The sequence below is a fragment of the Rattus norvegicus genome, chromosome 10 (assembly GCF_036323735.1).
Source record: "Rattus norvegicus strain BN/NHsdMcwi chromosome 10, GRCr8, whole genome shotgun sequence".
NCBI lineage: Eukaryota > Metazoa > Chordata > Mammalia > Rodentia > Muridae > Rattus > Rattus norvegicus.
In genome coordinates this window covers 38,283,250-38,417,356 of record NC_086028.1, presented here as the reverse complement: position 1 = coordinate 38,417,356, position 134,107 = coordinate 38,283,250, and the positions used below count along the sequence as shown (strand labels likewise).

The following is a 134,107-nucleotide window of genomic DNA, read 5'->3' as shown; positions in this document are numbered from 1 at the left end:
ACTCCCAGCCTGGACTCTGCAGGCACAGCTGTTGAAGGACGCAGGGACTCTTAATTTCCTTAACCTCAAAATGGCAATAGCCCACTCACTAGTCTGCAGCGATGGGAGTTTCAGGGAGACACACCGCGTCCTGATGGGGAGAGATGGTGTGTGTGCTTTCCTGTGCCTCACGAGGTTCTAGCAGTGAACAAGGTGACCCTTCTCCCTTGTATCTCTGGGACTACCTGAAAGTGGAGAAAATTCAGAAGTGACTGTGGTTCCTTCTAGGACTCCTGCTTCAGCTCTACATCCTCTCTGTAGCCTTTGGGAGAAAGTTCCTCTCTGATAGTCTTGAAGGCATTTCTGAGTCCCCAAAGCCTGGCTCTGGAGAAGTTCCGGGCAGCATAGGGAAACTGTGGCCAGAATCGGGGACCCAGGTCCCAGAGGGTTGGCAAGGGCAGCGGGTTAACTAGTGCGCAAGAGTAAACCTTGCCAGTTTGTTTTCTCCTAGCGGCTGGGCTAGTGTGTACATGTTCCATGCCGAACTCTGGCTCCTCGGGCTTCTTCCTTCACTTCCCCACAGCATTTACATCAACCCTCTATGGTGTCATTCTCCTGTGTCACCTTCCTCGCCCTAGCTGTCCGTCTAGGACAGCACCCAGTTTAATGTTGCAAGCTCTAATACACACATCAGTGAATGATCTCAATGTCACTGCCTCGAAGAGGAGATTCGGGAGCTAAGAGATTCAAGATGGCAGGAGGATCTTGGAAGAAGGTATCGAGACTCTAGAATAAATAGGGAGGTGGCATTTGGAGTATTTTGAAGTGGCAAACGAGAATCGCTAGAGACCGGGTTGGGGGAGGGGACTTCTGAACGCATGACTCAGAATCATGACACCTGCTCTCCTTAGAGCAGATGGATACTTGCTCTGTTGAGATACTCTGACACAGCCAAGGAAAATTCAAAATGAGATTAGGGAGAGGAACTTTGTAACTAACTCTTGCAGCCCTCAGAGACCCTATTGAAAGCACCAGGAGACTGCAAATTGCATTAAAATACCTGTGTGGGTATACATAGTGAAAGTCAGCCTGTGTCCTGGAATGTCCGTCTGCAGCATTGGTGAGTGATGGGTACCTGTTTTCTGTCATAAGGATAAATAAAAATTTACCCACTAAATACCCTCTTGTAGGACATTTAGGTTATTTCCACTTTTTCCTCTATAGAGACAACACTGTGAGCAAAGTCTCTACACACACACACACACACACACACACACACACACACACACACACAAACACTCAATCTTCCCCTTAGCAGACACCTCGGTCCCACCCTCACTGCTAGGACTTACCAGTGAAACTGGCATTTCCATCGTTTAAATGTTCTGTGAGAGGTTTCTTTTCCCCCCACTTTGACTTTTTTTTAATTTATTTTGATTTTTTTGGAAAAGGATCTCTTGTAGCCTGGGTTAGCCTTGAACAACTCATCTTTCTGCTTCCTTTTCCCAGGTGCTGGGATTACAAGTCAATACTGACATGCTTGCCTGGTACTTGATTTTAAACGATAAAGAGTCTGCCTATGATTGGGTGCAGGGCTGTGTTTTTTGGGGGGGGGGGGTGTGTTTTGTTGTTGTTTTAGTCTTTATTGAGTTTTCAATTTTTGGGGGGTGGGGGTGGGGAGGGTCAAGGCAGGGTTTCTCTATGTAGCCTTGACTGCCATACAGAGTTTCCTCTGTAGACCAGGCTACTCTCAGACTCATAGAGAGCTATCTGTATCTACCACCCAAGTGCTGGGATTCTAGGCATGCACCACCACAAGTCAGTTTCTAAATTTTTTTTTTTTGAAACAGCTCACCATATCCCAGGCTGACCTTAAATTCTGCACTTGCTTTTAGCCTATCCAACGCTGAGCACGCTGGTCCACACCACTTCATTGAGACTATCTGGCACTGGGAGTGGGACCTAGGCTTTGTACACGCCAGGCAAGCTCTATGCTAACTGAGCTACATCCTCAGCTCAAACTCTGTCTTCCCACTCCACTTCCTGCTCCTTCGGTTGTTCTTAGAAAAGTGTGGAAAACAGAATATAGAGAGAGCTGAGTCTGAAATCTTGTGCTTTTGGTGATCCCCTGGGGCTGGAGGAAAGCTGGTGAGAAGAGATCTTGCTGCTCTTGCAGATGACCTGAGTTTGGACTCTAGCACCCACATTGGGCTTCTCGAAACCATCTGTGATTTCAGCTCCTGGGAATCTGATGCCCTTTTCTGGCCTCCATGGGCACCTACACTCACTCGTGCACACACACTTAAAAATAAATCTTTTTTTTTAAAGGAAAGAAATTATTCTCCCCAGTCCTCAATTTGCTATAAACCAGACATAATCTCTACTTGTATCCTCCTAATTGTAAACAAAAAATATCAGAGGCCACTATTTTGGACTGAGCTCCCGTACTAGGCTCCAACAGACCGAACCAAAATGGAGTCACTCACGCCAAGTGCTACATTATTAATTGAAATTTTAAGGGAGCACACAGATCTTAAACCAAACCAAGGTTTCCTAAACACAGGAGTTTAAGTCCCCATGAGTTAACGTGAGGAAGTCCCCTCTGCACCTGAACCACCCTAGCGTTAACCAATCAGCTATTTTCCTGATGTTTGGCTTCCTTCTTTCTGTCCTCACAGAACCTATCTAGCTGTTGCCCAGCAAGAGCGCTTACTTTAATCCATGAATCATACCTAACTCATGAACCATAGCCCGTAAGACTCATAATCAAATTTCTTGCAGTTTTTTCCTGTGAAATCAGGTAGACTATCAAAGTCCTTCCCAAACCATTAAACACTCCTCAACTGAAAGGTAAGGACAGTCCTTCCCTGTGCTTCTGTGTTCTGAACCTCTCCTCACCTCTCTCTTTCTGTTGCCCCCCCCCTTTCCTCCATTTCCCCAACACTCAGGAATACTTCTTCCTCTCCCCTAACTTCCATTTCTACCTGCCCCTTCTTTTTGTTTAAAAACAAGGTCTCATGTAACCCAGGTTGTCCTTTTAAAAATATATATTAACTTACTACGTATGGGTGTGTAGTATGTGTTCAAATATGATGGTGTACATGCCACAGGGAATTGGTCTTCCACTTACATCTGTGGCTTTTACATGGGCTCCAGAGAACAAGGATCAGATTTGTCGGGAGCAAGAGCTTTTACCTGCTGAGGCATTTTCCAGCCCCTTTAGGCTGGTGTTAAATTCCTGATCTTCCAGCCTCCGCCTCCCAAGTGCTGGAGTTGCAGAAGTGCTCCACCACACTTGGCTTCCTTCTCTACCCCTTAAAAACTCAGAACAAATGCCCAGTTTCAAAGCAACCAATCAGAATGCCTCCCCCTTCACCTTTGCCCTTGGGCCTCAGCTCTGTGTCTTATCTCTCCTATTCCTATTGCCTCCTGAGTCGGTGAACAGGGGCTGCATTTTTCTGTAGGAGTCTAGCAGGTGCCTCACACCCCATGGAGTTGGACAGCTAAAGAGAATAGCTGCCCGTCCTGCTCAGGAGCACATAGGGTGCCTCCCCAAAGTGCCCTGGCTCAGTTAGGGTAAGATGCTGTGCTGTGTCTCAGTGCTGGACCCCGAGGTTCTTCGGACTGGCAGAGGCACTAGCAGGCTCTCCCTGAATGTGACCTTTGTGATCATAATGTGCGCGCGCGGGGAGGGGGGGGTGACCTGGGGATGCAGCTCAGTTGACAGAGTGCCTGGGTAGCTTGCACAAAGCTCTAGTTCCATCCCAGCACTATGAACCCCACCCAGGCATGGTGGGTTTATCCCTCTAATCCCAGCCCCCAGTGGTGGAAGCAAGGACGGAAGAATCAGAAGTTAACAGTCATCCTTGGCTACATAGTAAGATCCAGGCCAGCCTGGAGTGCAGGAGGTGGGGCTGGTGACAATTATCCACAAATACTCTGTAGGACCGTCTTTCCTTTCTTCTGGTGCACCACAATCTTTTCCCCTGCCACTTCCCTCCTGTTCTCTGCCTCCTTGGTTATGATTTCAGAACCATTTTCTAGGTGGGAGCCCTGCCAATCTTGAACCCCAACCCATTTATAGAGATTGGAGACAAACAACTGCACTAAGGCCACACTGTGGCCCTCATGTTCTCCAGCAGATGCCTGGTCCCTGGAAGGCACTACAAATCCTTGCTAGATGGCTGTGTCCTCCTGCTTCTTCATCTGATGACCATTCTCTATATTCAGACATTGCTTGGCAGCCTGTGTTTGTGCTGATAGACAGGTGTAGGACCGGAAATGCTCTCAGAAATCCGAGGTATTAACGGGGCCCAGTGAGACTTGGATTAGGTTTTTGACTGCTCCCCAAAGCAGACAAGCTCTCAGCAGGGCTTCCAGACAGATCCAGAGGCAGGTCTCCTTGAAATGCTCAAAGGCTCTCCTGGCAGCCAGCCAAACTCTATTTTCACTGCAAGGACGACCTATCACAATTAGTAGAGCGCTTGCCTAGCGTGCATGATCCTAGGTTAGATCCCCAGTATAGCATAAACCTGAGGAGACGCCGTGCCCACTTGTAATTCCACCACTGGAAATGTAGAGGCTCAAGGATTGGCACTCAGAGTCACCCTGGGCTACCTAGACCCTGTCTCAAAATAAAGACATCAAAGCATTCAAAACCATCCTAAAGCTTGGCCAGGTCCCACCACCGTGACTGCGGAGCCTGGGCAGAAAGGAAATCCTAACTTATTCAATAAATGGGAATTAAGCTTCTGCTCAGAGTTAGTCCGAAGTTTGATTCTGGGGAATTGCCCGGGCACGAGATCAACCCCTCCCTGCTCACAGCTTTGGCACTCGCACTGTATGACACAGCAGAATAAACTTTGGACCGTTATTTTTATTTATGTATTTGTTTTACATCCAAAACGGGGAGAGTGGGACGCAGCAGCTGACTGGGAAAGCACAGGGTCCTGCCCTGGGACCCAACAGCTCGCTTAAGTCACAGCTCGCTGCTGGTGGTGTCAGTGCCGCTCCGGAACTCAGCGCCCCTCCCCCGCCCGCGGGAGAGTCCGTGTGACCGTGTGGGCTGCCACTGGGGCCCGCTGCGGAGTTTCATTTCTTATAAACACAGCGTTGGAAGGAAAGAGGCCTCAGTTCCCATCCGCCCTGTGGGGCCTGGAGAGCCGAGCGGAGGAGACTGTGAGGCTAGGCCCAGAGGCCGTGACCCAGGGCAGGGCTAGATGGGAGCAGCTCCCCTCCCCTGAGGATGAGTCCTGCGAGTAGTGGAGGCACTACCCCCACTCTACACCAGGCTTCCTCGCCTAGCTTGGCCTTGAGGTGGAACCCCCTCTTCTCCACGTGATGCACTCCGGTGCCGGGTGTGCGTGATTGGAGGAGAGTGGGCAACCGGGCCCTTTGGGCTAACTTCCACATTCCTGATCCGCCCCGACTTGGGGGTGAGTTGCAGGCTCCGCTCTGGCTAGCTTCCTGGAAAGGGAGGGAAGCAGGCGAGCGGAGAACCGCAGGGCCTCCCAGCTGGGCCGCCCAGGTGGCTGCCTACAGTCTAACCCTACGCCTATATTCTCCCACGCCTGCACGCTAGGCCTACCCCACCCGTGCCAGGCAGTCAGCTGCCAACAGGCAGAGCAGTTTTTCTCCCCACCACCCAGCCTTCCCGTCCGCCAGGAGTTTGCACCTAGCTCAGCATCTATAAGCTGTGTGGCCTGGGGCTACGTGCTAAACTTCTCTGTGCAGACCGTCAATCACCTGGGATGGCTGAAGCTGGCAAGCCTCTTGCCGAGCTCCTGCTCTTAATCCCCTCCGCCTGTCTCTCTTCTCCGTTCCCTTTCCCCAGACCCCAGGGTTGACAGACGCACAGAAGTGCGGGGGGGGGGGGGGAGTTTGGGGGAAGGATGTCTCACAAGAACATTCCAGCTATTGCAGCCTGAGAACCTGGCCGAGATAACAACTCGCAGTACCCTAGCGGTAGGCTGTGTGTAAACTAGCCGGGGTTCGGAACCCTAGTTCCCAACACCCACTCTCAGGGTTCCGTGGCCCGGCAGGAGGGGCGGGGCTTCGGTTTCGTTTTCTTGCCAACGTGGAGGCAACGAGGAAATCGAGGAGTTTCCCGGAACCGTTCAGGGAGAGCAAGCTGAGCTCTGCTCCAAGGCAGGCAGTGGGGACGGGCACATGTCCAGAGTCCCTGGCCAGCAGCTCGCTGGAACTTCCAGTGGGAACCGGGGAAAACCAACCCCGGAAAAGCCCCACCTCAGTACACCTGCCCAGTTCTCTTCTGGATATTGTTCCCAGAGAAGGTGGGGACCACAGGGAAGAACAGCAGACCGGTCACCGAACAGGGTGTAATGGTGTTGGTTCACCAGCTGAGGATGGACCATAAAGTCAAGTGATACCTGAGGAATGACTGTCCCCATCTGAGTCTTAGAGTTTTATTGTTTGTCTTTACATGGAGACAAGATCTCATATACGGGATGCTTGTTGCACTCACTATGTAGCTGAGGATGAGCTTGAACTTTTTTTTTTTTTTTTTTTGGTTCTTTTTTTTCCGGAGCTGGGGACCGAACCCAGGGCCTTGCGCTTCCTAGGCAAGCGCAATACCACTGAGCTAAATCCCCAACCCCGAGCTTGAACTTCTGATCCTCCTGCCTCCACCTCTGAAATGTGGGTGGCTTTGCCTGGTCTTTGCAGTGTCGGGGATCTAACCCAGGGTTTGATGCAGGCTAGGCAGACTCTAGTAACTTAGCGCCATCATCTGTCTCCTGCACGTGTGTGCTCATGCATGCTAGGGCTTCCAGTAGCCCAGGCTGGCCTCAGGTTCCTGTGTAGCTGAGGCTGGCCTGGAACTCAGGATCTTCTCATCTTCCAACCTTCTAAAAGCTGGGTTACCGGCACCAGCAACTGTGTTGGTTCATATCCACTCTCTGGCCACTCTTCTTTATCATTGGGAAGAATTCTCTGTACATGCTCAAGAAGAACACAGCTCTTCGTCCTGTCCAGCCAAGTTCAAGGCTAGGAACAGCCAGACTTAGAGGTGGGCACAGTGACAGCATGAGGCTGACTGGGTTGGAGGCATAGAGTGGAGCGGGACTTCTGGATTCAGTCCCCTGGCCCGGAGCCCAGTCAGGTCCTGCAGATGAAAGAAGAGTCCCTCTCCAGGAGTGGCCTCAGCCCCTTCATGAGTGATTAGCCCTGCCCTCCCATGGGTCCTTGGGCAGCTAGCAGACTGTTCTCATCCCGGAGGAATGTGAGGTCGGCCACTTCCTTCTGTCCTTAGAGGCTGGAGCTCCCGGCAGTCAAGGATGACTGTAGGCTGGGCTTGAATCTGAACCAGGAAACTTGGCAGGGAGAGGGCAGGATGGTGTTTTGGGGGAGTCAGAGGAGAGTTCCCTCCCTTGCGTCTTCGGTCCAAAGAAGAATCTGGGGTCAAGGTTGACAGGGTCACCCCAGAGCTTATGCTTCCTTAAATTCTTGGATCTCCCTCTTTGTGGCCATGGCTTTTGGAAAGACAGGAATCAAACTCAGTCGATCCTGATGCAGAAGAGCTGGGGCCGAGGCAGGCAGTAATGGTGGTCACCTGAAGACAACCAGATTGCCAAGAGGGAGGCAGGCAGATAGGCCAAGTCGTGGCCCTTGCTTTTTCCAGCCAGGCTCAGGATTGCCATGGCCTGGAAGAGGGCTAGGGAAACTCTAAATTCTGCAAGAGTAGAGCTCGTGCTAGGTTCACAGTCCTTGGTGACTCAGCCTGGGAATCCCAATGCCAGGGCCTGCCCCGGAGATGAGCCATGGACAGCCATGGCCGCAGTTGAGAGAGGCCCCAGAGAGAATATGTTATTGCACCTCCTTTTGTGGCATGCTTTTGGCAGTTTTGGTTTTCTCAGATTTAATTTTTAAGACCATTTTTATATGAGTATATATTTTCTTGCTTCTCTCCCCTCTTGGGGGGTGTGTGTGTGTGTGTGTGAGATGCACATGCACATGTGTGTACAATGCACAAGGAGATCAGAAGAGAGTGCCAGATTCTCTGGAGGTGGAGTTTCAGGCTGTGTGCAGGGATTCTAACCTGGATTCTCTACAGGGGCAAGTGTTCTTACCACTGAGCCATCTCTTCAGTCCCAGTATTTCTGAGTTAAAGAACCCACTGATCCTAGCTCATAAAGCAGACCCGGGAGCGAGCCTAAAAGTGTCTGTGCTGGGTTTCACCAGAGGTCACATTTGTGGAAGAAAAACAGGACAAGAGGAAGGTGCGTCCTGCTTGCTACTGTAACCTCAAGGGCCAGCATAAAGCAGGGAAGTAGTGAAGGATGGCTTGAGGGGGAGGGTATTTAGAAGGATAGGGTAGACGATGTGTAAATGGGTGGGTGAGTAGGACGGAGGGTGGGTGAGAGGACGGATGAATGAACAGAAAGATGGATGGAGGGTAGACGATAGGCAGGTGGATGAGTAGGAGAAAAGACAGGTAGATGGATGGATGGTGGGTGGGTGATGGATGGATAGTGGGTGGGTGGATGGATGGATGGTGGGTGGATAAACGGATCAGTGCAAGCGCAAGTAGATGATGAACTCAGCTGGTCTTAGTAGTATGTACATTTTCCGAGATAATCTTAACAATAAAATAATCTCTATAAAAACTTGCACTGCCCCAGTAGTAAGGAATGAAGAGTGAGGCTTCCCTGAGTCAGCTGTCACTCCAGCGAGACCTCTGCTCGCTTTCCCATCACCGCCACCCAACCCGCCCCGCCCCGCCCCACCCCACTCCCGTCAAGGTGAAAGAACAGAAGGCAAGGGCTTTTAGGTTCATGCTAAGTGACTCTCTTCCTTCCCTGGAAGGACTGTCTTGAGGAAAGACTAATTAAGACCGAGGCGAGAGATTCCAGTCTTTCCCCACCCTAGTGTTAAGATGCAGACCAGACTGCTGCTCAGGCCACGCCCACCTGCCTCAGCCCGTTTACTGTGAAGAAAATAACAAAGCCCCCTACTGCGAACAGACCGGTGTTAAAGAATCCCTCACCCTCAGGCTGGGGCTCCAGGCGCCATTCTCACTTCCCCTCGGAAGCTTTCCACCTTTCAGGTTGCCCGACTCCTAGGGTCTTCCGATAGCTACTGGTGGAGATGCTTCCTCCCCAGAAATCCACCCCCGCCTCCTGCTACCCAGGACACTTCGACAGCCTTGCTCCAGGCTCCCGCTCTAAAACCTCCTACCCATTTTCTCTAAGACCCACACGAAGGAACTCCCACTCTACCTTCCGAGCCTGAACTCTCCTCACCGTCCCTTAAGCTGCTTGTTTCTGTTTGTGTGCGCATGTTTACAAATCTTCTAATACACTTCTTATAAAAAAGAACACCTGTCCGGCAGCAGGCGAGAGGCTGTCAGAGGACCCCGCCCGCCACCCTGCCTTGAGAGTCGGGAAGACCGCTGACCTCCAGCTGGATGAGTGACAGATCACAGTGAAGTGAGTGTCATTTTGTCAGCCAGCCAGCAGGCAGTGCTGCACAGGGAGTGTCCTGGAGAACTGGGCTCTATCAGTGAAGCCAGAATGAACTATGGCATGCTGGGAGAAGCAGCTCCGAGCCAGGGGGCCTGTAGTGACTTGTCTATCATTCTCAGGAAACAAAACCCATGTCTTAAGATTCCTCAGAAATACAACAGGACGCCTCCCACAGCCGTGTGGGCTGCGGTGCCAGTCAATGACTTATGCAGCTTCTCGGAGAGCAGAGACTCCAGGATGCTGGAGACTTAATGTGGCTGATGTCCGTGGGGTGTGTTGTTCAGGAAGCCATCACTAGCCTTGTCTGTTAGGCAGAGGGAGTTTGGCTACCTCCCACAGAAGGCACACGCGTATATGTGCTGTCCCTACCTGGAGTATGAAGCATAGAGAGAGAGATGCAGAAGGGGTGGGGACAGGGTCAAGGTGTCTCAGCCAGTATTCACAGATGGCTTCTCTAAGGCGGTATCAGTCAAACCAGGCCTGAAGCAAGAGGCAAAGTCCACAGACGAAGGGATAAAAGAGGCCTTCCTGGGGAGGACAGCATAGAAAGGCCTGGAATGCAGGCCTTTTCCTGCATGGCTCGTCATGCTTACCAGTGGGTCCCTGACCAGAGCCTCAGGAAATGCTCCAAGGGTGCTGAAGAGCACAGCTCAACAGACCTCCATGGAGAGGCAGTCCGGGAATCAGCATTTTTAAGGAAGCACCGATTCTCAGGGACCAACTCCGCATCTGGGTGTGCCTGAAAATTAGTGCCTCCTTAAAAGTTTGTTCTAGGGGCTGGGGATTTAGCTCAGTGGTAGAGCGCTTGCCTAGCAAGCGCAAGGCCCTGGGTTCGGTCCCCAGCTCCGAAAAAAAGAATAAAAAAAAAAAAAAAAGTTTGTTCTAGATGCCTCACTCTAGTTCAGGACCTTACTGCACCCTAGAGGTGGGATGGGTAGCAGCAGACAGTTCAAGTGACCCTCCCTGGAGAGTTAAGGATGTGGCTTGGTTTGTTGGTTTGTTTTATCTTTTTTATTAAAACAAACAAAAAACCCCAAAACCAATCACATCCACATGTTTATTTGAGGGTGAGCGGAGGGCACCTGCATGCATGTGTGCCAGTTAAGAGGACAACTTAGCAGAGTAGGCGCTCTCCTACCACTCGGGGCTAGAGTTCAAACTCAGGCAGGCAGGCTGGCAAAGACAATTTAATCTTCTGACCATCTCATCTGCTGCCCCTGCAAGTCTTGGGTTTGCAAATGCTTGAGGTACCTCGATCGGATTCAGAAGACAGGGATTTGAGTGTGGTCGGGATGTAGGAAAGGCAGGAGCACTGCCTCCCCATTCTGGGAGAAGTTCCATGAGAGAGCCCATGAACCTTGCCCTGGGTGCAGGCAGACATAGCTTGGCCAAGGCCTAAGACTGGGGATCCAGGGACATGACTTAGAGAGTAGAGCAAGAGGTCAAAAGGTCTCAGTTTGTCCCAGGAATGCCCTAGTAATTGGGGATCACAGCTAGAGGCTAATGTGATGCCTGAAGATTGCTCAGTCTTGCCCTTTGCACCCTGGCTCTGTGGGTATGGCAGAGGGTAGGGAGAAGAAGGTGGCCTCCGCTGCTGGGTGGGGCTTGCTTATGGGTCCACAGTCTCTCTGTTGTCCAGCAAAACTACAGTGCCCTCAGGTCTACCTGAGCTCTCCCGCCTTAGACCCCTGAACTTCATCCCCTGTTGCAACAGCACCCCCTATTGGCAACTTTAGAGAACTATGCTTCCCCTTTTTGGGAGGCAGGTCTAGGGGGTGAGAGAAGAGAAAAAGGCATGGGGCTAATGCTGCCAAGCTGGCGTGAAGGGCAGGCATGGAAGGCGGACTTTGGCTAAAGCAGATAGGCAGGTGCAGCCTGGTAAACAGCATCTACTTCCTGCTAAATGGCCTTTGAACAGATGCCAGAAAGGCCAGGACCCAGGCAAAGGTGGAGATGGGTTTTTTTTTTTTTAAGGTAACTGCTAAGGAACAACAGTTCTCATGAAGGTTCCCACCCTTTTATTGTCCACATGACCCCAAGAAGATATGCATGACAGGGTGAGCCCTTGTCCATGTCAGTGGATGCAAGCACATCCGTGGTTCCCCTGAGCTAGCCCCCTGGACTTAGAGGCTTCAGATCGAGTTGAGGGGCTAGGCCTATGGAGGACCGTTCCCTCCAGCACCATAAAGAGAAGAATACCAGGTAGTGGAGGTGCACACCTTTAATCCTAGCAGGCAGAGGCAGAGGCAGAGGCAGAGGCAGACAGATCTCTGTGAGTTTGAGACCAGCCTGATCTACAGAACGAGTCCCAGGACAGCCAGAGCTACAAAGAGAAATACTGCCCTGAAAAACCAAGAAGAGGAGAAGGAAGAGGAGGTAGAGGCGGAGGAAGAATAGGAGGAAGAAGTGGAGGAGGAAGAAGAGGAGGAGGAAGAAAAAGAAGAGGAGAAAGAGGAGGAATGTGGTGAACACCTGTAACCCCAGCACTTGGAAGGTGACAAGAGTCATCCTATCTTGGGACGTAGAGGCTGAAGGATTAAGAGTTCTGGGCCAGCCTGAGTGTCCTGAGAAGACAGAGTCGGGAAGACAGCTCATTGAGCAACGTGCCTATTGTACAAGTAGAAGGACTGGATTCAGGTTCCCAGCACCCATTAGAAAACCTGGACACACCTGTGCCCTGGTGCTGGGAAACTGGGATGGGTAGAACCTGGGACTCACTGGCCAGCCAGTCTAGCCAGTCTGTGAGCTCTAGGTTCAGTGAGATACACTGTCTCTAAAACAAATAAATAAGATGGGAGGAGATAGAAGGTGGTACTGGAAATCACAAGCACAAACAGGTTTAGACACACTCATAAGAGCACATATCCACTTACATACATATATACATACATGCATGCATGCATACATACATACATACATATGCACGATGCACACATGCACTCATATAAACCACAATATTAAAAACAGGGCTAGGAAACCTGTGGGCTGTGTTGTTAACTTCACCATCAGATTTCATGCATTCTACATGGGCCTGACAGCCCCAGCAGTCAACATATGTTCGACTACCCCTGGGGTAGCAGACTTGCACCAAGACAGGGTTATTGTCATTGGGTCACAAAGCCTCCAGGATGCGCTGGATCAACTGATCTCTTCTAGCTCTTTTTTAAAAATGGTATTTGTTATTTGGTGTGTGTGTGTGTGTGTGTGTGTGTGTGTACAAGAGCGCAATGTACACATGTGGAGGCCCAAGGAGGTCATTGGTGTTTTCCCCTATCGCTCTCTCCAATAAGAACCAAAAGCAGGGTTGGGGATTTAGCTCAGTGGTAGAGTGCTTGCCTAGGAAGTGCAAGGCCCTGGGTTCGGTCCCCAGCTCCGAAGGAAAAAAAAAAAAAAAAAAGAACCAAAAGCAGCCGGTTCAGCTAGGCTACCTGACCAGGGAGCTCTTGGGCTATTACTGTTTCTGCCCCTCTCTGCTGGGGTGACAGACAGTTGTAGCTACGTCTGACTCTTTATGTCTAGTGCTGGGGACTTGAGCCCACTGAGCCGTGCCCTCGGCCCCTCCCCTCTCATTCTTTCCTGCAGGTTTTTTCCTCTTGTTAGTTTCCTGCACGTTCATCTTTTCTTTTTTTTTTTTTTAAGATTTATTCATTTATTATATATAAGTACACTGTAGCTGTCATCAGACACACCAGAATAGGGCATCAGATCCCATTACAGATGGTTGTGAGCCACCATGTGGTTGCTGGGAATTGAACTCAGGACCTCTGGAAGAGTAGTCGGGTGCTCTTAACCGCTGAGCCATCTCTCCAGCCCACGTTCATCTTTTCTAGCCCAGGGAAGGCTACTGATCATGCATGGGGACTGATGGATACTGTGATTAACGCAGAGAACAAACATTTACCCCGCCAGGTGCCAGGTGCAGAAGTGTGTGACGGGCCCAGCCGCTCAGCAAGAGTTTATGAAGTGGGCATGGTGTCAATGAGCTATGATCTCAGTGTGCCTGTGTTTTAAAAAATTGATTTAACCTGGGCAGTGGTGGTACAGTTAAATGCTGGAGGCAGAGGCAGAGACAGGCTGATCTCTGACTTCAAGGCCGGTCTGATCTACAGAACAAGTTCCAGAACAGTCAGAGGAACCCTGCCTCCAAAAACAAAACAATGAAAACTTTAATTTATGTGTATATGTGTTTTGTCTGCATGTATGTCTGTGTACCATGTGTGTACCTGGTATCTGTGGAGATCAGAGAGGGTATTGGATCTCCTAGAAATGGGAGTTATAGATCAGTGGTTCTGAATCTGTGGGTAGAGACTGCTGTGGGAGTCAAACTACCCTTTCACAGAAGTCACATATCAAATATTCTGCATATCCGATGTTGACATTTTAATTCATAACAGTAACAAAGTTACAGTTGTGAAGTAGCAACAAAAATAACTTTATGGTTAAGAGTCAACATGAGGAACTGCATTGAGGGGTCACAGCATTCAGGAGGTTGAGAACCACTGGTGTAGACTGTTGTGAGCCACTGTGTGGGTGCTGGGAATTGAACCCAGGTCCTCTGGAAGAGCAGTCAGTCCTCTTTACCACTGGGCCATCTATTTAACCCTGTTCTTGAAACTAATTTTCCAGCACAGGTAGGTTTAGTCATTTATCAGACAAGAAAACTGTCACACATTTATAACAATAAGATAATATGATAGTATAAAGAAGGCCACCTTAAATTTGGGGTCTAAGGAATGTCTCTCTGAGGAGGGTGACCTTTTAGCTCCCTGACAGAAGGATCATCAGAAGAACATTCCAAACTGAAGGGATGGGCAGTACAAAGCCCTGGGGTGACAGCCAGACCACCGTTGCTACATGGAGGGCATGGGGACATGGGTAAAACGAGCCAGCGAGGTAAGCAGGCCCAGACCAGGTGGGGCCTTGGGACCTATTCCTGAGCACTAGGCTTTATGGCAAGGGAATGGAAGGCTTACTTGTATGTGATGGCACCACCTATAGTCAGTCACAGCACTCAGGGAGCAGAGGCAGGAGGCATTTCTGATAGAAATGTAAGATCATCCTTGGCTACCTGTAGGCATAAATTCTTTGCAACTTACTTTTAATAAGGGTTCAAGCTCTCCTCTAGTCCACCACCCAGGAGAGGCAGTGGAAGAGAAAGTTATTAGGATAGGGGGAAAGTGGGCCTGTTCAACAATAGTTCTTTGGGGGTGAGCTCGATATTCTTGGGCAGCAAGCAGTTCAATCCCATAGCAAACACCAACATGATTCAGCAGCTTCAGACCAGTCCTCTAGGCAAGCAGACCCAGGCACGAACCAGCAGCTACAGTCCAGTCCTTTCAGCAAGCAGACACCAGGCAGCTGTAGTTCAATCTTGAAGAAACTTCCAGGCTCATCAATTGGCCTGAGGCATGGCTGTGGAAGCAGCAAGCTGCTGCAAGAACCTCAGGAAACTCAGGAACCCCAGGAGCAGTTCTTGGGCGAGTTTCTCTCAGTGGTAGCATGACCACAAGGTGAGCTCAACAATGCTATGTAAGGTGAAACGATAGATGTGTGTCTTTAGCAAAGAATAGTCAGACAGAGAAAAACCAAACCAATGCCCAGTCTCCCACTGTGGGGTCGTATTTATACTCCTTTATCAAGGGTCCTTTCACGTGTCTGCTGTATCCAAACATCCTTTCACCTGTGTCTGCTTCAGGAAAACAGTCTTTCATGTGGTTGCTTTAGCAAGACGTCCTTTCACCTGGGTGTCCTAACAAAGCATCATCTGTCATAACTAATTTTCCAAAGAACTAGAAGTTTCCACTTCAGCTACCCAGCAAGTTTAAGGCTAGCCTGGGCTATGCAAGACCCTGTTTCAGAAAACAAAGAGTGCTGGGGACTGTGTATGGCTTGTCAGATTGTTAGTCAGTACTGTATACATTTACTATGCTGGTGGCTGTTTGTAATCCCAGTACTTGGGAGGTAGAGGCCCAGAAATTCAAGTCTATCTTTGGCTACATAATGAGTCTCAGGCCAGCCTAGAGACTCATTTAACTAGCCTCGTTAAATTCCTGTCTCAAAGTGAGCAGTAGAATCAGATGGATGGATCAGTAGGTAAAGGCATTTCCCACACAAGCTTGGCAACTTGTGTTTGATCCCAGGAACCCATGCAAAGGTGGGAGGAGAGGTCTGACTGCACAAAATTGTCCTCCAACCTCCATATGGAGGAATTGCATGTACACACACTAATTGATGATGGTGATGGTGTGTGGTGATGGTGACGACGATGACAATGATGATGAATGATAATTTACTGAAAGAACAACATGGAGAGATGTTCAATAGGTAAGAATTCTGGCTGCTCTTGCAAAGGCCTGAAGTTCAAGTCACAGCACCTGTAACTCCACCCCCAGGGGATGGATCTGAAGTCCTTTTCTGGCCTCCTCTGGAACCAGCACTCATATGCACAGACACAGACACACACACACACAAATAAAAATAAAATCTAAAAACACAATTTAATTAAAAATAATAACAAAACCATAAAAGAATGCAAAGACTTTGAAAGGATACCGTGTGCAGGAGAGAATCGCTGCAATGTGCTTTCCCTTTATCTTTTAATATTTTATTTTAATATTTTATTATTTAAAATTATGTGCATATACACGGTTTTGTATATAAATATGTACACATGAGCACAAATGCCCGTGGAGGCCGAAGACACTGGATCCTCCTGGAGCTGGAGTTACAAGTGGTTGTGGCTGCGTTTCATGGGTCCTGGGATCCCAGCTCAGGTCTCCTACAAGAGTCGTGTTCTCTTAACTGCTGAGTCATCTCTCCAGCCTGAGGTGTGCTCTTTAAGAAGCTCACTGACTGCTTCGTGCAGAGTGGGCTGCAATGAGACCAGAGAGAAGGAGAGGACTGTTCCATAATCAGAGTAGGGTGCGGATGTAGGAGGGGTGAACCAGGGTGGAGGGACAACAGCTCACACAGTAGGATGTAATCCGGGCAGAGTGTGGCAGGGAAGCCAAACAGCTGACTCAATTGTGGAGGCGGCTACAGAATGGGAGGAGATATTTATAAATGCATACCTGCCAAAGTATTTGTGTCTAGAATGCACAAAGAATGTTTGCAAAACTAGTCAGGCACAGCGATTCCACTGGCAATCCCAGAGCTTGGGAGGTAAAGGCAGGAGGATCAGGGCTTTAAAGTCATTTCCGTTACAAGGTTAAGTCGGAGGTTAGTCTGGGCTACATGATATCTTGTTTCAAAAAAAAAATGATATTAGTCAATTTGATGAGTCACACACCTTTAATTCTAGCACCTGGGAAGCAAAGGTAGACTGATCTTTATGGGTTTGAGGCTGGTCTGGTCTGCATAGTAGACTCTGTCTCAAGATAAAAATTTAATTAATTAATTAAAATACAATAAAATATTCTTATAGCACAATAGTCAATTTATTAAATGAGTACATGTAATATATATGTTACATATGTCTATATGTGTATATATGCCAATAGGTACATACGTGTGTGGGGGGTGGTGTATGTGTATGTAGGGGTAGAAGAGGATCAAATGAAACATATGTGAAAATCCCATATGGAAGCCTATTACTTTGCTGTAAGGTAATTTATTATCATTAGTGTGTGTGTATGTGCACACTGTCAAGCTGACAATCACTACCCACCAAAGTGGTACACCTGTAATCCTGGCAGTTGGGAGGTGATCACAGGAAGATCAGAAACTTAAGGGCTATCCTTTGCTACAACACCAAGCAAGTTTGTAGGCCAGATTGGGCTACATGAGACTTTGTTGCAAACACACAAACACTTCTGGAAAAAAATGACCCTTTGTGACTAAAGGGTCAAATCTGGAAAGTGAGTCTCACTCTTAGAAGCAAAGAGAGTCACATCTTTATATTTTGTGTGTGTGTGTGGGCGCGCGCGCGCGCGCGCGTGCGTACATTTGTGTCCATGTGTCCATGTTAGTGTGTGTGAGCACATTTGTGTTTGGGTACACAGATAGGCAATGTGAGTGGAGGTCATGGGTTGGCAGAGTATCTTACTGTATCAGTTTCCACAATTTTATTTTGGTTTGGTGGTGGTGGTTTGAGACAGAACCTCTCCTAGAAGCCAGGGCTAGAGGAGAGAGCTTTAGCTAGAGAGAGCTGGCTGGCAAGCCCCGGAAACCCTGTTATTCCTGCCTCACTAGCTCTGGGTTTACAGGTATCGGCCATTTTGTTTGGCCTTTTTGGGCACTGAGAGGATCCACACTCAGGTCCTTGCGCTTACAGAGCAAGCACTTTACTGATGGAACCATCTCCCCAGTCTCCGAGTTACATTATTTTGAAAGCACTTGTTTGTTTGTGTGGACACACATGCCACAGCAGTCATGTGTGTGTGTAAGAGCACAACGTTCTCTCTTCCCATCGTGTGCATCCTGAGGTTTGAACTCAGGCTTGTCAGCAAGTGCTCTCCGATTCATGTCTTTAAACTGCTGACATAGAGCCTTTGTGACTAACCGGTGGCGGTGGCGGTGAATGCCTTCAATCCTAGCACTCTCGAGGCTGAGGCAGGTGGATCTCTGAGTGTGTGGCTAGAAAGTTCTTCACAGAAGGCAGATGTTAGACCTTGTTTTAAAATAAATAGATGTTAAAAATGAAATAAGGAATGTTTCGTGATGAAAAACAAAACTAACATTTTGGGGGCCAGCAACGCAGCCTGATGGTGGAGTGTTGCCCACTGGCCGCATGGTCCTGGATCCGGTCCTTAGCATTGCAAATAAACAACAGCAGGTATTTGATGCTGTTCTCAGTGTATGCGATGACAAGACGGGACAATGTCATCAAAGTACATCGTAGACATGTTTGAAAGTGCCCTATCAAAACCCATTATGTCATACATTTAATGTTGGTTTTTAGAGCAAGGCATCACGCGCCTCTGATCCCAGCTGCCCCCTCCTCCGCCCCACTCCCACAGGCAAATATCCAACCCAATCCAACAAAATGCTACTGTAGAAAGAGCGGGAGATGAGGAAACCTAGCTGAGGAAAAGGGAACCCTCATCACTATGGGTGAGAATGTGAACGGGGGCAGCCAGCTGTGGAAATAACAGAGGTTCCTCATTACTAAAAGTAGACTACCATGTGATTCGTGGGACCAGCCCTGTACACACGGAAGGAACCTGAGTCAGCACTCGGCAGGCCCCGATGCATGGCTCACGACGGCCAAGATATGGGACCAGGCAAGATGTCCATCAACAGACAAACCAGGAAAAAGAGAAAAAAAACAAAACTGTGTATACACACAAAACATGCCGCTGCCTCTTTCTCACTGTAGTCTAGTTGATCTGGAATTTCCTGTGTACTCCAAGCTAGCCCAACCTCGGCCTCCTAAATGCTGAGAATGCAGGCCCAACACAACAGTTTTGCTTCCCCATAAAGAATTAAATTTTCCAGCAGTCGGGAGGCAGACGAATCTCTGAGTTCAAGGCCAGCCTGGTCTACAGAGCAAGTTCCAGGACAGCCAGAGCTACATAGAGAAACCCTGTCCCTAAAAACCAAACCAAACAAACAAATAAAATTACATTATTTCCAGGAAAATAGATTTAACTGAAGATCATCTTGTTGAGCAAAATAAGCCAGACCCAGACTAATATTGCATGCTTTCTCTCATTTGAGGAACCCAGGTTCAAACGTGCACAGGCACGGGCACGGAACAGGAACGTGAAGGAGGAAAACACAGATGGTGACGGAAGGGAAAGGAGAGATAAAACGCTGTACTTTCTCTCAGCGGTAGATCTAACTTTACAGTTATCCAAGGCTACTTATAAATAACATACGATAAGACATGAGAGAGAAGGGAGGCTTGTGGTGAGAGAGGGAAGGACCAGCCGGGAAATGGGGATTTGCAGTAAAGACTAGAGAGTGTGTGGGTAAACAGGAAGAAATCACAACGGTCAGTATGTCTCGGCTGGGAAGACATCTTGACGAAAACCCACTTGTTTATTTTTATTGTCTTTTTTTTTTTTTTTCGGAGCTGGGGACCAAACCCAGGGCCTTGCACTTGCTAGGCAAGCGCTCTACCACTGAGCTAAATCCCCAGCCCCTTTTTTGTCTTTTTGAGACAGGACCTCACTATGTCGTTCTGATTGGTCTGGAACTTGCTATAGTTATAGACCAGGCCAACCAGGACCTCACAGAGATCCACTTGCATCCCAGTCCCTGCCTCTACATATGCTGCCGTTAAAGGTGTGTGTCGCCACCCTACAAAACTCAATTATGGGGCTGGAGAGACGGCTGTGTCTGAAGACAGCTACAGTGTACCCATATACAAAATAAATAAATAAATCTTTAAAAAATAAAACTCAATTATGCTCGTGCTTTCTCTCTTATTGTATATATTTTTGAGATTATAATTACATCATTCTTCCTATTCCCTTCCCCCAACCCCTTCCAGGCAACAGCCCCACTCTCTTGTAAAATTCATAGCCTCTTTTTCTTTAATTGTTGCTACATTTGTGCGTGCATGTGTGTGTGTGTGTGTGTGTGCATTCCCAATATATAAATCTAGCCTGTTTAGTTTATATAATGCCCTTTGTTTTGTTTTATTTTTAAAATTTATTCATTTATTTCATGTGAGTGCACTGTCACTGTCTTCACACACACCAGAAGAGGGCATCCGATCCCATCACAGATGGTTGTGAAGCCACCATGTGGCTGCTGGGAATTGAACTAGGACCTCTGGAAGAGCAGTCAGTACTCTTAACCTCTGAGCCATCTCTCTACCCACCCACCCCCAACCCTCATAATGTTATTTCTATGTAGGTGTTTTCAGGGCTGACCTTGCACTCCTAAGTCCCCTGTAGCTCTTTGTCTAGGATTGAGGCCTCATACGTCTCTGTTCCACATTGGCATGTCTATTTGGTATCTTCCTATTCCGGTCTTGTTTAGGTAACGATTGATAAGGCTTCATGTGTGCAGAATCTCTGGCATTTCTAGGACACAATCTACCAGCAAACTCCCTGTTCTCTGGCTCTTACAGACCCCCCGCCCCACCCCCCACTTCCACAATGATCCGGAGCCTTGGGTGAGGAGTTGTGCTACAGGGGTGGCAGTTGGGACTTTCATTCTTCAACTCCGAAATTTGATCTGTAGTGGTCTCCATCTACTGCAAAGACAGTTTCCTTGGCGAGGGATGAGGATTACACTTATCTGTGGGTGTAAGGATAAATATTTAGGATGTAGTTAGGAGTCATGTTGGTATAGTAAAGTGGTGGTTGTGGCTTCCTTTCCAAGATCCACGACCACACTAGCCCAGGGTAGTTGCTAGGTTACCAGTACTGGGAATGATTTTCCTCTTGCTTAGTTAGCATCAAGCCTTAAGTCTGACGGGAGAGCCGCTGGTTACAGACAGGTGTGTGTGCTACTACTGCACACTGAGGGTCCCATGCTGTGCTGGCTGTTATTGGGGTCAATAGGCATCATAGCTGGGTAGGAATGTTGCAAGTTTGCATGGTGCCTTCTGGTACTATGAAGGCTAGACCTCAGGGAAGAGGCTTTTAGATAATATCTACCGCCAAGACTTGGAGCCTGGTGTTCAAAGTGTAGGATGTCTTCAGTAGAGGGCCTTACCTTCTAGAGCCAAGGACACCGGTAGTCACCTATACTGGAAGTATATGTTGTCCGAGAGCAATATTGATATTTATATAGGACACCAAGAGTTCTCAAATAATGCCAATATAGGCAGGGTGAAGAAAATAGAGAGGGAACAACAGCTAGCAGCGAATAAACAACCTCCAAGGAAACAAACAAAACAGTAGGCACTCAGCACTCAGGAGGAATAGAGCACACAGAACCCCAGCTAATGGATACTTCTGGAAGGACTGAGGTATACCTCTATGAGTGGTATACACAAGCTCTTTATTTTAAAAAGTGCTTTTGACACAGTATGTCTGGGTAGCACTGGCTGGCCTTAATGTCAGTCTGTAGACCAGGCTGGCACACAGGTCCAACTGCCTCTGTTTCCCAGTGATGGTATTACAGGTGTGTATAACATCATGCCTGGTGTGTGTGTGTGTGTGTGTGTGTGTGTGTTCAAATACATATACACACAGGTGCAGATACCAGATGTTAAAACATCTTCCTTAATCTCTACCTTATTTTTTTTTAATTTTAAAAATTGCATTTATTTCCAGGGGTTGGAGAGATGGTTCATCAGTTAAAAGGTCCTGCTCTTTCAGAGGTCCTGAGTTCAATTCCCAGTAACTACGTGGTGGGTCACAATCATCTGTAATGTGATCTGATGCCCTCTTCTGGCCTGCAAGTGTAAAGGCAGATAGAGCATAAATAAATCTTTTGAAAAAAATTATTTTCTTTAAAAAAAAAAAAAAGCCAGGTGATGGTGATATATGCCTTTAATCTCAGCACTTGGGGGGCTGAAGCAGGAGGATCTCTGAGCTTGAGACCATCCTGGTCTACAGAGTGAGTTCCAAGACAGTCAGGGCTACACAAAGAAACCTGGTCTTGAAGAACAAAATAACAATTCATTTACTTATGTGCGTGTTTGCCCGTGTGTGTGTGTGTGTGTGTGTGTGTGTGTGTGTGTGTGTGTGTGAGAGAGAGAGAGAGAGAAAGAGAGAGAGAGAGAGAGAGTGTCAGAGAACAGCTTGCTGGAATTGGTTCTCCTCTTCCACATAAGGAAACAGGGAATTGAACTCAGGTTGTCAAACTTGGCAGCACCTTTATCAACTGAGCCATTCCTCTGGTCTGACACCGTATATCTATATTTTTAATACACTTTTTTCTTTTAGATTTACTTATTTTTATTTTATGTGTTTGAGTACACTGTCTCTATCTTCAGACACACCAGAAGAGGGCATCAGATCTCATTACAGATGGTTGTGAGCCACCATGTGGTTTCTGGGAATTGAACTCAGGACCTCTGGAAGAGCAGCCAGTGCTCTTAACAGCTGAACCGTTTCTCCAGCCTCCTGGACACCGTATATTTTGAGACAAGGTTCTTCACTGTATTTAGAGCTCACAGATGGGCTAGAGGCCAGCTAACTCACTCCAGGAACCCACCTGTCTTTGTCAATCCAACACTGGGATTACAGGTACGTACCGGCTTTACAAATAGGTTTTGTGTTCTATTCAGGTCCCATGATTGTGATGTATGCACTTGATAGACTGAACCATCTTCCCGGCTCATAAATACATATTTTATATGGTCACGTGATACTAATATTGTAAAAGTATTGCCTCCATTAGGACACCGCCACCATTTATTTATTTATTTATTTATTTATTTATTTATTTATTTATTTATTTTTAGAGACAGGGTGTCTCCGTGTAGCCCTGGCCCTCCCGGAACTTACTCTGTTACCAGACTGGCCTCAAAGTTAGACATCCACCTGCCTCCACCTCCTGAATGCTGGGACTAAAGGCATGTGCCACCAAGCCCAGCCAGGATATTGACACCCGTTTTATTAAGTAGGTTTAGCACGTGCCTACCTTATGTGTGTCCAAGAGCCAAGAGAACCCCCTTTTTTAAACCGAGGCACCATGAACAACTCCTTGTCTACAAATCTGGTATTTGGAACTCTGAGTTCAGTGTCCTCACAAGTTTGGGAGGTGAAAGGCACGGGAGATTCGAACAAAGGGGGGCTGGGAGTAGGGAGAGTAGCCTGGTGCTGTGTTGTTACTGTTGTTCTTAAAGTCCCGACATGCTGCCCTCTAGTGGCAGGTTGGAAAGAGCCACCCGGTCTCCGCCGTCCCCCCTCTAGTGGTGGAGAATGCCTTTGACTGTCTTCAGTGTAAGATGATAGACGGCCGAAGAGGACGACCTCTTCTCCACAGAACTCCCACTGCTTCCTGCTGGAGGATTAGGACGATGGCAAGTGATTTACTTGTGTTTGTTTATCGAGACAGGCTCTCATTGTGTAACCCTGGCTGACTTGCAACTCACTGTATAGACCATGCTGCCCTCAAACTCGCAGAGATCTACCCTTCTCTGTCTCTTTGAATGCTGAGATTAAAGATGTGTGCTACCACGCCTGCCCCACTCTCTGCCCACTTTAAAATATTATTTCTTTGATGGATAGGAGTGTGTGCCTGCCTTCTTTCTGCATCTGGATCACGCTGATGCTAGGCATGGGCTGATGTAAACTGGCAGAAGGTCTCTTCTGTAGAAGGCAGATGTAGATCCCAGAACTCTGGGGAGGTGATAAGGAAGGCTGGAGTCCAGCTATTTGAAGGTATTTAAAGTGGGAACGACGGGGGTGGGGGTGGGGTGAAAATTAACATAGCAGCCTCTAGGGGGCGGTGTTGGATCTCACCAACGACTCCGATAAGTTGGCCTGCGCTGCAGGAAAGAGCACAGAACTTGGCTTCCCTCAGCCCAGGCTTCTTTTCTAAGATAGCAGAAGCACCTCAGCGTCTTGAGCCACAGTGCGAAGGAACAGCATTGAGCAGCCTTGCAGCCAGTTTCTGCTCCCCGACTGGTGGGAATTTGGGAAGAAATACCCAGATCGGCCACAAGAGGGAGATAGTGAGCTGAGCTCTTAGTTCTAAGGATGAAAAATTTTCTAAGACTTCAAAAGGTGACCTTGGGGATACATGCCTGGAAACCCCGGTGCTCGAGAGACAAAGGCAGGAAGATCACTCAGTCTAGGGGCCAATGGCACCTTGACTCAAAATAGAACAGGTTACATAGTGAGAATCTGACTGTAAAATAAAATAAAGTGCAGGAGCTTTATTTTATATAAAGAGAGATAACTCACTATACTGCAGAGGACCTGAGATCTGTTCCCAACACTCTGCTCACAACCACCTGAAACTCCAGTTCCAGGGGATTCCATGCCCTCTTCTGACCACCATGGGCACATACACTCACATGGCACATAGCCACATGAACATACACGCACACGCACACACGCACATGCACATGCACGCACATATGCGCACACACTCACACATGCATGCACACACATATACACATATAATTTTTTGTTTTGTTTTCAATACAAGGATTCTCATTGTAAGTCTGACTGTCTTGAACTCACTCTGTAAACCAGGCTGACCTCAAACTCAGATTTGACTGCCTCTGCCTCTCTAGTACTGGGATTAAAAATGTGCCACCATTGACCAGCAATAAAATATTTTTTAAATAAGCTGGGCACAGTGGCGCACGCCTTTAATTCTACCACTCAGGAGGCAGAGGCAGGCAGATCTTTGAGTTTGAGGCCAGTCTGATATACATCGTGAGTTCCAGGACAGCTGGGACTATACAGGGAAATCCTGCCTCAAAAAAAATGTAAAAACTTAAAAAAAAAAAAAAAAAAAAAAAAAAAAGAACAGGGGGCTGGAGAGATGCCTTAGCAGTTAAGAGGTCTTGTTGCGGGGCTGGGGATTTAGCTCAGTGGTAGAGCGCTTACCTAGGAAGCGCAAGGCCCTGGGTTCGGTCCCCAGCTCCGAAAAAAAAAAAAAAAAAAAAGAGGTCTTGTTGCTCTTGTAGAGTACCTGGGTTCGATTCCCAGCACCCATATGTTGGCTCACAGCTACCTCTAACTCTGGTTCCAGGGCATCCTTTCTGACCTTCATGGGCGCCGGGCACTTATACACGTAAAAGAAAAATAATGAATCTCAAACAAAGTAAAATAAAAAGAACAGGCGTATTTGTGCTCAGGTTGAATTCAAAGACGACCAAGAGACGGCTGATGAGCGTGGTACACAGGTCTGCGTTTTGTTAGGTCGCAGAACACAGCCAGAGCTCCTGAACAGCTAACGAGGTCCACAAAGCAAGGCACGCAGCAGCATCGAGAGAGACCTAGTGATCAGCTTGGCAGCATAGGACCCGGGAAATTATCGGCGTCTTGGCAAAGGCTTTGGACTTGGACCTCAGCAAGAGAGAATATGATCCTGTTTGTCCAGCCTTGGGAAACACCCGCTGAACTCGCTGTTTTACATCCACCGGCCTCTCCTTCACAGCACTCACTCTACCAAGCTGTAGAGCCGCTCCGTATGTGTGTTCACTGTCTCCCTCTACTGGAGACAATGAGCTATCGCAGAGCTGTGTTTCTCCCTGGGGCATGGCTAACGCTCAGGACAGGTGCACCGCTAGTACCGCAATAGCTGCTCTTCAGTGACAAGTGGATGCAGAACATCAGTGCCCAGAGCCCAGTAGCCTGGGTCTGCTTCTAGCTGGGACACTTCTTGCAGGGAGAGTCGCCCTGCTCACGGGTCTTCACATTTGGGATCATTCCTCACCTAGAAGCATAGATTTGGCCTTCATTCCAGACCACCGCTAAGAGTCCAGCCTACCATTCAAAAGATGCTGAGGGCTCTAGGGGACCCTGTAAGCTGCCCTGATTCCACTCTTTACGGTGTGCGAGCATCTTTCTAGACATCTGAGAAACGGGAAGCATCGTGATGTATGGTGGGTTTTTGAATAGGATGGTAAGAGACAAAACCCAATTTCTTCCAAGACAAAAGTTCCTGTTTGCTTCAGCTCCGGGTTTCTCCCACCTCAATCCAGCAGCGTGGGGGTGAGGACTAGGTGGAAAGTACCCTTCCAGGGATAGAAAAGAGCAGGCGTGGGCATTTTCAACCTGATCATTATGAAACCAGTCACATGTACAAGGGAAAACGGCGCTCACGGCAATGACCTAAAACAGCAAAACCCTGTGTCCATCCCTCAACTCAGAGGGCACTCCCTGCCTCACCGCAGTGACCATATTCCCTCCTACCAGAGGAGACATGATACTGGTGTTTTCCCTTCCATCCCTTTCTTCTCCCCTGGCCCCTGAACCTCTCTGTCTTGACACTGTCTTGAGGCTGGATTCAATTTCAAAATGTGGTTGAGGAGTACTTTGTGCTTCTGGTCCTCTGCGCCTACTTCTGATGTGCCAGGACTGCAGTGGTTTTATGCAGTTCTGGGGATCCAGCCTAGAGCTTTGTACACCCCAGACAAGCATTCTACCAAGGGAGCCACATCCCAGTCCCTCCTTCTAGTAAATGGTTTCTTTGTTATTCTTTAAAGTTTTGTCACAGATGTAAATGTTCTGATATTACATATTATTTTATTTTGCCTATTTTTTTTTCTTTTATCTGTATGTGTTGTCCGCCTGTATGTCTGGGCGCGACATGCATGCCAGGTGTCTACAGAGTCCAGAAGGGGGCACCAGATCCCCTGGACTACGGACTGCTGTGAAATGCCATGTGGATGCCGGAAGTGGGACCGGAGTCTTCTGGATGAGCATCCGGTGCTCTCACCTGCTGAGCCATCTCTTCAGCTCCTGGCGGTGAACATGACTGATGGCATTGGAGACAAGGGGACTTCCTAACTTGTCTGCGGATCTGGAATGGAACTGTGAGGGGATGCTCAGTGTGATGGAGGCTGAATCCAGGCAAGGACTCCTCGGCAGCCGAGGGCCCCTCTCTTCCTGGTGTGGGTGGTCCATGGCTCCTTATTTCTTGAAGGAGGCATGAGGTCCATAACCCTGGATTCCCTATCAGGAAATGGGCTTGATAATGTTCCATCACGAAAGGACGAAGAGAAGAGTGCCTCTGTTAAAGTTACGGGAGACAGCCTGGTCCTCAGTATAGTTCAGGATCCCCTTCCGGGCCCACCACACGCCTGCTTCACCGCCTCCTTGATGTCATCACACTTGGCAGCTCTCTCCGGGCAGCAGGTCAGATCCACAATGGACACATTGGGATGAGGAAGGACACATATCACCTCATTTGGTGTCGACAGGCTTCGTGGTCTGTCAGTTGACAGGCCAAAGTGACTCCATTTGTGTCCTAGCTTCACCAAACTGCTCCTTAGCCCCTACTAAGTATATCCAGATGAGTAGAACATTCTCATGCAATAAACCAGCGATTCCGAGAGGCCCAGCTGTTTAACAACATAAATTGTTTTAATCAACTGAACTGACACCTTCGAAAGCTCAACCTCCCCTGCAGCCCCGCCCCCAACGTACCTTCTCCGATGCACTGTAATTAGGTGTAATGTTGCAGGTTTGTGAGTGTGTGGCCCATGATATACGTGCAAGAAGCACGTAATCCCCAGCATCCAAAAAGATTGGTACAAATAGAATATTAGATAGATTTAGGAAATCTGGTTAAGGTGTGGCTTTTAGTTAAGTATAAAAAAAAAATCAGTATCTACAAACCACACAGGGAGGGAAGGTCACAAAGGCGGGGATCCTACTCTATTTGAATAATTCTGTTTAAATCTAAAATCATCCATAAAATTAAAAAAAAAAACTTTATTTGTGGCCGGAGAGATGGTTGAGAAGAGAAGCACTGGCTGCTCTTCTACAGGACCCTGGTTCAATTCCCAGCACCCACATGTTGGCTCATGGCTGTCTGGGACTCCAATGTTCTCTTCTGGTCTTCTTAGTTACCAGACACACATGTGGTGCATGGACATACATGCAGGCAAAAAAAATATTCATATACATAAAATAACAAATTTAATTTTTAAGTGGGATATAATGGTGTATACCTGTAATCCCAACATTTAGGAGATGGACGGAGGAGGTGTCAAGTATTTAACATAACGCAGTAAGTTCAAAGCCAGCATGAGTTACGTGACAGATACGTGACTGTCTCATGGAGGAGGATGGAGGGGAGAGATGGTTAGAAAAAAGAAGTTGTTTAAGGCAAGGACATAACTGGTCAGTGGGCCTTCAAAGCGTATACTGGGTTGAACCTCTGGGTGTGTGTACCCGAAACGCGTGTTACCAGGACCTGCATTTCAAAACTACCAGTTTATTCCCTCGGGTGATGCATCAGAATTCCTTTTACTTCACATCCTGGACTGAGATGTAATATCTGACTTTTGATTTCTGCCAGTGGGGTAGGTGGGAAGTGTTATCTCCCTGTGGTTTACGTTTTTCATTTCCCTGGTAACTAACTGGGTGCGCATCTCTTCCTGTGTTTATTGGCCATTTGCATTTCCTGTTCTGGGTAACGCTGATTCATGTCTTTCACCTTCTTTTTCTCTTTTCTTCTTGAGTGGGTTATTTATCTTTTTCTGATTAATTAAGAGAACTTTGTGATGCTTTCTGGAAATGTGTCCATGGTCTCTAAAATTTTCCCTAGCTTTGCAGTAGCTCTTTGCAAATGCCAAAGTCAGGTGGTGTTGAGTGAGGCCATCTTCTCCTTTATGGTCTGCGCTGGGAGGGTTCTCACCTATTACTTCCCGTATTTGGGACAGGAGACCCTGCTTCTTCCGTACCCTCAGCTCTCTCTCAGGCTCCCCTGGGTACTTCGAGGTGGACCGCAGTGGATGATACTAAGGAATTCTTTTTATTTTTAGGTTCTTTTACAAATTACATTTATTTGTTAAGCCTGGGAGGTAGGGCATGCATGCCCCAGCAGACACGTGGAGGTCAGAGGTCCAGAGTTGGTTCTGGGGATCAAACCCAGGCCATCAGGTTCAATAGCAAACATCTTTGCTCACTGAACCATGTCACTGGCCCATTACTGAGTTCTTCGTCCATAGGTTTGGTAGTGGCAAGCACTGGCCGGTGACCAAAGGGTGGGAAGAGCATGGAGTTAGGATGTTTGTCTTTCCAGCTCCTTCCTCATAAAGTCCCGGTGTCCATAAAGTGTCCCTCTGTACATAGCTGTCTGTACCCCTGCCAATCACTGCCAATACAAATGCCTCTGATGACAGCTGAGAGACGCATTAATCTATGGGAATAAGGACAAGTCACTGGGAGTCAGGTTGATGCTGTGTCTAGCGGGTAGATGGGCCACAGGCCCTGCTATTATTCAGCTGAATGGACTCCGTATTGCATTCACTGTCTCTGCTCTTGACTGTGGTGTGATGTGATAAGACTTTCCCGCCGCCCCACTCCTCTGCAGTGATGGACTGTAACCCTGAATTGTGAACTAAAACAAACCTTTCTCCTCAAGTTCTTATTCGACAGAGCACTCTGTAGCAGCAACAGAAATGAAACCAGAATGTCCAGTGTCAAAGGAAATCATTTCTTTCGAGGAATGCTCACCCAAAGGGCAGCTTGTGGAAATTGTCTTTCCACCATGTGGGTTGTGGGGTGGCGGGCAGTGAAAGGCTTCGATTCCTGGTCGAGACAGGTCGAATCCTCGGGAGACCCTTAAAGGGATGGCAGGAGCATTCCCAGCTTCCCAGATCAGGGCCTCACTAGCTGCGGCCCCCCACAAACCCCTGTAGAGAGGTTTGAGACAGACCAGCCACGTAGAGCAGTGCCCCAAGCCCCTTCTCCACAGGTGAGGACATGACCACAGGTTACATAGGCTCAGGACAGATCAGTCACAGAGGACAATGCCCCAAACTCCTCCTCCACAGGTGAAGACGGGACCACAGGTCATGTAGACTCAAGACAGATCAGTCACAGAAACAGGTGTATAGGAAGTAGCTGCTGTCAGACACTGGCCATCCAAAAAACTGTATTTATGTGCGGTGTTCAGAATTAAAGGTTGTGCAGGAATTAGTCCATCATCTGAGAGCCTCTGTCATAAGAGCTGTAACACTGCTGCTTGGGAAAGAGATCTGCTCTCCCGAATCACCAAATCACCGAAATGACTTGACTGCCCGAAGCTCCCCTGCACCCCTGCTGGTCAGTCAGTCTCCTGCTGGCTCAGCAACCCAAGGGTTAGCAGCAGAAGGGAGGAGGACTGGCAGCTGAGGGTGTGGAAAGCTGTTCCCCCTCCCTGCCCCAGTTCTTTCCCCCTCTCCTGAACCTGAGCACCTAGCCCTGCCCAGGTGTGAAAAGCCCCACTCCCTGCATCCCTCCTCCCCAGCACCAGAGTCCTACATGTGGTATCTAAGGACTGAGCTTCAGACATCAATGTGATGGCCAGCATCTGAACTTTCATGTCATGAGCCGGAATCACTCCACCCCCCCCCCTTTTTTTTTTTTTTGACACAGGGTTTCTCAGTGTTGCCCTGGCTGTCCTGGAGCTCACTCTGTAGACCAGGCTGGCCTCAACTCAGATCTGCCTGCCTCTGCCTCCGTGAGTACTAGGATCAAAGGCACCACCGCCTGGCTCCAAATCTCTGTTTTAATACAAATTCATTATGCTGGTTCTATTTCTCCAGAAAACCCTGACACAGGAAGTAAAGACTATAAAAGGGCATGATATGTCATTGGGGAATTTCAAGTTAAAGCCAGATGCCACTGTACACTCATTAGAATGATTCAGATCCACAGTCCCACCAGCAGCAGATACTGGTGACAAGGCACAGCAGCGGAATCTCTAGTTCTCTGTGGTGGAGATGCAGCAGCTTACAACGAGACATGCGGTCGGCAGTTCCCTACAGAGCTCAGCGTGCTCTCACCAGATTCCATAGACGCTGTTCATAGACGCTCTATCCAAATGAGGGGAAGTGTACATCAATTGGAGAATCTCCCCCGGAATGTTCATAGAGGCCTTCTTATAATTTCCAGACCTGGAAGCAATCACAATGTCCATTTAATGGCTGGATGCTCACTGTGGGGCATCCAGACAGGGAAGATTAAGTTCTATGTTAAAAAGAATCAAGTGGGGGGCTGGGGATTTAGCTCAGTGGTAGAGCGCTTGCCTAGGAAGCGCAAGGCCCTGGGTTCGGTCCCCAGCTCCGAAAAAAAGAACCAAAAAAAAAAAAAAAAAAAAAAAAGAATCAAGTGGGGCTGGAGAGATGGCTCAGCGGTTAAGCGCACTGACTACTCTTCCAAAGGTCCTGAGTTCAAATCCCAGCAACCACATGGTGGCTCACAACCATCTGTAGTGGGATCTGATGCCCTCTTCTGGTGTGTCTGTATATAAAATAAATAAATCTTAAAAAAAAAAAAAGAATCAAGAGTTGGCTCGGCATGTAAAGTGCCCATCACGCAAGCACCCACATGCAAAAGCCAGGCATACATTTGTAACGTCAGGGGCAGGGGTTCGGGGTGTATTGGGGGTGGGGGGTGGGGGGTGGGGGGTGGGGAACAGGAAGTCATCAGGGCTTGCTGGGCAGGGAACCTTAGCTCAACTGTTGAGCTTCAACAAACCAGCTCAGTGAGTGACCTTGACTCAAAAAATAAATTGCAAAGTAGTAGAGGAACACACTCAATGTTGACCTCTGGCCTCTGCACATACTCACACACATGTGCATTAACATATGCACACATTACAGGGAATGGAAAGAAGGAGGAGGAGGAGAAGAAAGAGAAGAGGAAGAGGAAGAGGAAGAGGAAGAGGAAGAGGAAGAAGAAGAAGAAGAAGAAGAAGAAGAAGAAGAAGAAGAAGAAGAAGAAGAAGAAGAAGAAGAAGAAGAAGAAGAAGAACTAAGAGACACTTGGAGATGTAGCTCTGTGGTAGAGTGCTAACCTAGCAAGTTCAAAGCCTTAAATTCGTATCCTGAGAAGACAGGGAGAGGAGAAAGGAAAACAGGTTCAACATGAAAGGCATGACAGCCAAGCATGGTGGCTAAGGCAGGAAGATTGTGAGTTCAAGGCCACTCTAGGCTATTTAGAAAAACCCTGTCTAACACTCAGCCACATAGGAAGCAGAACTATGAATTGCTAAGTGAAAGGAGCCAACCTGAAAAGTCTGTATATGTGTCATTCTGAAAACATTAAAACTATTGACACAGTACAATAGCAGTTGCTGTCAGCCCTTGGGGACAGGCAAGAATGAGTAGGCAGACCACTGGAGTTTCTAGGCCAGTGAAATGACCTGGTGTGACTACAGCTGTGGTATCATGACACTACACATTGTGGGTCACTGTGCTCTGTGACCCACCCCCAAGAGTGAATGTAGTAAACTATGAACTCGGAGGAATGATGAGTCAATGTTGGGTCAACAGTGAGACAAAGAGCAGGAAAAGACAACTACCAGGTCTGGGGAGATGGCTCAGCAGTTAAGAGTGCTCCCTGCTGGGGTTGGGGATTTAGCTCAGTGGTAGAGCACTTGCCTAGGAAGCGCAAGGCCCTGGGTTCGGTCCCCAGCTCCGAAAAAAAGAACTAAGAAAAAAAAAAAAAAGAAAAGAGTGCTCCCTGATGCTTTTACAGGGGACGGGAATCTGGTACCCAGCACCCACAACCACCTATAACTCCAGCTCTCAGGGATCTGATACCTCTTCTAGCCTCTCTATAGACACTTGACTTGTAGTACACACACACACACACACACACACACACAGAGAGAGAGAGAGAGAGAGAGAGAGAGAGAGAGAGAGAGAGAGAGAGAGAGAGATGCATAACATATGCATAAATTAAGAAAAACAAATCTTGTGGCTGGAGGGATGGCTCCTTGGTTAGGAACACTGGCTACTCTTACAGAGGACGGGAGTTTGATTCACAGCATTCACATGGCAACCCTCCACTCCAGTTCCAGAAATCGAACACCCCTACTGGCCCCTGTGGACATCAGGCTTGAATGTGGTAGACATACATGCAAGCAAAGCATCTCTACAAATAAAAATTAAAATACAATCCACATTTTAAAAAGACAGCTGGGGCTGGAGAGATGGCTCAGCGGTTAAGATCACTGACTGCTCTTCCAGAGGTCCTGAGTTCAATTCCCAGCAACCACATGGTGGCTCACAACCATCTGTAATGGGATCTGATGCCCTCTTCTGGTTTGCCTGAAGACAGTACTTAAATAAATAAATCTAAAAAAAAAAAAAAAAAGAAAGAAAGAAAGAAAGAAAGAAAGAAAAAAAGAAAAAAAGAAAGGAAGGAAGAAAGAAAAAAAGACTGGTGTACCAAAATGGGTAGAACAGTGTACAAAAGGGCACAGGGGGATCTGGGATGGAGCAGAGTTGGTAGAGTGTTTGCCTAGCATAACCAAAGCTCGGGGTTCAATTCCCAGCATGGAATGAGCCAGGTAGGGTTGCACTGCCTGCAATCTCAGCACTCAGATGGTGGATCAGTAATTCAAGGTTATCTTTAGCTATATTAAGAATTTAAGGCTAGCCTGGGCTACATGGAAACATGTCAAAAAAAAAAAAACAAGGCAAAGCAGGCTGGAGAGGTGGCTCAGTGGTTAAGAGCACCAACTGCTCTTTCCTAGATCCTGAGTTCAATTCCCAGCAACCACAGGTGGCTCACAACCATCTGTAATGGGATCTGATGCCCTCTTCTGGTGTCTGAAGACAGCTACAGTGTCTAGACAGCTACATGCATTAAATATTTTTAAAAAGGCAAAGCTATACAAATTCATAGGGTATTGGAATAAGAGTCATTATTCCTACTGAATAATAACTCTTCAATAACTTTCTGTTGTTGAGACAGAGTTTCTCTATGCCCTGACTGTCCTGGAACTCTCCTTGTAGACCAAGCTGGCCTTGAACTCAGAGATCCACCTGCCTCTGCCTCTGGAATTAAAGCTGTGCACCACCATGCCCCACTAGCAGTCTTATAAGTGACTTCAGGGTGAACTATTAACTCAACTGAGAGGGCCAGCAAAAGTTCCAGTCTCTTAGAATGTAACAGATACTTTTGCAATATTGCATCACCACATTTTCTGTCCTTGGCAGGTGCCAGGAATACATGTAGTACACACACACACACACACACACACACACACACACACACACACACACACACACACACACACACACACGGGAGGGGGGAGAGAGAGAGAGAGAGAGAGAGAGAGAGAGAGAGAGAGAGAGAGAGAGAAATTTCACACATAAAAAATAAATAAATAAATCAGGCTGGAGAGATGGCTCAGTGGTTAAGAGCACTGACTGCGCTTCCGGAGGTTCTGAGTTCAAATCCCAGCAACCACATGGCGGCTCACATCCATCTGTAATGAGATCCGATGCCCTCTCCTGGTGTGTCTGAAGACAGCTACAGTGTACTTACATATAATAAATAAATAAACTTTTAAAATAAATAAATAAATCTAAAAAATATTTCAAAGAAACAAGAGACATGGCCCATGTCTGTAATCCCAGCACTCAGGAGATTGCGGAGGGAAGAGTAGGAAATTTAGATCAGTCTGAGCGACACAGCGAGTTTGAGGCCAGGATAAGTTACATAATAGAGCTTTGTCTCAAAAGTTTTTAATAATTTGGGGGAGACAAAATATATTTTTCAATGTAAACACTGATGGAAAATCACCTATGGGTAAATATTCAAGTTAAAAAATAATTATTGAGCTTGGCAGTGATGGTGCTCACCTTTAATCCCAGCATCTGGGAGTCAGAGATGGCGGATCTCTGAGTTCAAGGCCAGTCTAATCTACAGAGGGAGTTCCAGGACAGCCAGGGCTACACAGAGAAGCCCTGCTTGGGGGAGATTTGAATTTGGATTCATTCTTGGTTCTGTGACTCTTTTATTTCTTTCGTTAAAGCAACATTGATACATTATTGGTGACTTAGAGTTCATCAGCAATGCATTTAATTCTTGTAAGAGAAGGGTGTCAGATCCTCCAGACCTGGAATTAGAGATGGTTGTGAGCCACCGTGTGGGTGCTAGGACCTGAACCCAGGTCCTCTGCTAGCACAAGTGCTCTTAACCACCAATCCATCACTTCAGACCCTGGCTTTGTGTCTTTGAGATGTCTCTTTATATCTATATCTATATCTATATCTATATCTAGATAGATAGATACATGGTTATATAGATAGATATATATGGAGCCTAGGAGGAGGAGGTTGGATCACTGGAGGCTTGCCTTTGCTGGGGATCCCATTCCTCTTTCTCTCTGTTTCCCTGCCTCGGGAGATGAACAGTTTCCTCTACCCTGCACTGCCACCATGGTGTGCTTCACCACAGACCTAAACACAGGACCAATCATCCAAGGACTGACACCTACAAGACTGTCACCCAAATAAACCCTTCCTTTGTAAAGTTAGTTTTAGTTACCTCTGGTATTTTGTTACAGTAACACCAGAAAACCAGCCTAAAGTCTTTAGGTTCATTCTCAATACCTTTCTTGATAAAAATAGGTCTGTAACCTACCTACCAGAAGCCTGAGGCAGAAGGATGGCAATTTCAAGACCTGTCTGAACTGCAGAGTGAGTTCAAGGATAGCCTGGGCAATTTAGTGTGATGCTGTCTTAAAATAAGAAATTAAAAGGAGGGGATTTAACTCGATGGAGGCTCAATTTCCAGTATTTAAAAAAAAACAAGCAAACAAATAGAATTAATAGCACATCATAAGTCACACACACACATACAGAGACAGACAGACAGACAGACAGACAGACAGACAGACAGACAGACACACACACACACACACACACACACACACACGACTGGAGAGGTTCTAAATGTCAACTAGGGGACATGTAGCATATTATATAAACAAAGTACCAACCATATCAGCTATTCATGATCAGAAAGTATTGCTAAGTATTACATCCTTAACGGATCATGGTGGTACATATCTATAATCCCAATACTTGGGAGGCCAAGGCAAGAGAATCACGAGCTTGAGGCCAGACTCTCATAGTCATAAAAAAAATACATTGGACCTTGCATGCTGTAATACTGACCATCTGGGCATGATGGTCTCTTTGATGTGACAGTGGCACGACTTTCCGTGTGGTGGTGGCAACCAATCGTGGTTTCGGGTTATATCTAAGGCATGCCCCCTAGGAAGGGATGCATGTTTGGGAATGTAAATCTAGTCAGACACCCACAGACCCTGGAGAGAACTTTCTATTGTTTTACTAAACAGTGGCGTCATCAAACTGCCTTCTATGTTCATATGTACGTTTTACGTACAGGTCAGTACTGGTTTCAACTGTCATCAGAGAAGCTCTTTATTTTGTAGTGGGCAGTGATTAACGCAGCGCGTCATAACACATGAGACATCACACACACACACACACACACACACAGACACACACACACACACACACACACACACACACACACACCCTTAAGGAACACGATGAAAGAGAGAGTGGAAAGAATATTAGAGCCAGAGACAGGGGATGAGTACTGTGAGATGCTGTCTCCCGGACGTGCCTTGGCCATTGGACACCTGCAGTCACAGCAGCTGTGGTCACCTGCACACTATCAGGCCAATCAAAGACCCAGTGTGAACGAGGAGGGAAACTCCTGCCCTACACGGGGCCCTGTTGGGGTTTGGTGGCTGCCAGGAGAAGGAGAGTATATTTTTTTTGGGAACATGGCCACTGGTAGGTCGCCTATGCTTGAGTAGATGGTCCCACACCAGTGCTCACAGGAGCAACACTGATTGGACTCAATGGGCTAAAAGATAAGAGAGAGAAGATTTGAAATCTGGAGGGGTCATACTGGGGGTCCAGGAGGAGTGGGAGTGGTATAATCAAAATAGATTACACAGAGGTATAAAATTTTCAAGGAAAGATATATTGAAGAATAAATCTGTAAGTAAGCATATCAATCAATAAATATTGTCTACCTTTAGTTTATCACAATGTTAAAAGGCCAAGAACATGTTTTAAAAAATATTCTAAGGAGCTGGGAGATGCTTCAGTGCTTGTTGTGTAAGCATGGGGTGCTGTCTGAATCTCTAGAACCATGTAAAAAGCCTGGACTCCACCCCCAGAACTGAGCAGGAGGAAGAGACAGGATGACCCCTGGGACTTGGTGGCTGGCAACCTAGACAAAAAATGGGAAACTCCATGTTCAGCAAGAGACCCTGTCAGGGAATGAGGTAGAGAGTGTTTGGGGAAGATTCCCAGTGTGTTCATCTGACCTGCACAAGTACATGCACATACAACATGTATACAAAGATACTTCAAGGGTCTTTGGTGGAAGAAATTGGATGAAGAGTGGGAGCTGAGACATAAAACACTAAAATGTTCCCATGAAAGGAATGAGGCTCCTGGGTGATACTTTTTGTAGACAGTATTGAGTAGGGGGAAGGCAGAGATGACCCTTACATGACCTGGAATAGAGTCCGAATGGTATTGAGCCACAGAGGATTTTCACAAGGCCAACAGTGACATATGAACTTAGTGACTCTTGTTGCTGAGGTAGAGTGGGGACATGACACCCAGCTTGGGGAGAGAGAACTCCCCCAGGCCACAAGGCCATCAACAAGAACCTTCTTCCTAGCTTCCTTCATGAGCTGGCCTTGAAGCCAAATTCTCATGTGTTGGGAGAAATTAACTTACAGGTTCCCACTCTGGTCACCCCCCAGACACTTCAATTCTAGATCTCCAGTCTTGGCAGAAGGCCCTGTATTCATGCTGCCTCACATCTCTGCATGAGAGTGGAGGTCAGAGGTCAACATCAGGTGCCCTTACTCAGGATACCATCCATCTTGCTTTTTTTTTTTCCTTTTTTTTTTTTTCCGGAGCTGGGGACCGAACCCAGGGCCTTGCGCTTGCTAGGCAAGCGCTCTACCACTGAGCTAAATCCCCAACCCCCCATCTTGCTTTTTGAGATGGGATCTCCCACTGGTCCACAACTCACCAATTTATCTAGGTTGGCTGACTAGAGAGCCCCAGGGATCTGGCTATTTCTGGCTCCAGTGTCGAGATTACAAGTGTGCCCCCACCATGCCCAGCTTTCTCAATGGGTTGGACCTTGAAATCAGCTCTTCATACTTGGACACCAAGCTCTTTATCAATGGAGTCATCTCCCATCCATCCATCCATCCATCCATCCATCCATCCATCCATCCTCTCATTCATTCCTCTGCTGTTCACCCTGAGCCATCGGCATACGGCTGCATAGGGAGACCCAGGCTCAGTTTCAGCCTTGTCCCTGCTCCCAGTATCACTACCAGGCCCACCCTTGATGCTCCCTGAAACTCTAAGGAACTGGAGGTGCTCGGCCAGCACATACTCAGTCCCTCCTCTGGGTCCCTGCACTCACCCAGCATTAGAAGAGACCAACAGCAAACTGAATGAGAGTTGTCCTTTTTTGCTTTATTAGAATAATACATACATTGCAATAAATATTAACTTACTGAATTCTTAAACATGTCATAAATAATATGAACATCTTACAGAATTAAATAAAAGCATACATCCGTTTTCCTGGAGTAAACTGCAGAAGGCTTCTCCAGCGACCCCGATACCTGAATAACCTCCCATTTGATGCTTTCTGTCTATGTGGGGTAGAAAGGTTGCAGTATTTACTTTGCTTCTTAAGTTTAGTTACACTGAAAAGTAAGGCTCAGCCTGTGGCTGGCTCTCACTCTCACTGCAAGGAGATGTCCCCCCCCCCTTTTTTTCTCCAAAATTGGGCTGCTCCAGGCACAGAGAGACAATCATGGCATAATCTGATTCATACATAGAACATAAGAAAAGTCAACCCTGTAGAAATAGAAGTGGGATTACTGGAGGCTGGAGAGAGTAGCAGAGAGTTGAGGAAAGATTGATTAGTGGGTATTACATTGAAGTTAGATAGGAGCAGGAAGCCTGGTGTGGCATCCCCCAGCAAGAGAGCCATTGAGTACCGTCTATCTAAAAGGGCTAGGAGAAAGGATGCTCAAGTTGGGTATGTGATCCTTCTGCATCCACCTGGACCAAGAGTTCAAAGTCATCCTTGGATACACACTGAGTTCAAAGTCAGCCTGGAATACTTGAGACCCTGATGCAAAGAAGGGGACGAGGTCTAGGGAGTACAGCTCAGTCGGTAGCGTGCACAAAGCCCTGGGTTCCATGCCCAGCACCATATGAACTAGTCACAATGGTGCATGTCTGTAATCTCAGCCCTCAGGAGGATCGGGAGTTCAAGGTCACCCTCTGCTACATTATAAGTTTGAGGCCAGCCTGGGCTAAATTTCTGTTATACAGACACAAAAAGAATGTTAAACACTTTGGCATATCTGGACATAGATAGGTTTAACTTGACTACAGGGCATAAATATGAATGGAAACAGCATACGATAACCCTTGCATTTGTACAGTTTGGGGTTTTGTTTTTTTTTGTTTTTGGGTTTTTTTTTTTTTGCATCTGTTGAAAATTTAACTTAAAAGGTGAAATCCTGTCCAGCTCAGTCTCAGACTTCCATTGCCCACTCTGTACTCATCACGCCAAGGAACTCTTGCAGGTAATCCAGGAAATGCCTGGTCTTCCGCCTCTCTTCGCCACACTTCTCCTGTAAGAAGAACAGACTGTTAGGTCGGCTTCTGGAGAAACAGCTGCAGCCAGGCTCACAGGGTTCCCGGGGAACTTACTTTTTGTCCGTCAATGTATTTCTTTATTAATGACAAGTTTTGGAATAGTATTTCCACAGTGCCCCCTCGGACAGTTTGATTCTTCAGTATGTCTAGCCCCTGAAAGATTTCTCCAATGCATAGCTGGTGCTGAAAGAAGATTAGCAAGGAACAAATAGATCAGACTGCCCACAACGTACCCATATTTCTAAATATCATGCTGTATGCAATTTAAATGCATCAATGGGAAAAAAACAGACAATCCAAGAAGTGGTGGCGTTATCTGTAATCCCAGCAGTCAGGAAGTAGAGGTAAGAATAGCAGAAGTTCAAGGCCAGCCTCTGATACATAGAATTTGAGGCCAGCCAGTACTACATGAGATCATTTCAAAAAAAGCAAAACCAAAGTTAGGATTGGGCTCGGGGAGATGGCTCAATGGTTAAGATTACTGGGTGCTCTTCCAAAGGACCTGGGCTCAGTTCTCAGCACCCTCGTGGTGGCTCACAACCATCTGAGTCCTGGGATTAAAGATGAGTGGTACCACACCCATATTAAATTTTTCTTTTGAAGTTTAGGCTGATGATTTTCTGCTAGTAAAAAAATTAAATAATGTATTTTGCACTAGAATAAGATATTTTGAAATGTATACAATATTATTACATAATCATATTCATTGAACTGTATAGAAATTATTAATAGAGGGCATTTATGATTTTCTTATGTCTTCCTATCATTACCTGAGAATATAACCCCTGAGCTGGAGAGATGGCTCACTGGTTAAGAACACTTGATACAGTTCCCAGCACACAATGATGGCTCACAACCAGCGCTAGTCCCAGGTGATCTGATGCCCTTCCTTTAGCCTTCAGGGGCACCAGACACATACGTGGAACACATACATATATGCAGGCAACACACACACACACACACACACACACACACACACACACAATAAAAGGAATGTAGCCCTAAGTTATTAATACTTTCAGAAAGATATTAAATGGGTGGGCTCTGGAATTAGTGGAGACTGCTCACTTTGTACATTGAAGGTCCTGGGCTTGATCCTCAGCAGTAAGAAATAAGACAAGGAAAGCAAAGGGAGGCACTAGGATGAAGAGAGCCATGGGCAGAACCAAAGGGAGCCCAGCAGGACTTCCTGCTATGTGCAGAACCGTGCAAAGAATCCTTTTTTTTTTTTTTTTTTGGTTCTTTTTTTTTTTTTTTTTTTTTCGGAGCTGGGGACCGAACCCAGGGCCTTGCGCTTCCTAGGCAAGCGCTCTACCACTGAGCTAAATCCCCAACCCCGCAAAGAATCTTTGACGGGAGGCTCCGAGATGCATGACTGACAGCTCCGGCCGACCACTTACATAACAGATCTAGCTCAAAGTCATTCCTAATGCTAATTGGCTGGTGGGTTTTGAGTGTCTCATGGCCCAGGCTGGCCTCTAGCTCAAAACTATAGCTGAGGATGACCTTGAACCTCTGATCTTCCTGCCTCCATTATCCCATTGTGAGATTAAAGACTTCCATGCTTAGTTTCTGGGATGCTAAGGAATGAACCCAGGGCTTTGTGCATATCAGGCAATCTATCGACAGAGATCACAGCTCCAGCCCTCTAATGTTTTGGGTTTACTAATTGGATTTATTTTTGATACATACAGGGTCTGGCTATGGTAAACTCATGCTACCCCTACCCCCGGCTCCCCGGTACTGGAATTACATAATTGGCCACTCTCATATTCTCTGTTCACAAGCACGTGCTTTCACATTCACCTCCATAATTTTTTTTTCAAAGAAAGTCAAACAGTTTCACTGAAAATGAATGCTTTGCTGGGTGTGGCAGCCCAGGCCTGTGTCTCAGCTACTCCACTGAGGCGAGAGAACAACTTGAACCCAGGAGCTTGAGACCTAGTGGGATCCCCACCCCAAACACCACACCCGAAAGCTAAATGCAAATGACTTATAGCTTAGTGTGTGAAGTTCACATATTCAAGCGGTCTCGGCATTAAAGGGTAACTTACATTTTTATGAGTAGGAACAGGAAGCCTCATCGTCTGCAAAGGAGAAAACATGGGGTCATTTCTAAAAAAGAGCTTGTTGCCTTTTTTAAGGCAGTGTTTGCTGGTGATAGGGTCATTACCTGTGCATTAACACTAACACATTCATACTTGCATTATTTAAAGCAGATCTTTGTGTTTAGAAATGAACTGTCACAAATTATTAAATTTTTTCAAAAAAAATATTTTTTGAATCAGGGTCTCGATCTTAGCTCTAGCTGGCCTGTAACTGGCCATGAAGACCAGGCTGGCCTTGAACTCACAGAGATCCACCTGACTGCCTCCCAAGTTGTGGGATTAAAGGCGTGTACAACCAAACCAGCTATTTATGCATTCTAAAGAATAATTGAGTCGGGTAAGGTTGTATGTCTACAATCCTAGTGTTTGGAAGACCGAGGCAAGAGGATCTCATAGAGGTTGGGACAGCCTAGTCTACACAGCAAGTCTGAGGCCAGTCAGGACAGTACAGCAAGGCCCTGATGGTAACAACAAAACTGAAAGAGTAAAAGCCATACTTTACCTCATTGCTCGTCAACAGAGCTCGGTGAGTGGACAGCTGTATCAAGGTCTCTTTCACCACTGTGCTCATGGGGATCTCCATAGCAATGGCCCAGACACAGCTGAGAGTTAGAACGTTCAAGCACAGAAGCATCCTCATGATTCTGAAGCCTTCAGCGTTTGCCTTTAGCAAAGGAAGAGCGCAGAGCAGGGCCGAATCCCCAAGCAATTTATTCTCTCTCTTTGAGGAAATGAATAATTTCTAACAATCAGATAGAGGACACCTAATAAAGGCAAGTAGTGAAACTCAGTGTTTCCAGTGCCTTGGGTCTTCAAAGATGCATTTTTTTTCTCTTTTCATAATAGTAAACATCTCTACCCCCCCCAATTCTTGTTTAAAAAGCATTTTCTATAACAGAAAAAAAATGTTTCTAAAACTTTGATCCACCTTTACACTCCATTTAGGGCATTGAATTTCTCTTTGAAAGATGTGCATGTATGACCGGTCTCCCTAGAGATGCCCACACTCACCACACTCACACTCTTGGGAGTATGATGGCCTTTTCCTGACATCTTCTTTTTCATTACTCCCTACCCCACACTCTGCTTTAATATGTGTTGAACTTAATCCCCAATAAAGTGAAGAAAAAGGTGTATTCAAATGTATACCTCCAACAGAATGATCCTAAAATACATAGATGTTGAGAATGTCTTACTGGGTATGGTGGTCCACACCAGCAGATATGGGGGGTACAGTCAGGAGAATCAAGAGGTGAAAGTCATCCTTGGCTACACAGCAAATGTGAGGTCAGTCTGGAACATATGAGACCCTGTTTCAAACAGCCAAAGAGAAAAGGGAAAGGGGTTATCTTTTCAGTTGAAAACTCTACATTGGCTGTAGCTGGACGTATCTGTTTTTTAAGAAAAGAATTGAAAACACTCTTGGAAAGACAGCTATTAAAGCAGCTAGCCCAGCAGAATTGGGTTGCATGTTGAAGGTGTTTGATCAGCATCCTGTCTGTTATTAAAAGGCCAACCCAAACTGGGGGAAGATAAGCAGAATGTTTCTTGGTTCATATAACACAAAGTGCAGGGTAGAGGCTCCTTCCTGTGCTGCTTCAGTGGCTTGGCCTTGACCCACTTTTCAAGCAGCTTACTGTGGTGGTGGTGGGGGTGTGAGTGTCCCTCGGTGACATTGGGTGTCCCAGGGTGACATCAGGACTCTTGGCTCTTGTCACACACAGGTTTGCATTTCTTCTCGTTTTCCTTCCTTCATTTGTGGTGGGTTTATTAAAACAGTCTGACTGTGTGGCCCAAACTGCCTGTGAACTTCTGATCCTTCTGCCTCAGCCCCTCAAGCACTGTGTCAGGCATTCCCCCTCCACCATGTTCCAGTTTTGTTCTCTTCATTGTTCTATCAAGACAGTTCAGTCCCATAGCACTCTCTAGTTTCAAGATGTAGAGAAATCAAGCTCAACTGAACTGAAAACTTTCTCCCTGCTGGAAGGTGTTCTGTGGGCAGCTGAGGAAGAGTTGTAGCAACAGTCTTACTTAGCTCTGCAGCCTGTCTGCACAGGTCAACTGGCCAAGCAAGATGTGCCACCTGGTGCCTTAGTGGTAAGTTGATCACAGAAGCAACGAACCGATTTAGGAACATTCGGTGTGAAGGAATCCACAAGAAGCCTGGTCACAGGTTCTCAGCTGGGTCATTGGCCTTAGGGAAAGTGTAACGGTTGTTGTGCTAAATGGAAAAGCTATGTTTGTCAAAGTAACTGTGTATGTCCATAAATCAGTGCTGCTGTCAGCTTTGGTGAGGAACTTTTATTTTAAAGTTGCTGATGATAATTGCGGAGTCCCATAACCAGTCAGGGTACTGGGAATGAGTGAAGGTCAAGTCCTCAAGGGAGGTATTGGTATCACCCACTCCAATGCTCAGGAAACAAGCGCAGCAGGAAGAAGGAGCAGACAGAATGTAAGGGCCTAGGGAAGTGGTAGACGCGGCGTGGAGTGCTGACTTCTGGGCGTGATGCAAGCAGTTGTGATCACCTGCACAAGACTGGGTCGGCCATCAATATCAGTCACAGAGGAGTGGGAGGCTCAGAGGACCCCACCTTTCCCAAGCATTTCTGTGCAGTGGCAGTTAATAGTTGATAGGTGAGGAAGAGACTTTTTCTTCAGTGATCTCATCACAGGCAAGATGCCTGTGGTCCTATAAACAGCCCTAAAGAAACACTGGATCACTAGAAGAGAAACAAGAGACAAAAACGAATGTTAGTTTAGAATAGGAAGAGGATTAGCAGGAGTGGAAAAGGGACTCGAAAGGGGAAATGGGGCTAATATTGTTATAATAGATCATCTACATGTATTATAATATCCAATGAAATCCATGACTGTGTATAACTGATTAATGCTAATAGAAAACTGGATTTAAAAAAAAGAGCAGCTCACGGGCAGAGGGACACACGGTGGGACACACTGTGACAAGTACCGCTTCCACAGTGAGATGTTTTCTGTGCTTTGTCATACTGTTGTTGTTGTTGTGGTGGTGGTGGTGGTGGTGGTGGTGGTGTGTGTGTGTGTGTGTGTGTGTGTGTGTGTGTGTATTTAACTTGGGGGGAGATTGCAAGGGCAAGGGCAAGGGCATGGGGAGATGAGCGGGACTGGGGTGTGTGATGTGAAACTCATAGAGAATCAATGTTGAGGCCAACAAACAAAACCAGTTCAGTCTCTAGCAAAACATGGTGCCTAATGCCTGTATTCCTGGCATTTAGGAGTTTGAGGCAGAAGGATCAGGAATTTGAGTCCAATCTCAGCTACACAGTGAATTTGAGGCCAGAGTAGGTTACATGAGACTTCATCTAAAAAACCAAATGCCCAAAACACAAACAACAACATTCAATGAACCCTGTCTCTATTTGGAAAGAGGAGGGGACTAATGGGAAGAAGGAAAGAAATGAGGCAGGAAGGAGTAAATGCGAATAAAGAACATTATAAACTTGTATGAAGTGTCATAATGGAAACCCTTATTTTTATAAAATTAACATACACCAATGAAATAAAGGAAAACCCAACCCAGTATGGGGGGTTTGTGTTCACCATGGACTTGTAGCTAAGCCCACGGGATATACTGCTTGTTCTTCCTTAGCTAGACGTGGACACCATCCTGTACAAAGCACACAGCTGAGGCATCCAGGGTCCATGATAGTTGTAAGAGGGATGTAGATGTCAGGAAAGAAACAAATATGTCACAGACAGGGAGCATGTGGGCTTAGCCTCTCCTGTATGTCCCTCAGACTGAGGTCCTTTCAGGTGGAGGGTTGACCGTACATGAATATGTGTGACCAGGAGAACCAGTCTTTTGTTCCTTAGGTTCAGATCGGTAATCCCAGAAGCAAACACGATTGTTACCCTGAATCTTTTCCCAAAGCTGTGTGTGGTTCAACATGAGATGCAGAGACCACTGGAGGGCAGAAGCACCTTTAGCATGCAGCCACCTGTGCTAAGTATGTGCATGTGCGTATGGGTACGTGTGTGCGCCTGTGTGTGTTGTGCATTTTCATGTATACACTGAGGTTTGTGTTCCAGGCTAGACATGTGTGAGTTGAACACTCTCAAGTGTTGTGGGAGACAAACTGTCTCACGTCATCGAACCTGTTAGCCACAAAGCAGAAACCACAGTGGGCTTCAAATGATGCTCTCGAAATCCAAGCTTGACTCTAGCAGGAGCTGGCTCACCCCAGAGGTGACAATACTTCTATTTCCCTTCAGATGTCTTCTGGCTACGCTGAGAAAGTGTGGGCTTAGATGAAGGCTCCAGGGGAAATGCCAAGTAATTTGCAATTTTAGTAACTCCAACAAGGTTTCAGAATGATTCAGCACCATGATAGAGCTGCATAGACCATGGAGAGAGTAGCAGATTGAAAAGTCTTCGTCCTAGCCTTTACTAAGCAGGGGAAATGCAGCACTGCTCACCGTGTTTAGGGATGTAATACAAGCTGGCTATGAATAGGATGAAATGAGAAAGGCTCTATTTATAAAATGAAGGCAGTAAGGCCTAAAGTGCAGCACAGATCACCTCAAAAGTGGGCACTCAGCTGTTGCCATGATTTCCACGGGCTCACATTTAAAAACAAAACCCCAAATCCCACTTACTCTATGTACACCAATTCTTAGAAAAAAAATTTCCTGTTCAAAACTGTGTTTATTGTTTGTTCGAGACAGGGTCTTGTGTAGCCCACGCTGGTCTTGGATTTGCTAGGTACTCCTTGAATTCCTGATCCCCCTGCCTCAGCCTGCCAAGTGCTTGAGTGAAATGTGTCTGATGGACTCAATATTGTATTTCTTTCACTTTTTAAAAATTATTAAGAAATAACACTATAACATGAAGTGTTTCTATGTGTTGGGTCCAGTAGTATCATTTGCAAAAATAAACTGCAGACTGTTCACCTTGCAAAACAGAAGAAACTCTGTAACCATTGTCAGAAGCCCCTCCCAGCCCCACCAGTCCTGTCTTCTGAATGCTTGGGTTCCACTATAGCCACACTATTGCCTTTTGTAACTGGATTGTTGTGCTTGGTCTTCAGAGTTCGTGCTGTTCTAGCAAGTGTGAGAATTTTCTTCTCTGCTGAACCATACTCCCAGTCTTATGTCCAGATCTGCTTTGTTTGTCCATTTTCCTGTTGGTGGATGCTTGGCTTCCTTCCTTCTTCCAACTACTATGAATGATGCTGTGTATGGGCATGTATATACAATGTTTTTCTCTTCTTTTTTAGGTATGAAGTCTTGTATATGCTAAGCTGGCTTTCAACTCATTCTGTAGCTGAGAGGGACCCTGACCTGCTGAGCCTCCTGCCTCCACCACCCAAGTGCTGGATTACAGGTGTGTACCACTATAATAGGTTCCTCCCCTCCTCTCTCCTCTCCTTTCTTTTCTTTTAAGATGGAAACCCTGACAATGTAGCCCAAGCTGGCCTCAAACTCTCAATCTTCCAACTTCGGCAGCTCAAGTATTGGGAGTACAATTGTATTTCTCATAGAGCTAAGTCACTAGCTTTTCTTCTATGAGTTTCCTCAGTCTGATCGCAAGCTTTCTTAGAGTAGGAATACTATTTATTACGTGTGTGTGTGTGTGTGTGTAGAGGTGTGTGTGGGTGAATGTATGTGTTTATGTGTGTATATGTGTAGGAGTGTGTGTGTGGGTATGTGGGTGTACATATGTGTGTATATGTATGTAGGAGTGTGTGTGTGTGTGTGTGTAGAGGTGTGTGTGGGTGAATGTATGTGTTTATGTGTGTATATGTGTAGGAGTGTGTGTGTGGGTATGTGGGTGTACATATGTGTGTATATGTATGTAGGAGTGTGTGTGTGTGTGTGTGTAGAGGTGTGTGTGGGTGAATGTATGTGTTTATGTGTGTATATGTGTAGGAGTGTGTGTGTGGGTATGTGGGTGTACATATGTGTGTATATGTGTAGGAGTGTGTGTGTGGGTATGTGGGTGTACATATGTGTGTATATGTATGTAGGAGTGTGTGTGTGTGTGTGTGGGTGTACATAATGTGTGTATATGTATGTAGGAGTGTGTGTGCGTGTGTGTGTATGTGTGTGTGTGCACTTGATCATGCCGTGGTATGCAGGTGGACATCAGAGCACAGCTTGTGGGAGGCAGTTCTCTTCTTCTACCATGTGGGTTCAGGGAGTAAACTCAGGTCATCAGGTTTGGTGGCAAGCACCTTAATAGCTAAGCCATCTACATGAATGCCTAGAGTGAGAACTTTTAAACAACATTTGAAAGCACTTTCTTAATAGAAATTCCCAAGCAAGAGGAAATGGGTTTTATTGAAGATTGAAAAGCACATTTTATGTAGTGCATAGTGTGCCCCAGCACATGTGTGACAGCCAGAGAACAGCTGATCAACCTCAACAGTGATATGATATGACATCATAAGATGTCATATGATATGACGTCATAAGAATGACATATTATCTCTGTGGTCTTCCTCCTCCAAGCCATAACTTCTGCCTAACAATGAGCAGCAAGCACCATCCATATTGGGATGGAAAGACAGTGAGCCCCCAAACCACTAAGGTCATCATATACAAGGACAGACTCAGACATAGTCACAACCCAGCAGCATCTGAGAGACACACTGAGTGCTCGGATCTGCTGTCCTGCATTAGATCCAGGAACATAGGCAAAACTGCATCTGCCTGCATGGATCACACACCTTTAATCTTAGCACTCTCAAGGCAGACATAGGTGGGTGGATCTCTGTGAGCTCTAGGCCATCCAGGGCTACATAGTGAGAGCAGGCCCTCAATATTTGTTGAATAAATAACCAAATAAGCAGGCCTTTGAGTGTAGATTGTGTAATTGGACAAATTAGTATGAACACCATAGAGAGTCATAGTCTGTAGTCTGCAGCTGGGACCCTGAGCAAGAACAACATTGGGAAGATTAATGGCAAAGGCACCACATCTGTAAGGGTTTCTAAAACCTGTGTTATTGAGACAGGCACAGTGGTGCACATCTGTAATCCTACTGCTTGAGAGATGGCAGCACAAATTAACGGTCCAGGTCAGCTACAGAATAAGTTTGAGGTCAGCCTTAAGTACATAAACTGTCTCAAAACCAAACCAAAACCTCACAAAATATTTTATTTTGGGGGCAGGGTCTCACTCTGTAGCCCTGGATACCCTGGAATTTGGTGTCTAGACCAAGCTGGCTACAAACGCACAGAGATCTGCCTGCCTTTGCCCCCCCCCCCCAAGTGTTGGATTAAAAGTGTTCACTACCACATCCAGTTTATAAGCTATAATAGTTTAGGTGAACAGAAAAAAATTTACCAGTCAGTAACCTGAGTCTTTAAGGATTAGTGACTATACCATTTAGCAAAAAGGTTTTGAATTTTTTTTTGTTTCGTTTTTGTTTTTTGTTTCCCCCCACAGCTGAGGACCGAACCCAGGGCCTTCCAGTTGCTAGGCAAGAGCTCTACCACTGAGCTAAATCCCCAACCCTAAGATTTTGAATTTTATCATCATAGTAATGTTATAAGTTGAAATACAAAAAGAGCAAAATAATAGTTATTTAAGGGGCCAGGAGAGATGGCTCAGTGGTTAAGAGCACTGACTGCTCTTCCAGAGGTCCTGAGTTAAATTCCCAGCAACCACATGGTGGCTCACAACCATCTGTAATGGGGACTGATGCCCTCTTCTGGTGTGTCTGAAGATGGGGACAGTGTACTCCTGTATAGATAAAATAAATAAATATTTTTAAAAATAGTTATTTAAATGTGTGTAGTTATGTCCCTTTGAAAGGGTACATTTGCGGATAGGGTTTATCCCTCTGCCCTAAGCCTTCTATCTCCTTGAATGTGCTTCAGATAAGTAACAGTTTTTCAATAACTGGGGTTTTCACTGTGAGGCCACTTCAGGTCAGATGACTTTTCCATGAACTGATTCTAATCAGTCACCTGTTCATGATCCTCTAGTTTTCGTAGTGACTCAATGCAAATTCGTAGCATTTCCTCTTGACTCTATTCTAACCTTTTACCTCCCAGCTTTAAAACATAACTTTAAGATGACATTGTGGGGCTTTTTTAAAAAAATTTTCTTTTGAAATAAAAACACTATAGGAAAATCGACACTGAATTTCCCTGGGCATAGCAACTATTAATTTTTTGGCAATTTTTTCCAATCTTTACTAACTTAGGGATATTTTACGGGGTTGTAATCAACGAATATGTGAGATTTACATTGATTTTTTTCCTGCCTATCATTTCTTGTTCATATTTCTGTGTTGTTTTTTTCTTACGATTTTAATGCTCACATGTTCTCGGATGAAAGTGGTATTTTGGGCTGGAGAGATGGTTCAGTGGTTAAGAACACTGTCTGCTCTTCCAGAGGTCCTGAGTTCAATTCCCAGCAACCACATGGTGGCTCACAACCATCTGAGATGGGATCTGATGCCCTCTTCTGGTGTGTCTGAGTACAGTGACAGTGTACTCAGACACATATAATAAATAAGTCTTTTTAAAAAAAGATATCTCCTGAATACTTCACTGTTTCCCAACTTCCAGCCATTACCCCTGCCTCCAGGGTTCCTTTTATTTTTCAACATATTTTTTATTGATTATTTGGGATTTTTACATCATGCACCCCGATCATACTTATTTCCCAGTCTTCCCAGGTCTGCCCCCCACCGTTATGACTCCCCCCCAAAAAAAGAAAATGAAGAAAAGCAAAAATGGCACCGGTGCAGTTTGTGTTGCCCATGTGCTCACTGGCGAATGTCAAACTCCTGGTGGCCAGCCCCTTATTGACAACTGAATCCTTCCCTGCTCTCACTCCCTGCCAGCAACCCTCAGCTGTGGAAAGCTGTATTTCAGCACTGGATTTCACAATTTTAAACCATCAGACAACCTCCCTGTAGAACTTGTTTGGTTCGGTATTTCTGTTTCCAAGTCAGGGTGTCATATAACCCAAGCTGCCAGGGTGTTTTGAGATGTGGCCCCTAGGGGTTGGGGATTTAGCTCAGTGGTAGAGCGCTTGCCTAGCAAGCACAAGGCCCTGGGTTCGGTCCCCAGCTCCGGAAAAAAAAAGAAAAAAAAAAAAAAGAAAAAAAAAAGATATGGCAGAGATGTGGCCCCTGGATGGCCTGGAATTTGCTATGTAGACCAGGCTAACCTCAAATACGCAGCAATCCTCCTGCCTCTGCCCCGAGTGCTAGGATCACAAGCATCCCTATCCTCTTGTCCAGCTGTTTGTTTTGAGGTAGAGAGTCCCATTATAAAGCCTAGGCTGGGGCTGGAGAGATGACTCAGTAGTTAAGAGCACTGACTGCTCTTCCAGAGGTCCTGAGTTCAATTCCCAGCAACCACATGGTGGTTCACAACCATCTGTAATGGGATCCAATGCATTCTTCTGGTGTGTCTGAAGGTAACTATAGTATACTCAGATAAATAAAAAATAAATCTTAAAAAAAATTTTAAAAAATCATCCAAAATGCTTAAAAAAAAAAAAACCTAGGTTGATCTCCAATAGCAATCCTCCTGCCTCCACTTCTCTAGTGTTTAAAAGCATGCACCACCAAGCCCAGCAGTTCTTTTAGAATTTTTTAAAAACCATTTCCTTATGCTGATGAATGGAAAAGATCATTTCCGTAACTGTTGGTGCATCTTACCTCATTGCCCTCTGAAAATATCCAGTGCATAAAGAAGAGATCTCTCATATCTTTAATATTTTTAAAGTTAGCATGCAAGTAAAGGGTGTTGTCTTGGGGTACACACACACACACACACACACACACTGTTATACTTTTCTTTTATTCATTCTCCTCCCTTGTATTCTTAATATTTCACAATTCATAACGCATTTCCACAGAAATAACAGTAATTCTAATATCAGCACCAAGAGATAATTTTTTATTGGGTATTTTTTATTTACATTTCAAATGTTATTCCCTTTCCCAGTTTCCTGGCCATTAGCTCCCTATCCCATGAGACAATTTTTTAAAATGGAAAGTCCCCTAGCATTGAGGTTTTTGTTTTTTGTTTGTTTGTTTTGTTTTGTTTTGTTTTTTTGACAAGGCTCCATGTAGTCCAGGCTGGTTACTCATCAAGTAGGCAAGGATGACCCTGAACTCCTAATCCTTCTGCCTTTGCCTCCCAAGGGCTGGAGTTACGGGAATGGATTTCACATCTGGTTTATGTGGTGATGGGAATTAAACCTGGGTTTTTGTGTACAAGAAACAAGCATTCCGGCAACCTAGTGATATCCTTAGTCCCCAGCACAAATCTTGAAGAGTTTTGCTTGTGTACTGAGTGACAGATGTGTGAAGGAAGGGGGTGATGCAAGTGGTAGTAGTTACTGTTTGATAGCTGGTGTTTGATAACTGCTGGCACATCCAAATAGCCATGTGTATATGTAGCTCATTGGGCCAGTATTCAAAGCACTTAGAACAAGAATTAGAAAGAGTGCTATCTATGACGATGGAGGAGGTGATAGGAATCGTTCATCATAGTTTTTGTGACGTTCACAAAGGTCCTAAAATGATTAGCTTTGAACGTCAAAATAGCTATGTAAACATTTTAAGTAGAATTTCTGAAATAATAGGAAAAGGTTTCTAACTCAGGTACTAAAACAAAAGAATAAAAATGTTCAACCAATCTAGGAAAACTTTAAGACTAAAGGAACCACAAGGCACGATATGAGACAGGGAAAGTCCAAACTGACCAGAAGCCAGGAGACCTAATCTCAGACAAGTTAACTCACCTATTAAAAAGACACACAGTATAAAACTGTATTAAAGTCATTTGCCATCTGTTTTCAAAGGATACTCAATGTAAATGACAAAAAGGACAGAGCGCAGACCAGCCGTGAGATAACTTGGTTACCAATCAATAGAGACAGTCAATCAGCAGGCACGAGAAAGATGCTTAGGTTCCTGTGGACCCCAGATAGCATCTCATGGCAGCTTGGTTTTTCATCACATTTTGGTTCAAGTAAAACCAAATGTTTTCCAGAAGCACTTTACCAAGAATTGGGGACTTGGCTGATTGGAACTTTGAGCCATAATTTTTTTTTTAGCTTCTATTTTTTTTTGTTGTCATTTTCGACTGGAAAACTTTTAACTGTTACAAGGTAGAATTGTTTGTAATGGGACATAACTACCATGACATGCCCATTATTTTTTTCAGTTAACTATTTATTTCTGAAATGGTTTTTTCTTTTTCTTTTTTTAAAGATTTATTTATTATATATAAGTACACTGTAGCTGTCTTCAGACACACCAGAAGAGGGCATCACCAGGTCCCATTACAGATGGTTGTGAGTCACCATGTGGTTGCTGAGATTTGAACTCAGGACGTCGGGAAGAGCAGCCAGTGCTCTTAACCCCTGAGCCATCTCTCTAACCCCAAAATGTTTTTTTTTCAAAACGTGTTTTTGTGCATGTTTACGTGAGGTTCATATGCTATTTTCCCAGAGTACCAGAGTGATCCAGAATTCAGTTTCTAGCACCCACAACAAGGACCTGACACACTCCTTAGTTCCCTACATGTATGTGCACATAAACACACACATACATAGAAGATTAATAAAATATTTTTTAAACAGCATGCTACTAATACTCATGACTCTCGAAATTCTTCTTAAATTAAAAATATTATCATCATATAAATATTACTTAATAAACATTCTTGTGTCCTAATTTCAAAGGTTTACATTCAGAATTCCCTGAGTCCCTCAAATTTCCTTCCCCTTTTTGTTTTTTGAGATAAGTTCTCCTTGTAGCTATGGCTGGCTTGGAACTTGCAATGATCCCCCTGCCTCAGTTTCCCTAGAACTGGGATTACAGGCCCATTTCACTAGTTCTGTCTGGCTTCTTCTTTTCCTTAAAAAACATTAAAGCCCAAAGCCAAGTGTGGTGGCATCACCTTTAATCGCAGCATTTGGGAGTCAGAGGCAGGGGGCTTTCTCTCAGTTTGAAGCCAACTTGGTCTACATATAATGAGTTCCAAGCAGCCAGAATTCCATGGTGAGACCCTGTTGCAAAATGATGCAGACAGAATTAAAATGAATTATGTTATTTCCCCCTTCCCTTTCCTTCCTCCAGCCCCATTCATGTTCTGCCTCCCCTTGCTGTCTCTCAAATTCATGGCCTCTTTGTTGTTGCACGCACGCACAACCAACTTGTACCACTTTGTACTGGATAACCAACTCTTCCCCAGGAAAGACCATTTCCAATCTTCTCGGCAGCTATTTCCACTGTAGTTCTCTATTGGTTTCTTCTTCCATGTCAGCATGTCTGCTGATGTCCTTCAAGTCTTGTTTAGGCAGCCATATTGCTAAGGTGTTATGTGTATTGAGACGATTGCACAGATTTTCTGGACCTCTGGTTCTCACAATCTTCTCATCCCCTCTTCTGAGCCTAAGGTCCAGGAGTTGTGCTATAAAACTATGAATCAGTGTTGGGCACTCCAGGCCAGGCTTTTATTTTTTTATGAGACAGAGTCTCACTCTTAGTCCATGCCTACGGTGAAAAGCGGTCCTCCTATCTCAGTCACTCACCGAAGTGCTGGAATTACAGGCTTGAATTACAATGCCAACCCTTCCTACCTGATTCCTACCTTGTGACCATGTTGACAGGAGTGGACTTTTTGTCTTGGAAAGCATCTGGTTTTGGGTCTACAGTAACAGTCCCCAAACTTTTGGTCTTAAACTCCTTTTGCACTTTTAAATACTGCTGAGGGTGGAGGCATGTGTATATTACTAATAGTTCAGTGGCAAAACTTACCCCCCCCATATACACTTTAAGTGTGTTTTGCCTGCTTGTATGTGCAGCATGTCTATGTCTGGTACTCAGGAAGGTCAGAAGAGGGTGTCAGATGCCCTGGAACTGGAGTTACAGATTTGGAGCCACCACGTGGGTGCTGGGAACAGAACCCTGGTCCTCTCTCTGCAAGAGCAAGTGCTCTTAACTGCTGAGCCACCTCTCCACAAAGCCATTGGCTCTGCAAGGATCTCAATACAAGCTTATGTAAGCCTTAGCTAGTAATGTTTACAGCTTAGTAGAAATAAACACTGACCTATTCTAAAGCAAAAATATATACTAGAGTGCAGTCTGTTGTAATGGCATCATCACAGTCATGTGATCAAGAGAAACTACTGGCCACTAGAAAGTGACAGTGAAAAACGCAAATAAACAGTATTGTCAGTACAGCAGTTGTCATTAACAAACCATTTACTGGGTTTCTGAATGCACCCCAGCCCACCCATTCTTGCAGTCCAGGGATCCAAATGTGGATAGAAAAGTCTGGTCTTCGCTACTTAAAGTTATGCTTTTCAGACGGGCTAGGAGGCTCTGTAATAGCGACATTCGGAAGAGTGAGGCAGGAGAACTGCAAGTTGGAGCTACAGAGCTAGAACCGGTCTCAAAACACTAAAGCAAACAGTGAAGCTTGCCCCGCCCAACTTTAAAGAACAGCAGCTGGTCGACCTGCTCCGTACATTAGGACTCCCACTTCCCGGCATGCCTCGGGCGTGCGAGAGGCGTGGACAAGTACGCGCCCGCCCCCACGTGACCCCCAGGTCAACTGAGGCGGGAATCTGCGAGCTTGCTGCTGCTGGCTGGCTTCGTTTCTTTTGGGTGTGCGGTCCTGAACCGGCCTGTGCCCTCCCGGGAAACAGAAGCCCGCGGTACCGGAAGTGTTCTCGCCGCCGGAGCTCCCACTCGCAGCTCGGGTTCGGAACTTTCGGGTCCTCTCGTGGCGTCCCTTCCCGGCTTGCCCAGCTTCCGCTTCGAGGTTAAACTGGTCCCTGGCAGTGAGATAAGAAGCGTGGTGCAAACATGTCCCGGATCGAAAAGATGAGCATTCTGGGCGTGCGAAGTTTTGGGATAGAGGATAAAGATAAGCAAATTATCTCTTTCTTCAGCCCCCTCACAATTTTGGTTGGACCCAATGGGGCGGGGAAGACGGTAAGTCCTGAGTCGAGGGCCCCAGAAGATGTTTAGGGTGTCGCCTTGTGTGTGCGTGGGCCTCGGGGACCTCAGCTGGCCTGACCCAATCTCTCGGAATGTCGGAAGCCCACGCTTGCGCTCCGCCCTAGTCATCCACTTCATCCACTTCCCGGGGAAAGCCGCCTGCGCCCCTGCTTCCCAGCCCCGCCCCCTTGTCCCGAAGCCTAACAGTCACTCCTCACCTGTTCCCAACTGGATTCCCCATCACTCCCCCCCAAAAAGGGTTTTAATGAGAAATAGGTAACCTAGAGTTGCAAAACATGTCTAGTGGTAAAACAACGAATGAAAAAAATGCCTTATTGTGAACATGAAGTTGATGGAGTAACCCTTACACTGGAAAATTATTTTGTTACTTCCGAAAACTTGGGCTGTACGTGGTGACACACTCCTTTAATCCTAGATTGGCAGAGGCACACCCATTTCTGTGAGTTTGAGGCCAGCCAGTTTGGTCTACATAATGAGTTGCAAGGTAGCCAGAAATACCAAGTTGGGTATTGAATACCAGGAGGTGGACCATTTATGTGGAATTGTTACTTGACATTGTACCAGGTACATCCTTAGCCTTAGTCTCCTGGAAGGAAGACATAATGAAGTGCTTATATATATTAGCTGCATGTATGCATATTTTTGTTCTTTATTTTGGACACAGCATCCCACGTAGCTTAGACTTGACCTGGAACTTCTGATTTTCTTGACCACTTTCTAAGTGCTAGAATGGTAGGCATGGACCTCCACACCTGGCTGCGAATTGATATTTGTCATAAGCTACTGTGGTTCTCATAACTAACACAACTTTGTATTTCTTTAGACCATCATTGAATGTCTAAAGTATATTTGTACTGGAGATTTCCCTCCTGGAACCAAAGGAAATACATTTGTTCATGATCCCAAGGTAATGGTGTCTGTGAAGCTTTGTATCTTAAAAATTACATTTTTATAATTCTAAAAGTACTAGTTGCTTATCGTAGAGGACCTAAGAGTGGAAAGTGTGCAAAGAAGCTTATCTACAGTGGAAACACCCAGTGATAACCACTGTTATTATTTTTATTTTTTTATGGGCTGTTTTACCCAGCAGAGATTGTAGTCCTGTCTAAAGATACATTTCAGGGGTTTTCCCCCTAAACATTGCCATACAGCAGCGTGAGGTTATTAAAACGTTATAGGGCTGGCAAGCTCAGGGAAATGCACTTGCTATGCAAGCCAGGGTTCAAACTTGTGAAGGCAGAAGGAGAGAATGGACTCCACAGGTTGTTCTCTGACGGTGTGCTCATGCACAAACATGCACGCACACAGACACACACTAATAATACAAGGGAAGTTTTGAGGAAAAAAAAGAAGCAAAACCCACTATAATGAATTCTTATTCTTGGTGTGTGGGATGTTTCAGTCTTGTAGACTTTTTTTTTTTTAATTTAGCTGAAGTCTTTTTAGTTGGAATCTGTGATGCTATATAAATATCATTAATAGTTGCAGTTAGATTGCTTTTAGCTTTTCACTATAGTCTACCATGATGAAAACCTTTGGGAAGCACTGCTTGGAATTCAGTGTTTTTACTACAAGTGTGTATACAGCACATTAAGTTTGCCTTATGGGTTTTTCTTGTTGCATATTTATATACAAGAATGTGATTTTATTTAATGCTACTAAATCCCAGTAAGGTGTTTATTGTTCTTTTTTTTTTATTGGATATTTCTTTATTTATATTTCAAATGTTACCCCTTTCCTGTTTTCCCACCTGTAAGTCCCCATTCCATCCCCCTGCCCCTTTCTTCTATGAGGGTGTTCCCCCTCCACAACCACCCCCTCTTCCCACCTCCCTGCCCTTATTGTTAAATTCTTTTTGCACTTGTAAAACCATGTCTTTGTGTATCTATAATTACACTTACATATTTATATTTTAGTGTATCAGAATTTTATTTATTATACAAATTAAATAGGTGGTGTGCTGTGCATCTGTTAATACATATACACACTTGCTGTTTTTACTTTCTGTTAATATTTCATTGAGTTTTCCCTCAATGAAAACCTCTGCAGGGTTTTTGTTATTTGCTTTAATATGAAGTCTCACTGTATAGTCCTGGCTGACCTGAGACTAGCTGTGTGAACCAAGCTGACCCTGAATTTAACAGAGATTGACTTGCTTCTGCCTCCAGCCCTAGTTTATTTATCCTGGTTACCTGTACGTCATTTAAGTAGCATCATTAAATGTGACTTTAAACGTTTATGTAAGCTTGGGATGCTGCCACAAGTCGGTAATCCAGCAGTCTAGGAATAGAGGCCCAAGGCTCAGGAGATCAAGGTCAGACGGTGCTACATGAGACCCTGTCTCAAACGAACAAAGCCAACTGGTTATGTTTTTGACAAGATGACACAACCCTTGACATACCTGGGAATGAGGGAATGAGGAATTGCCTCTATCTGGTTGAGCATAAGTTAGGAGTAGCTCCCCACACTCACGTCTGAGTTTAGTAAGCTAGAGATATGATCAGTCACATATTTTCTTTCATACCAAAATGTGTGGATTGGCCTTAATTGATTTCTTTATCTTAGGGCATTTCAACCCATAAGCCAGCCTTTGCTACCCCTTAAAATGGATCCAGCATTTGTCCTGTTTGTTCCGTTAGCACCACTGCTTTGATGCCACCACCAACCGTAACTTGAGCACTCAGTGATCCCCTAAGGTTTTTGTTGTTTTTTGTTTGTTTGTTTCTGCCTGCACTCTTGAAGTGTTCTCCAGACCAGCCAGAATTACATAGAGAGACCCAGTCTCAAAAACAAACACAATTTTTTTTTCTTTTGCATAGCAAACAACACCCCCACCTCCCCTGTATTTATTCAAGAGGAAGCTAGTTGCTTGAAGTCTGGGAAGACTTCCATTCAGCGTCAGTAGGGTGCAGAGTCCATGAAATGAAAACACGCTGAGTATATCAAGAACTTAGAGGAGCAAAGTAGTAAAGGGAGAACTAGAAAGCCCAGTCAAAGTTAGAAGACACTAGGTTTGGTGGGGCCTCAAATGCTAGTGCCTTCCTGCTGACCCGTATCCTTCACCAGTTGTTAATCCAAAGAGACAGAAGATTTTGAGCAGAGAAAACACACCATCCGAGTTATGCTTTAAGGAGTCAGGCTTGCTGACAGAAGACTGTAAGTGACAAAGGTAGGTGGCAGAGACTGAGAGGCCTGTGACAGACTGGTAAGATGTATTGGTGATTTTGTTAAAGTAGTAGAACCAGTGATACTTAGATTTGGGATTTGACCTGAGGGCAGAGCCAGCGGATGAGCCGATGTTCTGCATGATGATGTAGAGAGCAGAAGCATGAGTGTGGCTTCAGGGTTTCTCCTTGAACAAGTTATTAAAAAATCAAAAAGAAAATTAGGAATTTCTGATAGGCATATAGTTTAGTGCAATTACTATTTAAAGCCTCCAGATCAAATAGGAAGTGAATGGGGCTTCTAGGCCCGAAGCTAGAGTACTGAGCTAATGTGTTTATACATCAGGAAGAGGAGCATGCCGCCAGCTTCACTATGTTAAGTGATAGGGTGTTTGGGTATATGGAGCCATTCACTGCCCTCCACAAAGCCATCCACAAAACCAGCTTCAGTGATCAGGAAATCAGTCATTATTTTATGATTCTTTTTTCTGTAAGAGGGCAATAGCTAGGAGTTTTTCTTGATGAGGGAGGGCTTTTGTTAGACATTGTTATTAGTGCTTATAAAAGTGGGAATACGACAATGTACAGGCCAGTGACAATGACTGGCCAGAGGGCAGTGAACACCGAACAGAGGGGGCTGCAAAAAACTGCATGATTTTGAAAAAAAATCAGTTAGGCTGTATACTTTCCCAGTGTGAAATTCATATAAAAGTGGCTCATTTTGAATGAGAACTTTTAGTGGTGTCCCCCTCAATTTTGGATAAGCAAGGTTGTCAGTGCTCTTCCTTTCTGATAAAAACAGGCTGATGCTGCTTACAATAGTGTTTTTCTGTTTCCCATCAAAGGTTGCTCAAGAAACAGATGTGCGTGCCCAAATTCGCCTGCAGTTTCGTGATGTCAATGGAGAGATGGTACTTGTGCAGAGGTCCATGCTTTGCAGTCAGAAAAGTAAAAAAACCGAATTTAAAACCCTGGAAGGAGTCATTACTAGAATAAAGTAGGTACTCACTTTGGACTTGGAGAGGTGCTCACACTGGTCTCAGGGCCTGAAAGCCTTTCTGTAACTATCACTTTATTTTAGGGGAGTGTATTAACTTTCTTTCAGTAGAACTTTGTTTTCCTTTTTGAGACAAGGGCTCATACTTTTTAGCTCAGCCTGGCTTGGAACTCACTGTGTAGCCCAGGCTGGCCTCAAACTCATATGAATGCCCCTGCCTCAACCTCTTCAGTCCTGGGGTTACAGGTTTATATCTTCACATTTGACCTCAGACTTGGTGTGTGTTTGTTCCTTCCTTCCTTCCTTCCTTCCTTCCTTCCTTCCTTCCTTCCTTCCTTCTCTTCTTTCCTTCCTTCCCGCCTGCCTTCCTTCTTTCACCTTTCCTTCCTTTCCTTGTTTGTATGTTTTGTTTGTTTATCTATTTGTTTTGGGGCATGGTCTCTCTGTCTAGCCCTGGTTGTCCTGGAACTCACTCTGTAGACTAGACTGGTCTCAAACCCAGAGATCCACCTGCCTCTGCCTCCCAAGTGCAGGGATTAAAGGCATGCACTTGCTAGGCAAGCACTCTACCACTGAGCTAAATCCCCAACCCCTGTTTTGTTTTTTGAGATAAGGATCTCATGTAGTCTAGGTTGGTCCCAAACTTCCTGTGTAGCCAAGGATGACTTCCTGATCTTCCTGTTTCCACCTCCCAAGAAAACCTTATAGGTATGCACCACTACATCTAGCAAACTTTGTGACAGCCCAGGCTGGCCTCCTCCTCAAAACAGTCCACCTGCATCAACCTCCCCAAAGCTAGGATCTAAGTGTGAGCCACCCCAGCGGCTCACCTACTTGGACTTTTAAATATACTAGTTTGAAATAGTTATACGTAATTGTACTGATTGTCAGTATAGACGGGAAAGGTGAAGGATCAGAAACACATGTAATGTGGGTTAGAAAGTGGGTTTCATCACTTCTCAGCCTTTTGTCTGAGATCACGTGTAGATAATTGTTATTGGGGCTAGGGAGATGGCTCTGGTTCAGAGTGCTTGCATTCTCAGAGGACCTAAATTAGGTTCTCAGCACCTGCATCAGGATCACCTGCTTCTCAGAATCCCCTTACTTCAGCTGCAGAAGATCTGATACCGTCTGCTGGCAGCCAAGTTCCTGCACTCTAGCTGGTTTAAATTAATTATTTAGAAGTCCAAATGTGGAGACTAGGAAGATGCTTGCAAACAAGTGTAAGGACCAAAGTTTGATTCTCAGCACCTATGTAAAGGTCAGATGAGGTCATGTGTGGCTGTAATTCCAGCTCTGGGGAAACAGACAGGAAAATCTTGGGATTCTCAGTCAGCTGAATCAATGAACTCCAGATTTAGTAGAGAGACCATGTCTAAGAAGAAAGGGGGGATTTGAGAAAGACACCTTGCATTGTCTTCTGGCCCCCACACAGTTGTGTGCCCATATATACATTAGACCACATGGACCAGAAAACATACTACTATATTATTTTTCATTCTTGCTTTCTTTCTTGAACTACCTGTTTTACATAACCTTCTCATCAGTGACCTTTTTGACCACAGAAGGGTTGGCTTTTGTCCTCCCTGTTGCGTGTGTTTGAAGAAGCCAGAGTTCAGCTTTGCTTTGGGTATGGTTCTTCAGGAGCCATTCACCTTGTGTTTTGGGACATTGTCCTTTTTTGACCTGGAGCTTGCCAATTCAGTGAGTCTGATGGCTTGTGAGTCCCAGGAGTTCTGTCTCTGCTTCTTCAGCACCGAGATTACAAATGAGCCTTCTTCCATGGGTGCCAAGGATAAACCACTCGTCATGCTAGGTGGCAAACACTTCACTATTCACTGCCTTCCTAGCACTAAGTTTTCTTAGCATGAGGAGGCGATTTTAATGAGCCATGGAAAGGGCAGTTTTGTTTTGTACAGACTGGCGTGGGCTCAGTTGGTAGAGTGCTTGCCTAATGTACAGTGGTCAGTGTGGTCCTGAGCACTTCATAGACTGGGGGTGGCAGACCCTAGAAATCCTAGCACTTAGGAGTCAGGATAGGACAATCAGAAGCTCAAGGTCATTCCTGGTTGCATAGTGAGTCTGAGGTGAGCTTCACATAGATGAGACCTTCAAGAACTGGAAGACTGAACAACACAGTTAGTGCCTCTGCAGGCTCCTTTCACTAACAGCCTTGATTCTCACTTTCTGTAGGCACGGTGAAAAAGTCAGTCTCAGCTCCAAATGTGCAGAAATCGACCGAGAAATGATAAGTTGTCTTGGGGTTTCCAAGTCTGTGCTAAACAATGTTATTTTCTGCCACCAAGAAGACTCAAATTGGCCTCTAAGTGAAGGAAAGGCTCTGAAGCAGAAATTTGATGAGATTTTTTCAGCAACAAGGTTTGTAAGTGTGCTGCTGAAGCTGCGAGGTTGTGTAGTCTTGTTTTACTTTAGGAGGCTGTGCTTGAGCCAGGTCCTTGTGCCAAGAACCTGGGCTTCACCATGAGTTAGTTACACCTCCAATCTGGGCCATGTTGTTTCTGTTTTTTTTTTTTTTTTTTTTTTTTTTTTGGTTCTTTTTTTTGGTTCTTTTTTTTGGAGCTGGGGACCAAACCCAGGGCCTTGCGCTTCCTAGGCAAGCGCTCTACCACTGAGCTAAATCCCCAACCCCGTTTCTGTTGGTTTTATTGGCCAGGCTGCCCTCGAACTTCTGTGTTCAACTAGCATCTGGAACATTAGGTGAACACCACTGTGGCCAACTCGATGCTGTTTTATAAAAAAATAAAAAGCAAAGAGGGTCAGCACACACTATTCCACCAGGTGGCAACCATTAGGTACATTTCCTTTCCGTTTTCTTGTGGCTGAAAGTTTGTCTGAGAGGAAATATGTAAATTTTTTTTCCCTTAGTTCTGATGTGATAAATTTTTTCCAGGTCATTAACTCTAAATGTAATATTAATGTTTGCATAATATTCTACTGTAATTTACTTAGCCAGAAATTTTACCTTTTTTCCATATCTTCAAAGGTACATTAAAGCCCTAGATACGCTTCGACAGGTACGACAGACACAAGGTCAGAAAGTAAAAGAATGTCAAACAGAATTGAAATATCTGAGGCAAAATAAGGAGAAAGCTTGTGAGATCCGAGATCAGATCACTAGTAAGGAAGCCCAGTTAGCATCTTCACGGGAAATTGTCAAAGCCTATGAGAATGAGCTTGAGCCATTGAAGGTAACTGAATTTTTTTTAATGGGCAAATTAAAACTGTATGTTTATAATATGTACTATGATTTAATGTAAGTATTTGCTATAGGGATGGGTAAAGCCAGCTAACTAACATTTTCGTTGTTATACCTCTTTTGTGTGGGAAGAGTACCTAAAATCTATTTTCTCAGCAATTCATAAGTATACAATTTACAAGTACACAAATGTAATTAGTTACTAGTTATATTTACCATGGCGTGCACTAGCTGTTACCTAGCATACAAAGAAGAAATCCCCTTTGTCACTGTTCTAGCATTTACCCCTAAAGTACTTGTTTGTTTGTTTGGTTTTTCAAGAACGTTTTTCAGTGTAGCCCTGGCTATCCTGTTAGACTGGACTGGCCTGGAACTCAGGGACCCATATGCCTTTGCCTCCTGAGTGCTGGGATTAAGAGTGTGTCGTGTGTCACTATTTCCCAGCCTAATTACCTTTAAAAAAAAACATTTATTTTTATTTTATTTTTAAAAACATTGTTTTGCCTGCATGTCTGACTGCACCATGTACATGCAGTGCTTATGAAAGCCAGAAAAGGGCATCTGATTCCCTAGACCTGGTGTCACAAACTGTAAGTCACTGTGTGAGTGGAGCTACTCTTAACCACTAAGCCATGTCTCCATCCCTATAAAGTACCCTGTTTTTATATGAACTTTGAGAGCATGTATATTTCTTTAAAATTATGAGATACTAAGTTTGACTGAAGTCTTAGGTCTGCATTTGATGGTCAGTCTTTTTTATTAGTTATTTTGTCTTTTCAATAAAGGCTCTTTCTGTGTATCCCTGGCTGTCCTATAGACCAGGCTAGCCATTGCAGGCCGCTATGCTCTATGCTCTGATTCTCAGTGCTGGGCCTAAAGGTGTGTGCTTAGACAGTTGGTCTTTACCTTGCCCGGAGAGGTTGGATTTGAGTGAGTGGTTGGCACAGGTCTGAGCTGTCGAGCACTGCTGTAGCTAGACTTGACTTTACAGTTGTTTTTCTCTTTTGAAATTTTCAAATTGACAGGTCTTTGTAGAGAACTTTTATAATTTTAAGGGCATTCTTGACATTGTACAAAATTTGGAATTCACCCCTATATATGTAAATTAGTATAGTTTTCTAAACCGTGTGTTGTTGTTTTAACCAGCTTACAAATTAGCAGGTTTTCTTAAAGCATTTCCTGTGTACTTGGTTTTGGTTGTTTCTTGTTCCTACCTTCTGGGCTTTAGATATGTATCTCTGAGGCGGGACCTAGCCATTTGCCCAGGCTGACCTTAGAATCCTAGTCTAGGATCAAGGGATCCTCTTCCTACCTCCTTCAGAGCCTAGAGGAGGCCAGCAGCTGAAAGCCTTCAGGAAGTGCATGCATTTAGTAGCATTTACCCAGTATGTCCTGTGTGTTGCACATCCATACTTCAGTTTGCAGGCTCAAGGAGGATCAGCATTCCAGTCTTACCTCCCAGTCTTGTTTGGTCTTTGAGTCTTTAAGATGAGCTTTCATTTTGTCACCCTCAATAAACAGTTTGTAATTCTCTTGCTCCCCTTCTGATCCCAGGGATTACAGGTGTGTACCACCACACCAGCATGGTCTATGCAGCTTTGCCCAAGTTAGTTAAGTCTTCTGACCGTGCTGCTTAGCTTGTGGTCTTGTAGTCAGAGAGAACTTAGAGTAGCACCTAGGACTGTCTGGAACACAGTAGGTGTTCTTCAGTGATGTTATTTGTAATATTACCTTGCTCAAATCTCTTTCATTTAGCTACATTAAACACTTCTGGGGATATAGGAGGAATCAAAGTGAAGGACGCTCCTGTTTGTATGGTGATTACATATACCCACTAAGGAATAAAACACGAGAGACATTACTAGTATAATTTACTTTATTTTTATGTGTGTGGGTATTTTGCCTATGTGCATATCTGTGTACCACATGCATGCCTGCTGCACTTGGTGAGGGGAGGCAGAAATATTGAATATTCAAGGTTGTCTTTGGCTACATAATGAGTTTAAAGCCAGTGTGGACTGCATGAGATTCTGTGTCAACTAGAACAACAAGACGTTGGCGCTGTAGCTGTAGTTCAGTGCTAAAAGCTTGCCTATCATGTTTAAAGCCCTAGGACCATGCTTTACCATTTCATCATCATCATCATCACCACCACCATCATCATCATCATCATTGTAATTAAAAAAGTAAACTAGCCATTTAAGAATTTTGTTCTTAAAAATGTGGCATTTCACAAGCTGGATTAAAGGCTCAGCAGTTAAGACAGCTCACTGTTCCTGTGGAAGATCCAAGTTCAATTCCGACAGTCCTTTCAGACAGCTTACAATTACTTTGACTCTAGTTCCTGGAGATCTACCACCTGTCCCCTTGGGCATGTACACAGACACATACACATGTATAATAATAAATCATCTCTTGGTCTTCCAAGATCAAGTGTAGAATCTCTTCTTATCAATTTAGCATAAATAGTTAAAATGTGTCATTTCACACCATAGCCGTCAATGCCTTCTGAACAAATGACTTGTGTAGAAGCTGGTGAAAGCAAGGTATGTGCTTCATGGTGTCCTGAGTGCTCTACCGTGTTTCTAGTGACTCTTTACAGGCTATATCAGCACTAACTGGTGGTGTCTTGTTAAATGGTCTGTGCATAACTGATGTCCCTTTCTAATGATGTAGGCTAGAATGGATCCTGCTCATGTAGAATATACCTTTACTTTCAGAATCGCCTGAAAGAGATTGAACATAACCTCTCTAAAATAATGAGACTTGACAATGAAATTAAAGCCTTGGATAGCAGAAAGAAGCAAATGGAAAAAGATAACAGTGAATTAGAACAGAAGATGGAAAAGGTTTGTGGTGATAAATTTTGTTCTGTTTGAAAATTCATGGATTATCCTAATGGACTGCGTTTAACCCCTTTCGTCTCCACACTTTCGGGGAGAAGTAAATCTGAATCTTGACATTTGTGATACCTCTATCAAAATGGCTATTGAACAGAATCTCCATTGTGTTAGGGTGGTTGTCGTATTAGTACATTAAAGCTGTCTATTTTGGTTTGACACAGGTTTTTCAAGGGACTGATGAGCAGCTAAATGACTTGTATCACAATCACCAGAGAACTGTAAGGGAGAAAGAAAGGCGCTTGGTAGACTGTCAGCGTGAACTGGAGAAGCTGAGTAAAGAAGCTCGGCTCCTCAACCAGGAAAGAGCAGAGCTGCTTGTGGAGCAGGGTAAGATACAGACCTTACTTGGCCTTTTCCCTTCTAGAACATAGATTTTCTGCACGAATGAAGAACTGCCACAGAGTTAACACTGAGAACATCTAGTCTCAAAGGGCTGTGACAGAAGCCATCATAGGACACGCTAATAGCTAGCAGGTGCTCTTCTTGAGGTGACCACCTTAGATTAAAATCTAGGACAGAACTCAGGTAGGCAAGGCCCAGGAGGAAGTCATTTTAGGAAATATTCCTGCTACTATTATGCTTTTTCTGTTATTATTACACATGTAACTATCACTAGGTATTAGCCCACCCTTTTGAGCAAATCTATGAAGATGTACTGTCTTGTAGTGATGCTATATGGACAAATAGATGACTTCTTAATTCTTTTTTTTTTTATTTATTATATTTATTATATATAAATATACTGTAGCTGTCTTCAGACACCAGAAGAGGGCATCAGATCTCATTACAGATGGTTATGAGCCACCATGTGGTTGCTGGGATTTGAACTCAGGACCTCTGGAAGAGCAGTCAATGCTCTTAACCACTGAGCCATCTCTCCAGCCCAACTTCTTAATTCTTAATGATGATCCTATAAGAATTCCTAAAATTAGCAGTATTTATTAAGCTCTTCTATAGTGAGACTGCTATTAGGTCCTTTCTGATAGTCAAAACTGCAGTGAGAACTCTGCCAGTCTCACATGTGTCAACAGTTAATGCTTCTGATAGTAAGCAGACATTCTACTACTCAGAGAACATTCCAAGAGATTGCAAGACCATTAACCAAGGGGACTGGAGAGATGGCTCAGCGGTTAAGAGCACTGGCTGCTCTTCCAGAGGTCCTGAGTTCAATTCCCAGCAACCACATGGTGGCTCACCACCATCTGTAATGGGACCCGATGCCCTCTTCTGGTGCATGTGAAGGCAGATCACTCATATACAAATAAATAAATATTAAATAATGAAAAACAAGACATTAACCAAAGGTAATGGAAAGGGAACTAACAATTTATTTTAGGTGCTAGGATGAAAGACAAAATATTGACTGGGTTTATCTATGCAAAACCTCACTAATAACTTAGTTATGGTTTTTAACTCTCAGTGGGCTGTGACAAGTGATGATGCTTAGTTAGATGCTCACTCCTGGTGGATATGCGTGTATACATTCTCTGTTGTAAACTTCTGTTTCAGTTTATGATTAGAATTTATGTGTGAACTTGTGATGAACTTTTTACCATGTGATCATGTGTTCTGAAAGTTGTAGACGTGCTGAGGGCCAAGAGTAGAGGGTGAATTTTCCCTTATCCCCCTTTTTCATTCATTCTATTTTCTCTCTTTTTCTAGAAAATAGGAAACTTTTTACAACTTAGAAATAGACACTAAATTCAGTTTTCAAAGTGTCCCTTTTTCTTCTTGCTACTTCTGACTTCCAACTATCAGGCTAGAAGTTAGAGCTGCACAGTTCCTGCTGAGATAGAACAAAGGCCACATTACTTCATCCCTCACTGCTAGGCTACAGGTTAATTGCCTAAACCAGAGGTTTTAACCCTCAGAAAGAGCAAGAAAGTGTTCAGGACTTTTTAGAAGTTATCATCAGCATTTAAGTATAGTTAGAAAGCTAGAAGGTCCAGAGACCATCAGTCTTTAAAGCCACCCCGGAGTCCTACTCTGTATCCCATTTCAACCCACTTTGCTGAGAGGCTCCTGACAGGGCTGTATAGTGTGCTTCCATTTTAATAATATTCTGAAGGGTCAGAGTTGAGGACCTAGTGAACAAATTCATGGTTGCTAGAGGGAATAGATAGAAGAAGGGACAGGAAGAAGATGGCTGTGCTTATGGTTACAGAACAAGAAGATTCTTACAGTGTTGAAACTGTTTACTATCTATACTGTGTTTGGCTGTATGAGATAACATGGGGTAAAATTATATAGAACTTGAGGTTGGAGAGATTGCTCAATAGTTAGGAGCACATTGTGCTCTCCAGAAAACTTGCATTTGGTTCCCAGTAGCTTACCGTCACCTATAACTGTGGTTCCAAGGATCTAATGCTCTTGTTTCTCTGGCACAGACTCACACAGGAACACATACAAACACCTAAACAAAAAATTTAAATCTTAAAAAAAAATACATGAAATTTAATGCATACAATGAATGAGTGCAGATAACACTGGGGAGTTTGGATAGGCCTGATGGATCATACACTGTTAGTATACCAGTTGAGACTATATGACAGCTTTACACAGTGTTCATTAGAACAAGCTGGGCAGAGCTTATAAAGATTACAGTTATTTTTTACAACTGCATATAAGTTTACTTTTACCATGACTTTTTTTTAACTTATTTTTTTAAAATAAAGGTCGTCTACAACTACAGGCAGATCGACATCAAGAGCATATCCGAGCCAGAGACTCACTGATTCAGTCTTTGGCAGCACATCTTGAATTGGATGGTTTTGAGCGTGGACCATTCAGTGAAAGACAGATTAAAAACTTTCATGAACTTGTGAGAGAGAGACAGGAGAGAGAAGCTAAAACTGCCAGCCAGCTCTTGGTAAATATCTTGAAACCCAGGTTTGCTGTTTTTTGTGTCAGATTCACTAAGTGATCCTATAAACTTTTAAAGTGAACCCAGTTTTGTAGCATGTTTAGGTGAGTTTTAGGCTATTAGGTAGAAAAAAACTTTTAGAATTTTTTTTAATTTATAACGATAAAATAGGAGCATAGTATAGATCTGTGGTTTTATTTTAAGTAAAGTTAATTTTTGAGGATAATTGCAAGAATGTTTGTTCAGTTACTAATCATCACCTCTGGGCAATGCTTTTCCCAGTTTTAGAAATTATTTCCTATGTTTTGTTCATTGTATGTTTTACTTTAAACGGAAGTAGTTACTTAGTGACAGAATCACTAATGTGATTCTCAAATTTAGAGCGACCTTACAGACAAAGAAGCGCTGAAGCAGAGACAGATGGATGAGATGAGGGACAAGAAGAGCGGGCTGGGGAGGATGATTGAGCTGAAGACCGAGATCCTGACGAAGAAGCAGACTGAGCTGAGGAACGTGAGGAATGAGCTGCAGCAGCTGGAGGGCTCCTCGGACAGGATTCTGGAGCTGGACCAGGAGCTCACAAAAGCGGTAAGCTGTCCAGGTCACAAGTGCCACTGAGTGCTGTCACATCGAAGGCCCACCGCTCACCCTGAGGCTGTAGCACTTTAGTTAGTATCCCATATAAAGTGAGCTCATTTAAATATCTCGATTATCAGTTCTCTGATTCTAGAAATTGGTGGATTAAAATTAGAATCATCAAGAAAATTTAAAAAAAGAAAAGAAACTTGGGCTCAGACTTTCAAGCTTTAGAGTCTCCAAAAAGCATTCTCCTTTGAGTGTGGTTCACAGATGTGTGTTCCAAACAGCCAAGTGGCGTGATTGTTACAAGTCCCTGGTATCTGACCGAAGTTAAAAGGCAAATACTCTTCCAGTTAGTCTCCACACAGTGAGGTTTTTATGTGACTGACTTGTCACATTTCCTGTGGTAAACAAACTCTGCTGGCCATTTTCTTCAAGAGTTTGGAGTTTTCCTCCTTGCTTTTGTCCTCTTTCACATCTCTGTTCCTCTTCAAAGTGATGCCCTAATGCATGTGAGACCTGTGTCCCTCCTCCATGACTTAGGGAAACTGCTGTCTGTTTGTAACTGGCTACTGCAGAGTACATTTTCATCAGTTTACAGTATATCGTACATAGTGCTGTCAGGATGGCAAGTGCTAGCGACGGACCGCATCACACCTGCCAAGGAGTAGAGTGAGTTACATGGGAGCTTAATAAATACCTAAATGGGGGGAGTAAGAGTTATTACTCAATCTACATATACATTTCTCCTAATTTTTTCTTTATTTTTAAAGATTATTTTTATTTGTGCATATATGTACATGTGTCTGTGGAATTCCGTACAAGGGAGTCCAGGTGCCAGGAAAGGACAGAGGAATCGGCTCTGTAGTTGTGAGCTGCCTGACTGGGTGCTGGGAATTCAGCGTGGGTCCTCTAGAAAAGCAGCGTGTGCTCCTTCCTAATGACTAAGCCACCGCTCTTGACTCTCCTGGTTTTTTCTAATTTTTATCTCTCCTTTCTGTTTGACTCTTCACGGTTTATTTACTAATTCTCTATCATTGCAGCACAGCACAATAACCTGAATAAGGTTTTTCCCAAAGCATAGTTTATATTTTTCTCTTTTGGATATGAGCAGAGAGTAGTATTTTGTTTCTCTTAGGAATAATTTTTGGCTTTATTGGTAAAAATGAAGGTTTACTAAAAGAAAAGATGATATATTCATCAAATAGTAGAAAGAGCTACTTCAAAGCTAGCAATAATCATAGCTTGTCATTATCTAATTCTGGCACAAAACATATACGTGTACATTTGTTTGAATTGATTAGGAACGTGAACTAAGCAAGGCTGAGAAAAATAGCAGCATAGAAACCCTAAAAGCAGAAATACTAAACCTCCAAAGTGAGAAAGCGGACCTGGACAGGAACCTGCGGAAACTGGATCAGGAGATGGAGCAGTTAAACCATCATACAACAACCCGCACACAGATGGAGATGCTTACCAAAGACAAAGTATGAGTTTCTTTCTCTGTATCTATACTGATCGGTATTTAAAATAATTTATCTTCCATTTTTAGTCAGTAGACTGAGGTATTGACTTGGTATTGGTTTTGTATTTATAGAGGTTACAATAACTAAAAATAGGCTGATAAAATAGATTTTTAACTTAAAAGTTTTTTTAATTGTTGTTACTGTTTTTGAGATGGGCTGTAGCCCTGTTGCCCTTGCTGGCCTCTTACTTCTGTGACTCAAGTGATTCTCCTAACCAGAAATATAGGCATATACCATTGCACCTGGAAAAAGCTATGTTTTAATAACAAAAAGCCCATAAATACAAACACAAAAACATGGTTCGAGATGGGTTCTTTGTGTAGTTCTGGCTGTCCTGGAATTCCCTTTGTAGACCAAGCTGGCTTCCAGTTCACAGAGATCTACCTGCCTCTACATCTCAAGTACTAGGGTTAAAGGTGTGTAAATCCCCCCCACCCCCAGCTGTTGGCAACTTTTGACATACAGAGGTTTACATTTTTTATGATACTGGTTACTCTGTCTTAAAAAGACCATCCTGGGACATGGCAGATGTCTTGAAGGGGAAGATACTTGTTGCCAAGCCTGAGTTTAATCCCTGGAATTCACATGATCCACGTGTGTGTGCCATGGTTGGAGTATACACACACCAATGGTTTTCATTGTTTTTAAAGGCAGTTCTCCAAACCTTTACAAATTTTATATTTTTTGCCTGAATTTGTATACTTCTCATTTTTAAATTGGAAACTCGAAGCATCATTTCAGAATTTATTTATTAACTTAATTCATTTTAAAGGTTCTTATTATTTGGTGTATGTATTTATGAGCATACACTTGGCTTTTTAGTCACCTTTAGGTAGTGCACAGTTTTAGTCCAGTCATTTAGTAAGCAGAGGCAGAGGGATCTCTGTGAGATCCTGAAAAACCTGTTCTGTGTAGCAAGTTCCAGGCCAGTCAGGACTACTGAGTGAGGCTCTCTCTCAAAAACCTTAGAGAGAGTTGGTTCTGTCCCGTGTTCCTGTGGGTTTCAGAGGTAAACTCTGTTGTCAAGCTTTTTTATGACAAATATTTTGACTGAGTGAGCCATTGCACCAGTCTCCAGAATTTATTTTTGTTATTAACAGTCTTGACTTTTAAAATTTGATTTGTTTTATATTTTCCTTATAGACTGACAAAGATGAACAGATCAGAAAAATAAAGTCCAGGCACAGTGATGAACTAACTTCACTGTTGGGATATTTTCCTAACAAAAAACAGCTTGAAGACTGGCTTCATTCTAAATCCAAAGAGATTAATCAGACCAGGGACAGACTTGCCAAACTGAAGTGAGTTGCTAAAACATTACCACTAAGACAGAGCTCTTTATTTCATGCTTTTTAAAAAATTGTTTTAAGCATTCATTGTCATGTCATTTTCAGTTTACTTCTGGCGATTAGGTAATATGTAATGGGAATAGTTGGGGCCTCTTGTCTCTCAAAACTGTAGAAAGAGATTGACATCGGAGATTGTTTTCTGTCTGTCTGAACAGTACATTGCTTAGACATTCTCCAATGCTCTCTTAAGTACTGGTTAAATAAGAGGTATTTCTCAGTGAGTGTTTAGGGAGACAATAGATTTGGCTTTTGCTGTATTAAACTAATGGTGCTTTGTTTGTTCGTTGTTTGAGCAGGGGCTCAAAATATAGCCCAGGCTGGTCTCCAACTTAAGACCCTCTTGTCTCAATTTGGAAGTGCTGGAATTATAAGGTGTATGTCAACGTGCCTGGCTCAATTTTTTTTTTTTCTTGGAAGAGTCTTCTAGTGAATAGGCTTTTTAAGTTCAGGAAATTACGAGTTGTTGCAGTTTATTAAAGAGATACAGTAATTGGTATAAGCCATGTCCCCTGGAAAGAATTGTACAAAGAGGGGCAAGTGAGCGACCTCAGAGAGCACCCTTACTGCCAAGCCTCATGGCTCGCTTCATTCTCAGGGGTCCACATGTGGAAGAGAACTGATTTCTGCAAGTTGTCCTCTAGCCTCCACATGCACAGCATGGCACGCATGGCCTCCACAGTGGAAAAGAAAAGGGGGGTGTGGGGCTAAATATGAGGAATAGTCGCTGCTGGCGAGCTAAGGAAAAGGAGCTGTCAGTGGAAGCAGCGGCTGCTTGGGGAACCAGGATGAGGCAGCAAGAGTGGTGTCTGGGGTGCCCTGGAACGATGTTTCCTCAATGAGAGATCAGTGGGGTTTGGTGCTTGTTGGAGACTGGAGAGGATGAAGGCTGTACTTGGCACTTAGGTAACTGTGACTGTAATTAGCCCAGTGTAATGCAAGTATCTCCTATAGTCCTTTTTGTCCGAGATTTTACAGTGACCACGGTGGATAGTACTAAGTATCATCTGATCTGTTGTGTTCTTTTCTTCTTGAGTTCAAAGAGTAGGCTGGGGCTAGAAAGATGGTTCAGCAATTAAAGGCACTGACTGCTCTTCCAGAGGTCCTGAACTCAATTTCCAGTGACCACATGGTGGCTCACAACCATCCATAATGGAATCTGATGCTCTCTTCTGGCGTGTCTGGAAAGAACAACAGTGAACTCACATACATAAATAAATCTTTAAAAAGGAAAAAAGAGGAGGAACCAGCTGAATACAGCACATTGAATCTCAAGACTCTCCTGCATCATAACTTAGCTACCCTGAGGTTCACACGTGAACCCTGAGGTTGGCTGGGTGGTGTTTAAGAGTTGTGGCACCAGCAGAGCCAGCAGGTGGCTTCCACTTGCTCCATCCCATAATCCGGGGTCTAAGACTGTGAGCCCCAGAAATAGAGCAAAATTCTGCCCCCGTTTATTTACATGGGGATGGGTCCATGCTCAGGATTAGCAGATGGGTCAGTGCCTTAGAGGGAGCATTCGACTAGAAGATTGAATCAGAGCATTCAGTTTGTTCCTCTGACTTCTAAAGAAAGAATGTGGCAGAAATGTAGCTCAGTGGTAGAGTGTGTACTTCCCATGCTTGGGGTCCTAGGTTCTATTCCCAGCACAAAACTATAAAAAAATACAAATATAGGGAAATAATTGCTCATACCTCTTTTAACAACTTTTGACAGAATTTATCTAGTATCTCTTTAATCAAATTTTTCAAATTTCTTGGGAGCTGGAGAAGAGGGCTCAGTGGTTAAGAGCGCTAGCTACTCTTGTCTTGGATCTGGGTTTGGTTCCCAGCACACACATGGTGGCTCACAGCCGCCTGTAACTCCAGCTCCATGGCATCCAATATGCTTTTCTGATCTCTTTGGGCACTAGGCACATGCCTGGCGCATGAGCAGGTATAGAGGCAAGACATTCCTGTACATAAACTAAGCCTGGACAGTTCAATTTTTTAAAATATCCTACATTTGTTTTTATTTTAGCAAAGAACTAGCTTCAGCCGAACAAAATAAAAATCATATAAATAATGAGCTAAAGAAAAAGGAAGAGCAGCTGTCTAGTTATGAAGATAAACTGTTTGATGTTTGTGGTAGCCAAGATTTTGAAAGTGACTTAGACAGACTTAAAGAAGATATTGAAAAATCCTCAAAGCAGCGAGGTAAGTTACAGTTTATATTATCAATTTGACTTTGGAAATTTCATTCACAGGTAACTACTGAGGATCAGAGATTTTAAGATTTTAATTTAATTAATTTTAATTGTGTGTATGAGGGGGTATGTGCATGTGAGTCAGGTGTCATCAAGGCCAGAGTCATTAGATCATCCCTGGAGGTAGTTAGTGTTTGAGATGATAGTGAGCCGTCCAGTATAGGTGCTAAGAACTAACTCTGCTCGTCTTGCTAAAGCAGCAAATGCTCTTAACTGCTGAGCCGCCCCCCAAGCCTGAGGCTAGGAGATGTTAAAACTTTGTATGGACCCAAATGACTTGAGCTTGTTCCTGGCTGTATAGTTTTACTGTACAAGTAGCTTGTGGGATTGTTGAGCCTTTCTTGTGTTTTAGATTTATCATCTATAAAATGGAAATAAAGCTATGTATTCTATAGTACATTAAAGAGGAGTAAAGGAGTGTAAGAAATGCCTCACACATAGAAAGACCTCAGTACAATATTACATACCAAAATGGTGCAAATTGAATGTAGAATATCCTTAGGAAGGTTTCAGTGTCAGAATCTTTATTTGGGTATACTTATAAAGCAAGAACAATAGTTATGGAAGAAAATATATGTGTGTGTGACTAGGACTTCTTGACTTTTTTAAATAGCCATGCTGGCTGGAGCCACAGCAGTTTACTCCCAGTTCATCACTCAGCTGACAGATGAAAACCAGTCCTGTTGCCCAGTCTGTCAGAGAGTATTTCAGACGGAAGCTGAATTACAGGAAGTCATCAGTGACTTGCAGTCCAAGCTGAGGCTTGCTCCAGATAAACTCAAGTCAACAGAATCAGAACTAAAAAAAAAAGAACGGCGCCGTGATGAAATGCTGGGGCTTGTGCCCATGAGGTAAGCCTGAAGTAGTCATGGGGATGGGGTGGTCCTTACTCTGTGTGTTTCCTGAGACTTGGCTTGAGTCATAGGTGTGGCAGGTTCTAAACTGGTTGTTGATGTCATTTTCCAAACCCCACAAGCAAATTAAAATATGAAAAGTTCTTCTAAAAAATAACATTTTTTTAAATGTGTGTGTGTGGGTGTTTTCTCTACATGTATGTCTATGCATCACATGGGTAATTGGTACCCACAGGAGCCAGAAAATGTTATTAGATCCCCTGGGATTGGAGTTACATATGGTCGTGAGCTGCCATGTAAAGGCTGGGAACTAAATCCTGGTCCTCTTGAAGAGTAACCACTGCTCTTAACTGCTAAACCTCCCCCTCTCCCCCTAAAAAATACCTCCAACTTTTAAAATTACATCTTATTTATTTGGCATGGGTATGGCCGTTCATGTGACCATTCCATGTCTGTCATGTGATCATCAGAGGACAGTTTCAGAAATCTGTTCTTTCTTTTCCACCATGTAGGTCCTGGGGATCAAACTCAGACCATTAGGTTTGGTGGTTGGTGTCTTTCCCCACTAAGCAATCTTATGATCTCCAAAAGACAACATTAAGGGTTTACTTTAGGGGCTGGGGATTTAGCTCAGTGGTAGAGCGCTTACCTAGGAAGCACAAGGCCCTGGGTTCGGTTCCCAGCTCCGAAAAAAAGAACCAAAAAAAAAAAAGGTTTACTTTACGTTGTTGTCAGCATTAACTCCTCATGCTTCTACCTCCCAAGTTCTGGGTATGTGCACCCATGTCCAGCTCCAAATAGATCTTAGCAGTCTGTTCTTGAGAATGGAAGTGTCTTTACTTTTTAAAGAACAATTAGAGCACCTTACATCATTAAAGAGGGAGGACCACATTGAGAAAGTGTATGTATGTGTGAGACTTTGAAAGCAGGATTAACATGGTATGTATGCTCCTGGTTCTTAGCCATCGTTCTGCTGTTAACTGTCCCTTTTTACGTATAACAGGTCTGTGACCACAGTTTTTGGAAGTAATAAGAAATGGAATTAATTGCTCGTGTTAATGTACATATAAAATAGGAAATTGTTTCTTTTATTTTTTCTGTATAAGAATTTGTCTGTCATCACAGTACTTTTAGGTTGGCATTTCGTGGTCATAGTGTCCTTTTTTTAAAAATTATTTTAAAGATTTTATTTATTTTATGAATGTGAGTACACAGTTGCTGTCTTCAGACACACCAGAAGAGGGCATCAGATCTCATCACAGATGGTTGTGAGCCACCATGTGGTTGCTGGGAATTGAACTCAGGACCTCTGGAAGAGCAGTCAGTGCTCTTAACCGCTGAGCCATCTCTCCAGCCCCCATAGTGTACTTTTTAAAAATTAAAATTAATCATGGTTTCAGTATGTAGTAGCCAACATTTGGATTGCTTTTTTTCCTTGTTATTAGTAGCTAATTTAGTTTATCATATCTTTTAAACTTACCATATTAATTTAATTTTAAGTAAACTATTTTTTTTTTTTAAAGTTTAGTTTATATGTATGGGTGTTTTGTTCTCTTATATGATCTATGCACCACATTCATGCAATGCCCAGGAAGGCCAGAAGATGTCATTGAATCTCATGGAACAGTAGTCACACACAGTTGTTAGCTACCACATGGGTACTGGTAACGAACCCCAGTTCTCTGAAAGAATAACCAGTGCTTTTAACTGAACTATCTCTCCAACCCCTAAACTTTATATTTTTTAAAAAACCTGAGTATGTGTTAATGCTTTACAGGTGACATCAATAATAGGTATAGAGCCAGTACCTGTCTTATTGACAGTCAAGTGCAAATAGTGATATTAAAAAATGATTGGTGGGGGTTGGGGATTTAGCTCAGTGGTAGAGCGCTTGCCTAGCAAGCACAAGGCCCTGGGTTCGGTCCCCAGCTCTGAAAAAAAGAAAAGAAAAAAAAATGATTGGTGGTTTTTGAACCTTGAGCCCAGGTATCATTTGGCTGAGTGTCTGGCTTCTTCTCTTCCTCTGTAATTTAAAATATTTTTAGTTTTGAAATAACTTTCTACTTAGAAAAAAACTTTCAGAACTAGTACAGAGACTACACACACACTGTTCTGCTGAGATCAGCAGTTTGTGTGGCTGTACAGTTACTGAACCAGGAGAATAGCAGTGCTGCCGCGCCCCTGCCGCGCCCTGCCTACAAGCCACACTGTAGCCCATGGGTCTTCGCGTCCCTGCCTGGCCTCAGAATCCCACATTGCCTCTGATTCTTTCTCTAGGCTCATGCAGTCCATGTAGAGCAACTGCGAATCAGCCCTCTTCTGACTCTTTCATGGCCTTGAAACTTTTTTTTTTTTTTTTCTCGGAGCTGGGGACCAAACCCAGGGCCTTGCGCTTCCTAGGTAAGCGCTCTACCACTGAGCTAAATCCCCAGCCCCTGGCCTTGAAACTTTTGATGAGTACAGTTGATTTGTAAAACTATCTCTGGTTGGCAACACCCCAGTAATAATTACTGCCAACAGTTAGCAGTAGCTACTAGCATCAGTAAGCAGATGTTTGAAAAATAGGACATTCACATATTCTCAGATCTGTGATATCTCTTATGATACATTTTTAAAATACAAATGGGAAAAAGTAGTCAACTTGTAGTCGAGAAACATGGCTAACACCACCATACCCTAATGAATAGGGTAAACATCACCAATAACAGACATATTAACATCATTGACCTGTTGACAGGATAGCCAAGAAAGGGTAGCAGCTCTTTTGTGCCGTTCCTGCCAAAACCATATAGCTTCACTTTAATTATGAGAAAATGTCAGCTAGATTGACTTTCATTGTGTTTTCTTTTAAGGCAAAGCATAATTGATTTGAAGGAAAAGGAAATACCAGAATTAAGAAACAGACTGCAGAGTGTCAATAGAGACATACAGCGCCTAAAGAATGACATAGAGGAGCAGGAGACACTCTTGGGTACAGTGATGCCCGAAGAGGAAAGTGCTAAAGTGTGCCTGACAGACGTCACGATCATGGAGAGGTTCCAGGTGAGCTGCTGCAGCTTACAGCAGAATAACACTGATTTGCGGGGACTTGAATGTGTGTTAAAAACAGTAGCTGGGCATGGTGGCTCACACCTTGAATCTCAGCACTGGAGAGGCAGAGGCAAGTGGATCTCTGTAAGTTCAGGGCCAGCCTGGTCTATATAGCAAGTGCCAGGTCATCCAGCCAGGCCTACACAGTGAGACCATGTCCTCCCACCATCCCCCTAGACAGACAGACAGACAGACAGACAGACAGACAGATAGGGTATATACATATGTATGTGTATACACATACATATTAGCTAATTTTCAGGTGCAGACAACTGATTTGTATACATTCCTAGGATTAAAGTATAAACTATGGAAATCGAGGCATAATTCATTTACCTTATTTAAAGCACTAGAACTTTTTTTTTTAATAAAGTCTCTTTTTTTTTTTTTATTTTACTTTATGTATGTGAGTACACTGTCGCTGTCTTCAGACACACCAGAAGAGGGCGCCAGATCCCATTATAGATGGCTGTGGACTACCATGTGGTTGCTGGGAATTGAACTCAGGACCTCTGGAAAAGCAAGCAGTTAGTGCTTGCTCTTAACCATTGAGCCATTTCTCCAGCCCCCTGAAGGACTAGAACTTAATTTCATTTTTTATACTATTAAGCTTGGCCTTAAAAGAGTTTGAATCATGATGATACGATAAGTCTCTTAGAAATAACTATTCTGTTCTGAAGATGGAGCTAAAAGACGTTGAAAGGAAAATTGCACAGCAGGCAGCTAAGCTGCAGGGGGTAGACTTGGATCGGACTGTCCAGCAGGTTAACCAGGAAAAACAAGAAAAACAACACAAACTGGATACAGGTAATGTTTTTGTTTACTTTCCACAAAAACTTCAATGCCTACTTCTGTGCATTCATTCTCTTCTCTCCAAGCATCACTGCTTGGCTTCTTTGCCTGTGTAACAGACTTGGATTTGTACACGGTCAGATGAGCTGCGCTCTTTCCCAGTGGGACCTACCCTGTGAAATTTAACCGAGAGTGGTCAGGGTGGGGACAGCTAGCAAGATACCCTTGCTTCGGGCATTGGAGGCCCCTGGCATTCAGCCGTGAAATGTGTCCACTACAAGAACCCAAAGGATGTTATTGGTGCTGTCTGTACCCACCCACTAGCCACTGTATCATTTTGTCTCTGTGCAGTTTCCAGTAAGATTGAATTGAACCGTAAGCTTATACAGGACCAGCAGGAACAAATTCAGCACCTGAAAAGTAAAACAAATGAGCTGAAATCAGAGAAACTGCAGATAGCCACCAATTTGCAACGGCGTCAGCAAATGGAGGAGCAGACTGTGGAATTATCCACTGAAGTTCAGTCTTTGAACAGAGAAATAAAGGTAGCAATGTGCATACATGTTGTTTTTTAAGTTACTTCAGACAAAAAAATTCATGTTGTTGATATAACAGACATAATTACGGTTATTGTGAAAATCAAGTGTGTTTTTTTTTTTTTCTTTTCTTTTTTTTGGAGCTGGGGACCGAACCCAGGGCCTTGCACTTGCTAGGCAAGCGCTCTACCACTGAGCTAAATTCCCCAACCCCTCAAGTGTGTTTTAATGCTTGTTCGTGTGATTTCTAAGTGGCAGAGTAGGTGTTAATAAGTAAAGATTTGGAAAGAAAGGGTTGGCATATAAAGAAGAACCAAGTAAGTGTCTGGTTAGGTGGTGGATTTCATGTTACTTGAAGTGGTCAGTTGATGGCTGCATAACTGTTTATGAATTCTTGCCCCCAAGTGTTATATCCATGGCAGATACCTATGTGTCAGCACTGCTTCCATTCGATCTCATGTGTGATCAGACTACTTGCCAGTATAGTGAGCAGGCATGGACGTGCCCTAGACCCTGAAATGTACCCACTGACTTTATCTCAGGTCCTAACCCACGTTTTCTTAACTAGAGTCACTCACTCATAAGTACGACACCAGTTACCCAATTCATTTAGTAGTAATTGCTATAAATGTTCCTTTATTTCTTGAATTATTTTTGGATTTAATAAGTTGAGCTTATAATACAATAGTATTACCTTGCAGTAATACTAGTCTTGGCTGGCTATAAATGATTTTTACTTAAAATATTGAGTGCCCCCCAACCCTGTTGAAATAGATAATCAAGTATGCTTGTGTAGAAAAAAGAAACTGGGATTTTAGAATGCCCCATGGTTTCCCAGAGGAAGCAAGGTTGATTCTCAGAAAGATCTTCTGACAGAGAGGCCTGTGGCTTTCCTCCACTCCACCATCTCCTAGATCAGTAATCTAATCATTTTGGTAGTCAGACTAGGTTAGACTCTTAGCTATTTCAATTGATTATTTTATTTACATCCTGACCACAGTTTCCCCTTCCTCCTATCCTCCCAGCCCTCCCCACTTCCCTCCTCTCCATTCACTCCTCCTCCCTTTCTCTTCAGAAAAAGGGAGGCCTCCCTGGATACCTCCCAGCCCTGGTGTATCAAGTTGCAGTGAGACTAGGCTCATCCTACTGAGGTAGAAGAGGGAGCACAGTAGGGCAAAGGGTCCCAACGGCAGGCAACAGAGTCAGAGACAGCCCCTGCTCCTGCAGCTAGGAGTCCTCCATAAAGACACAACTGTAACATGTGCTGTGGGCCTAGGTCTGGCCCAGGCAGGTTCCATGGTTGGCGGTTCAGTCTCTGAGTCCCTATGAGCCCAGGTTAGTTGATTCTGTAGCTTTTCTTGTGGTGTCTTTGACTTCTCTGTTTCTTCAGTCCTTCCTCCCCCTCTTTTGAAGTACTCCCTAAGCTCCAGCTAATGTTTGGCTGTGGATCTCTGATCTGTTTCCATTATTTGCTGGGTGACTCTTCTATGATGATGGCTATGCTAGGCTCCTGTCTGCAAGTGTAGCAGAGTACCATTAACAGTGTCGGGTGGGCTCCCTCATGGCATGAGTCTCAAGCTGAGGAAGTCATGGGTTGGTCATTCCCTCAGTCTCTGCTCCTGTATATCTTAAGACAGGACAAATTGTAAGTTGAAGGTTTTGTAGCTGGATTCGTGTCCCAGTCTCTCCATTGTAAATTTTGCCTGGTTACAGGAGATGGCCAGTTCAGACTCCTTATCTACTAGAAGTCTTAGCTAGGTCCCCTTGTAAGTTCCTGGAAGTTTCCATTGACCTTGGCTTCTGGCTCTTCCCAGAGATTCCCTCAACCCCTGTCGCCCCCATTCCAGATGTCTCTTCCAGTACCCTTGTCTCCTTTTGTCCTTCCCCAACTTAATTCCTCCTGCTCCTTCCCCTCTCCACCCCCCCAACCCCCGCCTCCATGATGTCTATAGTCTATTTATTTCTCTTTCTTAGTGAGATTCAGATGTCCCCTCTTGGGCCCTCCTTGTTAACTTCTTTGGGTCTGTGGGTTGTAACATGGTATTCTGTCACTTTATGGTTGATACCTACTTCATCTACTTTCTTTTTTTTTTTTTAAAGATTTATTAATTTATGTATATGAATACACTGTAGCTGTCTTCAGACACACCAGAAGAGGGCATCAGATCCCTTTACAGATGGTTGTGAGCCACCATGTGGTTGCTGGGATTTGAACTCAGGACCTCTGGAAGAGCAGTCGGTGCTCTTAACCGCTGAGCCATCTCTCCAGCCCCTTCATCTACTTTCATAACCTTGAACAAGTTACTGTTTGACCTGTTTGCCTCTGAAATACGTGAATAAAAGTAATGGTGCTGTCTTCATGACCCTGTCAAGAGACAAAATAAGTTGACATTAAAGCCTGACATCTGGGACCCATTTTACTAAGGCTATGGAACATCTAAAATAAGGTAATGGAGTGTTACATGACCAGTCTGGTTTTTTGTGTATGTATTTAGGATGCTAAAGAGCAAATAAACCCTTTGGAGATAGCACTGGAAAAGTTGCAGCAGGAAAAAGAAGAATTGATCCACAGAAAAAATACAAGTAACAAAATGGCTCAGGATAAGGTAAGTTCTTGGTTATATATTTTACTTACCCAGGGTCTGTGTTAAACATCTATAGCACGACTATTTCGTATAAATGACTGCTAAGATAGAGGATCTTCATGTTTGTGATCCGAAGCTTACCTCCTTGAGGCACAGTCACTCTCTCACAGAACCTGAGTCTCACTGGGGTTGCCTGGTGAGCTTTCAGGAGCCTACATTCTCCCCACCTTGATGCTGAGGTTACCGCACACATACTCATGCACAGTTTTGGTTTGGTTTGGCTTGATTTTAACATGGTTGCTGGAAATTTGAAGTTGGGTCCTCAGGCTAACATAGCAAGACATAGCTAACATAGCAATTTATCCACAGAGCTGTGATAAATTTCTGACATTAACAAATTCTTGAGTATAGCCGGCTGTCCTGGAACTCTTTGTAGACCTGGCTGGCCTCCAGCTCACAGAGGTCCCCGTGCCTCTGCCTCCCAAGTGCTGGGATAAAGGTGTGCTCCAGCACCGCCAGGCCATTATTTTCCTGAGGCAGGCTCACTCTAGCTCTGACTGCCTTGGAGTCATGGCGATTCTCCTCATTCAGCCTCCTTCCCAAGTACTAAGGTTCCAGGTATATGCTACTATGCCTAGCTCATCTAGTGTAAATGCTTGTGTTTATGTGTGTATGTGTTTAAATTTTATAAATGTTTACCCACAGATCAATGATATCAAAGAGAAAGTTAAAAATATTCATGGTTACATGAAAGACATAGAGAATTATATTCAAGATGGAAAAGATGACTATAAGAAGGTAATTAAAACAAAATTAGTATTTCTTTGTTTTTATTTCATGCACTTAATGATTATTATTTATTTATTTTTTATTTTTAGCAAAAAGAAACTGAACTTAATGAAGTTGTCATTCAACTAAATGAATGTGACAAACACAAAGAAAAGATAAATAAAGAAATGGGAACCATGAGGCAAGATATTGACACACAGAAGGTAGGCCTGCTGCCCGAGGCAGTGTGTCAGCACCATCTGTAGTGCATTTCATTAAAACAGGCCAGACTGGGCAAGATACAGACAGAGGAGATAATTCGTCCTTCCTCTTTATTTTTTATTTTTCATTTTTATTTTTAGCAAACGACTCAGGTGGTAAAAGTTTAAACATAAAAGACCAGATGTGATGTTGGCACAAGCTGTTAGTCCCAGCACTCAGAAGGCAGAGGCAGGTGCATCTCTTGATTCCAGGCCAACTAGGGCTACTTCTGGTATCCCGTCTTTAAAACAAGTTTAAAGATGAAAGAGATTAAATATCTCCCCCCTCCTCCCACTCTTCTTGTAGACGTTGTTTCTAGTATATTCTTATGTAATCTTGAAATGCTATACTCCTGTGTCAGCACTCAGAGAGAAATATGTTTATATTTGCATTTTCACTTAACTTTATACATGTTCCTTAAATTTGTATTATTTTCTGTCTTTTCAATTAATGTGTTTTGATCTTAGATTAACACAGCTTTTTTTTTTTTTTAAAGACAGGTCTCATTATGTAGGCTAGGCATAGGACTAAGTTCCAGTGTATCCTTAAAAGTTATAGCCAAGGAAAATGTAGTGACAAGCCATTTTGGAGTTGGTATGTGTGTCATTTTTCTCTATTAATAAGATTAATGTCTATAGTACAGTTAAAATTAGATTGACATGTTATCTTCAACATGCTTTAGGCAGGCTTGGCAGTTAGTGTCTTTGAAACAACATCCTTTTTCTGTTTGTTTTTTTGTTTGGTTTTAGTTTTTCAAGATAGAGTTTCTCTGTGTAACCCTGGTGTTCCTGGAACTCACACTGTAGATCAGAACTCATAGAGATCCTCCTGCCTCTGCCTCCCAAGTGCTGGGATTAAAGCCAGAGCAGCTTTCTACTGGGTATCCAGCTGTGTCACCAAGCATTTCTTTTATTGTTTCTTTGAGACAGGATCTTAAAGTGCAGGCTGACCTGTAACTAGTTGTGTTGCTGAGAACCTTGAACTCCTGACCATCCTGTTTTCACTTCCCAAGTTCTGGGATTACAGGCATGTACAACCATGCCCAGGCATTTCACATGTGAAATGTCAGTACAAGGACAATTGGCCTGACCTCATGCATGTAACTGGAATGTCAGTTTGTAGTGTGAGCAGGCACCTTTCAATGAGCTAGGAACCAAGAGAGGAAAGAAAAGAATTTCTTTGATGTCTCTTGAGCTAAAATATATTCTTTTTGAAGATTTATTTTAGTGTGTGTGTGTGTGTGTGTGTGTGTGTGTGTGTGTGTGTGTGTGTGTATGTATATGCCTGCAGGGACCACAAGAGGGCATCAGATTCACTGGAACTGGAGTTACAGGTGATTGTGAGCTAGGAACCAAACTCCATCCTCTGTAAGACCAGCAAGTGCTCTCACTGCTAAACCATTTTTCCAGCCCTGTGGGACACATTGCTTTTGCTCTTGGACATCAGACATCTCGGGTCTTGGGCTGGAGATGTAGCTCAGTTGGTAGGGTACTTACCTAGCATACAGGAGGCATAGTTTGAGCACTAGCATTGTATAAACTGTGCACATGCGTATGTTATACAAGCAGTGTTAAACATTGGAATCCCAGTGGTAGAGGTGGGAGGAAGAAAGAATCCAGGACTTAGACCATTGACCCTCAGGTTCTTGACTTAACGCTGAACTGTCTCTGGCATCCTGGAATCGTGGAGTTTGCCAGCGCCTTGTTGTGAGCTTCCTCACCCTCTGTAATTGTGTGAGTCAGCTGTCCTAATGACTTCCCTCACATATCTGTATGCTATTGACTGTCTGTCTGGAAGTCAAAGTGGCAGACTATATGCATTACTGTATCAGCTGAGCTCTAAGATGTACCTAGCCTAGCAGAGACTTGAGGTGCCAGGGTGGGAGGATACCCAGGGGCCCCCACTCACTCAGAGGAGGGAGGCACTGAGCAGGATATAAAGTGAATATGTTAAATAAATAAATAAGAAAGGGAGGGAGGGGAGAGAGAGAGGAGGGGAGAGGGGGAGAGAGAGGAGAGGGAGGGAGACGGGAGACAGAAGAGGGGAGAGATCAGGCTGAGCAAGTCATGAGGAGCAGGCCAATAAGCAGCGTTCCTCCATGGCCTTTGCATCAGCCCTGCTTCCAGTCCCTGCACTGCTTGAGTTTCTGTGCTGATTTTCTTTGATAATGAACAGTGCTGCCCTGGAAGTGTAAGCTGAATAAAACCTTTCCTCTCCAAAAACAGTTTCATCCTAAAATAATTTTAAGTCTACTCTGCCTCCCTTCTTTTGGTGAGAATATATATGAAGGACAAGTAGAGATTATTTGTCATAAAAATTATAGTAAGTTCACCCTCTTTTGTCAGGTTTCAAATACAGTACTAAACAGCACTTGTGAAAGCCAAGCACAGTGGCACACGCAGGCAGAGACAGACTGTGCCTAGTGCTTACTGGTGAGTTCCAGGGTCACTGAGAGACTATGCCACAAAAACAAAAAATACTGACATAGATATGAGGAGTGACACTCAAGGTTGTCCTGGCTGCCACGCACAGACATGTGCCAAGCATCAAACTGATGAACTTTAAGTGTTAACCTATTTTCCTTTCATATCTTATTCTTTATATTTTGTGAGCTGTTACAATAGACAGGAAAATTGGACCCCAAAGCTTTTTTTACAAGCAGTTACTGAGCCGGGCACTGTCCTGCTGTACTTAACTTCACAGTGTTAACGTTACAGTAGTGGCATTATCACCATATTCCATGCAAGCTGATACTTAGAAAACTTAAATCAACTTGCCCAAAATTACCCAGTTTACTTCCAAAGCTGTGCCTTTTACCTGCTGTGCTTTCAAACTAAAGCAAGAATGGACGCTAACCTAAAAGAAAGTCAGTTTCTGATGACTGTGTGCAGCCAGAAGAGGAATGTTCCATGAGAATGTCTGCCTGACAGCGTGTAGCGCTGTACAAAGAGCGCTTTCACGTAGTCAATTCAGATATTAGATCACACCAGATGAAAGCAATCTTTCCGTTTTCCTAATAAGGAAAAACTATAAGCTAGGTTCTCCACGGCGAGGCTTCAGAGAGCACAGCTGCTGCCGTGTGTCCTGGGTTGCCTTAGCCACTGAACACGTACAGCCATGTCACTTTTATAGTAATGCCACAGGAATTTGCATAACGGTACCTTAACTTTTTTTCTTCTCGAGAGTCTTTCTGTATCTCTGGCTGATCTGGAGCTCACTGTGTAGCCCAGCCCTACCTTGAACTCAGAGTGTCCTGCCTCTGCTTCCTGAGCACTGGGAGTAAAGGCATGCTCGACTACACTCAGCTTTATCTTACCTCTTGCTAATGTTTTAAAAATCTGAAAATAATGGTCCTTAGGAATACAGTTGGAGATAAATCTTTACCATGTGTGAGGGGAACCTCTTCTCCCCTCTCCTAGCCCCTAGATCCTTCACTGTTGGAAGTGTTGTCAAAGCTCTGCTCTTCCCCCTACTCTCACATCACTGAGTTTCTACAAGTTCTCCCTACCAATATCAGCTGCTTGATTGTCTCTTGTAATTCATTGTAATCACCAGGAAAACTATCCGGGTAGTTTGTTTATCACTCTTGCCAGGTGATTAGGTATCCTTTTTCTTTTCTGCCTTTATTTGAGGCAAGGTTTCTCTGTGTGACAGCCCTAGCTGTCCTGTAGACCAGATTTGGCCTCGAACTTACAGAGGTCCGCCTGTCTCTGCCTCCTGAGTGCTAGAATTAAGGCATGCACCACCACGCCTGGCTTGAATGTCTTTTTAAGGATTAAGACCACTTAGAGTCAACAGCCAGTTTGTTTTTTTTTTTTTTCGGAGCTGGGGACCGAACCCAGGGTCTTGCGCTTCCTAGGCAAGCGCTCTACTACTGAGCTAAATCCCCAACCCCAACAGCCAGTTTTTTAATATTCTAGGTCAACCGGCAGAATAATCTCAAATTCGCAGCTATATGTTACTCCCAATCCTTTGTGTGATTATGGGTAGAGTATCCCTCATCCAGAGGATTAGGCATTAGCAATGTTTCATACCCTGTAGTTCTTTGGATTTTGTAGTAATTACATAGACTCTATTAGTTGAACATCTACTAATTGAAAATCTAAAATGCTATCAAACCCATTGTGTGAATTTTGGATGCTCAGAGTAGGACCACTCCACTTGTATTTGTCAGCCTGAAAGCAGAGATTGGATCCATATACTCTAAAGGATCTAATAATAGTCTGGGCACAGGTAGGAGATGAAAAAACTAGGGGATAAAGTAGGGGAGACTAGTTTGTATTGATCTCGAGATTGTTAAAATTTTGTTTTTCACTAATATTAAGTGGAACTGCTCTTCAGATTAGCAAGCTATGTAGCGGTGGTCCTGGGAAAGATGATCTACTAGGTTGTAGATATGAAATATAATGTCTGGGCTGGAAGTGGTGATGACACACCTTTAATCCCAGCAGGCTGAGGCAAGCAGATCACTTTGAATTCCAAGGTCAGCCAGGACTTCAAAGTGAGACCCTGTCTTAAAAATCTGTAATAATTAAAAATAACATCTGGTTAATCTTTCTATTTTAGATAAGTATTTTGTGTATATAAAATGATCACATTTAATCACATGTGCTCTACACATTTATTAAGACGCTTATCCCCTGCCAAAGAAAAGACCTTACATCATGGACAGAAGGGGCAGTGCAAGCTGCTCTGCCCCACCCCGCCCCTCCCGTCCCACTGGCTGACCCTCCCTCTGGTTAGTTCAACACCGGTAAGGAAGGCAGTGTTATCACCAGCGTCTGTGTGTGCCTGTTAGTGGTGTGTGAGGGAGGTCATGTTAATAGCTTGCTTATTTTTGTTAACTGATAACAATATTTATGTCTAGATACAGGAAAGGTGGTTACAGGATAACCTTACACTGAGAAAAAGAAGAGAGGAACTAAAAGAAGTTGAAGAGGAACGAAAGCAACATTTGAAGGAGATGGGACAGATGCAAGTTTTACAGATGAAAAAGTATGCTTTAGTAAATAGTGTTTGTTGTTTATTTTTGAGGTCTCCTTGAACAGCCTGCACTGACCCCAAACTCAAAGTGCTTCTGCTTTGAGGGCCGGAATTACAGGCTTGGTCACTGCACCCATTTCAATAAAGGTTCTTACTATTACAATATAAAGAAACCAGCTGGAGAGATGGCTCAGTAGTTAAGAGTAAGGGTGTTCTTCCAGAGTACCTTGGTTGGATTCCCAGAGCTCAGTTTTCTACAATGAAGTGTCTCCCAGATCCTTTTCCCCAATATTATTTTCTTTCTCTCTTTCTTTTTTGTTTTTACTTTATGAGTATTTTGCCTACATGTATGTGTGTGCACCACATTCATGTAGTGCATGTAGAAGCAAGAATACAGAAACTGGCTTTAGGTGATTGTAAGCCACCATGTGGGGTTGTGGGAATTGAACCAGTGTCCTCTGGAGGAGCAACCAAGTCATCTCTCTAGCCCAAGCTAGAATTTTTTAAAATCTTTTTTTTTTTTCTTTTTTTCCCCCGGAGCTGGGGACAGAACCCAGGGCCTTGCGCTCGCTAGGCAAGCACTCTACCGCTGAGCTAAATCCCTAACCCCAAAATTTAGCTATTTTTTTAAGGGTCACTGAGTAGCATCCTAAGTGCTGGGATTAAAGGTTTGCACCACCACACCTGGCTGTCCATGTTTCAGGCTGCTTAGTGCATGTGGTCCTTAAAGGACCTTTCACTACTAGGAAATGGCAGAAGTATCAACCAAATAGATAATAAGGTTAACTATATAATAGTTCCCTAAACATGTGAGCAATGTCTAACACATAATAGGTACTTATTAAGTGGTTGATAAATAAGTAAAAAATTTTAAGGCACATATTAAAGTCTGTATAATCTGTGAGGGTACCAATTTTTTTGAGTATTTTACATCTTTTGGGTCAGATTTATGATTTTTAGACTTTTGCAACAGAAACAAAATTTTTAAATAAATTTTACTATAGAAAATAATTTATGGCAAATAAAATTGTGCTGTCTTTGACATTTGTAAATAAAACTGATTGAAACATGCTATCCAGTAACTTCTCATTGTTGGCAGTTGGGTGTAGTTCTTGGTTCTAGAGCAGAAGTGTGTGACTTACTTGCATGAGTCTCCAGTCTTTTACTTTGTCAGTAGCTGAAGGCCAGGGGTGTTCATGGTGCTCACCTGTTATGAAGGTTATTTGCTGCTCAGAAACTTAAGTCCTGCAGAAGTTTGGAAGGAATAGAATTAGCTAAAAAGTCTTAGAAACAAGGAGCGCTGCTGTAATGTGCTTATCACTGAGGGGAATGAGTGGCACCTGTCTGAAGGGACGCTGTGCTTAGGCTGCCAAACCCTGAACAGTGATCTTCACTAATCTCTAGTGAGCACCAGAAGTTGGAAGAGAACATAGACACGATAAAGAGAAATCACAGTTTGGCATTGGGGCGACAGAAAGGCTATGAAGAAGAAATTCTTCACTTTAAGAAGGAGCTCCGAGAACCTCAGTTTCGGGATGCAGAGGAGAAGTACAGAGAAATGATGATTGTCATGAGAACCACAGAGCTGGTGAATAAGGACCTGGACATCTACTACAAAACTCTTGATCAGTAAGTACTTGAGTGGTTTTTTCTGCAGTGGTCGGAGCTAGCGCACTGTGGCACACTGTGCTCATCTCTTTTCCCAAGTTTGTCTCTTTAGTATATGACATTTTATATATACCATGGAATGAAATGCTACTTGCATGTTGCATGTTGCATGTGTGCTTACACTATAAAGCATACCTACCCTAACCAGTCCAAGAGCTACTGGCTGACTGAGCCGTCTCTCCAGCCCAGATTGGTTTTTTAAAATGGTTTTACTAGCCCAGTATTGTGGCTCAGTGCCTATCATCCCAGCAGGTGAATTGCTGAGTTTAATGTAATGGGTTTAAAGTGAGAAACAGTTGTGGCTTTCATGTACAGTTCTCTGGTTCATTTTTATTTGTTTGTTTGTTTATTGGATAGAGTATTGGGGCTGGAGAGATGGCTCAGTGGTTAAAAGCACTGACTGCTCTTCCAAAGGTCCTGAGTTCAATTCCCAGCAACCACATGGTGGCTCACAATGCTAGGCAAGGCAAGTCTCCTGCCACAGTTGACTAACCCATCCAATGGGCCCAGGACAAGTGTACCACAAAGACATGTTCCTAAGGAAGTCCCCATCCCTACATCCTGACTTGTAAAATAACTCAGCACAGATGTTTGTGGATTTTAGGCTTAAAAGGTCTGTAGGAGTCTGGCTTCTGAGTCTGGCCCGCAGCCCTAATTGATCAGTCCTGGGGCAAATGCTAAGTAAACTATGTCTGACTGAGATCTGTGTATCTGTGGTTTATGGGGCAACTCCTGGACCCCAACAATTGAACCACTCATTTTTTGTGGTTGGTTGTTTGAGACAAGGTTTGTCTGTATAGTCCTGGCTGTCCTGGAATTCACTATATAGACCCAACTGGCCTTGAACTCAGAGATCCACCTGCCTCTGCCTCCTGAGTGCTGGGATTAAAATCATGTGCCACCATTGCCCAGTGGACCATTCATTTTTAAGTTCCATATACATTCTGTATATGAGTACACTGTAGCTGTCCTCAGACACACCGGAAGAGGGCATCGGATCCCATTACAGATGGATGTGAGCCACCATGTGGTTGCTGGGAATTGAACTCAGGACCTCTGGAAGAGCAGTCAGTGCTCTTAACCACTGAGCCATTGCTCCAGCCCTCCATATACATTCTGTATGTTTACCAAACCTAATGAGTAGGTAACACTTTTCCCCATTCTGTAGGCTCTTTACTCTGTTGATTGGTTCCTTTGCTGGGCAGAAGCTTTGTAATTTGATGTAGTTTTGTCTCCTTTGGGTTTTGTTCCCAGTACTTTTAGGCTCTTGCCCCCTCAAATCAAGCCCTTGTCTGTTGAGAGTTGTGAAGCGTTGCCCTGGTGTTTCCTTCCATAGTCTTGAGTTTCAGATGTTAAATGTTACCTGTGTTGGTTTTCGTGTGTAGAAAGAGACAGGTCTGGTTTGACGCTCTGCATCTAGAGTCTCAGCTTTCCCTGTGCCATTTATTGAAGAAATGTCCTTTGCCCCTGTCTGTCCTTAGCCCCTGTGTGAAGACCAGGGACCAGTAGAGACTCGCTTACATTCTTAAGCTCTCTGCTCCGGTCCACTGTTCTGCGTCTGCTTCTTGGTTAGTACTGTGCTGTAGTGTTTGTACTGCTCCGTGGAAATGTGATAGCTTTCTCTGCTGTCCTTTTTATCCAGGACTGCTTTCACTATTTGGGTTTTGTCTGCTTGCTTCCTTGTATGATGGGTCCGTATGAATCATGGACTTTACCCTAGTTGTCTGAAGAATGTCCTTGGTATTTTGATATTGATTGCACAAAATCTGTAGATCAGTTTGGGCAGCAAGGGGACAGATTCTGGGTCTGGCTCCATGCTCCAGTCTTGAAGCTTTAACTCTCTGTCCCTACACATGGTGGTAGAAGACTGTAGCCATGGAAATGGGAAACAGTGATGGTGATGGAGCTGACAAGGCTCACTTCTAAGTTGAAGGAAGGGAAGGGTTGAGGGGTATTTTTCCATGATCTCACTTGTGCAGCAGGCTCTCAGGGAGCAAGTTGCTATTCCTGAAAGGGGGAGGGGTTTGAGAGAAAAGGAAAAGTTCTGTGTTGGGTACTTGAATATTTGTGTAGGTTTCCAAATAAAGAACTCAAGTAGGAAGTTAAATACAGAATCCTGGGTCTAGACATACCTATGGCATTTGAAGCTGGAGTGGTGTTCCATATAGAAAGGATGTTGCTAGAGAAGGGAAGGGTATAGAGACTAGTTTACAAGTGGGTCAGAAGCTGGGGAGATGGTGGATAAGTTGTAACTCACAGATTGAATGAAGCAAACTTTTCAGGAGTCATTAACTTCTGAGATGCTGAGTAAGATGGTCTGAGCAATGACCTAGAATTTGACAAGTTGGAGGTTTATGACTGGGAAGCCATGGAGAGGAAGGTGGATTTCTGTGAGTTGGATGAGGAAAAAATGGTGGGAGAGAAATGTTGATGACATATTCTGCTATACAGGGACCCAGAACTTGGATCATGAGGGAACTAGGGGACCAGTGACAGGATGGGAGGTTGGTTGCTGCATTTAAAGGTCTGCTGTGAATCCAGTCCTTGTTTACAGTACCTAGTTCTGTGTCTCTGTGTAACATAGAATACTATGTCCAGAAGCCCTCCTGCTGGCTCTCGGTAAGGCATGGCATGCTGTCACATATGCGCTAAAGAGATCATAAAGGACTGCCATAACCTGTCCTTTCTCTCAACTGCCTAGTCAGCCAGGGGAATGCCTTGATATCACCAGGCTGTCTGGCCTGGGGAAGGAAGGGCATTTCCACAGAGAAACACGAGGTATCACACTGAGTAAGCAAGGAAGAGCCGGGAGTTCTCTGGAGCCAGAAGTGGGCTGAGGTGAGGAGTTGCAGGGGTGCTTTCCAGAGATTTAGCTCGCTTAGGAGCACTGTCACACTGATCAGTGAGGTATTTTATCTACTAATCAGATGCATTCTTCTAAATAAGAAGAAAAATTTCCTTCAAATAGAGTCAGTGGGGTTTCTCCTGCAATGATATCTTAGGATTCATATGTGATCCCTAAATTTGCCTTCTTACCCCCCCCCAAAAGTTTAAGATTTCCCTCACTGTTTGGCATCTTAGAAAAGGCATACTGTTAGTGTCACGTAGAATGAAGCGTACTGTTAGTGTCACTTAGAATAAGGCGTACTATTAGTGTCGCTGTTGCGCGGCAGTCTATTTAAGGTAACACAGGAAATCAACAGTGCATTTTCGAGAAGCGCTGATTAGCATCTGTTATTAGTAATGACCTAAAGCAGCAGTAGGCAGAAGCATTGGTAGAAACCCTGGCTGAGAGTGGAACTTGGCCTTACACACAGTGCTACATTAAAACAAAAATGGAATATGTCACTTGCCCAGAATGCTCTCCAATATTTTGTTTCCCAGTGTTACATCATGCTGCTTCTGAAACTTGGGAAACATGCGACTCCCACAACTTTGTATCTGAGGCAGCCAGGTCTCTGCCATTTGTTGAAAACCTGGGTCCCTGCCTTCAAGGGGAGCTCTGGTGGAGAACTTTATTCAGGACTCCTCCTATGCTGACCACGGATGCATTATCGTTTCATATGGTAGCATCCTGTAGGAGATTGGTTACAAACCCAAAGACAGCCAGTAGCATTTCATGTCTGCTGCAGGTTTGTTACTTTGTTTTAAGCAAATGTTTATCTTGTAGTAATGGTCAAAACTTTGCCTAATGTTAAAGCCGGAGACTGGCTAAAGGAAACAAGTTTAATAAAGTCATAATAAGTTTTTTGTTTGTTTGGTTTTTGTTTTGTTTTATCTTGTTTTTGTTTTCTTTTTGAGACAGGGTTTCTGCACTTAGTCCTGGAACTCACAATGTAGACCAGGCTGGCCTCAAAGTCACTGAGATCTGCCTGCTTCTGCTTCCCAAATGCTGAGATTAAGAGCGTGTACTGCCACTACCACCTGACAAGTCATATAACTTGGGGGGGGGGTCATTTAAATTTGCCAAATTAAGGATTCTATGTTCAGCAAGAAAAAATCCTAATTTGTTTAAAACATGGGACTCGGGGCTGGGATTTAGCTCAGTGGTAGAGCGCTTACCTAGGAAGCGCAAGGCCCTGGGTTCGGTCCCCAGCTCCGAAAAAAAGAACCAAAAAAAAAAAAAAAAAAAAAAAACATGGGACTCATGACACCCATTTCTTTGGGCAGGAGGACTGCTGCTGACCCAAATGTAAGGAGTCAGGAGGTTCTCCTGGTACTGAGTTCTGGGGCAGCATTTAAAAAGCTGATCATGGGGGCTGAAGAGACAGCAGTTAAGAGCCTGTGCTGCATCTGCATTCTGAATTCAGTTCCCTGCACCCACACCAGGAGCATCACAACTGCCTGAAATTCAGCTCTAGGGAATCCTATGCCTTTGGGCTCCTTGGGCACTTACACTTATATATACATGCTCACAAGACACACACAGACACACACACACATACATAATGGTAATAGTTTTTAAAGCACTAATAATCCACAGCTAGTTTTGCATTTTTGGTTTTTATTGTTTTAATTTTTTATTTTTTGTAACCTGTGTATCAAGTTTGGCATAATTTTTTTTCTTTTCTTTTTTTTTCTTTTTTTTTTTTTTTTCTTTTTTTCGGAGCTGGGGACCGAACCCAGGGCCTTGTGCTCGCTAGGCAAGCGCTCTACCGCTGAGCTAAATCCCCAACGCTCAAGTTTGGCATAATTTTAAACACAAAGATGAAGGTAGTATATTTCAGAAAATGTCTTTGAAAATGTCTTTACTGCTTTTTTTCCAAACTTGATTTGCATTAACTTAGTGTTTATGCTTTCAAATTAAAATAATAATTACCAAAAAAGTCCATATATATTTGGTCTTTCTAGTTATTAGTCAGCAAGATGGCTTGAGATATGCAAAGTCTAGTTCAGGGTTTGCCTTTGTTTTTACACTTGCAATTTTGAGCAGTAATTCAGACTTTTCATTAGTCATTTGTCTTCTTGGCTTGAGTCCTTTAGATAGTTTGACTAGGGAAGGAAGCAAGAGCTGGACAGGTCTTGGGGAAAGAAACTTGGGTCCCTTAAGATGATGCTATTCTAACCTCTTAAGCACCTGCTTTCTCTATTTCCAATTTTAGATCTGGGATGGTTTTGTTCAATTCCTTCACCTGTTTGGTTGTGTTTTCCTGTAACTCTTAAAGGGAATTTTGTGTTTCCTCTTTAAAGGCTTCTACTTGGTTTACCTGTGTTCTCCTGTATTTCTTTCAGAGAGTTATTTATGTTCTTCTTAAAGTCCTCTATCATCATCATGAGATGTGATTTTAAATCCAAATCTTGCTTTTCCGGTGTGCTGGGTAGCCAGTATTTGCTGTGTTGGGAGAACTGGGTTCTGATGATGCCAAGTAGTTTTGGTTTCTGTTGCTTAGGTTCTTGCAATTGCCTCACCATCTGGTTATCTCTGGTGTTAACTGGTCTTGCTATCTCTGACTGGAGCTTGTCCCTCCTATGGCCTGGGAGCCTGGGAGCCTGTAATCTTAGCAGCTCCTGGGAGACCAGCTCTCAGCAGGCAGGTTTAGGGTCTGGAGGGCTGTGGGACAGCCCCAGCTCTGGGCGCAGATGGAGACTGGAAGGATCCTGTCCCAGGCTGCTCCGAGGTTCCTGTGCCCTGTGCACTCCTGGCAGGTCTCTCTTTGGAGAGTCAGTGGAGAGAAAGTGGAGTCCCACCTGTGGGCTTAGGAGTGAGAGCGCTCCTGGGAGACCAGCTCTCTGCAGGCAGGTTTTGGGTCTGGAAGGCTGTGGGACAGCCTTACTTCTGTGCGTAGATGGAGACCCAAGCACCTGCTTTCTCATGGCTGCATCTTAAGCATTTGATTTTACAGAGTGGCCAGATACTGAGGTGGGAAAGTAACCTTAAAGTAACAACAAAAGGCCTGATGTACTGCTCCACTTGTGACATCAGGCTGGGAGCCATAGTGCTTCCAAAGAGGGTAACTCAGGCTCGCAGAAGTTTCTCCTTTAAAGAGCAAGTGTAGGAGACAGTTAGTTGGCTAGCTTGGAAGAGAGGGCGGAGCAGCCCCTTGCTGAACAGTACATTCCCCTGGCATCTAACGGGTACCTATAGGAAGAAGCAGAGGACATAGGCTAGAACAGCTCTGCAAGCTGCATTGAGACCTCTGGATTTGATTTTGTTTTTCTTTTAATACTTTATTTTTTTTTTTAAGAGAAGTTTTAGTTCTGTAATAAAGCTGAGCAGAAATGAATTTACAGGGATCTCTTACGTCCCCACCATGTCCATACAGGCACAGCTGCTTCTGCCATCTGCTGCCTTTCTGGAGTTAGCAGCGAGCCTGAGTTGATGCCACTGCCATCCAGAGTGCAGTGTGCATCCATTCAGGTTGGTGATACATTCTGTGGTATGAATGAGGTGCCGCCCATCACAGTAGCTTCAGTAGCACAGGCTTCTGGTCATCTGATGCTGCCTTTTGAATGGGACCCTTTGTCATTTGGCAGATCATTCTAAGGCTCCGGACCACCAGAACTACCATTCATCTTCACAGAATGCAGTGGAGTATTAGAGAAGTTTTTAAAGCACTCTTTCAAGCTATTAATGAGTAATTATAAGACTGAATAAATTCATAAATTGCTGTTTTCTTTTTTTTTATTCATTTATTTTATATATATATATATATAAGTACACTGTAGCTGTCTTCAGACACACCAGAAGAGGGCATCGGATCTCTTTACAGATGGTTGTGAGCCACCATGTGTTTGCTGGGAATTGAACTCAGGACCTCTGGAAGAGCAGTCGGGGCTCTTAACCACTGAGCCATCTCTCCAGCCCCCAAATTGCTGTTTTCTTAGATCTCAGAAATTCCTATGCTCTTTTGAGAGCCAATTCTTACAAGGGAGGCATTCTAACTCACATGCGTTAACGCATTTAGCCAACAGACAGTACTCGAGGCCACAGCAGGGCCTCAACTGTCTCAAGCTCACATCAAGGATTTTTAGGGTCATCGTTTTGTTTAAGGGATAGTTTCGAGTAGTGCTGTAACTCTGGCTGGCCTTGAACACCCAATCCTCCTACTTCCTCCACCCCAATGCCAAGATTATAGGCACACACCACAACTCATGGTTATGCAGTCTGGCAATTGAACCCAGGGTTTCACACATGGTAAGCCAGTCCTCTGCCACCTGAGCCAAACCCTCAGTCCCTCCAGGCCATTCTTTACAATACTTACTATTAAGTACCTGAAACAAGTGTTAAAGAATAATGGAATTCAGTCTGTGGACAGCTCCAGCTTGCACAAGGTTCCTGCATGGCAATGCTTCAGGGCAGCTTTCCTTCCATCAGCTTTACCCAGTCGCTCGCCTGCCACTGTAGTAGCTGTCTCCACCTCTACACCCTTCTGTTGTCCTCACCCCTACGTGCTCCACTGTTTTTCTGCTAGGCTAATAGATGGATCCTGTTGTCATTGTAGGAAAAACCCCATCCTTGCCTTCCCCATTTGATCTCTACTCACTGTGCCCCTCACCGAGCTGAACAGTTTTGTTCCCTTAATGTCTATGTTTTCCTGTGCATTTCTCCTTCTTGGAACGTTCCTTTAATCCCTTCCCAAATAGACATACTGGCCTCTCCCTTTCAGTCCGTGTTATTTGTGCCACATGTGTTAGATGCAACCTGTACTTCTCCATACCTCACATCTACAAGACTTAGGACACAAGTCAGGGTAAACATAGGTTCACTCAGCACTTGGTGACAGTGCCAAGTACTCACCAAGGTGTCCTGCATTGCTAACCTTGCTTCCCTCATGGTGCATTAGCACAGTGTGAATGGTATTGCACTGTTCCCTTTCTTTTCTTTTTTATTTTTGAGACAAGGTCTCTCTGTGTAGTCCTAGATGTACTAGAACTCGTTCTGTAGACCAGACTGACCTTGAACTCAGCGATCTACCTGCCTCTACCTCCCAAGCGGTGGAATTAAAGATGTGCACCTCCACCTCAGGACTCACTCTATTCTTTATGTAACCATGAAGTTCTTTTATGTTCATAGGTGTGTGTGTGTTTCATTGCTTTTAATGTTTGTGTAACCCATAAAATAGAGTCTACCTATTTCAGCCAGTGACATTAGAACACTATAAAATTTGGCCCCTGCTGCCACCGTGTATATGACTTTGCATACTTGTGCAGATAGACCAGAAAGATAGCATCTTAGAAATGAAGCTACTAGGTCGGAGAGTATGATCATTTTTAACTTGCTAATACCAGATTGGTTCCCAAAAGCACTTTGTGTTTGTTTTTGAGATAGGATTTCTCTACATAACCCTAGCTCCTGAAACTTGCTTTATAGACCAGGCTGACCTCAAACTCAAAGAGAGCCGTCTGCCTCTGCCTCCCAAGTACTGAGATGTACACCACCAACACATGGCCAAAAGCATTTATAAAGCACATAATTCCACTGGCGGTATATGAACATGACTGTGTCAGTGTCACCATGGCCCACTGTTGCATTAAAATGCTCTGGTTAAAATTGCCCCTTCTCTTTCATTTTAGGTTCATCATTTGTCCTTTAACTGTGTTCATGACATCATTGATGACTTAATTTATATATTCCTAGTTCTGTACCTCAGTCAGGCCTTCTCAATCCAAGCCTTTCTTCTGGTTATTTTCCAGGCAGCTTCCTGACCAGCCTGGAGTAGCAGGTGTATGCCACTACTTTACTTTAACTTAGAGAGAGAGAGAGAGAGAGAGAGAGAGAGAGAGAGAGAGAGAGAGAGAGAGAGAGAGAGAGATTGATTGATTATATATACAGTAGCTCTTCATTTTTTTGAGACATGGTCTCTGTATGGAAGAGGGTTTCTGGGGCTCATCACTTCAGGTGGCCAGTGAGTTTGAGGCCCTTGCGTATTCCTCTTCTCAGTAACAGGAGCCAGTGCACCTGACCGTTTACAGAGGTCTGGGCTCTGAATTAGGACTGTTGCTGCAAGTACTTTGCTGACTGACTCATCTCTCCAGCTGTGGGACTCCCCACTCCACCATCCTTTCCCAACAGTGTTAGAAACTAGATAGTAATGCTATATAAATTGTTTGGAGACAGGATGTCACTATCTGTGTGGCTCTGACTGTCCTGGAGCTCAGTATATAGAGATCTGCCTGCTTCAGACTCCCAGGTGTTGGGATCAAAGGCCTGTACCCCCATACCTAGGCCATTTCTGCTTAACTTGGAAATGTTAATATTTCAGTTGATTTTCTTGGATGTTGAGGTATACAGTCAAACCTTACCTGCAGAAACAGTGGCAGGTGTCTTACAAGCTACAGCACCTCTCCCGGTTATTGTGGGAAGACTGCTTGTATCTGTTAGATTGTTTTTGATGTTGCTATAGATGCCTGACTGAGACATTTTGTGAAAGAAAAGACATTGTCTTCCCTTTGTCATTGTGATTTGTACTAAAAACTCCTACGTGCTGGTGCAGCAAACACTCCTTCACTGGCTTATCAGCTTTTCTCTAGTCTAGTATACAATGTTATCACTTTTTCTCTAGTCTGGTATACAGTGTTACCTTGGACAACTTTCTTCCTGTTGTGCTGTGTGCTTTGTAGGGATAAATACCACTCTTTAAGCTGAGACTGGGGGGCTGGGGCAGGTAGATGGTGTGCTTACCTACAATTGCTTACCCTGGTTTTCATGTATATATCAGGAAAGTCTCCCCAGTCATGTGTTCTGTTGAGTGCTCTTATGACTAAATGCGTTTAGGATGCTCATGTCTCTCATCATAGGCAGGACAAGCCCAAAAGTGTTTGCTCTTTTCAGACTTCTCTCTGCTTCCTACTGCTTTGTATACCCAGAAGGTAGGCACACTTTGAAGATAATACTCTTCTTGTCTGTTCACTGCCTTAAAAACAAACAAACAAACAGTCAACAACAACAAAACTTCTCATAATCAAAGCTGCTAGTGTCCTAGCCACTTTCTGTATCTTGGGCAAATTTTTATAGGATCTGTTTTCATAGCAATTGGAGATTGGAGAGATGCTATATGACTTGGAGTGTGGCTTGTCTTTCAGAAGGTAAAGCTTATTGGTGACCACTCGTGTCAGCGGCTTCTTTAGATGGCCTACTGCAGTCACCTTTGTCGTACCCATGGTTGCCCACTGTAATGATAAAACTCCCAGAGAGACCATACTTCAGCTGCCAGGCCGCCAACAGTAGCAGTTGCCATTTCTGTCACCCTGAGGGGGTGCCTTTCTTTACTGAAGCTCCCCCTCTCCCACTTCTCTGGCCTTGCCCTACCTGGTATTCCAAAAATAATGTTTAAAGGTCATTTACAAAATTAGAATCATAGCACATGAAGCTTTGGAAAAGTAGTCTTCACATACGATTGGTTCCCAGAACATTCTGTGAAGTATTTTTTTGTTATGATTTTCCCTCTTTGAGAAAATAATAGCTGGTTTGTCTATTCTTTATGGTAAGCGGAGATGAGCATGAGTTAGAAAATGGAGACCTGGTGAGGCAGAGGCTTCTCCAGGCTTCATGGCTTCAGCAGTGCCGCTGCATCTGATACTTAGGCGTATTTATGTTGAGTCATTTCTTTCTCTTTGGCTGGCAATCAGAAGATCACGGAATGATTATACAGAGGCAACGGCATTACGTTTAGTTTCTTTTTCTGTATATATCAGATAAGGAGCCTGCAGATGGAAGGGAGTTCGCTCACATCCTTTGCTTGGTGACAGCTCTGAAACTTGCCTTCTTGCCACGGACGGGAGTGACTTTATTAGTCCTAGCTCCTGAGAGCTGCAGTAGCTAGGGCAGGCCTGGTGTTCAAGTCTGACAGGAAGCCTTGGCCTCACAAACATGTCTTCCTATAGTGTCTGGAGACCACTTCTGTAAACAAGAAATGGAAGGCAGGCAGGCCTGTGGAGGTCAGAGCACACTAGTAGGCCTTGTGACTGGTTAAAGAGTCAGGCTTCTAAGTCAGGGCCTCCTTTGGAGCCAAAGATGCCTTCAGGTTGGCAAAATCCTCACAGATCTGAGAAATAAAAGGGACTGGCTTTTAATAAACTTTAACAATCGTAGAAAGACCTGGCCATGATTCGTGGAGGCACAGACCTTTAGTCCCTGCACTCAGGAGGCAGAGTCAGGCAGATCCCTGAGTTCAAGGCCAGCTTGGTCTAGAGGACAGCCTGTACAGACCCCATCTCAAAGAAAAATAAAATTAAAAATTCTAGAATGGCCAGACAACAGTTGCAGAGACTTGTCCTTGTCTTTGTTTTGTGACAAGAGCTTCTGGCTAGCTGCACCCTCAGCCTTAGCACATAGGTCCACCTTCAACAGGCCTCCTGCTGGTACTAGAGAGGCTGCCCACTACCACCACCATCACCACCACCCCCTCCCACCATTGTGATCTTAGGGCCTAGAAAAGAAGTCTGTTAAAGATTTATATAAAACTGTAAAGGGTCTCATTGTACAGCTTTGGGGAATTACTGTGTAGACCAGGCTGGCCTCAAATTTATGGATACCTGCCCACCTCTGCCTCCTGAGTGCAGAATTAAAGGTGTGTACCATCACACTCAACCCTTGCAGCTTCTGAGTACTTAAAGAAGTCTTGGATGTCAGAGGAGAAGACAGAGATGTGTGGAAACGTGGGGCCGGCAGATCTCTGGCAGTTTTCGTACCAGGGAGTGGCACTGCTTGGACCTGTTTAATTTTTTTTCTAGGCCTTTCTGAAGTCTACTCTTGTAATTGAAAGTACTAGGGCAGTGGCATTTTTATTATCATTACTAGTGTGTGTATATATGTGTGTGTGTGTGTGTGTATACATATATATTCATATTAATTTAGCATATACTACTGCATAATTATGTCTTTCATATAAATAATACATATTGTATTAAGTAAAACTGCCTTTTTTCCAGCGCAATAATGAAATTTCACAGTATGAAAATGGAAGAAATCAACAAAATTATTCGTGATCTTTGGCGGAGTACCTATCGTGGGCAAGGTAACTAACATGGTGTGTCCCAAATGCTTGTTCCAAAGCTCTGTCCACAGCCTCTCCTGTATGACCTTAGCTGCCAGCATTGCCTTCTCAAACCCCTTCCTGAGCATGTCTTTGAGAGTTTTCTAAGAATTCTTATCTTTGTAGCATCTTACAACAAAAAGAAAATGCAAAGTTTTTCTTCCAAAGCCCTGTAGGACTATACTGGCTGCAGCAGACGCGATTAGCTGATGACATAATGGGTTCTGTGAAAGCGCAGATAGGGATAGGCCCAAGTGTGATAAGAAAAGCACCCAAAGGAAACTCTTAGAAAAAGAGCTGGGCCCAGGCTGGGGGTGGGCCATCCAGGCTGCATCTTGGCAGACCACGTGATCCTGAGTCTTCCTGGCTAGAGAGTTGGCAAGGCAGCCAGTGCTGCTAAGGACATCAGACTCACTATGTCCCCTGGCTTCCATGATGATGTGTATAAGTGACAGAGGTGTGTGTGGGTTCTCTAAAATACTCTTTCTGTCTCAGATATTGAATACATAGAAATTCGATCCGATGCTGATGAAAATGTATCAGCTTCTGATAAAAGGCGAAATTACAACTACCGAGTGGTGATGCTGAAGGGGGATACAGCCTTGGACATGCGCGGACGATGCAGTGCTGGACAGAAGGCAGGTATCTCAGCAGTCTGCGGAGCCAACTGAGCCGGAAAGATGGCCCTGATATTGCAGAAGCCTTAAGAGTACCATTTATTGTTCTGTATACCATGTAAATAAAACAGTAAAAAAAAAAAAAATACCATTAAGTGGATGAGAAGTCCCTACAGCTTCCTTGCCACCTTGTGAGGCAGACTTGGTTATCATCAGTGCACTCTCCTGGTGCCTCTGAAGATAACTTTTAAGAAAAGGGTCAAGGAACCGGAGAGATGGCTCAGTGGTTAAGAGCATTAGTTATTCTTTTTTTAAAGAGGTCCCGAGTTCAATTCCTAGCAACCACATGGTGGTTCACAACCTTCTATAATGGGATCTGATGCCCTCTCCTGTCATGCAGGTGTACAGGAAGACAGGACACTCGTATACATAAATATATTTAAAAGAAAAGGGTCAAAGTTACTCACACCCATTTTACTTCACAGCATTTCTCAGAGTAAAGTCACTGTTTTGTGGGCGTTCTGGTACAACAATGTGCATGAATGTCTCAGAGTTAGTGTAATTGTACTGCCAATCATGAATTACACTAGTGCGGGGAGGGATGTGACCCAGCATGACCAGGCTTTGGGTTGACCCCACCATTACCTAAACTTGGTTATAATCCTAGCACTATGGAAGTAGAGACAAGAGAATCAGAAGTTTAAAGTCATCCTTGACTACAGAGTGAGTTTGAGCCCAGCCTGGGCTACAACAAGACCATATTTAAATGAACTAGCAAACTAGAGCCTGAGTTGAACCAGATGAAGCATTCTCATCTGTGTCACTGAGAGTAGAGCCCCTGCATAGGCCTCGAGCTCCATTTCCCCAGCATAGCTTTGGGCTGGGCCTCAGACCATTAAATAGAGAGATCTGCTGTCAGAGCTTTGGTATCATAGGGGCTTTCTGTCCCTTACTACATAAAGAAGACTCAACGGTCCTACATGAGGCTCCTGGAGGAGGGACAGTAGGCAGGTTTGGAGTACAGAGGATGAGAAATTATGTTTCAATAAGGCTAAACCATGAGACCTGCATCCCAGGAGCACAGGGAGGTCATGAATGTTTGATTTCTATTAACCACACACACAATGCAATTGAGTTTTCAGATTAAAGTAGATTTTCATAAAATTCCATAGGCTTAGGAAAGGATGTCACATTATTGGCATAATTATCCCAGTTATTGCCAACCCAGACAGCTAACATCAATTTCAGGCAAATGCAGGTTACTGTCACAATCACAGTCTGAAGAAATGACTAACTTGTAATCTATAAACAGAATCAGTACTTGCTTTGTTTGGTGATGTGTGGTGTTTATTATAAATGAGTTTGAAACATGATCTTAGAACAAAAGTCAGTTTCCTATAGTTGCTCTTAAGTTGTAAAAACTGGCAGTGTTTGCTTCCTGGTATAAGGAGAGGTGTCAGACAGACAGTCTGGCGGCTGTGGACCAAGCTGCAGCATGCATGAAAGTGGGTAGTGGTAGAGTGGCAGGAGTCGGGTTCAAAGGCAGGAAGGAAGTGTCTGTCCACCAAAGGGACAGTAAGTTCCTGCAATCTGCTGACCTGCTCAGGGAGTCAGAGGGAAGGTATGAACTGCCCTGTGTTTAGCGGCCCAGAAATTCAGCAGGCAGTGAGGTTAGAGCTCACACAAGAGCACTGTGCACTGCCCAGAACAGCTGGGTTCCTTTGCTATGTCCCTTCAACCCTGAGAGGGCTGACACTGAATCTGAGAGGTTTAGTGTTTGATTTTTAATAACCATGAATGTATTTAGTAGGCTCCATGCAGTTATGTACAAATAGAGCACACTCTAGTAACTAACCTATGAATTTTTTCCTCATTGACACAATTACACAAGCAGACACCTGGGTGTGATTTAAAAGAACACACTTCCTGGTTTCTCTTTTGGACCAGAGAATTATGGAGACTTAAAGATGTCTCTATAGGAGTTAAAGTGCCTGTGAGGTTCGGAAGATACAGTGTGTTTCTGTTTTCCAGTAAGTGTCATTGCTGAGAGGCAGTAAGGCCTGGTGTGGTTTCACACACCTTTAGTCCCAGTGCTCAGAGGGCAGGGACAGGGGCAGGCAGGTCTTTGAGTTTGATGCCAGTCTGGTCTGTGGAGTGAGTACAGGTGAATCTTAAGACTTCTCTTAAAATTATCAACTGCTGATAAATTGTATGCATCTACCCTTAGCCTGTGATGCCAATTTTTAGTAAATCTGGAATGCTGGCAGGGCTATTTCTCAATGTTTTATCTCAGCACAAATGATGGGCTGACAGAATGTGGTAAATGGCCCACCTTCCAGAAAGGCTTGTGTCTCCATTGAACTGTCCCTGACATCAGTGACCTGTGACATTTCCTATCTCTTCCCACCTTTTTCTGGTTTTGGAGACAAGGTCTTACTACTTAACCTGGGTTGGCCTAAAACTCAGAGATCTGCCTGTCTTTGCCTCCTGAGAGCTGGGATTAAAGGTGTGCACCACCACACGCAGTTTATCCGCCATATCCTCCTGAAAACATCTCTTATGCTACTTTCCCTAGGTGCTGGCCTCTCTCATCATCCGCCTGGCACTGGCCGAAACCTTCTGTCTGAACTGCGGCATCCTTGCCTTGGATGAGCCTACAACAAACCTGGACCGAGAAAACATCGAGTCTCTGGCACATGCTTTGGTTGAGTAAGTATGTGGTTGAGAAAGGGGCAGGCTGTAAGGTTTTTAAAGACCAATAGCAGAGCCAGGTGTGGTGGTGTGTATCTTATCCCAGCACTTGGAGGCAGAGACAGGTGGGCTACTAAGCTCAGGGCCAGCCTTGGCCACAAAGAAAATTCTAGGCCAGGGTCAAAAAAATAAAATAAAATAAATAAATAGACAAACTAAAAATAAAAATAAAAAAACCTCCAAATCAAAAAGAATTCAGTTGAAGCCAGGCTATGCATTTTGCATTTCAATAGTAATTCTCCAGATTCTCTTGAAAAAGAACTTGTGAGGCTAGAGGGGTGGCTCAGTGGTTAAGAACACTGACTGTTCTCCCAGAGGACCTGGGTTCAGTTTACATCATACACATGGCAGCTCACAACTGTATGTAACTCAGCTTCAGAGGGTCTGACGTCCTTACCCAGATGTATATGCAGTTAGAACTCCAGTGCACATAAAATAAAGGAATGAGAGTACTGAGACACGGACATATCCTCTCCCCAAGTGTGCATAGGGTGAGTGAGGGTGAGGAGTTCTGGGCTTTGTCTGTATTTCCTGTGAATCCTCACGTCAAGCACAGGAGTCACTTTGCCCCGGCCAGACACTTAGAGCTTTTATGGAAAAAGAATACTGGTAATTAGATGGTGCCCAGGCTGACTTGTTGTCATTGCATACCCCATTCGCTCGTGTTAGCAGGTCTCCAGGGAAGGGTAGCTTGAATTTTGTGCACCCCTGGCTCCAGGACACTGACAGCACTGGTGTCTTCCAGCCAATTCTTGATCGTCCTGTGGGAGCAGCAAGAAGGAGGGCGTTGTGGGATTAAAGCATGAAGTGCATCCAGTCCCAAACTTGATAAACAAGTTTGAGTTAAAACTCTTGTGTCTCACTCAGAGCTGATGGCTCAGCGTGCTGACAATGAGCAAAAATGTCTCCACCCACCCACCCACTCAGGCCCTGTGTCACAGCACTGATGCATCTAGTGACTGGGGGAGGCAGAATTCTAGGTAGACCCAGCTCCTCAGAAGGTACTGTTATTCCCCTCCCTGCTTGTTGTCTGCCTGAGTTACGTTTAGACTCAGAGACGTGTGGAGGATCTGGGCAGAGGAGCAGCTGGGCTCTGGTTGGTGTTCTAGGTTTTCCTGAAAGACTTTCCCTGCATCAATAGCAACTTAGTCCAAATTCTCCACCTAGTTCTTAGCCAGATGGGTAGGGACTAAAGCTGTGCACCCCCCTGAGTGGGAGGAGCTGGACTCTTACCTGCCTAGGTTGAAGGCCTCAACCAAAGGCCCGGTCACACATGGCCCAGGAAAAGCCTGGTTGCCACCCAGCTGTTCTTGGAGCTGACAGGATTTTCAGTGGTTTTTCCGAAGCTATGTCCATGGTGAAGAAGCGCTCTCGTGTGTTGTTTCAGGATTATAAAAAGTCGCTCGCAGCAGCGCAACTTCCAGCTTCTGGTCATCACTCACGATGAAGATTTTGTGGAGCTCCTAGGACGATCTGAGTATGTGGAGAAATTCTACAGAGTGAAGAAGAACATCGACCAGTGCTCAGAGATTGTCAAGAGCAGCATCAACTCTCTGGGCTCTTATGTTCACTGACTTGTTTTGGGAGGGATGTGGATTGGGTGAAGGGAACTGTGTATGGCAGGTTTGAGAGTTCCTGAGATCGTGAGGTTGCCTTGAATGAAGACTGAACACAGTTCCCACAGGCCTAGCAACCTCCCAGTTCTGCTCAGCTGTTTATTTCCTGCCTACTGAATGTCACCCAGATAAACAGTGCTCTTGAGAGCAGTGCTGACAGGAGTGGTGAGCATTTCAAAGTGTTGCTGTTTTCTCTGAAGCTTAGAGTGATATTTAGTAAGTGGCCCTGCTTTAACATGAATCCATGCACACAACCTGTCTGTCCGAGCCTAGGTCTTCCCTGAAGCCACAGTCATTGAACGGAGGCTGGCAGTGACAGAAGCCGTTGGTGATCATTAAAGGAATAATAAGGGCTTCCCGTGCAGCCCTGCCAGATAGTTATCCTGCCTGGTTGTTAAGAGAGGAATTTCCCCAGTGCTGAGCTGATCTGCCCATCATGCAGAAGCCTGTCACTCTCCTCTGTGTCTGTTATGTGTATCCACTTGGCCTGGCCATAAACCCCAGTCACTCTGAATAGCAGGTTCCCATGTGGGTGGGAAGGAGGCTCACCACAGCTGGCGCCTGCTCCCATGGGCAGACCTGCAAGGGCGAACCACATTCTCACTGCAAGGCCAAGCCCGTTGGGGTCCAGTACATATTTCCAGGTGTTGCCAGCTGAAGCCTCCTGTGCAGACAGGGCACATCCAAGTCACATGCTTGCAGATGCTAACAGTTCAATCACTCAGAGAGGGTTGTCAGACCTGTTCCGTGCCATCTGCAGATCTGATGGGCATCAGCTCTAGAGAAAAGGTCTTTTTTCCCACCCTTTTCTTTCAGGAATATAAAAACATGTAAATCAAATGCATACTGAAGATAGATCATAAGAAAAATTACTTTAAAATAATTCTTTGGTATATATATACATATATATATAACATCATTTATTAAAGACAAAAGCAAATATTTGTATATTCATGGCGTGGATGGGCTTGCTTTCCAGAGTTAATCTTCATGGACTATTTGATACTTCAGGGGGATATAAACATCTTCAGTTTTTTCAGAGTTGATTAGTAGTTTAATTTTGTAATCAATTTTAAAGTTGCTTCACATAGCCAGGGATGATATCCCAGCTGAGGAAGGTGTGTCTGTGTAATTCAAGGCCAGCCTTGTATACATAGCCAGACCTTGTCTCAGAAAACAAATTTTTTTCCACAATTATGCAAATGTTAAGGGAAGTTTATGACAATTTTATAAGTTTTTGGAAATTCTGTCACTCCCAAACCAAAATTTATTTACTCTGTGAGAAAGGTCCTCTAGCCCAGACTGGCTGTGAGCTTCTGATCCTCTGCCCCCCAAGTACTTGGATTACGGCGTGTACTACTATGGCTGGTTTATGTAGTGCTGAGAATTAAACCCAAGGTTTCATACATGACAGGCAAGCACTCTACTGACTGAGCCACATTCCAGCCAAAAATCATTTAATGATTGATTCTACTATGAAATTCAAATCAACACTCAGAAATTTTAAAACAAGTCTAACACAGCCCAGCCAAAGCCAATTAATTTGGTATCTGCTGCCTTAGTTATTTTTTCTATTGCTGTGATAGAACACCACCACCAAGGCAACTTAAAAAGCAAGTGACTCGGGTGGGGATTTAGCTCAGTGGTGCTTGCCTAGTAAGCGCAAGGCCCTGGGTTCGGTCCCCAGCTCCGAAAAAAAGAAAAGAGAAGAAAAAAAAAAAAAAAAAGCAAGTGACTCCAGGAAGTTAGAATTGTGATTTTGGAACAAAGGCAGCAGGAACAGCTGAGAGCTTACATCTCAGGTGGGTGGCAGAGAGCAAGCCCCTGGGAATGGTGGGAGACTTCAGCAGCTGAAGGATGATGGCGGGAACATCTTTATTTTCTGCAGTTCAGACCACACATTCCTAGAAGTTCAACTAGGTAGATCGGGAACGCTGATGTCTTACACGGAGTCGTCTTGGCTTTGAGCCAGAGTATTTTACACAGCATCCGTTGTGTGCAGCTATCCCTTGTACCAAGTGCACATATGTGTTCACAGCCAGGCTGCAGTGAAGTTGAGCGTTCCTTTGTGGGCACGCACTGCCGGGAAAGCCTTGGTTCCATAAGACAACTGGACTTTGAATTTTTGGTGACTCACTCTGGAGTGGTAGCCCGAATTTGACAAGCCGAGGGCTAGACTGCCCTTCTTCCAGTCCTCAAGACCTGCTCAGCCCCATGGTACCCAGATCATCATTACAGCTGAGCTTCCTTGCATGGTAAAGGATGTTCTGAAGCAGTGATGAAAGCTAAATATCTTGACTTAGAGACATTGTCCCAGGAAGGTCCTGGGTGTCATTTTAAGCATCCTAATAAGATGATGGAGGGAAAATGGGATGTGGAGGGAATAGTGCAGTGTTCTTGGAAATGAGAAAGGTTTCCAAGCAGAGTGATACAGATAGACAGCTACTAGAAGCTGAAAAGAGCAAAAGCATTTGTCCCTCAGAGCCTACAGAAGGATTGGGTCCTGACAACACCTGGACTTAGGCCAGCCAGTGTGCTGATCTTGAACTTCAGGCCTGGGTGAGAACAGGCTCAGGAGGGCCACACAGCAAGGCCACAACTCTCTGGGTCCTCTGCACCTTCAAGCCCCTTTGTGACAAAGTTCATCCCTCCAACTCTGTAACACTAACAGGCTTCAGAAGGAAAGCACAGCCATCCATTCTCACAGGGAGATTTCACTGAATTCCTGAAGAGTGTATTGATTCTGGTTGAGTGTTAGACTAATTGATGGCCAGACTGTCTATCCCAAGAACACAGAAAATGAAGCCCGCCCATTAACCGCCGCAGCAAAGCTGAAGACACCTAACTGGGCAGACACCTAACACAAATATTTTCTTGTGGAGTCGGAACTTAGAGCAGCAGCATTGTAATGGGACACATAAGCCAGGAGCATCTGCCAGTAAGCTGTAGAGGCCCTGTCTGCAGTGCGGGGGAAAAGCAACAGCCAGGTGTGATGCACACCTTTAAATCCCAGTGCTCAGGAGGCAGAGGCAGGTCGGTCTCTGAGCTCAAGGTCAGCCTGGTCTACATAGTTCCAGGACACCCGGGGCTACAGAAAAGAAAAAGGCAGAACAAGCTGAGTGTGTAGTAAGAGCAGCAGCACACACACACCCCCGTTTCAGGTCTACTGCACACACAGGACACAGCTTTCCTTCAAATCCCCGTCCAGCAAGCTTTGAACTGGGATAGGTGGCTTTCTAGTCACCCAGGGGCTTAAATTCCAATGCCATTGCTTGGTGGCTGAACCGCCTGGGGGAAATAGTCACCCTCTGGCCTCTGTCACCCACCGTGAAAGGAAATCTGGCTTGTGTTGCAGGGTTGTTCCAAAGGATCAGTGACTTCATATTTATAAACTCGAACAGTACTTGGTGCCAGCTGAGCATCCGCACACGGAGCCCTCGTCCATCAGTTTGGTCCTGCTACAGTGTTCCTTAGCCTCAGCTTCGGCTCACACCCTCCATCCTGGCTCCCTTTCTGGCTGTGATAAAACACTGACAAAAACCAGCTTGGGGAAGAAAAGGTCATTTGACCTTTTCTCCTACAGAAGCTCATGGCAGGAACTGAGGCAGAGGCCCTGGAAGGACGAACACTACTTAACTGATTCTCGCCCATGGCCTGCTCAGTTTACTTTCTTAAACAGCTCAGGCCCCTCTGCCAAGGATGGCACGAGCCACAGTGAGCCGGATTCTTGAAGATTCCCTCCATCAATGAAGAAAACGCCTCGCAGACTTGCCTGTTCCTTAACTGAGGGTCCGTCTTCATAGACAATTCTGGGTTATGTTGGAAACACACACAAACCAGCCATAATAAACCTTGTCAATAGGCACTATTAAGCTATAACGTGTCCTTTCTTTTTTTTTTTTATTATTCCTAAGACCTCACAGTAATAACACAATATCAATCAGTAGTCTAACTTTTTAAAAGTTCCAGTCGTGGCATCTCCAGTAGTGGCATCTCCAGTATGCTGGAGTCTCCATACAGCCGAGGCCACACCTTCACAGATGACTACCAGGCCACTCTGCAGGTGCTCTCATTTTTCAACACAGGGTCATGCCTCAGCATCTCTCCACTATCCCTTTAGGCCTCCCAAACCAGCATCGCGTGAGAGTCTCTCACCCATTACCAGACGTGGGTCGCCAGCTTGAGATACAGCCTTGGCCCCTTTGAATCACAGTTGAATCCAGAAGACATTGCAACAGATTCTTTTTTCTTTTTTTTTTTTTTTCTTTTCTTTTTTTCGGAGCTGGGGACCAAACCCAGGGCCTTGCGCTTGCTAGGCAAGCGCTCTACCACTGAGCTAAATCCCCAACTCCCCCACAACAGATTCTTAACTCACAGTGTCACACGAACAGCCCCAGTAGTCTTTGCTTCTCTCCGAGACTTCACAAGCCAGACCTCAACCATCTACACCTCTTGATATTTCTATATTCGAAGCTAAGCTCTGCACACTCAATGACTTTTCTGTCCCAGGGTTCCCAATGCCACCACATTCCTCCTCCAAACAACACGGTCAGTTCTGTCACAGCAATACTGTGCCATCAGTACCGACTTCTGTTTTAGCTCGCTTTTCTACTGCTGGGCTAAAACACTAACCAAAAACAACTTGAGGAGGGAAGGGCGTTTGGCTTGACCTTGCCCAGCACTGTCCGTTACCAGGTGAAGCTGGAGGGAGGAGCTTGCGGCAAGACCTGGAGCGAGAACTGAAGCGGAGGGTGGAGGAGTAAGTGCTGCCTCCTGGTTCGCTCCATTCACTTTCTCACACTGCTTAGGGCCACCTGCCCAGCAGTGGCCCCACCCACAGGGGTCTGGACTTTCCCATATCAATCATCAAGAGAATGTCCCATAGGCCAATCAGATGGAGGCAGTTCCTCCACTGTGGCTCCCTCCAGGTTCCAGGTGACTCTTGTTTGTGCAAAGTTGACAAAAAACAAAAACAACAACAACAACAACAAAAAATACAAATGAATTAACAAAAAAGAACACACCTTTATGATCATTGAAGAGTTTTGGCTTCCACTTAAATCGCTCCAAACTAACTTTATCATCATGGTGATTTCAGTATACAGGTAGGGATAACATCCAGCTTCCCAGCCCCTGTTCTTCTACCCCACGAGGAGGCTAGCACTGGAGCTAACCACTACCTCAGCATTAAGCTTCATCCCCAGGGAACACTGAGACCCCTGCAGTCCCAGATCCTACTGCAATGCTATTCCACTGAGTCTAATGCCTTCCCACCTTGTGTTTTCCTCGTGCTTTTACTTCACCCCTCACAGTGTATATCCCATGGCCCATTGCCATAGCTCCTAGCTGTGTAGCCTGTCTTCCATGCTCACAGTCTCCTGGCCACCCAGCCCCAGATAAGCTTAACTGTCCCCTCGAGTTCTTTGCTGTTCCCTAGACCTGCTGTTGGAGCCTTCAGCCTGTTTGCACTTTCTCTCCGCACTCATTTATTCCCTGACATTGAGCCTCACAGCTTTAGAATTTAGCCTCTTAGTTTGTGTCCCCAAAGCACAGCCTGAGCTGGCTTCAGATGAAAGCCATCAGGCCAGGGTGAGAGCCAACTGTGCAGTGGGAGCTTGATCCCACAAGGAGCCTCTGAGACATGGTAGGATGCATTTCAATATACTACCCGAAGGCATGGCTCTTCGTGCACTGTTAGTGGGGGAACTGACTGTGTGGGCCCTCAGAGCTACACCCACAGAAAACAAGGGGCTGGAGAGATGGCTCTGTGGGCAGAGCCTCACACGTGAGCAGGCTCAGAACTCCTGCTCCAGTGGCCTATATGCTGATGTCCGTCAGTGTTTGTCTGCAATCCAGATCTCTTCTAAACTGATTCACCCGGCAGCCTGTGGACAGCTGGACATCCAGACACACCCGACTATCTAACGAACATCTGAAACTCACGACTCAGCCCACTTCTCCTCCAGAAACTCCAAACTGTGACAGGACATTCTTCCAATTTCTTCAAGCCCAGCGCCTTATGTTTAAACTCACAGTTCACACCCATTCCCTCGGTTTAAAAGTCAACTTTCAGAAGGTTTCCGAGGCCATCAGGATAGCTCAGCAGGTAAAAGCACTTGCTGCCGAGTCTGACAATCTGAGGTCATTCCCGGGCCCCACGTGGCAGGAAGAGAGAATCAAGTCCTATAAGTTGTCTTCTGACCTCCACATATGCGTATAAATACACGTACGTATGAAATACACAATGGAGGCTGGAGAGATGGCTCAACGGTTAGAGCACTGACTGCGCTTCCAGAGTTCCTGAGTTCAAATCCCAGCAACCACATGGTGGCTCACAACCATCTGTAATGGGATCCGATGCCCTCTTCTGGTGTGTCTGAAGACATTGACAGTGTGCCCACATGCATGAAATAAATAAATTAAAAAAAAAGAAATACACAAAATGTCCTTTTAAAACATTCTTTAAAGTCATCTAGAATCTGGCCACTCTTTACCCATCAAAACCAGCAGGGCTCTGGCCCAGGCATCATCATCATCTCGAACCTGGATAATTTGAGTAACTACATCGCTTCTCACATTCACCGAGCCCTGCTCAGGTTGGTTCCGTCAAGGCAGCAGCCAATGATCCTGTAAGTGTGCCCTCGGCTCTGAAATTGTTTTCTATGCAAAATGCCCCTGAACTGATAGCAGCTACAGCCCTCCAAGCACACTGTGAGCTGGTAATAGAAATCAGAGAGGCAACAATGACCCCTGTCCTGCTGGCTGTCCCGCCCGGCAGCACGGCGAAGGTTGTTTCCTCATCTAGACTTGCAGCGTTAGAACATATGGGATAGTGTGACTGGCCTAGGAAAAGTAAGTGTGTAAAAACACAAATCTTAAAAGGACAGGTCGGGCTGGAGAGATGGCTCAGAGGTTAAGAGCACTGACTGCTCTTCCAGAGGTCCTGAGTTCAAATCCCAGCAACCACATGGTGGCTCACAACCATCTGAAATGGAATCTGATGCCCTCTTCTGGTGTGTCTGAAGACAGCTACAGTGTACTCATATATAATAAATAAATTTTAAAAAAAAAAAAAGGACAGGTCTACTCCGCACACTCACGGTACTTTTTCACCATCACAAAGTCGAAATCATTTTAAAACCCTGAGTCGGTGCTCAGCGGCCCATGCCAAAGCCAGGCACACTGCGGCGGTAACACGTCATGATGCTAAGCTAGTAGTTAAAGGGCGGGGGTGCAGCTCTGTTGGTAGAGGACTTGCCTGGCATGCATAGAGCCCTGGGTTCCTCCTCAACACCATACATGCATAAGCCAGGCAAGCAGTCTGTTTCTGTAACCCAGGCACTTAGGGAGAGGCAGGAAGATTGGGAATTCAAAGTCAGCCTTGGCTACATAGTAAACTCAAGGACAACCTGGGAAACAAGAGACCCTGTCTCTAAATAGATAGGTAAGTAGATAGGTAGGTAGGTAGAAGGAAGGAAGATAGATAGATAGATAGATAGATAGATAGATAGATAGATAGATAGATAGTTAAATACTTACCACAAAGAAAGGCCCAGGGCCAGTGTCTTCATTAGTGATGTCTGTCTGACATGTAGAGTAACACCAATATTTCTCAAACTCTTTAAAAACAGAAAAGGAGAAAGGAACACAGTCCAGGTCATTCTGCAAGGTCTCTCTTCCGCAGGTAGCAGCCAGGAAACTAGAAAGCAGCCCCTCTTTTTGTTAATACACTGGGCCAGCAAACAGAGTAGCTGGTGTTTCCAGGACCCTTGCCTCTGTACGTGGCATTAGACCTCCCCCTGCCCCTGACCCTCTGGAGGGTCCCCTTCCTTCCCCAGTTACTCCACTCTGCTTCCTTATCTTGTGAATTCCATCACCCTTCCTTCTCCTACAGCGCACTATCTGATGAAAACGTGCTAGCAAGCCAAATATCTCAAAACAGATTATGCCAGAAGCCGGGGCAGCCAAAGGAAATGCAGATACACGGAGCATGCCAGTGCATGGAAGGACCTGGTCAATGGAGCTGAAAGGAAATGTGTGGCACAGGGAGAAACATCAGCGACTCAGCGACACGATGTGAACTGACAGCCCAAACAAGGAGGGAACCCTTAAAGTGCAGGAACAATGTCTAAAATGAAGTTTTACTTTCTGCACATGACTGTTTGCCTGCGTGTGTGTCTGTACACCGTGTGCATGCAGTGTCCATGGAGGCAGGGAGAGGGCACTGGGTCTACTGGACCTGAAGTTCCAGACCATTGTAATCCTCCATATGGGTGCTGGGTACTGAACCCGGGTCCTCGGCAAGAAGAGCCAGCGTTCTTTCACTCCTAAGTTCTTAGCCATCTTGCCAGCCTCCACAATGTGGCAATTCTTGAAAACTGATTTTATAAAATGAGCAAAGAAGTCGAATATATATTTTATTAAAGGAGGGGAGCAGTGATAAAAGCCAGGATTGGTGGCTCATACACTTGGGAGTAGCAACAGTAGGATCGGTAACTCAGGGACAGCTTGGGCTACATAGTGACTTCGAGGGCAACCTGGGGTACATGAAACCCTATCTAAATAAGCAAATAGACTGATAACCCCACAAGTGATTTCAACATCCTCGAATAATAGGGAAGTGAGAATCAAAGCCACAGCATGGGGCTAGAGAGATGGCTCCGTAGTTAACACGCTGGATGCTCTTCCACAGGACCCAGGTTTGGTTCCCAGCATTCACATGCTGGCTCGTAACTGTCTCTCACTCCAGTTTCATGGGATCTGACGCCCTCTTCTGACCTCTTTATGTACCAGGCATTAATGGTGCACATATATATGCTAAGGTACAACACAACACTTTCACAGCCGTTAGGATGACTGTTCTCTCTCTCTCTCTCTCTCTCTCTCTCTCTCTCTCTCTCTCTCTCTCTTTCTCTCTCTCTCTCACACGCGCGCACACACACACACACACACAATGAATGGAGAGGTGTAAACAATGTGAATTCTTATGTGTTGTTAGTAGAATGCAAAACAATTCAGCTTCCTCAAAACAATGAAGACATTTAGAACAATTCTTTTTAAACATTTAATTTTTAATTATGTGTTTTGTGCACGTCTTTGTGTGGGTATGTGCCCTTAAGTCCAGTTCCCTCAGAGACCAGAGGTGTCAGATCATTGGTTGGGAGCCGGAGTTAGAGGTGGTAATTCTTTTTTTTTTTTTTTGGGGGGGTTCTTTTTTTCGGAGCTGGGGACTGAACCCAGGGCCTTGTGCTTCCTAGGCAAGCGCTCTACCGCTGAGCTAAGTCCCCAACCCCGAGGCGGTAATTCTTAATTATGTTTTAGTTGCTGGAGACGGCTTGGTGGTGAAGAACCTGTATTGCTTTTCTAGAAGAATCGAGCCTACTTCCCAGCACCCACACGGCAACTCACTGCCACTTGTAATTCTAGCTCCAGAGAACCTGACAGTCTTCTAACCATGGGCACCCACAGGTATGCACCACACAGAGACACAGAAGTACAAATAAATCCTTTTATTAGCGTTTCTGGAATAGACCTAAAGCAACAGAAAGCACTCTCAAAGATCTAGGGTTGGCACAGCAGCCGAGAGGCAGGAGTAGACCACACTCTCACAGATCTTCATCCTGTGAAGTTCTAGTCTTCCTTGCAAAGGAAGGAATTTCCGGTGCCCACGGCAGCGTGGATGAGCTTTGAGGCCTTTAAACCAAGTCACGAAGCCAGTTGCAGAAGGGAAACAACTGTATGAGTCCATGAGCACAGGTACCTGAAAAATCAAGTTTATAAGACCAAAGTAGGGGTTGGGGATTTAGCTCAGTGGTAGAGCGCTTGCCTAGAAAGCGCAAGGCCCTGGGTTCGGTTCCCAGCTCCGAAAAAAAAAGAAAAAAGAAAAAAAGAAAAAAAAAAGACCAAAGTAATGGGGTTCCAAGAGCCCGGGTGAGGGGGGGATCTGGAAAGCTGAGGGTTGGTTCTCAGGATGGAGAGTTCCCACTTCAGGCACACAGCATGAATGTTTAACAATTCTGAGCTCAACACAAAAAATGGGAGAAGGTAGTGGTTGGGCCTCCCTTTAAGCCCAGCACTTGGGGGTAGAGGCAAGCAGAACTCTGAGTTTGAGGCCAGCCTGGTCCACAGAAGGAGGTCCAGGATGGCCAAGGCTACACAGAGAAACCCTGTCTCAAAAACCAAAAATAAATTAAAAAAATGGGAGAAGGGGAGGCTTATGTGTATGTTGTCAAGAGACGTGGGGCTGTGCTACATGTTGATCTCAAAACTTCCAGAAAACAAGCCAGGCCGCTTGATGAAGCTGATTTGAGGGCAGAGGAAGGACAGTATAGAGAACATAGTGTGAGGCAGTAGACTGTGCCACCAGACAGAAGAACTGGCAAGTTCAGAATGGCAGGAGTTCGAACTGGTCCCTGTCCTGGAGCATGTGACAGCAACCCCCCACTAAGAGGACCGTGACAACAGGTCATGGAGGGGAGAACCTAGAGTTAGTTCTCTGGGCTAATGAGGTATCTAGATAGGCTCTGAGTTTAACCAGTGAGCTTCCCTTCTGTGCATCCCATCCTGCAAATGGCATTTAATCTCTGGTTCTCCCTGAGTAAGACCTATGCACCCTCATCCGCCATGAATAAAACAGTTTGGACAAGCAAAGACCGTCCTTCATCAAGGACTACAGCATCAGGGAGGCCTTTGTCATTCAGAGCCACACCTAAGTCTCCCTTAGAAACCTCTCCACACTCCTAGCACTCATCCGGAGCTAATCTGGATCCCCATCCCCACACCAGGCTCATTGTAGGCCAGTGGCCCCATTCTCAACTCCTTGCCCCAGTGGAGTCTGGGTGCACAGGAGTTTGAGCACCACAGCCTCCGTCCCAGCCCCGGCTGTTTCTCACCCCGAGAGACATAGGCTGGGACTCCTATCTGAGCATCCTGTCAGTGACCCAGCACTCCAGTGGTAAGGAAGAAGTGCAGCCAAGGCCCTGTGTTTTACCTCCCCGAGATGCTTATTGGCAGCGTTCTGAAACCCCAACAGCGAGGAAGAAACACAGACTCACAGCATAGGCAGGACAAGATGGCTTCAGACTCAAGGTCATCCTCCTCAAATCTCTTGAGCAGTGAGATTATATATATGGCTACATTACCTGGTTTGCTGCCAGAAATTTTAAGTAATTTTAAATAAAAAGTGTTCAACTTATCAAAAACAAAAATCATAGGAGTACCACCTTGGGAGTGGTGGCACAGGCCTTCAGTTCTAGTGCACAGGAGGTAGAAGGTGGGAAGTTCTCTGTTGAGTTCAAGGCCAACATAGTCTAAACATTTGAGTTCCAGGCCAGCCAGGATTACAAAGTGAGACTTTGTTTTAAACAAACTAACAACAAAAACAAACAAACAAACAAACAACCACAGGACCTAACCTTTAATTTCTAACATCGAAAATTGGACGTGTGGCTCGATTGGTAAATTAAAGTACTTTCTGGACAAACATAAGGACCTGAGTTCAGATCCACGGCACCCACGTAAAACACCAGCACATCCCTGTGTGGCTCTCATCAAGTTCTGGGGCGGCATAAGCAGGACAACCTCCAGTTAGCTGGCAGCCATTCTAGAGAATCAGCTTAAAGAATAAGGTGGAGAATCCTTGATGAAGACTCCTAACATCAACCTCTGGCCCCCACACACATGTGCATGTACATGTGCGCCCACACATACTCAGAACTGTCTTACACACACACACACACACACACACACACACACACACACTCAAACACAAAAGGTGGAACGACTGCAACTGGTAATGCATTCTTACCTACAATCCAAGGGAAGCCTGTTATACAAAAGGACTGGGGTGTGGCTGAGCCCCAGAGTGCTTACCTGGCATGTGTACTGCTTTTGGATCAATTGCCAATACCAGTAAGCAAACAATCAATATTGGAAGAAAAAAGACTAAGTATGGAGAAAAAATAAACAATTCATAAATTCTTGATTGTTAAGAGAAGATCTCACCAAAGAAAACAGGAACACGGTTCTCTCTCTCTCTCTCTCTCTGTGTCTCTCTGTCTCTCTCTCTCTCTCTCTCTCTCTCTCTCTCTCTCTCACACACACACACACACACACACACACACACACACACACACACAAAACCCCAAAGAATAAAATACTCTTGGGACAGAAAAGGAAAGCTAGGGAAATGCAGCAGCAGTGGGAATTTTTCCCAGGGGAAAGAGAAGAGAAATGATAAGAAAAGTTGAAGACCAGACCTCCAGGAAGTGTAAAACACAACCAAACAAACAAACCCACAGCAGTTCAATTAGAAAAGGGGATAGAGGAGGAATGCCATCCACTGTCTCCCCACCCCAGACCAACTCGTGTGTGTGTGTGTGTGTGTGTGTGTGTGTGCACGCGCACACGTGTGTTTATAGGCACATATAATAGCTCTAAAGTATATGCCATGTGAGGGGTGAAAGGAGGGAAAGAAGGGAGGAAGGAAGGAATAAAGGAAAAAAAGATAAAGGCATATGGAGTCCTCTGTGTGTGTGTGTGTGTGTGTGTGTGTGTGTGTGTGTGTGCATGCGTGCACAGTTGTGTCTCTAAGGTATATGTTATCTTGTGTGTGTGTGTGCATAGTTGTATCTCTGAGGTGTATGTAGTCCTCTGTGTGTGTGTACTTGAGTGACTTGCTTTCCCTGATCAGGGGCCTTGCTCATGTCTACCACAGCAGATAACATCGGCCACTCCAAAGTACATCACTGAGAATTAGAGCACAAAGACCAAGAAATCCATTCGCTTCCCAGAGAATGGCTGAGGGAGGACATAAATTCAAAAGGACTTGGGCTCTGGAGGCTCAGAAAGACAGACAATTAAAATTCTGAAAGAATTTTTTTTTATTTGAAATGTTATATTTAGCTAAACCGTGTACTTACTTGATATTAATATAAAGATATTTAGATGCACAATTTCTGACAAACCTTACCTCATATACCTTTAAGTAGAAAGCTTCAGAAGGGACTTGGGAGGTGGCTCAGTGTGGGTAAATGCTTACTATGCAAGAGTGAAGGCCTGAGTTCGGATCCTCCACATCCACGGTGGAGCCCGCCTGTAGCCCCAGGGTTTACTGGCCAACCAGACTAGTTAAATCAGCAAGCTCGGGTTTCGGTGAGAGACCCCGTCTCCAAAAAATAATGGAGACCAATAGGAGATAGCTACAGTCAGCCACCAGCTTGTGCATGTGCACCATACATGGAAAGACGTGCACATGCATGCATTCACTACACACACACACACACACACACACACACACACACACACAGAGACAGAGAGAGAGAGAGAGAGAGAGAGAGAGAGAGAGAGAGAGAGAGAACCACCCAGTAACCCATACCTGGAATCCCAGCACTCAAGGCACAGGCAGGGGAACAGCACTGAGTCTGAGGTCAGCCTGGTCTACATAGGGAGACCTTGACCCCAAAACCACAAACAGGGACAATAAGAAACCTTGGAGGACTTGAGTTTTGTATCCTACTTGAAAGCTAAGGAAGCCCACAGCCATAGACTAACAGAAACCAGTAGAGGAGGTTTCTTGGGTCAGAGACAGGTGTCTGCCACAGCCAGGGTGGTAGAATGCCAGTTCTGTCTTTATGTCCTGGATCCCAGTTCTAGCAAGGTGCAGAGCGCCAGACCAATCGGTGCACACGGTGGGCTTTAGCAGGAGAGTGAAAGCCCCAGGGTAGGGACCTGGCCTTTTGTATTGAGAATTAGGCTGCCTGCCTTTTGCTCTGAAGAAGACTGAATGTCTTACTGGATAATGTGTTTTGCAGACACCCTTAAAAGCTAAGCACAAGGGGTTGGGGATTTAGCTCAGTGGTAGAGCGCTTGCCTAGCAACCGCAAGGCCCTGGGTTCGGTCCCCAGCTCCGGAAAAAAAAAAAAAAAAAGCTAAGCACAAACGGCTCACTCTGGGTTTAAGGGTGGAAGACCCTGTTGAGAACCGAAAGCCACCCTGCTGGGTATCTCTCTTGAAATTCCTGGCAAATAAAACTTCCCTGAAAGTCGAATAAACAGTTGTACTTAAGGAAACAACTCACAGAGTCCGCATTCATACCGATTTATCTCCTTTTCTTTACAAAAGAGACCCTGTGCCTGGGGCAATCCAGAAACACAGCAGAAGCTGTTCTGAAATTACAACTGGTTCCAAGGCGAGCAGAGGGACAGGCAGGAACATTCCCATGACCAAGTTACTTTTGGAAACCCACAAACTGCCCAGCTGCAGGCCATGGACTCACAAGTGTCCTGAGCCCAAGCCACGCCCTCCAGTAGTTTGTGTATATTGGTTTTCCGTGGTGTAATCGGTGATTGGAGCTGACTGGATACGAAACACAATCTTGGCACTTATCCCAGCACTCCAGAGGCAGAGGCAGGAGGATGGCCCCAACTGCAAGGCCATTTTGATGTAAAACACATCCAACCTTTTGACATTGTCATCTACAAAGTTCGCACTCAAGAACAGAAATGAAGGTTTACACACACACACACACACACACACACACACACACACACACACACACACGAGAGGTGGGGAGAGTCTTATTTTATTTATTTATTTTGTTCTTTTTTTCGGAGCTGGGGACCGAACCCAGGGCCTTGCGCTTGCTAGGCAAGCACTCTACCACTGAGCTAAATCCCCAACCCCTAGAGTCTTATTTTTAAATCTTCACATATCAGTAAGATTGTGTGCTTGGTTGCTTTTGTAGTGGCAAGTTGGACATACTTGCCAAAACTGCAGGCTAGCAAGCTAAGCAAATCTACATTTTGTCTCAAAATAACCAGAAATCAAAAGAGGGGATGGTGGTGGTGGCGGTGGTGAAGCCAGGTAGTGGTGCCTTTAACCCCAGCACTTGGAATGCAGAGGCAGATGGATCTGTGAGTTCAAGACCAGCCTGGTCTACAGAGCGATTTCTAGGATACTCCGGGGTACACAAGGAAACTCTACCTCGGAGGGGGTAAAAAAAGTTCTCAATTCTCCCCACTGCAGCAGGGCGGTGGCCCCTCTCCTGATGGCGTGGTGGTGGCGGCAGCAAGGGGCAGGTGCAGGCGCGCGATGTTCAACAGAGCGCAAAGGCGCTTGGGACACTGATCCAGCGGTCCAGCCGGGACGGTCCCGTTTTGCAAGCGGAGTGGTGGCCGCTTCCCCGCGGGGCAGCTCTGGCCGCGCCTTCCCGGAGACCACGGAGGAGGCGGCGCGGGCGTCCTCTTATCGACCCCATCTCCCGTTACATAAGGCCGCGCCCCTATCTCTGCGGGCCATCGCCGCGCCAGTGCGCCTTCTCCCACGCGCGGGGGGCGCCTACCTGCTGCTCCCCGCACGCCTTCTGTTTGAGGGGCAGGGGCTGTTGACTCACCCAAGCACTGTCCAAGGTGTTTCCCCGAGCCTTTCCCCACCCAAGGAGACCTCCAAGGGATCTGCCACCTGCCCTGTTCTCCAGATTGAGAAACAGAGGCCTCACAGGGGTCACTTGGCTAGCAAGGCACTTCAACTCCCATGAGGGCATAAGGGACAAAGGCAGGTTTCCAGTTCCCAGGTCTGTAGACCTGGGGAAACCTCCACCGTGGACAAAAAGCTGCCATGCAGTTCCCAGTGGGAAGAGAGCTGGGCGAGGCTAGGTCCTGCAGGAACGAAGGCGTTAAGAGTCCCTTGAGGAAATTTGTGAAAAGACAGTGTCTAGCTGAGGAGAAGAAATGGGTGGGGGAGAGTCTGAGAAAGAAGAGGGGCCATGGAGGGGCCGCTGCTGGCCTAAGGGAGGAAGTGGGTGAGGGTGCATCTTGACATCACTACCCAATAGGCAAATGCTGTGGCCGCCGCAGGGGTGGGTTGCTCAGTATGAGGAAAGAGTAGGGAAAAGGCTATGTGCGGGTGTCTGCAGCAGAGGAGCTGCCCCTCCAATCGTTCTCCACATTCTGGGAAATTTGAGGCCCTTGCAAGACCAGCGCAGCTTCTGTGTAGACTGGGGGAGGGGAGGGGGAGAAGGGGATGAGGGATATTGGGGAGGGGGGCAAATGTGGTGGCCACAGACTCGACCATATCAACAGCATTCATGCTCTTTGGCCTAAGCTAGAGTTTGAGGAGCCTGCTGCCTACCCAACCCAGATATAGTGTCCCAGCCAAGAGAAGACACGGGTGGGCCCTTGTCCAAGCTGCATATTGGCAGCATTAGTATCGAGAGTTTTCCTCATTAAAGGTCAGGGGAATACCTGAGCTGGCTGCATCTCAGTGAACCTTCGGGCAGTACAAACCCTCCCGTGAGGCTGAGGAGCAGTGGGGGGGGGGGGGGTCGGAAGTGACTTCTCCTTATTCTCCTTATCCTATTCGGATTTTGTATCCAAACCATGCATCGCTTTGGTGATGTATGAGGTATGTTCACTGAAATTAAGAAAAACAAGGAAAGAAAGAATGAATGAGAGAAAGAGAGAAAGAGAGAGAGAAAGAAAGAAAGAAAGAAAGAAAGAAAGAAAGAAAGAAAAAACAAACTTCCCTAGTTCTCACAGCTAGTAGACTGATACTCACCTGCCCAGAGGCTGACCCGTACTTAGTGACCCAAAGGGGTCAGTATTGGGCTGCTTGCCCAAGAGCTTGGGGCAGTCAGTGGGTGGAATTACTGGGGCGGAAGTTAGCTTTGCTGATGCCCACCGTGGAAATAAGTCACGCAGAACTTGGAAATTCTGTCCCAGACCCTTCTCAATAAATCCACTAAATCAGACTCTTTCCTTTAGAGGGCACTGGATTTTCCAAAAAAGAAAAAAAAAAATTTAAGATGAGTAAAGATGTGGTTTTCAGATAATGCCCAACAAAGCAGAGCCCAGGGGTGAGGCGTCATCATTTTGGTTTATAAAAGCTGCTTCAACAGGCTAAGGCCACAAGCCAGCAGCCTAGGCCAGCCCACAGTTCTACAGCTCCCTGGTTCTCTCACTGACTCTGGGCTTCATGGCACTCTGGGTGACTGCAGTCCTGGCTCTCGCTTGCCTTGGTGGTCTTGCCACCCCAGGGCCAGTGCGGAGATCCACATCTCCCCCTGTGGCCCTCAGGGAGCTTATCGAGGAGCTGAGCAACATCACACAAGACCAGAAGGTGAGTAGCACACACACACCCCTTCCCCGGAAGAGGTCATGAGCAGGCTGGGTCTGGGCCTGTGTGAACGATGACACAAGCTCCAGTCCCCGGCTCAAAAATGAAGAGCAGCTAACTTGGGGGTGCAGTGGTGAAGAGTCCCCAAAAACAGACCTTCACAACAGGACAGGTTTAATCTAAGAAAACCAGTGGAGGACAGGTCTCTGGATGGGGAAGCCAGACAGCTCTCAGACTGCTCATAGGCTAGGGATAGTTATAGGAAAGGTTGGGGATGTTGGTCCAAAGCTGCTAGGGGTCACCAAAGAATGTCGAGCAAGAGGGACAGGTGATCCTTATCGGATCTGATAATGACTGGCTAGTCAGTATCAGGGTCTGCAGGAGTCAGTGGCCACTGCTTATCCAAAATGGAGGGTTTTCTCAAAATGGCGTGGCCAAGGCTAACCAATGGAACTTGCGTGGGTTGGCAGAGTCACTCGGGGCCTAGCCCCACTTCTACCAGATCAGGACTCTTCCACAGAGGAAAACGGGAAGGTCAGCAGCTTCCTGCAATTTTGGCGTCTGCCAACTAGATTTCCCATGCCACGTCCAACTGGATTTCCTACCCCATGTCCCCATCACGATTTCAGTCAGTGGGACAGGAGGACACTGTAACACCAACTCCTCTCCCTGCCTGCAAAGGAGTTCACAGCATCTGAACATGGATTGCTGAGCCTGGCCCTGGGTGCTGTGTTATCCCTAATCAGACCCCCAGAGGCAGGCGTGGTGGTTTCACTTTGTGAGGTCCAGGGAGGTTAATGTCAGACTCAAGCCTTCCAGGAATCACCTGAGGCCGTGTGTGTGTGTGTGTGTGTGTGTGTGTGTGTGTGTGTGTGTCCCTAACATAGTGTCCTATTCTGAGAAAAGTGGTACATTAGGCCTCACATCTGACTTGACTAGGTCAACAGCAGCCTCTCTGGCCTTCTCTGTAGACCCCCATCCTCCTGTCCAGACTGTGGCAAGCTTCAAATAAGGCAATTCCCCTGCCAAAAGCCACTCAGTCTCCCTCTCTCAGCTCCAGGACTCTAATTCTTGCCCTAACTCCTCGTGCAGACCAGACCCTGGAGTGTAGGATCTTAAGGGGTTGTCAAGCCAGACTCTACGCGACACTAGGGGTGCTTATGGGCCTGGCCTGGCTGTGCTACCTGTGACACCTGCTACCATTCTACTCATGGTCTTTTTGCTTCCTCAGACTTCCCTGTGCAACAGCAGCATGGTATGGAGCGTGGACCTGACAGCTGGCGGGGTAAGGAACCTGGGCTGAGGAGGGGATGTGGCGGCAGCTCTCGGCTTCTTTTCTCTAAGCCCTACGCATGTAACTAAGGCTTTCCAAAAACACCTTCAAAGATAGGTATGCCTGGCATATCAGGACATTAGAGATTGAGGCAGGAGGATTACCATGAGTTTGAGGCCAGCCGGGACTATATGAGTTCCTGGCTAGCTTAGGCTACAGAAAGATATCCTGCCTCACAGAAATCAATTAAAAAAGCAAAATCTAGAACAGCATGTCTCAACCTTTCTAATGCTGTGACCCTTGAAGACAGTTCCTCATGCCTCGATGACCCCCAACCATAAGCTTGCTTCATTGCTACACCGTAACTGTAATTTTGCTGCTGTTCTGGATCATAAAGTAAATATTATATGCAAGATATTTGATATGTGGTTCTCAAAGGGGTCAAGACCCAACCTCCACTCTAGGAGCTACTCCTGTACTCCCCATAATTTAGGCTCCTCCTGCTACCAGTACCCACCCGGCCAGTTCAATGGCCTTCCTGTGACCTGAGCCAGGCCCAACATCTGCCCTCTTCCCCCACAGTTCTGTGCAGCCCTGGAATCCCTGACCAACATCTCCAGTTGCAATGCCATCCACAGGACCCAGAGGATATTGAATGGCCTCTGTAACCAAAAGGCCTCGGATGTGGTAAGGCCTGTTCCACCCCTAACCCACACCTGCTGGCCTGGATGAGCATCCCAAGTGCATGTTCACCCAGGAGCGGGACCACTGTGGCAGTAGGGACCCAGACTTAGGGTGTTACATGGCTTGGGCTCAAGGGCTCCCAACTTTTACCTGAGCCTCAGTTTCCACATTTGTAAAGTAGAGGCAAAACCAGAACCCACCTGGTAGGGACTTTTGGGAGCATCATAAGGACCAGTCCCTGGAAAGCCCCTGTTGAATGCCAGCTGTCCTTGATCTCGGCGTCGTCCCTCTAATGGATGGGCCTCTTGGTTGTTTTGCAGGCTTCCAGCCCCCCAGATACCAAAATCGAAGTAGCCCAGTTTATATCAAAACTGCTCAATTACTCCAAGCAACTTTTCCGCTATGGCCACTGAGGGGAGACCGGCCCTGGACATCTCAGCTGTGGACCTCAGTTGTGGATTCATTTTCCTTTCTCACATCAGACATTGCTTGGGGGAGACAGGGAGGAGGGTTGGGGAGAGACGAAGTTGCCTCAGCTTTGACCTCAGCCTGCACTGCCTGCCTAGTGCTACAGGTCCCACCCATTCCCCTGCCCCATCCCTATAGCAAACTGACAGTGAGTCCAGCCTGTGGCCTGGTCAGCTGAGGCAGACGGCAGCTTGAGCACATTCGTCTCCATCTTATTTATTATGGTTGTATGTTATTTAAATGAGTCTGTTAGTAGTGGGGTGGGGAAATGGTTTGCTGCCTATGCCCTAGGGGCTCCAGCATTGAAGCAGTGGGCTCTGGGGTCCCTGGTAATATTACTGTACACACAATTCTGCTACCTCACTGGAGCCTCTAGGTCTCATCCCAGGCAGGAGACAGGAGGGAAGGCCAGAGCAACACTCCTGTCTGCCACGGCAGCAACTAGCCCTCAGCCATGAAGTAACTTATTGTTTTGTTCTTATATTTAAAGTATTAAATAGCTTAGCAAAGAGGTAATAATATATGGGAGAATGGCCTGTTACACTCAGTGTGTGGGGAACAGGGGGGAGGACAGCAGGAGGGGGGGGAGATGGTAGGTTTGTCATTGAACCAGTTTTTCATTGACTGTCAAAACTAGAAACCGGAAATAAAGATGGTGACAGATAGGCCTGCCTGCGTTTGCTGTCTTTTTTTTTTTTTTTTTTTTTTTTTTTGGTCCTTGGGGATGCTGCCTTGTGGGCTCCAAACTGAGAAGCCCAGTGTGAGGCAGGCTGCTCAAAGGAGATGAGAGGAGGGAAGGGCAAGCCTGGGCTGAGGGAAAGCAAAGCCTCTGGTCTGTGGCAGACCGAGGAGATACGCCCCCTGTCTACTGTTGGTGAGCAGGGGGAGTTTGGGCCAGGAAATTGGGGTTCAAGGGGATGTCTGGGGCAGGCGGGGAACCTCTTGGGTATCTCCTGACAACTGGCCAGCTTTGTCTGCACCACCCACACAGTCTCGGGTCTCCCTTACCACCCTGGGAGGCACATAGCCTGAGGCACGGGTGGGGACAGGAGACTGGTCCAAGGCACAGGATGGGAGGAAATAAAGGCCACATTCTGCCTCCTCATTCAAACGTCACCTGCCCAAATGCACGGTTCTTCTCCTGTGTACTGCCTGTTTGGATATCCCCTGGTGATGAGACACTCACGACTTAGCTTCTAGGGACAAGCTGTTCAATTTCTGGAGCCCACACATTGCTTTGTAAGCCGGGATGAATCGGTAGACATGTGGAGACTGGGGTAGACAGATAAGACCATGGAGACGGCACCTCAGAGCAGGTGGCCTGCCTCTCCCTTGCTGGCCTGCAAGCTGGAGCGGTGGGAACATCTGCATCAGTAAGCGAGTGCTGGATAACAAGATGCCTCTTGGCGTCCTTGTGAGGTGCAGCCCAAAGCAGAAGAGGCCACCAAGAAGGAGAGGAGGCTTCTGCAGCAGGTGTGAGTGGGGTCAGGGACCAAATTCTGAATGACAGCAGAAACCCTCCTGGGGCAGGCAGAATCTGAGATTCCAATACTCACAGTCTCGAGCCAACCAAACAGCACCAGAGGACATAGCAGGAACTTAGCCAACTCATGGGGAATCAGTCTTCCCTTCTTGCCTCACTGCCAACAAAGAAGAGACAGAAGAGGCCAAGCCATAGCCCTGGGAGTCGGCCACTCTGCACGAAAGAGGGGACATGTATAGCAGGGCAGGACGGGCTCCCAGCTCTGCCAGAGGTCGCACTTTCTGAGGACCATCTGTGCTGGCACAGCACCAGCCACCCAGACTAAGGGCTGCAAGACATGGTACGAGACAGAACTTACGAAGGTAGGGAAGAAGATGCTCTCCTCCATCCCTCTGGGAGCACTGTTGTAGAGACGGGGGGAGCACTGGTCTTCTTGCCTCCTTCTCTACCCATAGTCTAAAATCAAAGATTAGATGGACTTTTTTGTTCTTGTTTTGTTTTTGAGACAAGGTTTTTCTTTCTGGCCCTGCCTATTCTGAAACTTGATATGTAAACCAGGCCAGCCTCAAACTCACGTTCACCTGCCTCTGCCTCCCCAGTGCTGGTATGAAAGGTGTGTGCCACACTGACCAGCTTGGTTTATTGTTTTAAAAAAGGGTGATGTGTGTGTGTGTGCCCATGTATGTACACGTGTGTGCATGTGTATGCATGTGGATGTATGTGTGTGTGACTGTGTGTGCATGTGTGTACATGTGTGTATGAGTGTGTATACATGTGTGAACATGTGTGTGAGCATGTATGCATGTGTATGTCTGTGTGCATGTATGTGTGTGTTGTATAAGAAGCTAGAGGACAACCTTGAGTGTTGTTCCTTGGGAGCAATCCACCGTGTTTCTATGTCTCTCATTCACTGGTCTAGAACGTTCCTTGTTAGGTTATGCTGGCTGGTCAACAATCCCCACAGATTTTTTAGCCTCTACCTCCCCAGCACTGAAGTGTGCACCCTCCTGCCCTCCTCCTCATGCTTGCACGGTAAGCATTTTACCCCCTGAACCCCCCCCCCCCGCCAGGTCCCAAGAACAATATCACTTAAAAACAGAATCATTTTCTGTGCATAGATGATAGCTTCATCTTTACCTAGGCCCCCTCTAACTGATGAAGGTTTTGGCCTGTCTGGCTGAACTAAGGGAGATGGTTCAGAGGATAAAAACACTTTCTGTACAGGTCTGATGACCCAAATTCAATCCCTGGTCAGACACAGTGGGAGCAACTAGAATGCCAGCACTCTTACAGTACGGCAGGAGATAAAGACAGAATTGCCCGGAATGCGACGGCTGGCCCTCAAAAAAGAGGGAGAGACAGGGCTGGAGAGATAGTTCAGAGCCTTCTAGTTAAGAGCACTGGCTGATCTTCCAGAGAGCCTAGGTTTAATTCCTAGCCCTCACCCACACGGTAGCTCGAAACTGACTCTAACTCTAGTCCCAGAGGATCTGATGCCCTCTTCTGGCCTCCTCAGGTACTACACACACATGGTGCACAGAGGTATACATGCAAGCAAAACCTAATCATGTAAAATAAGAAAATAAAATCTCAACCGGGCATGGTGGCACACACCTTTAGTGCCAGCACTCAGAAGGCAGAAGCAGTCAGATCTCTGTGAATTTGAGGTGCAGCCTGATCTACAAAGTGAGTTCCAGAACATCCAAGGCTGCTACATACAGAAACCCCGTCTTGAACCCCACCCCAACCATCTCAAAATAAAATAAAGGTCAAAAGAACCAAAAGTTGTCCTTTGACCTCCATCCACATGTACGGTACGGAGTAACACAGGTGCATATACACTTAAACGTTTGTGTACACACAGACACATGCACGGTTTTGTTTTTTTAATGAAGGAGGGCTCTCTTCCAGTCCAGTTCTTAAGGGAGCCTTCACTCTGCAAGGTGCGTGTGGAGTCATTCCAGGTCTCACCACTAGGGGTCCACAGCTAGTCATATCCTCATCCTGTCCACAACTCTAATCCTTCACACTGTGCCTCGGTCAGAGGCGGAGGACCTGTGGTCCTCAATAAGGAGCCCTGGGACCCTCAAGGACAAAGGATGCCTTACATTGTCACAAGGCAATGCTACTAAAGCTGAGAGCAAGGGAGTGACTCAGTGGGGGCAAAAGCAGGAGGAAGAAGCAGGAGAAATTTAACTTTGAAGCATCACCTTGACTCTGGGTCCTAGAGGGACCATAGGACACCTCGAAAGCTCCTGGGTACTTTCTCCCATATGCAAAGGAAACTCTCAGTAAGGCCAGAGACAGGGGAGCTGAGGAGAACTGAGAGCCCCTGGTGAGCAGGAGACAGAGCTGGTCAGGGCGTAGGATGAGCTGCCCCTTTGCACCCCAGGCTCAGGAGGTTTCGCTGAAGGTGAGAGGGATGGGGGCGGGGGGGGGGGCTCAGGTGAGAAATGAGAATCAGTTTCCGTTGAATGCCACAGCAAACAAACACTTCTGCTACTCAGGCAAGGTGTTGAAAACACAGTCACTTCAGGGGTTTCTCTGAGGCCAGTCCCTGAGGTGCTCAGTATGGAGAGGAGTTGCGCAAAGGACTAGGCCTATGTCTGCCCCACTGTCTGAGGACAACTAGGAGGATGGGGCTAATCAAGTCATCCACTGTAACATTTACGCTACAGCCGCGCTTTCCCCGCGAGTACCACGTCAGTGGGCACCAGACTCTGCTTTGCTTCTCTCTTCTGAGATGGTGGCAGGTAGCTGGCCATGCACCAGGCCGAGCATCCTGGGTGGGAAACCCTGGTTGTGTGGTCCCGCACTTTAGGCTGGTCAGGCCTAGGGCTGTGTCCACAGTCACCCTCCCCAACACTGCCCTCTGTCACTGTGAAAACTAAAAGTCACGAGGCCTCATTATCTTCATTCAATTCTCGGCTCCACCCAAAAGCGACAGAGCGCATGGCTTGCAACGAACTTTCCCAGATCAACTGATTTCTCGGCAGCCAGGGAGGGCCCCATGACGAAGCCACTCGAAATCCCAGAAGCAATTTTCTACTTACGACCTCACTTTCTGTTGTTCTCTCTTCCTCCCCCTCCATAGTGCCATCTTGAGTGGAAAGTGATCCCCTCACAGAGGACCTAAGAAACGCCCCCAGCCCTGCCCTGTCTGGGCTGCTGTGTGGTCAGAGGTGACGCAGGCAGCAAAATTAAATATAGCAAACGTCGTCATCTCCGCTCTGAGCAGCATAGTGGACCAGTGCGTGGGGGCTGCGCTGCTCTTCCTGCAGCTCTCGTGCCTTCGTGGCCACAGCCTTCGTGGGGCAGCAGCTCTGGTGTCTCCTGCCACCGGCCACCTAGACCTGTAGATCTCTGATCCCCGGCCGTACTTGGACCCACTCTTAAGGAGTTCCAGGAATATCGGGGAAGGAAAAGCAATTTCTCATCTATTTACTCCTCCATGTTCTCATCCCCGCTGCGCACTCTTGTACAGTGAATGTACATCCATCCCCTAGCTTGGCCAGGGCCAAAACCAGACTTAATATAGAAAAGCAGCGCATTCTTGAGGTCCATAGAAGGGACAGATCAGGACTTGGGCTGGAGACAGGACGGCAACTCAGGACCCTCAGCGCTTCCAGGAAAGGATTCAGTCTGGGAAGACACAGTAGTAGCCCAGCCAGAAGCGCCATCTCCTCTCTTGGGCCTCCAGGTCTTCAGATCCTCTGTGGGAAGAAAAGACACAGGTGGAAGATGTGCCAGGGGACCGCTCATCAGCTCTGAGTCTGAGGCTGCAGTGACATACGGCCCTGAGGACAAATGAGAGTAGCTGCTGACTTCAACTGCTATTATCTATCTATCTATCTATCTATCTATCTATCTATCTATCTATCTATCTATCATCTATCTATCATCTATCTATCTATCTATCTATCTATCCATCATCTATCTATCATCTATCTATCTATCTATCTATCTATCTATCTATCTATCTATCTCTATCTCACACGAGAGCGTCCCTGGCACCTCAGGGAACAGAGGAGCCCAAGGCCACACACTCTCTTCTCTAGTGCACGTACATTGGCGGGGTCCTCTCTATGTCTGTGATCATGGTTTGAAGACATAGGCAGACATGCAGCCAAAGACTCAGGGCACGAACTCACGGTTAAATCAACTCTGGCTTTAAGTCCCATGGCGCTCCTGATTGCAGAACTTGATGCTTGGGCCAAGACTCAGGTGCCGCTCTGAGGCAGAGCTCCATCTATCTATCTATCTATCTATCTATCTATCTATCTATCTATCTATCTATCTATCTATCTATCATCTATCTATCTATCCATCCACCCACCCATCACCCACCCATCTATCCATGCATCCATCCATCAGCAAGGATTCGCTGCAGCCTTACCAGGTACCTCTGATATGGTTCCTGAGCACAGCAAGTCACACAGTGAGACAGCAGAGCAGAGCAATAGCACAGAGGTGTCAGGCACCTGGGAAGCCACAGAGGAGAGAAGCCGGCCAGTGGTTGGGACAGAGCACAGGAAGTCAAGAGCACCTCACTCATGAGATGGGTGAAAGCAGAGGTCTGGCTGACTGGATAGTCTGTGTGAGAACAGCTCACTGCATTAGGAAGAGCAAAGCATCAGATGCGAATACCGGAATGGCCCAAGTCTTGACCAGACAGACGCACATGAGGCCTAACTCTGGCACTCAGGAGGTGGAGGTGGGAGGAACAGGAGTTTGAGGGCTTCGAGAAAGATCCAGGCCATATCTCAATCAAATTTTGGTAGAGCCATTCTAGCAGCTAGAGCCGCAAAGGGCAGAGCCACGGAGACTGCTTTCCAGGCTCCTGTAGACTCAGGAGGGAGAGGATGGCGGTAGAGGGGTGAGAGACGTCTAACTCTGGAGAGGTGTATGTGTGTGCAATATATGTGCAAATTATATATTTACACTTTATATTAAATAAAGTAAACATGGATGAGATATCTACTGCATGTTAATACATACATGCAGTTCTATGATTTCTACGTTTGTGTGGGGGGCGAATGTCTGTGTGCAGCATGTAGAGGTAGATGAGACTGTCACATGTCCCCCTCTTTTGAAGACAGTGTCTTTCACAGAGCCTGGGGCTAGGCTGGCAGCCAGCAAACCCAGTCATTCTCCTGTCCCCATTCTCCACAGTGAGGGGGTTACAGATGCATGTGAGGCCATGTTGGCTTTTTTTTTTTTTTAAGATTTATTTTATTTATATATGTACACTGTCACTGTCTTCAGACACACCAGAAGAGGGCATCAGATCTCATTACAGATGGTTGTGAGCCACCATGTGGTGGCTGGGAATTGAACCCAGGTCCTCTGGAAGAGCAACCAGTGCTCTTAACCACTGAGCCATCTCTCCAGCCCCCCATGTTGGCTTTTTTTATGTGGGTGCTGGGCTTCTGAACTCAGGTCCTCATGCTTGGTCAGCAAGCTCTCTTACCCTAAAGACATCTTCCCGGCCCTGTATTTAAATTTATTACCTCACACACACACGCTATTCTACGGATCTTCGCTCATAGCCATGTGTTCTACCTCTGAGCACCATATCAACTTTTTTGGTTTTGTTTTGTTTGTTTCTAAGATTGTTTGTTTGTTTTGAGATAATGTAGTCCTGGCTGTCCTGGAGTTTGCTCTGTAGACCAGGCTGGCCTTGAACTCAGAGATCCTCCTACCTCTGCCACCCAGGTACTGGTATTAAAGGTGTGAGCCACCATGCCCTGCCCCCAAAATCAGCCGAAATCAGTTTTGTTTTTTTTTAAATCTTTACATTTTTAAAATGTATGTGTGTGCAATGCTCCCAGGAGGCCAGCAGAGGGCATCAGATTCCCGGAGCTGGAGTTACAGGTGGTGGAACGTCATCTGATGTGGGTGCTGGGAACCTAACTGGGCCCCCGCAAGCACAGAACACACGCTTAACTGCCGAGAAACCTCCCCACCCTCTACGAGATTTATTATAAAAATGTCAAATATCTACAAAAGTGCCCCTGAGGCATCCATTACTCGGCCTCAGTGGTTAGCGTGTGAGGGCCGATTTTGTCTCATCTCTACGCTCCTTACTGACAATGACCAGACCCAGCATCCAGGTGGGCTTGATGCAGCCGGCGAGGTCTGTGTGCACCATGCGTGGGCTCAGAACCTGAACTCCAGGACACCAT

The 134,107-nt window shown here is 45.3% G+C and overlaps 3 protein-coding genes across 3 annotated transcripts; 2 read left to right on the top strand and 1 right to left on the bottom strand.

The window, feature by feature from the left end:
* Positions 1 to 39,353: 39,353 nt before the first annotated feature.
* On the bottom strand, positions 39,354 to 42,225 carry Il5 (interleukin 5). The gene is given in 4 exon segments (NM_021834.1): positions 39,354 to 39,452; positions 39,532 to 39,660; positions 41,532 to 41,564; positions 42,088 to 42,225. Coding segments are annotated over 4 exon segments (399 nt in total).
* A 13,031-nt stretch (positions 42,226 to 55,256) lies between these two features.
* Positions 55,257 to 107,210, top strand: Rad50 (RAD50 double strand break repair protein). Its single transcript, NM_022246.2, has 25 exons — positions 55,257 to 55,539; positions 56,390 to 56,473; positions 59,576 to 59,727; positions 61,921 to 62,106; positions 62,732 to 62,936; positions 65,665 to 65,793; positions 66,009 to 66,174; positions 68,523 to 68,716; positions 69,092 to 69,298; positions 70,594 to 70,776; positions 71,959 to 72,116; positions 74,181 to 74,356; positions 75,020 to 75,257; positions 78,113 to 78,302; positions 79,031 to 79,157; positions 79,494 to 79,687; positions 82,174 to 82,284; positions 82,969 to 83,061; positions 83,142 to 83,255; positions 88,160 to 88,287; positions 89,680 to 89,904; positions 101,815 to 101,900; positions 102,414 to 102,556; positions 105,111 to 105,244; positions 106,674 to 107,210. The coding sequence occupies exons 1-25, from the start codon at positions 55,411 to 55,413 to the stop codon at positions 106,858 to 106,860; spliced, it is 3,939 nt and encodes a 1,312-aa protein (NP_071582.2). The 5' UTR covers positions 55,257 to 55,410; the 3' UTR covers positions 106,861 to 107,210.
* A 16,663-nt stretch (positions 107,211 to 123,873) lies between these two features.
* On the top strand, positions 123,874 to 126,431 carry Il13 (interleukin 13). Its single transcript, NM_053828.1, has 4 exons — positions 123,874 to 124,017; positions 125,246 to 125,299; positions 125,870 to 125,974; positions 126,292 to 126,431. The coding sequence occupies exons 1-4, from the start codon at positions 123,874 to 123,876 to the stop codon at positions 126,382 to 126,384; spliced, it is 396 nt and encodes a 131-aa protein (NP_446280.1). The 3' UTR covers positions 126,385 to 126,431.
* The last annotated feature ends 7,676 nt before the right edge of the window (positions 126,432 to 134,107 follow it).

What these genes read in the sequence shown, in the direction of transcription:
- Rad50 (NM_022246.2), top strand. Translation starts at nt 55,411, where the DNA reads ATGTCCCGGATCGAAAAGATGAGCATTCTGGGCGTGCGAAGTTTTGGG. An exon ending in CAAGTTTTACAGATGAAAAA is followed by an intron (nt 88,288 to 89,679) that starts GTATGCTTTAGT and finishes ACTAATCTCTAG; the next exon opens with TGAGCACCAGAAGTTGGAAG. An exon ending in GAGTACCTATCGTGGGCAAG is followed by an intron (nt 101,901 to 102,413) that starts GTAACTAACATG and finishes TTTCTGTCTCAG; the next exon opens with ATATTGAATACATAGAAATT.
- Il13 (NM_053828.1), top strand. Translation starts at nt 123,874, where the DNA reads ATGGCACTCTGGGTGACTGCAGTCCTGGCTCTCGCTTGCCTTGGTGGT. An exon ending in ACATCACACAAGACCAGAAG is followed by an intron (nt 124,018 to 125,245) that starts GTGAGTAGCACA and finishes TTGCTTCCTCAG; the next exon opens with ACTTCCCTGTGCAACAGCAG. An exon ending in ACCAAAAGGCCTCGGATGTG is followed by an intron (nt 125,975 to 126,291) that starts GTAAGGCCTGTT and finishes GTTGTTTTGCAG; the next exon opens with GCTTCCAGCCCCCCAGATAC.